The sequence below is a fragment of the Pithys albifrons genome, chromosome 2, assembly GCF_047495875.1.
Source record: "Pithys albifrons albifrons isolate INPA30051 chromosome 2, PitAlb_v1, whole genome shotgun sequence".
Lineage (NCBI taxonomy): Eukaryota > Metazoa > Chordata > Aves > Passeriformes > Thamnophilidae > Pithys > Pithys albifrons.
This window is the reverse complement of record NC_092459.1, coordinates 97,956,520-98,097,210: the sequence shown is the minus strand read 5'-3', so window position 1 is coordinate 98,097,210 and position 140,691 is coordinate 97,956,520. Positions and strand designations below refer to the sequence as shown.

The 140,691-nt window shown below is 42.0% G+C and overlaps 8 protein-coding genes across 11 annotated transcripts; 2 read left to right on the top strand and 6 right to left on the bottom strand.

Annotated features, from left to right (window-relative positions):
• Positions 1–15,527: 15,527 nt before the first annotated feature.
• On the bottom strand, positions 15,528–17,743 carry LOC139685280 (acrosin-like). The gene is made up of 5 exons (XM_071581947.1): positions 17,673–17,743; positions 17,169–17,393; positions 16,608–16,876; positions 16,182–16,327; positions 15,528–15,713 (listed from the first exon to the last, which is right to left on the bottom strand). The coding sequence occupies exons 1-5, from the start codon at positions 17,741–17,743 to the stop codon at positions 15,528–15,530; spliced, it is 897 nt and encodes a 298-aa protein (XP_071438048.1).
• A 5,966-nt stretch (positions 17,744–23,709) lies between these two features.
• On the bottom strand, positions 23,710–26,077 carry LOC139685279 (acrosin-like). The gene is made up of 5 exons (XM_071581946.1): positions 26,007–26,077; positions 25,356–25,580; positions 24,795–25,063; positions 24,369–24,514; positions 23,710–23,895 (listed from the first exon to the last, which is right to left on the bottom strand). Exons 1-5 carry the CDS (start codon positions 26,075–26,077, stop codon positions 23,710–23,712), a joined length of 897 nt encoding a protein of 298 aa, XP_071438047.1.
• A 4,104-nt stretch (positions 26,078–30,181) lies between these two features.
• On the bottom strand, positions 30,182–32,397 carry LOC139668453 (acrosin-like). Its single transcript, XM_071548052.1, has 5 exons — positions 32,327–32,397; positions 31,828–32,052; positions 31,267–31,535; positions 30,841–30,986; positions 30,182–30,367 (listed from the first exon to the last, which is right to left on the bottom strand). Exons 1-5 carry the CDS (start codon positions 32,395–32,397, stop codon positions 30,182–30,184), a joined length of 897 nt encoding a protein of 298 aa, XP_071404153.1.
• Positions 32,398–36,942: 4,545 nt separating this feature from the next.
• LOC139685278 (acrosin-like) lies at positions 36,943–39,106 on the bottom strand. Its single transcript, XM_071581945.1, has 5 exons — positions 39,036–39,106; positions 38,561–38,782; positions 37,986–38,251; positions 37,570–37,715; positions 36,943–37,128 (listed from the first exon to the last, which is right to left on the bottom strand). The coding sequence occupies exons 1-5, from the start codon at positions 39,104–39,106 to the stop codon at positions 36,943–36,945; spliced, it is 891 nt and encodes a 296-aa protein (XP_071438046.1).
• A 4,582-nt stretch (positions 39,107–43,688) lies between these two features.
• LOC139685277 (acrosin-like) lies at positions 43,689–45,939 on the bottom strand. Its single transcript, XM_071581943.1, has 5 exons — positions 45,869–45,939; positions 45,368–45,589; positions 44,789–45,054; positions 44,369–44,514; positions 43,689–43,874 (listed from the first exon to the last, which is right to left on the bottom strand). The coding sequence occupies exons 1-5, from the start codon at positions 45,937–45,939 to the stop codon at positions 43,689–43,691; spliced, it is 891 nt and encodes a 296-aa protein (XP_071438044.1).
• Positions 45,940–48,687: 2,748 nt separating this feature from the next.
• On the top strand, positions 48,688–95,497 carry RAB3GAP2 (RAB3 GTPase activating non-catalytic protein subunit 2). 3 transcript variants are annotated; one of them, XM_071579054.1, is made up of 35 exons: positions 48,688–48,886; positions 59,766–59,833; positions 63,037–63,160; positions 65,005–65,086; positions 66,054–66,101; positions 66,212–66,287; positions 66,435–66,536; positions 67,580–67,679; positions 70,044–70,142; positions 70,976–71,124; positions 72,100–72,179; positions 72,283–72,372; positions 73,176–73,315; positions 74,904–75,120; positions 75,424–75,567; positions 75,828–75,910; positions 76,895–76,959; positions 77,354–77,444; positions 78,975–79,102; positions 79,807–80,020; positions 81,412–81,509; positions 82,316–82,421; positions 83,402–83,562; positions 85,107–85,323; positions 85,681–85,854; positions 85,980–86,086; positions 87,032–87,098; positions 87,672–87,742; positions 89,262–89,297; positions 89,873–89,947; positions 90,729–90,947; positions 92,145–92,234; positions 92,321–92,539; positions 93,195–93,353; positions 93,632–95,497. In XM_071579054.1, the coding sequence occupies exons 1-35, from the start codon at positions 48,778–48,780 to the stop codon at positions 93,776–93,778; spliced, it is 4,155 nt and encodes a 1,384-aa protein (XP_071435155.1). In that variant the 5' UTR covers positions 48,688–48,777; the 3' UTR covers positions 93,779–95,497. The 3 variants fall into 3 exon arrangements, with proteins under 3 accessions (XP_071435155.1, XP_071435138.1, XP_071435146.1); XM_071579037.1 differs by having other exon boundaries at positions 48,690–48,886; positions 59,769–59,833; XM_071579045.1 differs by having other exon boundaries at positions 48,690–48,886; positions 70,050–70,142.
• Positions 90,029–124,781, bottom strand: IARS2 (isoleucyl-tRNA synthetase 2, mitochondrial). Its single transcript, XM_071579066.1, has 23 exons — positions 124,503–124,781; positions 123,348–123,470; positions 122,045–122,201; positions 120,935–121,083; positions 120,796–120,845; positions 120,591–120,700; positions 120,415–120,505; positions 119,911–120,026; positions 118,253–118,422; positions 117,389–117,479; positions 117,019–117,170; positions 115,954–116,114; positions 107,973–108,075; positions 107,257–107,350; positions 102,027–102,135; positions 101,172–101,274; positions 99,943–100,068; positions 99,462–99,593; positions 98,727–98,833; positions 97,771–97,916; positions 97,428–97,618; positions 96,261–96,405; positions 90,029–96,111 (listed from the first exon to the last, which is right to left on the bottom strand). The coding sequence occupies exons 1-23, from the start codon at positions 124,704–124,706 to the stop codon at positions 95,960–95,962; spliced, it is 2,982 nt and encodes a 993-aa protein (XP_071435167.1). The 5' UTR covers positions 124,707–124,781; the 3' UTR covers positions 90,029–95,959.
• A 43-nt stretch (positions 124,782–124,824) lies between these two features.
• Positions 124,825–137,637, top strand: BPNT1 (3'(2'), 5'-bisphosphate nucleotidase 1). 2 transcript variants are annotated; one of them, XM_071579086.1, is made up of 10 exons: positions 124,825–125,033; positions 125,926–125,983; positions 128,850–128,974; positions 131,516–131,620; positions 131,898–132,005; positions 132,546–132,594; positions 133,545–133,636; positions 134,607–134,804; positions 135,655–135,760; positions 137,057–137,637. In XM_071579086.1, exons 3-10 carry the CDS (start codon positions 128,858–128,860, stop codon positions 137,203–137,205), a joined length of 924 nt encoding a protein of 307 aa, XP_071435187.1. In that variant the 5' UTR covers positions 124,825–125,033; positions 125,926–125,983; positions 128,850–128,857; the 3' UTR covers positions 137,206–137,637. The 2 variants fall into 2 exon arrangements, with proteins under 2 accessions (XP_071435187.1, XP_071435180.1); XM_071579079.1 differs by lacking the exon at positions 125,926–125,983.
• The last annotated feature ends 3,054 nt before the right edge of the window (positions 137,638–140,691 follow it).

The following is a 140,691-nucleotide window of genomic DNA, read 5'->3' as shown; positions in this document are numbered from 1 at the left end:
AGAGCCCAAGGCTGCCACCTTTTATCTTGGCACAAAGCTGAAGCATTCCTTGGCAGCAGGGTGTCCGCTAATTTGCAACTGTTCAGCCTAGAATTGAAGATGGATCAAGATTCCTGTGAGGGAAAAGGTTATCTGATTTTATAGTGTTAATGGTGCTGCATCACTGCCAGCTGAGAGTCCAAGGCTGCCACCTTTTATCTTGGCGCAAAGGTCAAGCATTCCCTTTCACCAGTAGGTCTGGGATATTTCCATTTTTCAGCCAAGAATTGAAGATGGATGAAGATTCCTCCCAGGGAAACCGTGTCAGGACACAAAGGGATGGCCTATAATTTTTTATTTTGCTGGAACCCCACACCTTTCCCCTCATGCAATTTGGGAAATGGTTCACGGTAAATTTGGGTCAGGATTAGGGTTAGGGTTAGGGTTAGATTTAGGGTTAGGATATTGGTTAGGGTTAGAGTCATGATTAGTGTGTTTTTCTATTGTTAATGGCGCTATATTACTGGCACCTGATAGCCCAAGGCTGCCACATTTTATGTTGGTGCAAAGCTCAAGCATTCCTTGGCACCAGTGTGTCTGTTAATTTGCAGTTTTTCAGCCAAGAATTGAAGATGGACGAAGATTCCTCCATGAGAAAACGTTATTTGCTTATATAGTGTTAATGGTGCTGCATCATTGGCACCTGAGAGACCAAGGCTGCCACCTTTTATCTTTTATCTTAGCTCAATCGTTCCTTGGCACAAGTGGGTCTAGGAAATAGCCATTTTTCAGCCAAGAATTGAAAACGGATGAAGATTTCTCCCAGGGAAAAGGTGCCAGGAAAGAAAGGGACTACTGCTTATATAGTGTTAATGGTGCTGCATCATTGACAACTGAGAGTTCAGGGCTGTAACCTTTTGTCTTTGTGCAAAATTCAATCATTTCTTGGCACCAGTGGGTCTGGGATGTTTAAATTTTTCATCCAAGAATTGAAGACAGACGAAGATTCCTCTCAGGAAAAAGGTGCCAGGTCAGAAAAGGATTGCTGCTTTTCTAGTGTTAATCAGATCGCATGACTGGCACCTGAGAGCCCAAGGCTCCCGCCTTTTATCTTGGCACAAAGCTCAATTGTTCTTGGCACGTCTCCATCTGGGAATTTGCCATTTTTCAGCCAAGAATTGAAGACGGATGAAGAATCTTCCCAGGGAAAAAGTGCCAGGACACAAAGGGATTGCTGCTTTTCTAGTGTTAATGGAGCTGCATCATTGGCACCTGAGAGCCCAAGGCTGCCACCTTTTATATTGGCAAAAAGCTCAATTGTTCTGGGTCCGTGCGGGTCTGCAAAATTGCCATTTTTCAGCCAAGAATTGAAGACGGACAAAGATTTCACTCAGGGAAAAGGTTCCAGAACAGAAAGGGATTCCTGCTTTTCTTGTGTTAATCAGACCGCATCACTGGCACCTGAGAGGCCAAGGCTGTCACCTTTTATCTTGGTGCAAAGCTCAAGCATTTCTGGCAAGTGCAGGTGTGGGAAATTATCATTTTTCAGCTCAGAATTGAAGACGGACGAAGATTCCCCCCAAGAAAAAGGTGCCAGGACACAAAGGGATTGCTGCTTTTCTGGTGTTAATTGGACCGCATCATTGGCACCTCGGAGTCCAAGGCTGCCACCTTTTAGCTTGGCGCAAAGCTCAATCGTACATGGCACGTGAAGTTCAGAAAAATTACCATTTTGCAGCCCAGAATTCAGGATGGTCCAAGATTCCTCCCAGAGAAAAGGTGCCAGGACACAACAGGATTGCTGCTTTTCTGGTGTTTGTGGGACCGCATCATTGGCACCTCGGAGCCCAAATCTGCCACTTTTTATCTTGGTGCAAAGCTGAAGCGTTTTTGGAACGTGCGGGTCTGAGAAATTACCAATTTCAGCTCAGAATTGAAGACGTATGGAGATTCTTCCCAGGGAAAATGTGCCAGGACACAAAGGGATTGCTGCTTTTCTAGTGTTAATTGGACCGCATCATTGGCACCTGAGAGTCCAAGGCTGCCCCTTTTATCTTGGCGCAAAGCTGAAGCATTCTTAGCACGTGCGTCTCTGGGATATTGCCAATTTCAGGCAAGAGTTGAAGACGGATGAAGATTCTTCCCAGGGAAAAGGTGGCAGGACACATAGGGATTGCTGCTTTTCTAGTGTTAATTGGACCGCACCATTGGCACCTGGGAGATCAAAGCTACCACCTTTTATCTTGGCGCAAAGCTCAATGCTTCTTGGCACATGTGGGTCTGGTATATTGCGATTTTGCATCCCAGAATCGAAGACGGATGAAGATTCCTCCCAGGAAAAATATGTCAGGACACAAACGGATGGCCTAAATTTTTTTATTTTGCTGGACCTCAACCCCTTTCCTCTCCTGCAATTTGGGAAATTTTTCGGGGTAAATTTAGATTAGGATTATGTTTAGAGTTAGCGTTAAGGTTAGGGTTGCGGTTAGGATTTTGGTTAGGGTTAGAGTCATGGTTAGTGTGCTTTTCTATTGCTAATGGCGCTATATTACTGTCACCTGAGAGCCCAAGGCTGCCACCTTGTATCTTGGCACAAAGTTCAAGCGTTCCTTGGCAGCATAGTGTCTGTTAATTTGGAATTCTTCATCCAAGAATTTAAGACGGACGAAGATTCCTGCCAGGGAAAAGGTTATCTGTTTTTATAGTGTTAATGGCGCTGCAGCATTGTTGCCTGAGGGTCCGAGGCTGCCACCTTTTATCTTGGCACAAAGCTCAATCGTTCCTTGGCCCAAGTGGGTCTGGGATATTGCCATTTTTCAGCCAAGAATTGAAGACAGACGAAGATTCCTCGCAGGGAAAAGGTGCCAGGACACAAAAGCGTTGCTGCTTTTATGGTGTTAATGGTGCTGCATCATTGGCACCTGACAGCCCAGGGCTGCCACCTTTTCTCTTGGTGAAAAATTCAACCATTTCTTGGCAGCAGTTTATCTGAGATATTTGCATTTTCCAGGGAAAATGTGTCACGCGCCAATGATGTGGTGCCATTAGTACTCTAAAAGCAGCAATCCCTTTATGTCCTAGCACCTTTTCCGTGGGAGGAATCTTCATCCGTCTTCAATTCTTGGCTGAAACATTGCAAATTAACAGACACCCTGCTGCTAAGGAACGCTTGAGCTTTGCGCCAAGATAAAAGGTGGCAGCCTTGGGCTATCAGGTGCCAGTAATATAGTGCCATCAACAATAGAAAAAGCACACTAACCATGACTCTAACCCTAATGAAAATCCTAACCCTAACCCTAACCGTAATCCTAACCTAAATTTACCTCGAACTGTTTCCCGAATTGCAAGAGGGGAAAGGTGTGGGGGTACAGCAAAATAAAAAATTATAGGCCATCCCTTTGTGTCCTGACACGGTTTCCCTGGGAGGAATCCTCATCCATCTTCAATTCTTGGCTGAAAAATGGAAATATCCCAGACCCACTGTTGAAAAGGAATGCTTGACCTTTGCACCAAGAGAAAAAGTGACAGCCTTGGGCACCTGAGAGCTTAAGGCCTTATAAAAGCAGCAATCAATTTGTGTCATGGCACCTTTTCCCTGGGAGGAATCTTCGTCTTCAATACTTGGCTGAAAAATGGCAGTTTCTCAGACCTACTTATGCCAAGGATCACTTGAGCTTTGCGCCAAGATAAAATGTGGCAGCCTGCTATGTGACTGGTGGGGGTGTAATCAGTAGAATGACAGTATAGTAGGAGAGTATTTTAAGAGTATTCTTCAATATTTACATACTTTTTTTCTAAGACTGCTTCTGCCTGTGTAATTGTTTGCTCAAATATTCATGAAAAGTGAACATAGATGGGAATAAGTACTATTGCAGTGAATTAAGGACAAAACATTCACATGCTCAGAAAAGCTTGTGTTGTTTTTGCTTGGCCTTTTTATCTCTAGAATAATAATGTAATATATCAAGCCAATTAGCCAATGTGCTTTTCTCATGGAGTGTTATGATCCAGATTCTGAAGTCTAGGAACTCAAGCAATACAAAAGAAGGAGATTTAGTCATGTTTAGTTAGTGCAGAACATCTTAGTGAAAGAAAAATTCTTTATGGGGTATGCATGAATGCTTAGTGACATTGCTAGGGTTACAAAAAAATATATGGTAAGATCCCAGTTACCATGCAACCACCTGAAGCTGCTGTAAGCTTGATGTCATCAAGCTGGGGTGGTTTAATGAATCAGTGGAGGTAAATATTTCCCAGGACAAAAATTGTACTAAATTACTTTTCCTTTCATACTCTTTATCTTGTTGCCGTAAAAGTCTGTAAAAAAGACTCCGAGCCAAGTTTTGTAGGAGATAAGATAATGGGCAGGCACTTTAATGAGCAACCCCGCTCATCCAGGAATACATCGACGCGCGCGCAAGCAAGCTCTAAGTTCTATAGTTTTTATAATATAACCTATCCAATCACTACTGTCCACATGTCCAGTTCCACCTCTGTCCCCTTCCAGTTCCCACCCCTGTTGAATTGGGGCTGGGGTCGTTGGGACCCTCTGTCTTCATCCACCTCCTCTTCTTCAGCACACAAAGGTCTCTTGGACATTCTCCAGGGCTTCGGGTCACACTGCTCCATGTTTATGTTCTCTTCTGATATGCTTTAATCAGGTACCTTGAGGAAGAGACTAAATAGCTGGCAGATCTCAGCTGCCTGTTCTGGAGCAGGGGTAGAGATAGAAGGATTTTATTCTACAAGCTGCTAAATATTAATTCACTAAAATCTACAGCATTACATCTACTGTGTCTCTAAAATCTTCAAAATATGAAAATTGAAAAATTAAAAAAAACCTTTCGGCATCAATCTCCTAGTAGCGGTGGCTATGGAGCTGTGTTTAAATCAGGATCAATGAGAGGCAGAGGTGGAAGGTTCTGTGGCAGCAATTTTTGTTGACTTGTTTCTATTATGATAGTGTCCTTGAAAACCCCTAGATTGGAGCTTTGCTAGGTGATGTACAACCATAGAGACAGTGCTTGTCCTGAAGAACACCTAATTCTCTATTTATTTCTTACACTTTTACCACACATCATTTCCTCTTTGCTTTCAAAACTCCCTTTTCTCTTTGGACACTCTCTGTTCTCTCATGCAAATCACAGCTGCTTTCTACTTTTTTTCCTTTATTCTCCTTGTTCTTCAACTGTATCTTGTCTTTATCAAAATTAATTTAGGTAATTCTTCATTTTCAAACCAGGCTACTGTGCCTGATCCACAGTTGCTTAGCAACAGCTCCCCTCCACATGCAGAGGTAAGGGTAGGCAGGGATGTCAGCCTGCAAATCTGGTCCAGAAAGGTGAGAAAAAATAGCAGCAAGGCAGATTGTCTGTCTCTGGTCTGTGATGCTGCACATCATACTGCTATCCATTGACAGATATGTCAGAGAGGCAGGGCTTGCTTTCATTTCCAGAACTGGTTTTTCAAATAAAAAATCTTGTCTCAGCACAGGATAGAAGTGAAATAATGTTGTAGTTTGGGATTATTATGTAAATTCTCTCCCCTGCCACTTAACTGCCCAGGCCAGCAGTTAACAAAAGAAGTAGTTAACTGTTGATCACTTGGGTGGGGGCAGGTTTGTCTCTTTTGGTTTTTTTGAATATTCTTTCCAGTCTTGGCTCGGCGGAACGCGGGAGTGGGGGCTCTGAGGAGTCAGGCTGCCCTGCTGCTTGCTGCTGGGGCTTTCCTGGCTGTCTTGCTGCCGCTGTGCCCGGACTGCTTTCTGGCCACGCGACTGCTGCTGCTGCCTGTCCCTGACTGGTTCTGGCCGTGTTGCTGCTGCTGCCTGCCCCGACTGGTTCTGGCCGCGTTGCTGCTGCTGCCTGCCTTGGATTTGCTTCTGGTTGCTCGTACTTTCCTGCTTCTTGGACGGGGAACACAGGGGTAAGAGACAGAGTCCATCTGAAAGCTCGCTGCTCGTCTGTCCCGCTGGAAAGGGACTGAAACTCACTCTGCAGCCAGCCGGGCTGTGACATTGACACTTAAGTATAACTTTTCCTCCTGGAGGAAAACCTGCTGGGTTTTGTTGTTGTCTGTTTTATTTTTCTTTCTCTTGTGGTGTTGGGGAAGTGGGTTGCACTAGTCTGTTTACATATATATATATATATATATATATATATATATATATATATATATCAGTTATCCTTCTTGTATTAAAATTCCTTTTCTTAAATTTGATAAAGAGTAGTGTGATTATCGTGGAGGAAGCCCTCCCCTGCTTGTGGGTAAACATTTTGGTTTTTTCCCCTCAAACCAAGACAAATACACACAACAGAATATGTTCTGATTGCATATATGCATAGTCTAAAAAATTCTATTATTAAGCATTAGGCATAGATTACAATTAGTTAAGTCCCAGTGCGTACAAATTCACATAAGACTGAAGTGTATTAAAGAGGAATGCAGGTACCGTTATTAGACAGAATTTAGGGGACTAACTGTTGCAATATCAAACCAGCAGGTCTGGCATTTTCAAGATGGATATGAATAATTTATGGCTGACCTCTTCTCTTCCAAGACTGACTTCCAAAATTGCAGAGGAAACTGTGGAAGAAAACTTGGAAGGCTTTTACCATTCTGTATAAGTATTTGAATGTGGGAATATACCTTGTGTCTCTATTAAAACTGTGTTTAAGTTACATTGTTAGATGAAAATAAAGAGATGTAAGAGATAAGGCTCTGAGGGGGCAGCATCAGTCACAAATACTCAATGGGTTAATAAGATCCAGGTTACCTTAAAAATCTTACTACTTGAAAAACATGGACCTGTAATATGAGCTTAAGATTCAGGTGATCTATAGATTGGGCAAAAGTATTCTGGTAGTTGAAGACCAGGATAGTAAACACAACTCTCCAGGGAGCTTTGTGAATAACATCTCAAGAATAGTCAGGTCAAGGCTCTAGTCTCCATGGCTTCCACATTACCTCTAGTTGCAAGAAATGAATTTGGAGAAATGCAGAGTCAGAATTTTTTTAAGCCTTACAGGCTGTTGTAGTTAAATATCAGCTGGAGCTGCCTGCAGTGCTCATCTAAATAAGTAGAGAGGAAAAGAGGTTTCTTAAATCCAGGTGCATGGTGTCTCTTGGCAAGTAGAAGGATTGCGGAGCTCCCAGGATTGCTGCCACATCCTTGTTGGTGGCACTGGGAAGAAGGATGTTGCTCAGGGTAGAGAGTCTGGCAGGGCAGAAGGTCCCAGCTCTGCCACGCTCAGCCTGCTGCTGCTGGGTGGCAGCTGCTGGCAGCCCTCTGTGCTGCAGGGCTGCTCTCCAAGTGCAGCCTGTTTCTTGCAGGCTGATCCCAAGCAAGGGCCTGCAATGGCCCCATCTGGCAACGGAGGAAGACTTTGCTACTCACTGGGTGAGTTTTAGAAGGAAAGGAAACCTAGTGTTCAGGCCAAGCTGGGCTCACTTTTCCCCTGCATGCCACCATGCAGCTGTGGCCCCTGAAGGGAGGATGTCACCTGGATGGGCAAGGACAACTACTGGACACAGTTCTGCAGGGACAGAGAGCCTCTGCTGCTGCCCACAGCTTGAAGGGCAGGGCATGGTTTGGGACAAGCTGTCCCAGTGACATGCCAGCTCTCAGGAGCCGGCCAGCTGGAGACACAGTTGCAGCTGCCAGCTCCTTGCCTGTCCTGCTGTATGCCTCAGCACTGTGCTGAAAGCAGGGCAGGCAGGCTGTGGGAGCGCTGGCCTGGTGATCTCTGCTGATGGCCTTTTGGGCTCTTTTCCTTTACAGCAGGAGGGACCAGCAGAAGCAGCAGCCACAGGAGGTGGCTGCCCTGGCTCTTTGCTCTGTGGGAGAGCCCGTGTGCCGCTGTCCAAGTGCCAGGACAGATGGGCTCTGGCTGCAGCAGGGTGCTCTTTGGGCAGCCCCTGGCAGCCTTCTGTGGGGAGGACAGCACTCTGCCCCAGCCCACCCAGGTAAGACAGCCCGGACAGCACATCTGCATCTCTCCCCCTCTCCCTCCCTGCCTCCAGCTGCTCCAAAGACAGTGTTCCCAGGGACTCTGGGCATGGAGGATTGGGGTCCTCCCCCATATCTCAGGTGTCTGGGCCCAGCCACTTGGCAGGAGAAGGGACCCACTGTGGGGCAGAGCTCAGGACCCACTGTGGGGCAGAGCTTTGGCCCCAGCCACTGCTGTTGGGAGGCAGCTCCTCAGACAAGTCCCTGCCCTCTTGCCTCTTCTGCAGGAGCTGCTGGTTGTCCTGCACCAGCAAGGACTGGCCACAGAGGGCACATTCAGGAGACGTTACAGCACGACAGCCCTTCAGGACCTGTGGAAGGCCCTGGACCAGGGTGCCGATGTCAACATGGGAAGCCAGTCTGCACTGCTGCTGGCCATCACCCTGGAGGTGAGTGCTACTGGCTAGGCTGGAATCTTCAAAGGCTCACTGGGAGCCCTTGGCATTACAGGACTTCCTCTAAAGCATCACCTCTAAGCTCCCTTTCACAGAGCTCTATGAGGACTGGATGGCAGTGATGCAGATGGCCAGCAGGGAGCAAAAAATCTGTGAGGTCAAAGTGTAATCATGGGCAGCAGCTGGACTCTTGAGCAGGGCCTGAAAGAAGGCTGGGATTTGCCTGAAAGGGGATGATGTCCTCCAAACACTGTTTCTTCTCAGGGTAGGGGTGAGTTATGGTGGACAAAAGAGGTTGAGACAGGTTCAAGCAGCAACAGAACAAAGAACTAAAAACTTTATTTTTAGTTACAGCTTCAGTTTTACCCACCCCGTTTCTACACAGTGTCATCACACAGTTGGCTATTCAGTCCTGCTAAGCATAGACAGAAACATTTTATTGGCTACAAGGTCTGCTACATTCTTCAGGTGACTCCCTCCTCCTTAAGGGTGCACTCCAAACTACTCTTCTTTCAAGGATACACCTTGAACTGTTCAAGCTCAATTTCCTTATCAATTATTGCAGATACTAGAGGATCCACAGACCCACTGTCGACCCCCACATTTTCTGTCAGCTTGCTGTTGCTGGGTTGGGCTCAGATTGCACAGGAATGGACAGAGAGCCTCCCTTTGCATGGGCTTGGGTGAAATCAGAAGCTGTGAGGCAACCACATGCTTCATTCCTCAACTGCAGAGCCTTGAGCACTGGCTGTACAACACAGCCACTGGCTGCTCCCTGCCTCATGCCAACTCTGGGGGCCACTGTGGGCAACAGGTGCTTGATGAACATTGCCTTCCTGTGCCCTCAGGGTGGCCAAGAAGTTGCTGGCAGCGAATCTCCTCCTCCTCCTCCGGCAGCTGATCTCTTTGATCCAATGGATCAGCCAGCACGTGTCCACCAGCAGAATGACCTCCAGCAGCCTGGCCAGCTGCCTGGGGCCAAACTTCCTGAGCCCATACAAGGAGGACCTGCTTCTGCTCAAGGCCACACTGGCGGCAGGCGAGCAGGTAATGCTGTGTGGAGTGGCCAGCTGCAGCTTTCCCAGCCATGCCACTGGGCTGCCCAGAGATCCCTGGCAGTCTCCTGTCTCCAACAAAGGCTAATGGGGAAGCTGCCTGGGAGAGCTGCCCCACAGCCACAGCCTTGCCCTGCAGAGGCAAGGCTCAGAAGGGATGGGAAAGGGTGGAAACAAAGAATGAAATCTAGTGACAGATAATCATTGAATTGGACATTTCTTTAATACTGCAGGTGGGGGACATGGGGAATGATTTTCTATACTCTTCCCACTTTTGCTACAAGTTTTTGAGGTATATATATGTCAAAGGTTCAAACAAAGAAAGGGGAGTTGGGGGGAGGGTTCCTTCAGGGAATTTTTCTCACCCTACCAACACAAAGGTTTTAGGAGTTGAAGTGCCAGCACCGAGAACAAAGGAGTGGTTGATGGCTCTAGATTCCAACTTAATGGAGGGGCAGAGGTGAGAAACACAATCCCAGCACCTGGGAGGGGGAGAAGCTCTTTCTTGTGTACTGACTTCACTTTGTTTTGGGCAGCTGCTGGGGAAGAGCCACTGTTTTGCTGAGTTGGTGAGAGCTCCTTCTGTCTCTGCTCTTCGCCTTCCCCCCCTCCATCTCTGGGCACCCTGAGCTTCAGAGAGAGAGAGAGAGAGAGAAAGGGAGGAGGGTCACAGCTGCTTCGGGACACACTGCAGACCTTTTTCCTGGGGACTCACTTTGACTGCAAAGAGATTTCTGGGAATTACCACCACTCCTCAACTCCCAGTGTTTCCTTCTTTTGAACAAAGGACAAGGAGAGAGAGAGTCTGCTCTTCCCCATGGGAAAGGCTCCATCCTGTGCCACGTGTGTCCTATACCCCCCTTGTCTCTGCCTTGCTACGAAAAGACTGAGAATTCACCTCACAGCCAGCCGAGGTGTGACACTGCCACTGTCTGTAAATATAATTGCACTAGGAGGAACCTACACTTTTCAGGGGTTAGGTTTTTTGGTGCTAGGGCAGTAGTCTGCTCTGGTGCATGCTGGTTTAAAGGTAAACCAGCAGAAGAAATGAACTCAACACAAAGAGATTATAAGTCAGTTACAATTTAATAACAATATTACAATAAATGCAATGGCACAAAGAGAAAATTGGTTTTAATCCACAAAACCCAGTATGACCCAGCACTCTGGGGTAAAAACCCCACGTGGTTGCCCCCAGTCCAAAGTAGAAGGAAGAGAGAAACTTGTTGGTGTAGATGACAGTCCCTGTCTGGTCAAGAGTGGTGGTCACAAACTGGTTGAAAGTGATGGTCTCCTCCTGTCAAGGTCCTGCTGCTCCTCTGGATCCAACAAGAGGTCCTAAGATCTTCTTACCCACCCACCCCCCCCCCACCACCACCACCCCCCCCTCCCCGGTTATGTACCCTCAGGGAGCACCCAGTTCCTCCCTCAGGGCGGGGAGTCACACAATGGATGATTAACTCTGTGAGTCATGGGGAATTCTGGAACCATTGATGGCCAACTAGCAGACAGGTCCCCTCAGGCTGGGTGTGAAGGTGCTAATGACTCCCTGGAGGGCAGTTATCACAGCTCTTATCTCACAGATGTCTTTCACACCCAGCTCACAACCTGAGGGGTCAGGTGTGCCCTGGGCTCCTGAAAATGGTCCATTGTTCTTGGGAATGAATAGAGGGGGATAGAATACAAAGTCATGGTCACCCACACACAGTGATAAACTGGTCCCACCTACTGAACAGACATCTGGTCTGTTTATAATTTTATCTATATCTATATAGAGTAGTTAAGAACAGTTATCCTTCTTATATACATTTTTTAATTAAAGTTTTTTTATAAATTTTATAAGAGGTGAGTGGTTATTGAGGAGGAATCCTCTCCTCTGGTCTTGGTAAACATTTTGGTTTCCCTCAAACTAAGACAATATACACAGTAACTTTCAAGAGATCCCCCTCCAAAGATCCACTCTCTCCCCATTGCATATATGGATGTTCTGAAGTGTCTTCTTGCTGTTCTTTCACGGAGCAAGATTGCCATCTACAGTCCCTTTTTCCCCTAGGAAATTCTGAAGACGGGCCTTTGGGATACTTTCTGAATCTTCCTCATCATGGATTCTTCCTGTCATTGGCAGGTTTCCTAGTATGTGTGATTGATTTTTGCTGACCTTTAACCTCCTAGCTGATTGTTCTAGTTCCTACTAAGACACTTACATTTATCATTAGTTAATTTAGGTCTAAGTTCTTCTCTACTTAAACAATTCTCTATTGAATTTTCCTCTTAGCAAAAACAACTCTTATTGACTATGTTCTATGGAGCGTATAATGTCTCTAAGTTACTTTCCTCCAGGTGCACCGCTCCCGTGTTCTTCAATTAGCTCAAATTTTCTGTCTTCATTTTGCCACATTAAACTGATTTAAGAGGAAAACAGCTAAAATAGCATGAGTCCAGGCTTTAGTTGATTAAAACACAATTCTCTACAAGGGACAGTGACCACTATATTCCTAAGATATCTGAGATGAAGGCATATCCTTTCAGGCTGCTTGATACACTTTCAGGCCCCTGGGCTGAGAGCATGGCTTTGATGTGTGCAGGTGAAGGTGCTGGTGGAGTTCATGACTGAGAACTTTGATGCTATCTTTGGGAAGGAGATGGCTGGCCCAGGGGAGTCACCAGCACCCACCGGTGGATACACAGAAATCTCACCATCAAAAGAACAACTGTTGTAGGTCTTGGGTGGGTTTTGCTTTATGTCTTTTGCTTTCTAGCCTGTGTTTGGATGAGCAAAGTGACCCTGCAGGTGGAGCAGACAAGGATCATCAGGCAAAGACCTGTCTGGGTGCATCCTCCTCTCTGTCAGACCTGTTCGAAGAAGATGGGCATACTCAGTGGTGGAGGCTGAAAGGACAGAGGTATGTCAGCTCCACAAACACTGGGACAGTGTATTCCACAGAGCCAAGAAGTTTCCAAAGAGGCCCAGTAGCTGCTGCGCCTTCTCCTGACAGCCCATCTCTTGAACCTTTGGGCTTCCTTCCTCTCCCTGCAGTGACACCTTCAAATGAAAGGTTGTTTCTCAAATCCCTCAGGCATAGGCTTAATCAAAGTACAAAAGACCTACAAATTAAAGCTAGAGGGGAGTAGCTGTCAACTTCAGAGGGCTTTTGCTTCCATCTGACTTCCTTCCAGCTTCCTCAAGTCTATTTTGGGGCAGGTGTACTCTGCAAGATGGGGATAAGGCAAAACTTCTCTGGGAAGCTAAGGTGGCCATTAGGCAAGCAGTCACTGTAACATACAAAAAGAAGCCAAAAATATGTTTCTCCATTGTTTTCTGCCTATCAATACATCCTGCAAGAATCTCCCTGTCAGCTTTCTACAAAAGCCTTCTCAAGGACAAGTTTCCTGCCAAAAAATCCTGCCATTGTCATTGGTTTCCAAACATCTGGATTTGACTACGTGCCAAATCGCCATGCACAGCAATTGCCAACCACTATAAAGACCTGAAGATGTATTTGAAGAATCAGAGGAACCAAGAGAGAAAAGAGAAAACTGGGAAATTCTTACCTAGTCTTTCTCTCTCTCTCTCTCTCCTCTCAACTCTCTCAACTTTCTTCTGCCACCACCAGCTTCTCATCTGCCTTGAGAAAACACCTTTGCCAGCCACGGGAAAGGACTGACCTTGCTGCGTATGTGAGTTATATTTTCCTCACTGTATATTTTTTGAAAGCTACAGCAGCTTTTTGCAGCTGAACTGGAGACCAGCTTGCCGGCCCTGTGAAGGCCAGCACAGCCCTGCAACACAGCAGGAATTGGAGCTGGCATTCCTGGAAGAAGACTTACCACCTTCCTGCTGCTAAGAGGTAACACTGAGTGGTGGCAGAGACAGAAAGGGCTCTCCCCCTCTCCCTCCCTCCCTCACTCCAGCACTCAGGTAGTTTTTTCATGGTGGAGACTTTTTCTCTGCTTCTAAAAAGTAATCTTGAGCATTTTTCCTAACTTTTCTTATTTTTCCTCTTTTCCTTTTGCATCTCTCTAGCAATTAATTAATAAAATCAGTTTTTGGTATTTACAGACAACTTGCTTGAGTTTTCATTTATCTTGAGGGAATATTTGAACCTGTAGTTCAATCTGCACCAAAATTAAGCAGATCTGAACGTTACAGTCACTTCCTACTCCAGGCTGTCTTTTGCCACCTTTTACCTCCCAAATTTCTGGTTTACGCACCTCCAGCTTTGCCTCCAAGCATCCCCCAGATTGCAACAGAATCCCTGGCACCCACAGAACCACTGACAGAACTTTCAGCACCCAGAAGGTAAAATGGGTTGGCATTGGCTCAAACAAGAACTGACTCCTGTAGATGGTGGCTTTGTAAAGTTTTGCAGGCTACTCCCAAAAAAAGAGAAGGGAAAGACATAAAGAAGTGGCCTGGCCTGGAGAGATGTAATGCCAAGCAGAAAAGAAGAGGAGGAAGATAGAAAGAAGACACCCAGAGAAACACAGAAAGATCCAGCAGGTCAAGAAGCCCAGGTGTGTCCCAGACCCCGCTGTCCATCTTTCCTAACTCTCAACACTGCCCTAAGTCAGCCCAGCTCCCTGGCAAGGGATGGTGCTGAGCAGGGCTTGGCAAGAGCTCCACGGCAGCTCCCCAGGGGCTCTCCACTGGGGTCTGCTGCATGGCACGAGTACAGTGAGCATCTCTGCATGTCCCCAGGGCACTAAGGGCATTCATCCCCCATGGGGATAAAGGCCTGAGAACTAGCCCATTGCCACTACCAGCAAGATCTCTCTCTACAGGGCCACAAACAAGTCCTCATCAGCTGTGTTTCCCAAAGACAGCAGAACCAAGCCACAACAAGTTCTGCCTTTGCAGGATCATTTTCTGACTTTCTGACTCTGTTGTTTTAGGTGTTGCCCCTGGGACTCATGGGCCTACCTCCTCCCACTACCCCCACTGTTGATGTTTTCAGTAACATTAGTTTTTGTTTCTTTCACTATGTCTGACATAGGATGTTATGGACTGGGGAGATGTTGTTTCGGGATGAATCCTATGGGAGGGTTTTGGGGTCATCCCTTGTCCCATAAGCCTTGCTAGCAGGCACCAAGGCTGACCTCAGGTGCTTCAGAATGAGACCAAAGCACCTAGTCCCCTAAAAAGGCTGAGATTGGGAGGGATCTGGGAAGGTGTTGTGCTCCAACTTCCCTGCTTGAGCAGACTCACCACTTGCCTAGGACAATTCATGCCCTGGTAGCTCCAGGAGTCCAAAAAAAGATTTCTTTCCAAATAAGACATTTATTTTCCTCCATCCTTGTTCTTTAGCAGGGACATAAAGTTCAGTGGTTTATTTAGTGCCACATCACTGTAGTAAGAGCTGTGAAAGAGACACTAGAGACCATAGGACAGGTAATATTGATAGTGGAGGTCATCCATCTGGAGAAGGCCAAGGAAGAAACAGAGTCTTGGACTGAAATTCAGCCCTGGGCAGCAGGAAAGAAACACAATCTGCAAGCACACACTGACGCAGAAGACAATTCCTGGGGCTGAGAGCTGTGTCAGGGAAGCAAATGGAGACCCCCAGACTCTGGAGTGGCAGCTGGAGGATGAACGAGTGAAATGAGCCTGATGGGATCCCTGCAGAGCCTTATCCATCAGATAAGGATGCCTCCCCCTCTCTTCGGCCTTGAATTTTTTTCAGATTTGGTGACATTACTGGTAGTGGGCTGAGAACGGGTCAGGAGCCTGGTCACCATAAGGCACACAAAGACAAGTTATAGAGACCACTGTAAGCCATGAGTTGAAGGGGGTCCAGACTCTCCCTCTGTGCCCAAATGATTTTCCCTCAAGCACATTCTGCAGGTGCCCAGCGGGAGATTATTTGCCTTGCCTAGCAGATGGAATTGGACCAAAAACATGGTTAACTGTGAACATAGATAACTTTATTTCAACAACTAAGTCAACTTCAGTGTTTGCATGCAGAAGAAGGGTGTGGGCAGGACAGAGCAGGCTTTTGACACTGAGGCTGCCTTTCCATCAGCAGGCAATACCCCAGCAAGAAATGGTTGTGGTGCACTGTAGCCAAAACTGGGTCTTGTCTGTCCTGCTGCTCAAGAAGCACTTCCATATGGGCTTGCACCCATCTGGACCAGGATCCAGTCATGGAAGTGCTGAACAGAGGTATAGACTCCGGGCTGCTTTGCTCTTGCACAGCCTTTTCCCCAGCTGGTCACTCCAACAACCCAGTAGTAGTCAGCAACGGTGTCTTTGCACATGAGAGGACCACCGCTGTCACCCTGAAGTGAAGCAGAGAGGATTAAGGTGAGGTGGAGTGGTTCTTGTTGGCATTGGGGCTGTCTCATTCTTTCTCACACCACTTGCCAGAGCTGTATTCCTGGCAAAGTGCTGCATCTTGCAGAACCATGTCTGCGAGTGGGTTGGGGTCCTGCAGGGTAGGGCTATCTCTCATCTTTGCACATTGTTTCTGCATATGCAGAGGAGGGATTTTCCAAAGTTGGCATCTGGACCCCTGGGCTGTCAAGAGCCCTAGAGAACCTTTCTGGGATGGATGCCAGGCCTCTGCAACAACTGGGACATGGAGCACAGGCATATGGATGGAGAATGGGAGGGAAGCCCCAAGAACAGTGTGGACCTGGGACAATGAGTGGGACTGACTTGCCAGGCAAAACCTGCATGGGGCTGTGTTTGGGCAGGGCTGACTGAGCTGCCTGTGCTGCTGGCACTTGTCATGCACTCCTTCCTACCTGGCAGGTGTCGATGGTGCCCTGTGGATAACCAGCACACAAGTTATTGGTGTGGATTTTCCCTGCGTACCACTGGCTGCTGTTGCAGAGCTTGAGATCGATGAGGTGGACCATGGCCTCCTGCATTACATCACTTGAGCTTGAAGCTGTGAGCACAGAAAGGAATGAGCACTCAGCAGCTCCTTGCCAGTTCTCCTGCCCTGCCTGGGACTTATTTCCATGCCTAGGTTTTGCTTTAGTGTCTGGAGAGGTGCTGGAGTGCTGTGTCCATGCTGTGTGCCTTTGGGCACGGTCCAGGCCCATCTCTTCAGAGGCATACATCCTGCAGCCTGACTCTGGCTTTGGCCTCTGCTGTTGGGAAGCCCAACCTGTCTCCCCAGGATACTGAGCTTGCTCTCATGGCACAAATGCTTCTTGGAAACTCACCTCTTGCGGTGGTGGCACCCCAGCCAGCCACAAAGCAGTAGATCAGCTCTGACACTCTCAGGTTGACATCGGGCACACAGGCCAGCTGGATGTAGGGGCTGCACAGGACAGGCTCGTCCAATTCCAGCAAGGCAATGTCATTCTTCAGGTTGTTGCCAGGATCATAATACTGGTGAATCCGCAGCTGCCTAATGTAGCGGACTTGTGCCCCAGGGCCCGGCTGAGTCAGCTGGGTGGCCCCGATCACCACGTACACCAGGCTGATGTTGCTGGAAGGCAGATGCAGAGAGGGCTGAGAGGGAGCAGAGCCACGCACTGAGGCAGCCCAGCACTTGTCAGCCTTCAGTGCTATGGAGGCAGTGACTGCCCTAGCAAGCATTAGGCTGTGTGAGTGATGAGCTGCAGGCTGCTAGGAAGCAGTGGCATGAGCCTAGTCTTCTCCTGAGCCCAGTGTCTCAGCTGAGCTCAGTGCAAGGAAAAGGGATGGGAGTAACATGAGGTGCCACTGACAGGGCACCTGCTGGTGCTATGAGGACATCCCCATTCCCTGCTGCTCCTCACCTGACATCTGTGAAGCAGTGGGCTGCCGTGAGGACCCACTGCGGGTGGATGAGGGACCCTCCACACAGATGCCCCGTGTCTGGTATCCACATGTGCTGGATGCTGACGAGCCAGGGCCAGTCTGCTGTTTGGACATTTGAACCGCCCACGACGCGCGTCATGCCATAGTAGTTATAAGCCCCAGCGCCATAGTCATAAGGCATGGCTCGGAGCCCACAGTACCCCCTGTAAGCAGAAAGTCATTACTGTGCTGCTGAATGCCTTGTGCTGCTCAGGCTGAAGCTCAGCCCTCTGCCCTCCCCACAAGTTGTTGCATGGACAGCAGGTGCAGGAAGCCCATGGGGTGTGTGTCTGTCTGAACCAGCACCTGGCTGCTGGCAAGGAACTGAGGCTCGCCCATGGAGTTTGGGAAGCTGGGGTGAGGCCACAGGGGACAAGTGGGCACCCTCCAGGGAACCCCCTATGGGTTGCCCAAGCTCCCTGCCAGACCCTGGGATCACTTACCCGCAGTTGTCCCATGTGCTATGCGCAAGCCCGCACGCGGCCTGCAGGATGAGGAGGCAGAGCAAACTCATGGATGCCAGAGGCACGTGTCAGCTGCAAGCAGTGAGGTCTCCTGGCACCCAGTGCAGCCACTGCCGCAGTGCCTGCAGCACCCACGTTGCCTGTGATGTCCTAGGCCCTGGGGCTGATGTCACAGAGGTGCGTTCTGCGTTCTGGGCACCGGGGCCTCTGGCACTGTGGCAGGGAAGGAACAACATAGAATCACAGGTCCATAGAATGGTTTGGACTGGAAGGGACCTTTGGGATCTTCTATTTTTGGCGTTCATGCCATGGGCAGTGAGAGGTTCCTTGCAGTAAACCAGGTGGATCAGGGCCTGGCTCAAAACCTGTCCATGAAGACTTCCAGAGAGGGGGCATCCACAGTTGATCTAGGCAATCTGTGCCATTGCCTAAACACCCTAAAAGTTATCAATTTCTTCATAATATGTAATCTCAGCTTTCCCTCTAATATTTAAAGACATTTCTCATTGTCCTATCATTGCCTGCTCTTGTCTCCAGATTTTTTCAGGCCTCTCTTCTTGTGGGATGATGGTGTGTAGACCCTGGGGCAGGCAGCTGATGAGGAACACATTCAGCACCAGCTGCAGATTGAGCTCTGGGTGGCAGGAACACGAGATGAGAGACTGTGAACTGCAGACCCTTTCCACAACCAAGGGCATGGGACCCTGGGCTGTTGCCCAGCTAAAAGGACATTGAGAGACACAGCATGATCTGATGGCTCAGGAGGGAGAGTTGAGACTTGGGTAAGTTTAGACAGTGAGGGGGTAAAAGTCCTGGGGTTCCTTGGATCAAGATCCCTCCTTGGAAGCAGACGCTGGAGCTGTTTCTATGTTACTGTGTCATGGATAAATGGCTTTATGGAATGAGACATCTGTGGCTCTGCTAAGGAAACCTGATGTCAAACCAGTACAGAAATCCAGTTTGACTCTGTGAGAGTGGGGTGTGTAGGGAATCAGACAGGGCACCCGTTGGCTCACTGGAAATGTCTGTGTCTCCTGAATGGTCAGACAGGGAAGTTTCCTCACAAGTTTGGTACCCTTCATCACTACCTTGGGAGCTTCCCTTCTCAAAACATGGAGCTGCTGCCAATGGGTGAGTCCACCTGGGATCTTTGGAGCAGGCAGGAGTCAAAGGGCAAGTCTTAAAATTCCTGAGCAGATTCTATAGAAATTACCTTGGTGGATTTGAGTCTCTCCATTGGTGTTGCATTTTGTGCAGATTTGGTGAAGTTATTGGTAGTGAGTTGAGGATGTATATGCAGCCTGGTCAGCATAAGGCGCTCATAGAGGAGTTGTGGAGGTTCTCATCAGGCACAAGGTAATGGGGCTCCAGCCTCTCCTACAGCACAGAAGGGTTCTGGAGACCTACACGGGGAAAGGCTTGTGTTTCTTGTGCCAGGCAGTGTGTATGGAGTCCCCAGTAAGGCGTGAAGGGGGTTTAGGGTCCCTCATTGTAATAGTCAGATAATATAGAAATACAATGAATAATGTTTTGACTACTGTTTCTACCCGTCAAAAACTTTTTATCAAAAAACTTTCCATGAGCAGTTTTGCCAGAATCTTTTACAAAGTAATATCCACAGAAGGCTTCCTGCAGGATCCTCCCTGCCAGGTCAGCAGAGTCGGTCAAGGAATCCTCACACATTTAAATTTCTTGACGGCTGAAAGCTCACGCAAATACACACCTTGTCAGCAGCAAAGCATTCTGTTATTATAAAGACCTGTCTGAAAGTATCCTGTTATTTTGGAGCCTAGCTAGAGCTGCATGCAAACAAACCTTTTTTGAACACTAGAAAACCCTGCAAAACAATGCCTTGAGAATTCAGAGATGGAAAAGGGAAAAGAGAAAGCTGCTTACTATAATGGAAAATCTCTTCCTACTTTCCCCTTTTCTCACCTCTTTATCTCCTCACGTCACCTTCATATCTTCCCACCACCAACCAAGTTTCCTGCTGCTGCCAAGACCACAAAGCTCTGCTAGGCTAAACAGCACCAAGAGAAAGCTGGGTTCACTGCCAGCAAGAGTTTCCCCTGACACTATCTGCCTAGCAGCAACTGCACCTGGACCAGCACAGCCAGAAAGCATCAAAACCTTCATTCAGCCCAGGGATAGACTGTGAAACAGTTCATCGTGAAAAACAAGTATACATATCACATGGCAAAGACTCATCTTCACAAGTCTGCCAGACCCCCTGGAGCCACAGAGATAATCCTCCCAAGCAACAGAAAGACAAAGACAGAGGAAAAAGAGAAGAAAAAAGGGTAAAAATTGGTTTTCCACTCCCCAATACTTATTTGTCAACAAAAGTAGCTTTTGGTGGTAAAAATTTTTCTTTGCTTTTAAAAGTAACCTTAGTGTTTTTCTAACTTTTTCGTACTTCTCCTCTCTCTCTCTGCATCTCTTAGCAATAAATTAATAAATAATAATAAATCAGTGCAGCGGTCTGTATTGAGGCATAATCCAATTGCCAGCAAATACTACTTTATTAACAACTAAAACAACTACGAGCAAAGTCAGAAGTCTAAAAGTTTCCAGAAGCCTCAGGAGCCCAAGCAGCCCAAGCATTCTAAGCACCCAAGCCACAAGCAAAGCAAGCTCCTTGTATGTGGAATTCATAATGTTGACATTTTGGTCTGTGTTTTTACTCATGCCACCTGTGAAAGATTTATTCTTTTTCTGCCAAGTTCTAACAAACAAAAGCTGATAAAGTGAAGGCTTTGTCCTTGAAGATAGAGTTTGCATAAACTAAAGTTATTTGGGTCTTGCCTTTTTGTTGACAGTCTTTGGAGGACAGTTGCAGGAGGGAGTGAGGAGGACGAAAGAGGGCAGAGCCTGAGACCTCTACCTGGGCGGTGTTGGCCCCACCTCCCCAGGTAGATGTCACCAGCAGGCTCAATAAATGTGAGAGGACTCATGCTCTGGGTATGGTTTGTTTCTCAAAAGGGACTGCGGGGACGTCTGCTGTCTGCCAATGCCTAGAAGATGTAGTCCCTGCCTTTGGGGGAGTGTCCTGAGCTGGTAAGACAACCTACATGAGTAATCTTGGGGTAAGCAAGGTCTCCTGTTGTTCCTACTCTCTCCCCCTTTTCTTTGGGTTCTCACTATTCAGTCACTTCTGTTAATAAAGATACTGTGTTTCCTGAGCTCTTCATGGTGCTCAGCCTCACTTTTTCCTGCAAATGTAGAACCCACCCTGTTACACTCCCTTAACAGAAGGCCTAACTCTTGATAGCCTTTGTCTCTGTCCATGCGCGCATATATCACTTTTATTTGGCTAAAAGTCTTTGTTCACGCATCTTCAATCATGTCCTGATAGGTGGCTGAGATCTCTCTCTGTGTTGGCATTTCTCAAGGTTTGTGCTTGGCAATTCTCAAAACATATCTTCTTATTTTGCAGGTGTTCTTCCTCCTCTCTGGTTTCCCATGCCGTAATTAATTCCACTCAAGGCCAAAATCCAAGCTGCTCACAGCCCAGATTCCATCCCAAAATCAGTTTTTGAAATTAACAGAAAACTTGTTTTGAGTTTTAATTTTGTTTGGGAAAATATTTGAACCTAAGGTCTTTCTTCAATAATTAAGCAGTTTGTAAAACTCGTACTGCACAAGGGCTGGTAGAGTCCCTTGATACACACAGGACAGGAGTTGAAGCCCCTTTTTTGCATGTCAAAAGGTGTTTCAAGTCCCTCATCATGTTTGACATGATGGGAAATACTCCCAGTGTAGATAAGAGAACAGCCTCAGCTGGGATGGTTCAAAACTCAGAGAAGGTGTTACGTACAGCAGAATTTTGCAAAGACTGTGCAATAAAGTTGTGTCAGGGGGATTGGCCCACTATAACCTGGTGTGCTGGCTCAGAGGGATAATGGCCAGCACCAAACTTTAATGACACACTAGCAGTTAGTGTTTTAGTAGACCAGGCAACCTCTCAACATCAGGAAATCCTTTAAGAAGCATATGCCAAGGTGGCAGAGACTAGTAGAGGTGTGGGATGGTTGGTTTCAGCACAATCCATATTTATTAAAAGAAATCGAAAAACTGCCACCCACCGTGAGAAAGGACTCTATTACACTGGGACCTGTGTTAGGGACCAGAGTCCTGTGTTGGGTCCTGTCATATTTGGTCTGTGGTTGTGTTCATGAATGTGGTATGAGAAAACACTGGATAGCTTCAGTGTGGGAAATTCAGCCTTGAAGAAAGAAACATTAGTGTAACATCAAACTGGTGGGAACTTGGCCTTTGACAAGGGAACAATAGAGAATAGAGCTGTTGTTAGCCCAAAGTCAGCATCTTGAGCTGTTGCAGACTGAGATGGTGCACTGGCTACACACAAGCTGAGGCTGTAGCTGGCAAAATTGCACTCCAGAGAGAGGAAATATAAAGTGTGGTTCTGGGCTGAGGGTGGAGAGGACCTGATGCACATCATTTTGATCCAAGGGATGCCCTGAATATGCACAGTCCGCTGGCCCTGCCCACCGAGTGCCATGCTCTATCTCCTTTTCCTGCTCAGTGCCTTGTTAAGATTTGAGGGTTCTTATGTATTGTTTTCTATCATAACCAACAGAATAAATTTGCTTTGCTATTGTAACTGTAACAGTATTGTAGGAATAAATTTGCTTTGCTTACTAATACATTTCCTTTGGTACCTCAATTGTGGATTAGTGTCTCTTAATTTGAGTCTGGGAATCCTCCTGAACCCATAACAGGAGTCAAGAAGAAGAATATCCAGAAGCAGACTGGCAACTAGCCAAAGAGATGTGAAAGCATTTCATTAGACGAAGAAAGGGAGCCTTTGCTTGCCTTCACCTGGAAAAGACAGCAACTGCCTTGGACATGTCTTGCCCAAGGCTTTACAGATCCTCTACCACTTTCTTTTCTTCCTCCTCCCCCCACCCCCAACCGCCCCCAAATAGCATGAATTGATTTTAAGGGTATAAAATTACAGTAAGTAGATGACTTGTCAATTACCAAGTTGTGTTACAAAGTTTCTTTCCCATCCTGTGGGGATTAGGTGCAGCGCTCAGTCAGACCAGTGCACCAACCAGCAGTTTGTATCTATGCCACAGTCTCCTCGATCCCTCCTTCTCTCCATTTGACATGCTTGTACATCCCTCTCATCTTACGCCACTCCTCCCTTTCTCTGTCCTTGTCTCCTCACAACTCAGGAACCAAACCTAGTGATTCTTCCCCCATGGCTCCCAGGTTTGGCCTGCCTCTGAACAGATTGGGTGTTGCACATGCTGATAGCTGGCTCACTTTATCCTTGGCATTACTGATGTGGTTTCTGAGCTCCTGCTGTTCCCACCAGGCTGCTCTCCGCAAAATGACCCCAACTCTTCCTTTGAGTATCTGTGAAGTGTGACCACCTACCACATTAATCCCCCTTTGCTACAAGTGAAATCTGCTTCTTCCTCAGGGCACTGCGACTCCTTTCAGGAGTTGGGAATTTTATTTGTTGTACTCAGGAGTTTCCCAGGTGTCTTCCATGAGCCAAAGCTTACACCAGGCCTGAATCCCCATCCCATGTGCCCTAATGCCTCCCTCCAAAAGGTGTCTGCATATGACATTGCATTTTGTCCTTGTCCTCTTCTTCGCCGTGCTTGATGTGACAGTTTCCTCCATGCTATGGTGGCTCAGAGAACTCTCGTCTCTAGCCAGGCCTTGTTGCAGCCCTTTGGAGCAACTCTGTCCCTTTCTGCCCAACTGCTCTGCCCTCAGGCTCATTCTGCAGGTGCCCAGCGTGAGATTATTTGCCTTGCCTAGCAGATGGAATTGGACCAAAAACATGGTTAACTGTGAACATAGATAACTTTATTTCAACAACTAAGTCAACTTCAGTGTTTGCGTGCATGCAGAAGGGTGTGGGCAGGACAGAGCAGGCTTTTGACACTGAGGCTGCCTTTCCATCAGCAGGCAATACCCCAGCAAGAAATGGTTGTGAGGCACTGCAGCCAAAACTGGGTCTTGTCTGTCCTGCTGCTCAAGAAGCACTTCCATATGGGCTTGCACCCATCTGGACCAGGATCCAGTCATGGAAGTGCTGAACAGAGGTATAGACTCCGGGCTGCTTTGCTCTTGCACAGCCTTTTCCCCAGCTGGTCACTCCAACAACCCAGTAGTAGTCAGCAATGGTGTCTTTGCACATGAGAGGACCACCGCTGTCACCCTGAAGTGAAGCAGAGAGGATTAAGGTGGGGTGGGGTGGTTCTTGTTGGCATTGGGGCTGTCACCTTCTCTCTCACACCACTTGCCAGAGCTGTGTTCCTGACAGAGCAAGGTGTTGCATCTTGCAGAACCATGTCTGCGAGTGGGTTGGGGTCCTGCAGGGTAGGGCTCTCTCTCATCTCTGCACATTGTTTCTGCATATGCAGAGGAGGGATTTTCCAAAGTTGGCATCTGGACCCCTGGGCTGTCAAGAACCCTAGAGAACCTTTCTGGGATGGATGCCAGGCCTCTGCAACAACTGGGACATGGAGCACAGGCATATGGATGGAGAATGGGAGGGAAGCCCCAAGAGCAGTGTGGACCTGGGACAATGAGTGGGACTGACTTGCCAGGCAAAACCTGCATGGGGCTGTGTTTGGGCAGGGCTGACTGAGCTGCCTGTGCTGCTGGCACTTGTCATGCACTCCTTCCTACCTGGCAGGTGTCGATGGTGCCCTGTGGATAACCAGCACACAAGTTATTGGTGTGGATTTTCCCTGCGTACCACTGGCTGCTGTTGCAGAGCTTGAGATCGATGAGGTGGACCATGGCCTCCTGCATTACATCACTTGAGCTTGAAGCTGTGAACACAGAAAGGAATGAGCACTCAGCAGCTCCTTGCCAGTTCTCCTGCCCTGCCTGGGACTTATTTCCATGCCTAGGTTTTGCTTTAGTGTCTGGAGAGGTGCTGGAGTGCTGTGTCCATGCTGTGTGCCTTTGGGCACGGTCCAGGCCCATCTCTTCAGAGGCATACATCCTGCAGCCTGACTCTGGCTTTGGCCTCTGCTGTTGGGAAGCCCAACCTGTCTCCCCAGGATACTGAGCTTGCTCTCATGGCACAAATGCTTCTTGGAAACTCACCTCTTGCGGTGGTGGCACCCCAGCCAGCCACAAAGCAGTAGATCAGCTCTGACACTCTCAGGTTGACATCGGGCACACAGGCCAGCTGGATGTAGGGGCTGCACAGGACAGGCTCGTCCAATTCCAGCAAGGCAATGTCATTCTTCAGGTTGTTGCCAGGATCATAATACTGGTGAATCCGCAGCTGCCTAATGTAGCGGACTTGTGCCCCAGGGCCCGGCTGAGTCAGCTGGGTGGCCCCGATCACCACGTACACCAGGCTGATGTTGCTGGAAGGCAGATGCAGAGAGGGCTGAGAGGGAGCAGAGCCACGCACTGAGGCAGCCCAGCACTTGTCAGCCTTCAGTGCTATGGAGGCAGTGACTGCCCTAGCAAGCATTAGGCTGTGTGAGTGATGAGCTGCAGACTGCTAGGAAGCAGTGGCATGAGCCTAGTCTTCTCCTGAGCCCAGTGTCTCAGCTGAGCTCAGTGCAAGGAAAAGGGATGGGAGTAACATGAGGTGCCACTGACAGGGCACCTGCTGGTGCTATGAGGACATCCCCATTCCCTGCTGCTCCTCACCTGACATCTGTGAAGCAGTGGGCTGCCGTGAGGACCCACTGCGGGTGGATGAGGGACCCTCCACACAGATGCCCCGTGTCTGGTATCCACATGTGCTGGATGCTGACGAGCCAGGGCCAGTCTGCTGTTTGGACATTTGAACCGCCCACGACGCGCGTCATGCCATAGTAGTTATAAGCCCCAGTGCCATAGTCATAAGGCATGGCTCGGAGCCCACAGTACCCCCTGTAAGCAGAAAGTCATTACTGTGCTGCTGAATGCCTTGTGCTGCTCAGGCTGAAGCTCAGACCCTGAGATTAGCTCAGTTGGTTAAAACATGATTTTAATAATGCCAAGGTCATGGGTTCCATCCCCTGTGTGCACCATTGACTTAAGAGTTGGACTCGATTATCCTGTGGGTCCCTTCCAACTCAGAATAGTCTGCAATTCTGCAGTTCAACCCTCTGCCCTCCCCACAAGCTGTTGACAGACAGTGGACACGGAAAGCCCATGGGGTCTGTGTTTGCACCAGCACCTGGCTGCTGGCAAGGAACTGAGGCTTCCCCCTGGAGTTTGGGAAGCTGGGGTGAGGCCACAGGGGACAAATGGGCACCCTCCAGGGAACCCCCTACGGGTTGCCCAAGCTCCCTGCCAGACCCTGGGATCACTTACCCGCAGTTGTCCCATGTGCCGTGCGCAAGCCCGCACGCGGCCAGCAGGATGAGGAGGCAGAGCAAACTCATGGCTGCCAGAGGCACGTGTCAGCTGTAAGCAGTGAGGTCTCCTGGCACCAGTGCAGCCACTGACGCAGTGCCTGCAGCACCCACGTTGTCCGTGATGGCTTCGGCCCTGGGGCTGATGTCACAGAGAGGTGAGTTCTGTGTTCTGGGTACTGGGGTGTGGGAGGAGCAACACAGAATCACAGATCCATAGAATGGTTTAGGCTGGAAGGGACCTTTGGGATCATATAGTTCTGACCCTCTGCTGCCATAGGCAGTGAGAGGTTCCTTGCAGTAAACCAGGTGGATCAGGACCTGGCTCAAAACCTGTCCATGAAGACTTCCAGAGAGGGGGCATCCACAGCTGATCTAGGCAATCTGTGCCATTGCCTAAACACCCTAAAAGTTATCAATTTCTTCATAATATGTAATCTCAGCTTTCCCTCTAAGATTTAAAGACATTTCTCATTGTCCTATCATTGCCTGCTCTTGTCTCCAGATTTTTTCAGGCCTCTCTTCTTGTGGGATGATGGTGTGTAGACCCTGGGGCAGGCAGCTGATGAGGAACACATTCAGCACCAGCTGCAGATTGAGCTCTGGGTGGCAGGAACACGAGATGAGAGACTGTGAACTGCAGACCCTTTCCACAACCAAGGGCATGGGACCCTGGGCTGTTGCCCAGCTAAAAGGACATTGAGAGACACAGCATGATCTGATGGCTCAGGAGGGAGAGTTGAGACTTGGGTAAGTTTAGACAGTGAGGGGGTAAAAGTCCTGGGGTTCCTTGGATCAAGATCCCTCCTTGGAAGCAGACGCTGGAGCTGTTTCTATGTTACTGTGTCATGGATAAATGGCTTTATGGAATGAGACATCTGTGGCTCTGCTAAGGAAACCTGATGTCAAACCAGTACAGAAATCCAGTTTGACTCTGTGAGAGTGTGGTGTGTAGGGAATCAGACAGGGCACCCGTTGGCTCACTGGAAATGTCTGTGCCTCCTAAATGGTCAGACAGGGAAGTTTCCTCACCAGTTTGGTACTGGAGATGGGACCCTTCATCACTACCTTGGCAGCCTCCCTTCTCAAAACATGGAGCTGCTGCCAATGGGTGAGTCCACCTGGGATCTTTGGAGCAGGAAGGAGTCAAAAGGAAGTTTCCTGAGCAAATTCTGTAGAAATATGAGGGTTGATTTGAATCCCTCCATTGGTGTTGCATTTTGTGCAGATTTGGTGAAGTTATTGATAGTGAGCTGAGAATGGGTGTGCAACCTGGTCAGCATAAGGCGCACATAGAGGAGTCATGGAGGCTCTCATGACACATGAGGTGATGGGGCTCCAGCCTCTCCTACAACACAGAAGGGTTCTAGAGACCTGCACGGGGAGAGGTTTGTGTACAGCAAGTGGAGTTCGCAGTAAGGCACGAAGGAGGTTTGGAGTCCCTTGTACTGTGCAAGGGCTGGTAGGGTCCCTCGATACACACAGGACAGGAGTTGAAGGCCCTTTTTAGCATGTCAAAAGGCATTTCAAGTCCCTCATCATGTTTGACATGATGGGAAATATCCCCAGCGTACATAAGAGGACAGCCTCAGCTGGGATGGTTCAAAACTCAGAGAAGGTGTTACATACAGCAGAATTTAGGAAAGACTGTAATAAAGTTGTGCCAGGGGGCTATAACGTGTTGTGCTGGTTCAGAAGTATGATGGCCAGCACCAAACTTTAATGACACTAGCAGTTAGTGTTTTAGTAGACCAGGCAACCTCTCAACATCAGGAAATCCTTTAAGAAGCATATGCCAGGGTGGCAGGGACTGATAGAGGGGTGGGATGGTTTCTTGGAGCACAATCCATATTTAGTAAAAGAAAGACAAAAACTGCCACCCCCCATGAGACAGAACTTTATTACCCTGGGAGCTGTGTTAGGGACCAGAGTCCTGACTTGGGTCCTTTGGGCGTTACAGTGCATGTGTCTGGATCTCTTACGGTCTGAGATGAATAATGAATGCATCCTTAAGGACCAGCCAACCACCTGTAGAATGTGGATGCCCTGTGACCAATGGAATCTTTGCATCTTTGTTAGGTGAACTACTGACCAATAGTGAGATAGCATGTTATATGCAGGAGTGGATAAAAGTGAAGCTGTTACCAAAAATAAAGTCCTTTGTCTTTGGTGAGCTTTCTGATCACACTGCAGCCTGAGATGTCTCTGCCTCCTCTGACTGCCGCAAGTTAATTTACATTACCCCAGCAAAGGGTGATGCCAGTAGGGGCCTGTCATATTTGGTCTGTGGTTGTGTTCATGAATGTGGTATGAGAAAACACTGGATAGCTTCAGTGTGGGAAATTCAGCCTTGAAGAAAGAAACATTAGTGTAACATCAAACTGGTGGGAACTTGGCCTTTGACAAGGGAACAATAGAGAATAGAGCTGTTGTTAGCCCAAAGTCAGCATCTTGAGCTGTTGCAGCCTCAGATGGTGCACTGGCCACACACAAGCTGAGGCTGTAGCTGGCAAAATTGCACTCCAGAGAGAGGAAATATAAAGTGTAGTTCTGGGCTGGGGGTGGAGAGGACCTGATGCACATCATTTTGATCCAAGGGATGCCCTGAATATGCACAGTCCGCTGGCCCTGCCCACCGAGTGCCATGCTCTATCTCCTTTTCCTGCTCAGTGCCATGTTAAGATTTGAGGGTTCTTATGTATTGTTTTCTATCATAAGCAACAGAATAAATTTGCTTTGCTATTGTAACTGTATTGTAGGAATAAATTTGCTTTGCTTACTAATACATTCCCATTGGTACCTCAATTGTGGATTAGTGTCTCTTAATTTGAGTCTGGGAGTCCTCCTGAACCCATAACAGGAGTCAAGAAGAAGAATATCCAGAAGCAGACTGGCAACTAGCCAAAGAGATGTGAAAGCATTTCATTAGACGAAGAAAGGGAGCCTTTGCTTGCCTTCACCTGGAAAAGACAGCAACTGCCTTGGACATGTCTTGCCCAAGGCTTTGCAGATCCTCTACCACTTTCTTTTCTTCCTCCTCCCCCCACCCCCAACCGCCCCCAAATAGCATGAATTGATTTTAAGGGTATAAAATTACAGTAAGTAGATGACTTGTCAATTACCAAGTTGTGTTACAAAGTTTCTTTCCCATCCTGTGGGGATTAGGTGCAGCGCTCAGTCAGACCAGTGCACCAACCAGCAGTTTGTATCTATGCCACAGTCTCCTCGATCCCTCCTTCTCTCCATTTGACATGCTTGTACATCCCTCTCATCTTACGCCACTCCTCCCTTTCTCTGTCCTTGTCTCCTCACAACTCAGGAACCAAACCTAGTGATTCTTCCCCCATGGCTCCCAGGTTTGGCCTGCCTCTGAACAGATTTGGTGTTGCACATGCTGATAGCTGGCTCACTTTATCCTTGGCATTACTGATGTGGTTTCTGAGCTCCTGCTGTTCCCACCAGGCTGCTCTCCGCAAAATGACCCCAACTCTTCCTTTGAGTATCTGTGAAGTGTGACCACCTACCACATTAATCCCCCTTTGCTACAAGTGAAATCTGCTTCTTCCTCAGGGCACTGCGACTCCTTTCAGGAGTTGGGAATTTTATTTGTTGTACTCAGGAGTTTCCCAGGTGTCTTCCATGAGCCAAAGCTTACACCAGGCCTGAATCCCCATCCCATATGCCCTAATGCCTCCCTCCAAAAGGTGTCTGCATATGACATTGCATTTTGTCCTTGTCCTCTTCTTCGCCGTGCTTGATGTGACAGTTTCCTCCATGCTATGGTGGCTCAGAGAACTCTCATCTCTAGCCAGGCCTTGTTGCAGCCCTTTGGAGTAACTCTGTCCCTTTCTGCCCAACTGCTCTGCCCTCAGGCTCATTCTGCAGGTGCCCAGCGTGAGATTATTTGCCTTGCCTAGCAGATGGAATTGGACCAAAAACATGGTTAACTGTGAACATAGATAACTTTATTTCAACAACTAAGTCAACTTCAGTGTTTGCATGCATGCAGAAGGGTGTGGGCAGGACAGAGCAGGCTTTTGACACTGAGGCTGTCTTTCCATCAGCAGGCAATACCCCAGCAAGAAATGGTTGTGAGGCACTGCAGCCAAAACTGGGTCTTGTCTGTCCTGCTGCTCAAGAAGCACTTCCATATGGGCTTGCACCCATCTGGACCAGGATCCAGTCATGGAAGTGCTGAACAGAGGTATAGACTCCGGGCTGCTTTGCTCTCGCACAGCCTTTTCCCCAGCTGGTCACTCCAACAACCCAGTAGTAGTCAGCAACGGTGTCTTTGCACATGAGAGGACCACCGCTGTCACCCTGAAGTGAAGCAGAGAGGATTAAGGTGGGGTGGGGTGGCTCTTGTTGGCATTGGGGCTGTCACCTTCTCTCTCACACCACTTGCCAGAGCTGTATTCCTGGCAGAGCAAGGTGTTGCATCTTGCAGAACCATGTCTGCGAGTGGGTCGGGGTCCTGCAGGGTAGGGCTCTCTCTCATCTCTGCACATTGTTTCTGCATATGCAGAGGAGGGATTTTCCAAAGTTGGCATCTGGACCTCTGGGCTGTCAAGAGCCCTAGAGAACCTTTCTGGGATGGATGCCAGGCCTCTGCAACAACTGGGACATGGAGCACAGGCATATGGATGGAGAATGGGAGGGAAGCCCCAAGAGCAGTGTGGACCTGGGACAATGAGTGGGACTGACTTGCCAGGCAAAGCCTGCATGGGGCTGTGTTTGGGCAGGGCTGACTGAACTGCCTGTGCTGCTGGCACTTGTCATGCACTCCTTCCTACCTGGCAGGTGTCGATGGTGCCCTGTGGATAACCAGCACACAAGTTATTGGTGTGGATTTTCCCTGCGTACCACTGGCTGCTGTTGCAGAGCTTGAGATCGATGAGGTGGACCATGGCCTCCTGCATTACATCACTTGAGCTTGAAGCTGTGAACACAGAAAGGAATGAGCACTCAGCAGCTCCTTGCCAGTTCTCCTGCCCTGCCTGGGACTTATTTCCATGCCTAGGTTTTGCTTTAGTGTCTGGAGAGGTGCTGGAGTGCTGTGTCCATGCTGTGTGCCTTTGGGCACGGTCCAGGCCCATCTCTTCAGAGGCATACATCCTGCAGCCTGACTCTGGCTTTGGCCTCTGCTGTTGGGAAGCCCAATCTGTCTCCCCAGGATACTGAGCTTGCTCTCATGGCACAAATGCTTCTTGGAAACTCACCTCTTGCGGTGGTGGCACCCCAGCCAGCCACAAAGCAGTAGATCAGCTCTGACACTCTCAGGTTGACATCGGGCACACAGGCCAGCTGGATGTAGGGGCTGCACAGGACAGGCTCGTCCAATTCCAGCAAGGCAATGTCATTCTTCAGGTTGTTGCCAGGATCATAATACTGGTGAATCCGCAGCTGCCTAATGTAGCGGACTTGTGCCCCAGGGCCCGGCTGAGTCAGCTGGGTGGCCCCGATCACCACGTACACCAGGCTGATGTTGCTGGAAGGCAGATGCAGAGAGGGCTGAGAGGGAGCAGAGCCACGCACTGAGGCAGCCCAGCACTTGTCAGCCTTCAGTGCTATGGAGGCAGTGACTGCCCTAGCAAGCATTAGGCTGTGTGAATGATGAGCTGCAGACTGCTAGGAAGCAGTGGCATGAGCCTAGTCTTCTCCTGAGCCCAGTGTCTCAGCTGAGCTCAGTGCAAGGAAAAGGGATGGGAGTAACATGAGGTGCCACTGACAGGGCACCTGCTGGTGCTATGAGGACATCCCCATTCCCTGCTGCTCCTCACCTGACATCTGTGAAGCAGTGGGCTGCCGTGAGGACCCACTGCGGGTGGATGAGGGACCCTCCACACAGATGCCCCGTGTCTGGTATCCACATGTGCTGGATGCTGACGAGCCAGGGCCAGTCTGCTGTTTGGACATTTGAACCGCCCACGACGCGCGTCATGCCATAGTAGTTATAAGCCCCAGTGCCATAGTCATAAGGCATGGCTCGGAGCCCACAGTACTCTCTGTAAGCAGAAAGTCATTACTGTGCTGCTGAATGCCGTGTGCTGCTCAGGCTGAAGCTCAGTCCTCTGCCCTCCCCACATGCTCTTGACAGACAGTGGGCACAGGAAGCCCATGGGGTCTGTGTTTGCACCAGCACCTGGCGGCTGGCAAGGAACTGAGGCTTCCCCCTGGAGTTTGGGAAGCTGGGGTGAGGCCATACGGGACAAGTGGGCACCCTCCAGGGAACCCCCTACGGGTTGCCCAAGCTTCCTGCCAGACCCTGGGGTCACTTACCCGCAGTTGTCCCATGTGCCATGCACAAGCCCGTATGCAGCCAGCAGGATGAGGAGGCAGAGCAAACTCATGGCTGCCAGAGGTACGTGTCAGCTGCAAGCAGTGAGGTCTCCTGGCATCCAGCGCAGCCACTGCTGCAGCGCCTGCAGCACCCGCGTTGCCAGTGATGGCCTCTGCCCTGGGGCTGATGTCACAGAGAGGTGAGTTCTGTGTTCTGGGTACTGGGGTGTGGGAGCAGCAACATAGAATCACTGATTCATGGAATGGTTTAGGCTGGAAGGGACCTTTGGCCTTTATGCCATGGGTAGTGAGAGATTCCTTGCAGTAGACCAGGCTGCTCAGAGTCTCCCTGAAAACCTGTCCTTGAAGCCTTTCAGGGAGGGGGCATCCTGAGCTGCTCTGGGCATCCAGTGCCAGTGCTTCACCATCCTCACAATCAAGAATTTATTTGTGGTGATGGACCTAAACCTCCCCAGTTTCATTTTGAAGCTGTACCCTGTTGTCCTATCACTACATGGTCTTGTAAGTATTCCATATCCAGGTTATTCAGTCCTTTCTTCTTGTGAGATGATGATGTCCAGACCCCAGGGCAGGCACCTGTTGAGAAACACATTCAGCATCAGATGCAGATTGAGCTCTGGGTGGTAGGAACATAGGATGAGAGGCTGTGAACTGCAAACCCTTTTCACAACCAAGGATATGGGAATCTGTGCTGCTGGCCAGCTGAATGAACATTGAGAGACCCAGCATGATCTGATGGCTCAGGAGGGAGAATTGAGACATGCCAATGTGTTGCCCATTCATAACAAGGGCCAAATGGAAGATCTGATCAGTACGGGCCTTTCAGTCTGACCCTGGTGCTTGGCAATGTTATGGATCAGATTATCTTGGTGCGATCACACTGCACCTGCAAGACATCTGGAGAATCAGATCCAGACAGTATAGGTTTAGGAGGGACAGGTCCTGCCTTACCAGCCTGATCCACTATTATGACCCACCTGGTGGATGGGGAAAGGCTTTGGATGTAGTCTGCCCAGACTTCAGCAAAGCTGATGACACCATTTCCCATAACATACTCCTGGAAAAGCTGACAGCCCATGGCTTTAACAGGTGCATTTTCTGTGTGTTAAGAACAGGTTGGATGGCCAGGTCCAGAGTTTGGTGGTGAACGGTGCTGCATCCAGGTAGTGGCCAGTCACTTGTGGTGTCCCCCAGGAATCAGTGTTTGGTCCAGTTCTGTTTAATATCTTTACTGATGATCTGAAAGAGAAGATTGAGTCCACCATTACTGAATTTGTGGATGACACTGAGCTGGGGGGGAGTGTCAGTCTGCTGGAGGGTAGGAGGGCTCTGCAGAAGAACCTGGACAGACTGGAGGGATGGGCCAAATGCAGTGGTCTGAGGTTCAGAAAGGCCAAGGTCTGGGTCCTGCACTTTGGCCACGACAACCCCATGTAGCACTACAGATGGGGGCCAGAGTGGCTGGACAGCAGCCAGGCAGAAAGGAACATGGAAGGACTGATTGACAACAGGCTGAATAGGAGCCAGCAGTGTGCCCAGGTGGGCAAGAAGGCCAATGGCATTCTGTCATGTGTCTGGAATAATGATTATTCCCCTGTACTCAAAATTGGTTAGATCAAACCTTGCGTACTGTGTCCAGTTCTGGGCCCGTCATTTCAAGAAGGATATGGAGGTGCTGGAGCCTGTCCAGAGAAGGGCAATGGAGCTTGTTAAGGGACTGGAGAACAAGTCCTGTGAGAAGTGGCTGAGGGAGCTAGGGGTGTTTAGCCTGGAGAAGAGGAGGCTCAGGGGAGACCTTATCACTCTCTACATCTACCTGAAGGGAGGTTGCAGCAATGTGGGTATTGGTCTCTTCTCCCAGGAACTAGCAATAGAACAAGAGGAGACAGTATTCAGCTGCACCAGGGGAAGTTTAAGTTAGACATTACAAATAAGTTTTTCAAAGAAAGAGTGATTAGGCATTGGAATGGGCTCTCCAGAGAGGTAATGGAGACACCATCCCTGAAGGTGTTTAAGAAAAGACTCAATGTGGCACTTAGTACCATGGTCTAGTTTACAAAGTGGTGTTAGGTCATAGATTGGACTTGATCTCAGAGGTCTTTCCAAACCTAGGTGATTCTGTGATACGCTGATACTTTGATGTCCTTAGACAGTGAGGGGATAAAAGCCCTAGGGTTCCTTTGATCAAGATCCCTCCTTGGAAGCAGATGCTGGAGCTGTTTCTGTGTTACTGTGTCATGAATAAATGGCTTTATGGAATGAGACATCTGTGGCTCTGCTAAGGAAACCTGATGTCAAACCAGTACAGAAATCCAGTTTGACTCTGTGAGAGTGGGGTGTGTAAGGAATAAGACAGATCACCTGTTGGCTCACTGGAAATGTCTGTGCCTCCTAAATGGACAGACAGGGAAGTTTCCTCACCAGTTTGGCACTGGACATGGGATCCTCCATCACTACCTTGGCAGCCTCCCTTCTCAAAACATGGAGCTGCTGCCAATGGGTGAGTCCACCTGGGGTCTTTGGAGCAGGGAGGAGCCAAGGGGTGAGCATTAAAATTCCCTGAGCAGATTCTGTAGAAATTATGAGGGTGGATTAGAGTCTTGCCATTGGTGTTGCATTTTGTGCCGATTTGGTGAAGTTATTGATAGTGAGTTGAGGATGTATGCGCAGCCTGGTCAGTGTAACGCACACATAGAGGAGTTGCGGAGGCTCTCATGAGGCACAAGGTAATGGGGCTTCAGCCTGTCCTGCAGCACAGAAGGGTTCTGGAGACCTGCACGGGGAGAGGTTTCTGTTCCTTGTGCCGAGTGCAGCGTGTGGAGTTTGCAATAAAGCACGAAGGGGGGTTGGAGTCCCTTGTACTGCGCAACGGCTGGTAGGGTCCCTTGCTACACACAGGACAGGAGTTGAAGGCCCTTTTTAGCTTGTCAAAATGTGTTTCAAGTCCCTCACCATGTTTGACATGATGGGAAATATCTCCAGTGTAGATAAGAGGACAGCCTCAGCTGGGATGGTTCAAAACTCAGAGAAGGTGTTACGTACAGCAGAATTTTGCAAAGACTGTTCAATAGAGATGTGCCAGAGGGATTAGCCCACTATAACCTGTCGTGCTGGCTCAGCAGGATAATGGCCAGTACCAAACTTTAATGACACACTAGCAGTTAGTGTCTTAGTAGACCAGGCAACCTCTCAACATCAGGAAATCCTTTAAGAAGCATATGCCAGGGTGGCAGGGACCGGTAGAGGTGTGAGATGGTTGGTTTCAGCACAATACATATTTATTAAAAGAAAGGGAAGAGGACCACCCAATGTTAGACAGGACTCTATTGCCCTGGGAGCCAAGAGGAATATCCAGAAGCAGAATGATAAATAGCCCAAGGTATCTGGAAGCATTCCATTACTTGAAGAAAGTGAGACTTTGCTTGCCTTCACTGTGAAAAGACAGCAACTGCCTTGTACAGGTCCTCCCCAAGGCTTTGCCAGGTCCTTTACCATATTTTTTGTTTTGTTATTGTTGTTTTTATGTTTTTGTTTTTCTGCAAGTATCAGGGGTTACTTTAAAGGTCCTAAAATTGCAGAGCAAATTTGTATAGTCAATGGATGACTTATCAATTATTAATATGATAAGAAGTTTTATTTCCAACCTGTGGGATTAGGTGTAGCACTGTCACACCAACACACCGACTAGCAGTTTGTGTCTATGCCACAGTCTCCTCAATCTCCCCTTCTCTCCACTTGACATGCTTATACATCCCTCTCATCTTACTCCACTCCTACCTTTCTCTGTCCTTGCCTCCTCCAAAATCGGGAGCCAAACATAGTGATTTTTTTTCCCCTGGCTCCCAGCTTTGGCCTACTGTGAACAGATTTGCTGTTGCACATGCTGATAGCTGGCTCACCTTATCCTTGACATTACTGATGTGGTTTCTGGGCTCCTGCTGTTCCCACTAGGCTGCTCTCTGCAAAATGACCCCAGCTCTTCCTTTGAGTATCTGTGAAGTGTGACCACCTACCACATTAATCCCCCTTTGCTACACATGAAATCTGCTTCTTCCTCAGGGCACTGCAACTCCTTTCAGGAATTGGGAATTTTATTTGTTGTATTCAGGAGTTTCCCAGGTGTCTTCCATGAACCAAGGTAAACACCAGGTCTGAATCCCATCTCATGTGCCCTAATACCTCCCTCCAAAAGGTGTCTACATGTGACATTGCTTTTTGTCCCTGTTCTCTTCCTAGTCTTGCTTGATGTGCCAGTTTCCTCCATGCCATGGTGGCTCAGAGCATTCTTGTCTCTGGCAACTCTGTCCCTTTCTGCCCAACTGCTCTGTCCTCAGGCTCATTCTGCAGGTGCCCAGCATGAGATTATTTGCCTTGCCCAGCAGATGGAATTGGACCAAAACCATGGTTAACTGTGAACACAGGCAACTTTATTTCAACAACTAGTCAACCTCAGTTTTTGCATGCATGCAGAAGGGTGTGGGCAGGACAGAGCAGGCTTTTGACACTGAGGTTGCCTTTCAATCAGCAGGTATTGCTCCAGCAAGAATCAATTTTGGTGCACTGCATGTTGCACTGGATCCTGTCTGTCCTGCTGCTCAAGAACCACCTCCATAGGGGTTCAGGCCCAGTTGGACCAGGATCCAGTTGTAGAAGTGCTGAACGGAGGTGTAGACTCCGGGCAGTCTTGCTCTGGCACAGCCTCTACCCCAGCTGGTCACTCCAACAACCCAGAAGAAGTCAGTGTTGCTGTCTCTGCACATGAGAGGACCACCGCTGTCACCCTGAAGTGAAGCAGAGAGGATTACGGTTGTGCTTGGTGGTCTCTGTTGGCACTCCTTCTCTCTCACACCACTTGCCAGAGCTGTATTCCTGCAAAGCAAGGTGCTGGGGCCTGCAGAACTTTGGCTTGAGAGGATTTGCATCCTGCAAGGTAGGCTCTCTCATTTCTGCACAGTGATTCTGGATGTGCAGAGAAGGCATGTTCCAAGGTCAGCATCTGGACCCCTAGGCACTGAATGGACTTCTTGGGCAGAGTGCCAGGCTTCTGGGACAATAGGGACACTGGGCAAGGAAGCATGGATTGGGAGTGGGAGGGAAGCCCCAAGAGCAGTGTGGACCCAGAGCTGGCCAGGCAAACCCACATGGGACTGTGTTTGTGCAGTGCTGACCGGGCTGTCTTTGCTTCTGAGGGGCCAAGCAGCTCATCACACACTCCTTCCTACCTGGCAGGTGTCGATCTTGCCCTCTGGGTAACCAGCACACAAGTTGTGGCTGTGGATTTTCCCCGCATACCACCGGCTACTGTTGCAGAGCTTGACACTGATGAGGTGAACCTTGGCCTCCTGCAGGATATCACTTGATTTTTGAGCTGTGAGCACAGAACAAAAAAGAGCACCCAGCAGTTCCTTACAAATTCTCCTGCCCTTCCTGGGGATGATCCTCATCACTAGATCTTAGTTTTGTCTCCTGAGAGGTACTGGAATGCTGTGTCCCTTCTGTCTGACTTAGGGCAGAGTCATGCCCCAGCATACATCCTGCAGCCTGACTCTGGCTTTGAACTGTGCTGTTGGGAAGCCCAACCTGCCTCCCCAGGGTGTTGAGCTTGCCCCCATGGTATGAGTATCTCTTGGGAACTCACCTCTTGCAGTGGTGGCACCCCAGCCAGCAACATAGCATGTTTCCAGCTCTGTCACATTCAGTGTGGCATCAGGCACACAGGCCAGCTGGGTGTAGGGGCTGCACAGGACAGGCTTGTCCAATTTCACCAAGGCGATGTCATTGCTCATGTCATCCTTATTATAAGATTCGTGAACCCGCAGCTGCTTTATTCGTCGCAATTGTGCCCAGGGGCCTGGCTTAGTCAACTGGGTAGCCCCAATGACCAAGTACAATCTGCTGATATTCCTGGAAGGCCGATGGAGAGGTGAGTGAGAGTGGAGCCATGGGCTATAGTAACCCAGCACTTGCTACCCTTCAGTGCTATGGAGATTGTAGCTGCCATAGTATGCCTTAGGCTGTGGGAATGGTGAGCTGGAGGCTGCTAAGAGGCAGTGACCTGAGTCCAGCCTTCTCCTGGGCAGCTTCTCAGCTGGGCTCTGCAGTGCCCAAACACTGGGGTCATTGCAAGGAAATCGGATGGGAGTAACATGAGGTGCTGCTAAAAGGGCACCTGCTGGTGATGTGAGGATATCCCCAATTCCTACTCCTCCTTACCTGATCTTGTCAAAGCAGTGGGCTGCTGTGAGGACCCACTCTGCACCAATGAGGGACCCTCCACACAGATGTCTTGTGCCTGGTATCCAGGGATGCTTGATGCTGATGAGCCAGGGCCAGGCCCCTTCCTGGGCACCTGTGCCACCCACGACGCGTGTCATGTAATAATCATCATCCAAGTGCTCATATTCATACACCACTGGTCGCTGCCCGCAGATGTCTCTGTTGGCAGAAAGTCATTACTGTGCTGCTCAGCCCTCTGCCCTCCCCACAAGCTGTTGCATGGACAGCAGGCACAGGAAGCCTATGGGATGTGTGTCTGTGTTTGCACCAGCACCTGGCTGCTGGCAAGGAACTGAGGCTCCCCCATGGAGTTTGGGAAGCTGGGGCAGGGCCACATGGGCACAGGTGGGCACCTTCCAGGGAACCTCCTAAGGGTTGCCCAAGCTCCCTGCCAGAGCCTGGGGACACTCACCCACAGGTTTCCCATGAGCCGTGCACAAGCCTGCAGGTGGCCAGCAGGATGAGGAGGCAAAGGAAACTCATGGCTGCCAGAGGCGCGTGTCAGCTGCAAGCAGTGAGGGCTGCTGGCACCAGCGCAGCCACTGCTGCAGTGCCTGCAGCACTCGCATTGCCTGTGATTGCCCCGGCCCTGGGGCTGGTGTCACAGAGAGGTGAGTTCTGTGTTCTGGGCACTGGGGCCTCTGGCACTGGTGTGGGGTAGCATCAACACAGAATCACAAATCCACAGAATGGTTTGGGCTGGAAGGAACCTTAAGGATTACCCACTGCTGATCCTCTTGCCATGGGCAGGGAGGGATTCCTTACAGTAGACCAGGTTGATCAGAGAGTGTCTCAAAACCTGTCCTTAAAACCTTTCATGGAGGGGAAATCCATAGCTGCTCTAGGTCACCTGTGCCCTTGCATCACTATCCTCACAGTGAACAATTTCTTCCTAATATTTAATCTTACCCTCCTTTCCTTCACTTGAAAGCCATTCACCATTGTCCTATCACTACATGCTCTTGTAAGAATTCTATCTTTAGCTTTCTTCAGGCCTCTCTTTTTATGGGATGATGGTGAGCAGACCCTGGGGCAGGCAGCTGTTGAGGAACACATTCACCATCAGCTGCAGATTGAGCTCTGGGTGGCAGGAACACGTGATGAGAGACTATGAAGTGCAGACCTTTTGCACAACGAAGGGCACAGAAATCTGTACTGCTGGCCAGCTGAATGGATATGGAGAGACCCAGCAGGAGCTGATGGCTCAGGAGGGAGAGTTGAGACTTTGGCACACTTAGACTGAGAGGGGATAAAAGCCCTGGGGTTCCTTGGATCAAGGTCCCTGTATGGAAGCCGCAGCTAGAGCTGTTTCTATGTTACTGCCTTGTGAATAAATGGCTTTTTGGAATGAAATATCTATGACTCTGCTAAGGGAAACCGGGGGTCAAACTAGTATGGAAACCTGATCTGACCGTGAGAGTGGGGTGTGTAGGGAATCAGACAGGTCACCTGTTGGCTCACTAGAGAAACCTGTGCCTCCTGAATGGTCAGACAGGAAAGTTTCCTCAGCAGTTCGGCACTCGAGATGGGAGCCTCCATCACCACCTTTGGAGCCTCCCTTCTCAAAACATACATCTGCTGTCATTGAGTGATTCCACCTAGGATCTTTGGAGCAAGGAGACAAAGGCTGAGTGTGACCTAATTACAATGGCTGGGACCAGCTTATCACTGTGTGAGTGTAACCAAAACTGTGTTTTCTACACCCTCTATGTAATTTCTGATGAACTGTTAATAATGGATCATTTGCAACAGCTGCCCAGGGCACACCTGCCCCCTCAGGCTACAAGTTGGGTGTTAAAGGACCCTGTGATACAGGGAAGTTCTCCTGTCTTCACATCAATGACTCAGCTGTGATAACTCCCCTCCAGGGAAGCATTAGCACCTTCTGCTCATGGGACATCAAATATTCCAAAAATATCTCTTGACTCACAGAGTTAAATCACCCATTATGAAATTCCTTGCCCTGGGGGAGGTACTGGACCTGAACCTGAGCATATATAATCTTGGGGTTTGGGGGTTTCTGGTACCACTCATTGGATCCAGAGGAGGACCAGAACCTCAACCAGACTGCAACTGCCACTCTTGACCAGACTGTGACCGTCATCCTCACCAATAGGTTTTCCTTTCCTTTTGCTTTGTACTCAGGAGGACCATGTGATGCTCAGCACAGGGGCTAATGAATGCCATCCTGTGAGACGGTCAAAAACTACACGATCCCAGCATGGGGAACAAAACTGGAATACTTTATTGAACACTTGACCACTTTTTAAGGTTTCAGGGAGACACATGCTAATAGGTAGGAAGGGTTATGGTAATTTCAGGAATTTATGGAGGGAAGACAGCAGGGGATTACAACACACTTTGATAACATTCTTTCTAGACTTTTTTCTTATGTTAAGGTAGGAGACAGCTTATCTTCAAGTTGAGCATTACCAAGCCTCTTCTGTTCTTGGTGATGGAATTTCTCTCAGCCTTTGTTGACCAAGGCTTGCTGTTTAAGATTTCTAGCTCTTTTTGCTGTAAGCTGGATTTCAGATTCCTACAATTCTGTGCATGCTCCAGGTTGCTGGGTAATACAACTGGGTTTTGTGGGCTAAAAGCAATTTTTTCTCTGTATCATTGTATTTGTAATCTTTTTATTAAACTGTAACTTTGACTTGTAATCGCTTCTTGAGTTTGGTTCCTTTCTCCTGATGGATTACCTTTAAACCAGCACAGAGTGTTAAAATTCCCTGAGCAGATTCTGTGGAAATTATGAGGGTGGATTTGACTCTTGCCGCTGTTGTTGCATTTTGCGCAGATTTGGTGAAGTTATTGATAGTGAGTTGAGGATGTATGCGCAGCCTGGTCAGTGTAACGCACACATAGAAGAGTTGTGGAGGCTCTCATTAGGCACAAGGTGATGGGGCTCCAGCCTCTTCTACAGCACAGAAGGGTTCTGGAGACCTGCACGGGGAGAGGTTTGTGTTCCTTGTGCCGAGTACAATGTGTGGAGCTTGCAGTAAGGCACGAAGAGGGTTTGGAGTCCCTCGTACTGCACAAGAGCTGGTAGGGTCCCTTGCTACACACAGGACAGGAGTTGAAGGCCCTTTTTAGCTTGTCAAAAGGTGTTTCAAGTCCCTCATCATGTTTGACATGATGGGAAATATCTCCAGTGTAGATAAGAGGACAGCCTCAGCTGGGATGGTTCAAAACTCAGAGAAGGTGTTACATACAGCAGAATTTTGCAAAGACTGTTCAATAAAGATGTGCCAGGGGGATTGGCCCACTATAACCTGTTGTGCTGGCTCAGCAGGATAATGGCCAGTACTAAACTTTAATGACACACTAGCAGTTAGTGTCTTAGTAGACCAGGCAACCTCTCAACATCAGGAAATCCTTTAGGAAGCATATGCCAGGGTGGCAGGGACTGGTAGAGGTGTGAGATGGTTGGCTTCAGCAAAATCCATATTTATTAAAAGAAAGGGAAGAGGACCACCCAGTGTTAGACAGGACTCTATTGCCCTGGGAGCCAAGAAGAGTATCTAGAAGCCCATATAGATTTATACCAAGCCCAAGAGATTTGGAAGCATTCCATTAGATTAAGAATGTCAACCTTGCCCTCACCTTGAAAAGACAGCAACTGCCTTGTACAGGTCCTCCCCAAGGCTTTGCCAGATCCTCTACCATTTTCTTTTCTTTATGTATTTTTTTCCACAAATATCAGGCGTTAACATAAAGGGTCCCAGGTTTGGCCTGCCTCTGAACAGATTTGCTGTTTCACATGCTGATAGCTGGCTCACCTTGGCCTTCCAAGGCATTACTGATGTGGTTTCTGGGCTCCTGCTGTTCCCACTAGGTAGCTCTTCACGAAATTACCTCAACTCTTCCTTTGAATATCTGTGAAGAGTGACCACATCGTTCATTAGTCCCATTTTGCTACACATGAAATCTGGTTCTTCCTCAGGGCACTGCGACTCCTATCAGAAGTTGGTAATTTTATTTGTCATACCCAGGAATTTCCCAGGTGTCTTCCATGAGCCAAGGCTTACACCAGGCCTGAATCCCATCTCATGTGCCCTAATGTCTCCCTCCTGAAAGGTGTCTGATTGTGACATTGGTATTTTTCCCTGTTCTCTTCCTAGTCTTGCTTGATGTGCCAGTTTCCTCCATGCCATGGTGGCTCAGAGCACTCTCGTCTCTGACCAGGCCCAGTGGCAGCCCTTTGGAGCAACTCTGTCCCTTTCTGCCCAACTGCTTTGCCCTCAGGCTCATTGTGCAGGTGCCCAGTGTGAGAGTATTTGCCTTGCCCAGCAGATGGAATTGGACCAAAAACATGATTAACTGTGAACATAGGTGTAGCAATTAATTCACAATATATGGCATGGAGAATGTCCTGCCAAAAATGGGCTGATGAAGAGAATCAACCAGCCACTGATAATACTTTAACAACTGATGTTTTTAACGTTGTTTAAATGCACAGAAGGTCTTTTTTTGCCAATTCATTTTCTTCTTCCCAGAATACCCCTGTAAGCTCAGGGGGCTGGGGAATTATTGTGACCTCATGTTCCTTGAAACCCTTTCCCATTGAATGTAAATCCCTTTATTCCTATTGGCCCAAAGCCAGATTCCCTTCTTGTTCCTTATTGGTGAGTTTGAATCTCTCCAAAGTCCATATAAACCTGTCCCCATGAATAAACTTCCTCTTTGTTCCTGTCCTCTCCGCTGGTCTCTGCGTGTCCTTCTCTGGGGCTCTCAGGGACCACGTGGTAGGGGGAAAGCAGAGAGCACATTTCTCTTAGGTTATGGACTAACAGCTCCAGGACCAGGAGAATCACCATATTGTTGCAGAAATCATACAACACACAGCACCAACGAGGCATAAAGAAATCCCACAGGATCACATAGGTAAATTTATTTCAACAGCTAAGTCATCTTCAATGTTTACATGCATGCAGAAGAAGGGTGTGGGCAGGACAGAGCAGACTTTTGACACTGAGGCTGCCTTTCCATCAGCAGGCATTGACCCATCAGGAATCAGTCATGGTGCACTGCATGTTGCACTGGATCCTGTCTGTCCTGCTGCTCAAGAACCACTTCCATATGGGTTCAGGCCCAGTTGGACCAGGATCCACTTGTAGTAGTGCTTAACGGAGGTAAAGACTGAGGGCAGCCTTGCTCTGGCACAGCCTTTTGCCCAGCTGGTCACTCCAACAACCCAGTAGTGGTCAGCACTCTTGTCTTTGCACATGAGAGGACCACCGCTGTCACCCTGTAGAGGAGTGGAGAGGATTAACGTGTTGTTGGGTGGCTCTTCTTGGGATTGGGGCCATCTGCTTCACCCTCAGAGCACTTCTCTTTTTCAGAGCTTTGTTTCTGGCAGAGCAAGGTGCTGGACCCTCTGGAACCTTGGCTACAAGTGGGTTGAGGTCCTGCAAGGTAGCGCTCTCTCTCATCTCTACACAAAGATTCTGGATGTGCAGAAGAGGCATGTTCCAGGGTCAGCATCTGGACCACTGAGCTGCCAAGAGCACTGGATGGACTTTCTAGGCAGAGTACCAGGGTTCTGGGACAATGGGAACACTGGGCAAGGATGTGCTGATTGGGAATTGGAGGGAAGCCCCAACAGAAACGTGGACCCAGAGCTGACCAGGCAAAGCCCACATGTGGCTGTGTTTGGACAGTGCTGGGTCTGAGTTTGGGCAGTGTTGACCAGGCTGTCAGTGCTGCTGGGGGCTGAATGGCTTATCATACACTCCTTCCTACCAAGCAGGTGCTGATCTTGCCCTCTGGGTAGCCAGCGCACATGTGTCTGGTGCGGATTATCCCCCCATACCACCGGCTGCTGTTACAGAGCTTGACATCAATGAGGTGGACCTTGGCCTGCTGCAGAACCTCAGGTGATTTTGAAGCTGTGAACATATAAAGAAATGAGTACACAGGAGCTTCTTGCCAGTTCTCCTGCCCTGCCTGGGGCTGATCCTCATTCCTAGGGTTTGATTTTGCTTCTGGAGAGGTGCTGGAATGTCCTGTCCCTGCTGTGTGACTCTGGGCATGGGCCAGGCCCATCTCTCCAGAGGCATACATACATACATCCTGCCTTGACCTCTGCTGTTGGGATGCCCAACCTGCCTCCCCAGGGTGCTGAGCTTGCCCTCAGGGCATGAGTCCATCTTGGGATCTCACCTCTTGCAACGGTGGAACCCCAGCCAGCGATGTAGCAGGTTTTCAGCTCTGACACTCTCTGTGTGGGGTCAGGTACACAGACCACCTGGATGTAGCGGTTGCACTGGACAGGCTTGTCCAATTTCACCAAGGCGATGTCATTGATCCAGCCACTTCTATTGAAAGATTCGTGAACTCGCAGCTGCTTTATCCGTCGCACTTGAGCCCAAGGGCAGGGCTTAGTCAACTGGGTAGCCCCAATGACCAAGATGAGCCTGCTGATATTCCTGGAAGTCAGATGGAGAAAGAGGTGAGAGGGAGCAGAGACATGGGCTGAAGTAACCCAGCACTTGCTACCCTTCAGTGCTATGGAGATTGTAGCTGCCATAGTATGCCTTAGGCTGTGGGAATGGTGAGCTGGAGGCTGCTAGGAGGCAGTGACCTGAGTCCAGCCTTCTCCTGGGCAGCTTCTCAGCTGGGCTCTGCAGTGCCCAAACACTGGGGTCACTGCAAGGAATTCGGATAGGAGTAACATGAGGTGCTGCTAAAAGGGCACCTGCTGGTGATGTGAGGATATCCCCAATTCCTACTCCTCCTTACCTGATCCTGTCAAAGCAGTGGGCTGCTGTGAGGACCCACTCTGCACCAATGAGGGATCCTCCACACAGATGCCTTGTGTGTTGAACCCAGGAATACTGGATGCTGACGAGCCAGGGCCAGGCCCCTTGCCGGGCACCTGTGCCACCCACGATGCGTGTGTTGTGAAAACCATATCCCAAGTGCTCATATTCATGCAGCGCTGGTCGGAGCCCGCAGTTCGCTCTGTAAACAGAAAGTCATTACTGTGCTGCTGAATGCCTTGTGCTGCTCAGGCTGAAGCTCAGCCCTCTGCCCTCCCCACAAGTTGTTGCATGGACAGCAGGTGCAGGAAGCCCATGGGGTGTGTGTCTGTCTGAACCAGCACCTGGCTGCTGGCAAGGAACTGAGGCTCCCCCATGGAATTTGGGAAGCTGGGGTGAGGCCACAGGGGACAAGTGGGTACTCTCCAGGGAACCCCCTACGGGTTGCCCAAGCTCCCTGCCAGAGTCTGGGATCACTTACCCGCAGTTTTCCCATGTGCCTTGCACAAGCTCACACGCGACCAGCAGGATGAGGAAGAAGAGCAAACTCATGGCTGCCAGAGGCACGTGTCAGCTGCAAGCAGTGAGGGCTCTGCTGCATTGCCTGTGATGGTCTCGGCCCGGGAGCTGATGTCACAGAGAGATAAGTTCTGTGTTCTGGGTACTGGGGCCTCTGGCACTGTGGCAGGGGAGTAGAACACAGAATAATAGATCCATAGAATAGATCCTTCAGGGTCATCTAGTTCTGACCTTCTGCTGCCATGGGCAGGGAGGGATACCTTGCAGTAGACCAGGTTGCTCAGGGTCTGGCTCCAAACCTGTCTTTGAAGCCTTCCAGGGAGGGGACATCCACAGCTGATCTAGGCAACCTGTTCCAGTGTCTTGCCATCTTCACAGTGAAGAATTTCTTCCTAATATCTAATCTAAACCTACCCTCTGACATTTTGAAGGCATTCCACCTTGTCTTTTCTTGAATTGACCCAGAGTAAATGATTACCTTCATTCCCTGAACTAAAAGTCTCTAACTGGGCATATTATGTATTTTTGTAAACCTCATTAAGGCCTTCCAATGATAGGACGTGGGTCAATGAAGTGTATTTTTGCTACTATATATATATTGCTAAGCTTGTGTATTAAGCATTTATCTGAATGTAAAGAATTTTTTAATATTTATGTCTGAAGTTTTTTGAAGTGAGTTTTTTCAAAGTGGTTTTTTTTCAGTAGTCTCCCACATATATAGAATGAATGTCTAAAAATTAGTAACTATTGAAAGCATATCAAACACAGAAGATATAATTCAGTAACCAAACTGATCATGTGAGTTTACCAGGGTTTAAGGTTGTCTTGAAATACCAACTTACTTGCTAAATTATTCATTGCCTCATTGTATGCTTTAATTGACATTGTAGCAGTTTTGTAACTTGACTTCTTTGTGTACAGCAAATGAGGCTGACATACGACAAGCTTACCTGTTCACTGGTCTCTAAAGAAGAAAATCTTCATAATGTGATGAAAGCTTCAGTAAAGAATGATAAACCTGGTTGTTAATTTACTTTTTTGTATACTCTTTATTTATTCACTTAAGATTATTAGTGGTTCTGCATGTTACAGATCTAAAATGGCATTCAGTGTTTTTCCCCACAGGACTTACATGTTCAAATCTTGAATGTCACTAGTCATTCCTTGTAACACTGTCTCTCAATCTTTCCTACACTATGATCTTGTTTTCAAAGAACATCCTTCCCATTGCTCCACAGCTTGTAATTTTACAGCCCATTCAGAAAAACAGGATTCAACAACTCTGTATGGTATAGCCACAGGCTTATTAATCTGCTTACATTTAAGTATAACCTGTGTATTGCCTGAGGAGCCATAGACCTTAAATGTAAAAAGAAAACGTCCCTGTAGTCACCAGGGGCAATATTGCTGTTAAGTCCCAATGGCTGAAACACAATAGAACAGCTGAAGACATTACAAAGTTGTCAAGGTAAATTAAAGCCAGTTTCTTTGCAAATCTGACATGAGATCTTCTGGAGTTTACAGCCTGTTACAGTTGGTGCCTTCAGGACAGTTCAATTAGAACCCACTTTGGCAAGAAACTTCTATTATTAAAAATCTTATCAGCCTTAGAAGGTCTTTAAAGATAACCCAGAAGACCTAGACCACAAACCAAGCTTGCAGAAGGACTTTCATTACTTGCTCAGTCATTTCAGCTTTTAACTACTCAAGACACACACTGTTATCTATGAAATAAAAGATACCTGGGTGAAAACAAGAATCTGGATTTTACATATACATAAATAAAATATATATAAAATATGTATTTTTATATCTATATAAATATGTGTGTGCGTGTGTATAAAATTTCCTGGTCAACTGGGATCAATTTAAAAATTTGCCAAGTCTTGTGCACAGGGCAATTTGTTTTTCTTTGGGGCCCACAAAACATCCCTTGGTGTTTTTCCCCCATGTGCTTTTTTTTTCCCCTTGTCCAAAGGGGAGGTTTTACAGGCTGTGGATCAGATGTCTGTACTGTACTGATGTCACTCCACAAATCTTGATGATCAGAATCATTGCAGCCGCTCAGGATTCCTCAGTGTCCAGGGGAGGAATAGAAATTGGTTGACAATAAAACCACAATCTGCTTTGTAATTTGCGAGAGCACTGAAGATTGAAAGAAAACCTTTTCTCACTACCCTTTAGAGGTGTTATCGATTCATCACAGTAGATGGGTGTTGCTGGATCACCGCTAGGCCTGGATGGCGAAATCCGGCCAAGGGAGCTGGGGGTGTCCAGCCTGGAGAGGAAGGAGGCTCGGGAGAGACCTTATGGCTCCAACAACTTCCTGAAAGAAGGCTGTAGCCAGGCGGGTTCGGCCTCTTCCCCAGGCAGCCAGTGACAGGACGAGCGGACACAGAAACTCCTTCGCATTAGATTAGAAATTAGAATGGACTACCCAGGTTGGTGCTGGAGTCACGTCCTTGAGGTGCCTGTGGAAAGACTGGAAATGGCACTTCGTGCCGTGGCGTAGCAGACGTGGCAATTTTGGATCAGAGATTGTACTCAAAGATCTGAGGTCTTTTCCACCCTAATTCCCTCCGTCAAACATGCCCGCCGCCCCCCTGTCAATCCCACGGCACCTCGCAGTCAATCCCACCGCCTCACCCCGTCAATTCCCCCGCGTCTCCCTGTCCATCCCCCCGCTCCTTCCAGTCCATCCCACGGCACCTCCCGGCCCTCCCTGCCCTCCTGCTGCCGGGAACACGTGACGGCTCCCGCGGTGCATGCGCCGTGCGCGGGTCGCGCCGCGCCGGAGGGAAGTGGCCGAGGGTTTCCGGGTGGGGCGGTGGTACCGGGATCGGGATCGGGATCGGGATCGGGATCGGGATCATGTCCTGCGCCCTCGTCCCCTTCGGCCACTTCCAGGACCTGGAGGCGGCCCGCGACTTCCTGTGCCCGCCCCGCCGCGCGGGCAGCGCCGCGGCCGGCAGGGAGAGCGGTGAGTGCGCGGCGCGGTGCGGGGGCCCGGCCCGGCTGTGCCCGCTCCGCCCGCGGGGCCCTGGCCCAGACCGGCTGTACCCGCTCCGCCCGCGGGGCCCTGGCGGCGGGGCAGGCTCGGCCCCCTGGGACTGTCCCCGCGCTGGCCGCAGCCGGGGGTGCCTGACGAGCCCCCGCAGCGCTCGGGGTCGGTGCTGCGGCAAAAGGTGCGTGTCCCGCTGCAGCTGCCGCAGCTTCACCGGCGAGGCCAGGCTTGGCTTTCCTGGTGTCCCGGAGCTTCACATGTCACTCCTCACCCTGTGGTGTGGAGGGGAAGCTCTCTGGCCACTGACCCCGCGTGCCTCAAACTTTGGGGTGAAAGTTTATGTTTCTGTCGGTAAGAAAGAGCGCATTAGTGTGAAGATGCGCTGATGAAGAGTCACAGAACCACACGTTGTGCGTGCAAAGTTGCCTAGTAATGCAGAACGTACTTACAGTATACCGAAGGTTTAGTTTGGCTGCTTAAAAGACAACAAAGTATGCTAAAAGTTTAGTTTGGCAACTTAAATTAGAAGAGAACAAATGTTACAGCCACTACAGTCTGGAGCTGTGGAGCAGGTTTGTGTTGTGTGAGGCAGTGCCCAGCCAAGGCTGAGCTGCCTGGCACACAACTCGTGTTCTCAACACGTCCACGCCCAGGACAGACAGCACAGGGAATGGACACGTTGTTTCGTGGATGTTGTTACTGCTACGCTGTGTTATCGGTATATATATGTGTGTATATACATATATATATATCTATAAAATCTGTGTATTCGAACTGTTTTAATCAATAGTATGGAAGGAAAGTGTTTGAAGAGGTTAACGATGATACTTGTAAAAGCCCTCACAGCGGTAAACAAAGCTTTGAGAGAAAGTTTGAAATATCTGCGGGGGAACTAAAAGAGGGGAAGATCATTGGGTGGTTTGTGTTGGAAGTGACCTTTAATCTAGTCCAATCCCCCTGCCCCAGGCAGGGACACCTGCCACTAGACCAGGCTACTCAAAGCCCCATCCAACATGGCCTTGAACACTTGCAGGGATGGGGCATCCACAGCTTCTTTAGGCAACCTGTGCCAGTGACTCATCTTCTTTGTTATAAAAAAATTCTTCCTAATAAGCAATATCAATCCACTCTTTTCCAGTTGAAAACCCTTGGCCCTTATCCTGTCAAAAATGACACAACAATTGTTAAAAAAAAATGAGAACTACACTGTATGTTCAGTTTCTTAACTTTGCCGCTAAACTTCGGTGTTCAAAACTTTTGGTAGAAAACTGTTTTCTGCTGCTACTGGTGCTTGTTCATTGACTAATAGTGCTCTGAAAAATGTATACAGGTTCCATATGGCTTTTCTGTTGATATCATCTCTATCTAAAGGAGGGATTCTGGAACTGGAAGGCTCTTGTTAGTCTCCCATGAATTCTAAAGATAAAAGCAAAGGATTGTAATGAGTTTGTGTTTCTAAAAGTGTATGCTGAAAGAAATTAAAACATATCTCTCATATTTGGTGGTACACACTAAAGGCATTTGTGTAAAACAACTTCTGGATATTGTTGTTGGAGTGGATTTATCAAAATGGCAGCTGTAAAGGGGGAAAACATTTAGTATGTTGTAAAAGTGCCGTAATCATGATAGCAAAGAAGATGTACATTCCAAAACATGCTGTTCTCATATTTTAATGAGTGGGCTGTATTCTGGGCTGTTCTTATATTTGCTTATTCAGTCATCGAGGCAGAGCATCAGAAGTGAGTGTTCTTCAAAATATTGCTCATTTAGGTTCATCGACATCTTTTAGATCTGTGCCTGGAAATTTTTGATACCACAGCTGTTTCCATGGTTCAGGATAAATGAGCATAAATACCAGCAAGTGTGAGTGCCCAAAGTAGCTTAGACATAAAATCATAACTTAGTAATCTTGAAGTAGAAATTCTTAGTGTGTTCATTCTTGACAGGGACAAGCACTGCTACAACTTGCAGAAGTCTCTTAAGTTGGAAGTAACTCAATTCTGGAGGTATCTGAAGTTAGAAAAAGCTGGGTTTGGCTGTGTGGAACTAGAGATTCTATTCCCATTAGGTGTGTTCTTTCAGTTCTGCTTTGCTACTGCTTTGTGTCTGAACCAGCTAAACAGCGAAGCTACAGGGTTGTTTTGTAAGTTGGGCTGAGATGGGAGAGTCTGAACCCTGCAGTTACTGCCCATCTCTTGGTCTGGCACCCTCAGTTCTTGCTCTGGTTGGAAATCATAGAATCATAGAATTGATTGGGTTGGAAAAGACCTCCAAGATCATCAAGTCCAACCCTTGGTTCAACTCCAGTTCATTTACCAGATCATGGCACTCAGTGCCACGTCCAATCTCAGTTTAAAAACCTCCAGGGATGGTGAATCCACCACCTCTCTGGGCAGGCCATTCCAATGCCTGATTACTCTCTCTGTAAAGAATTTTTTTCTCATCTCCAGCTTAAATTTCTCCTGGGAGAGCTTAAGCCTGTGCCCCCTTGTCCTGTTGCTGAGTGCCTGTTGCTGAGACCAACCCCCACCTGGCTAGAACTTCCCTTCAGGTAGTTCTAGACAGTGATGAGGTCACCTCTGAGCCTACTTTATTCAGTTTTTCCTTCTCTCTTCCTTTACTTTTTTTTTCTTTACCTGCACACTAACCCATTTTTCTTTGTTAGCAAGAGTCCAGTTGCATGGCAGTCCAGAACAGCTCCCTTTTTTCTTGAATGATTGTTGTGTACATTAACTGCCGTATCGTTCACATGAAGGGCTCTTTGCTGTAAATAAAGTTTACGTGATGAAATGTGAGAACATGCAGAAAATCTCTGCTTCTCATGTTGTGCATTGAGGAAAGAAAACAATTTTGTCCAAGCAAGTTCTTCTTGGTTTTGTCTTTTTTGAGTGCATATTGCCCTTCAATGGCAGAAAGAGCTAAGGCAAGATAACTAAGCAAGATATAAATAAATGGATTTTGTCAGAGAATGCTTTAGTAAAAACTATTCAATGGAATGTACTGTTTCAAAACAGTCGTTTATCAAAGGTGCATGTTTAAAAACTTGAATTTTCATCTGCTTCTATGTTTTTACTCTCTAGGAGAAAAAACTAAAGAGTGGTTTGTTTTTACTGGTAAGTTCAACAAAGAAAATGTTTTCATTTGCTATGAAATGCAACTTTCTCTTAAACTATGTTTATTTGTGTATAAACAATTATATAAGTATCAGTAGACACATATCAAAGTTCTAAGTTGGTTTTTTTTTCATTTTAACACAGAGGACCAGCAGCTTTTATTTACTGGTTTGTTTGGTTTTTTTTTAAGTTACGCTGCATTTGTATGGAAACTCTTGCTATTATTTGAAGGTTGTAGTTAAATGAAAAATGCTGGCTACCTTAGGAAGTAAATGTATATTAGATATTTTAATTTAACAAAGCACATTTCAATGAATGATTTTTTTTTTGAGTCATAGCTAAATGTTTTAGGTGTTTTGAGTCATTGGTAAATGTTTTAGGTATTTAGTAGAGTTTTCAAAAGCTCCTGTCAGGTTTTGAATAAGAAATAAAAATGTTTTTGAATGAAAAATGTTTTTGAAAAGGTGACTCCAGGAATCTTCAACGTGTGGGGTTTAGGGTTTTTACTGGAAGCTTTAGGCCTTGTCTTTTTTATTTTAATTAGTTATAGGTCAAAGAAGTTTTTTTATGCTGTTTTAACTTTAGCCATTTTTTTCATTCTGAATGAACTAACCAAAATATTTTGTGGAAGTGTATTTGCTACAAAAAAAATTTAGGGTGATTAATGTAAAAGCGTTTTTGCAGTAACATTTTAAATGAAGAGAATTTGCTTTCTTCTGAAAATGGAAACAGTATCCATTTTTTAAGTCAAAATAAATTTAATAAAATTTTGAAGTTAAATGCCTTCAGTATGAACAAAAAAGCTGTACCTTCTCCCCTAGCTGTATTTAACATAGCAGCATAATTAATTTGTTTATGAGTTAATCTATGTTGTCAATTTCAAATTTAATTTGAAAAGGCCTATTCAAATGCTGCATATATTAAAAATACACATATAGGTAACTAAAAAATATGTATTTTTATTCTAAGAGAACTTTAGTGTTTTTTTCCTTTCCTTTGACCAGGTAAATATTAAAACACATTCAGCAGTAGAAAAAGATAATGGAAAGCATCCTGTCCACTAAAGCTTCACTGAATCTTTTCCTGTAGGCCACAGTTTGTCTGGGTTATGCAAAGGATATAGTTCAGGAAAGATATTGAGGGGCTGGAACGGGTCCAGAGAAGAGCAACAAGGCTGGTGAAGGGACTAGAGCACAAGTCCTGTGGGGAGAGGCTGAGGGAGCTGGGGTTGTTTAGCCTGGAGAAGAGGAGGCTCAGAGGTGACCTCATCACTGTCTAGAACTACCTGAAGGGAAGTTCTAGCCAGGTGGGGGTTGGTCTCTTCTTCCAGGCACTCAGCAATAGGACAAGGGGGCACGGGCTCAAGCTCTGCCAGGGGAAATTTAAGTTGGAGATGAGAAAAAAATTCTTTCCAGAGAGTAATCAGGCATTGGAATGGGCTGCCCAGAGAGGTGGTGGATTCACCATCCCTGGAGGTTTTTAAACAGTTTGGACATGGCACTGAGTGCCATGATCTGGTAAATGGACTGGAGTTGGACGAAGGGTTGGAGGTCTTTTCCAACCCAATCATTTCTATGATTCTATGATATACTTGTCTGGTAAACTGTGGCAGAGAACAAAGAGTGCTCTTTGCCTCTGACCCTCGTGCAAAGTCAGTTCTGCAGGTGCCTGTTTCTTGCTCGATCAATAAACACTGGTAGGAGGGGTTCATGTGCTTCTTATTCAATCATATGTTAGAATTGCTAGCAATGCAGTGCTGAAATAACTTAAGAAATGTTCTTAGGCAGTTTGAGGTGACCATTGATCTGCTGTGAAGCAGAATGTAGCTACCTTTTCATTGTACCTGTAAGAATAACAGGTGTTGTGGTGAATCCTGCCTCACATGGCTTAAATAAATAGATCCAGTGTTGCAGAGTAAGCTGGTTAAAGATGCTTCATATGGAGTTGCCATATCTTTATTATCTTGGAAAAAAAATAATTTTAATGCTTTTTCATATTTTAATGAACAGGACTAAAAAAGCATGAGAATTTAAGATTCTTGGTGAAAGTTAATTCAGCTAATGAGGCACAAATCCTCTGTGGAGCCTGAGCCTGGTGGTATCTAAGTGGCTTTGAAAACTACTGCTTCAAATGTGCAAATAGTGGGAGTAGGGAGTACTTACATCACATTTAATTTGACAGCTTGCTGTGTTGAAGATGTTTTGGGATGCCTGTTGGCTATATCAGAAAACAGCTGTAACAGTTAACTCCATTATACAGCTGTCTATAATAAGGCACACATGAACCAAAAAAAAAATCCATTTTACTTGCAAAATTTAATAAAGCTTTGCAGGCATAAAATAATTTTAGTGTTTAGAAATTAATGGATACTTAACTGAAAAGAGCAGAAAATAGGGCAATGGGGACAGATAACATTTTCTGTAATCTTTATAAATTGAGGAATTTAGCTGAAATTTATTTAGAGTGATGTGTGTCTCTGTTCTTTCAGTAGATTCTCAGCTTGAACTGTGTTTCAGAGCATTTGATAGGCTTGATGACAGCAATTCAGTGACATAGCCAGGTAGGACTGCTACCAGATATGATTTGGGCGTGTTAAGGTGAAGCAAAAAAGCCAGTATTTTCTTGGTGTGAAGATGTGTTTAGTATGTTTATCTCCTTTATGTTTATCTTCCTTACCTAAATGAAATCAGTAAGGAAAGAAGATGACAAACCCAAACCTGACCTTGGGAATTCCCAAGCAATGATGTCTGTGTCTATGGTGGTGAGTTTGTGCTTATTCAAAGGAAGAAAAAAGTTGACCCCCTGATTTGGAGAGTTGCGCAGAGCTGTAGGATGTCACTTTGCTGCTTCTTTTTACAGTAGAAATGATGATTTAAGCCTGTTACAGAAACTTCTCCAAAGTCCTGCCCTGTTACATTGACAGCATCCTGAAAAGTGCTCTTTAGCCCAGTTCCTCTAAATGTCTTTGGAGTTGTGCATGTATGCTTGGCTTTATCTGGATCAACTAATATAATTCAAAAATACAGAAGGCCAGGCTTTTTATTTCTGAGTTGCCAACAAGGTTATGAAGAAAAAAACACATTATAAAATCAAATTTCTTACCGAATTTGGTATATTCCTGTACTAGACTGTTGTGAAAAGCTTTTTTGTATTGCCTCTTTAAGCAGACCTTCCCTCTCCAGGTGGTATTATATACATTTAAGATTCATTTCTTTCAGTTTTCACATAAAATAGCATAAAAATATGCACTCTGCCCGAATTGTGTTAAATCTGTAAATTGTCAGTACATCTCAGGTGTGGCAAAGACTAAATGACATGCTCTCAGTATAGATGACAGAATGGCATCAGAGGACTTCATCTAAATTATCTTCTCACCTGAGTTTTTTGCTGCTTTAACACCTGTTTTCTTGGGTAGTCTTCCTTCTTTCTTTCTGTAATTTCTCATGTCACTTGGATCTGAAAAGAAGCTGAAATACTATGTGTAGAAACTGTTTCATTTGTTTCCTGAGTACTTTTTTCTCCCCCTATGGTATGTCAGACTTTGTTGTTGGAGTTAAACTACAACTGCAAGCCATGGAATTTTGCAGCAATAATTTTAAGAAATCTATGTAGTACCTGGATTATTTTTAACTTCGTCATCTTTTTTTTCTGTTGAAAACAATCATGACAACCTTAAAGAAGAAGAAACACTCAAGTGATTCTTTTCGAGATTAGAGAGGTAACTTAGTTTGAGTTGTTTGGGTTTTGTTTTTCCACTTATGGATGTCTGAAGTGATAAGAGAAAGCAAATGTAATACTAGTCTCAAAAGAGACTTCCTAGTAGTCCTGGCAAAATAGCCTAATGTATTTGTCAGTCCTCATGCTGGAGGAGGTTTGGGAATAAACAGCGTATGATCACTGAATAGGAAAAAGAGTCTAAAGTATTTCTGAAATTCCTTGACCTGAAGAGAAAACTGTTTCCATTTCTTCAGTAATTATGCAATCCAACAGTATCAGAATTGCAGTACATATACCTAGAAAAAAGTATACAACTCTTGCACTTTAGCAATCTTTTCTTACATTGTTACCACCTATTCATCTTTTATGTTCTTAAAGCATGGATGGGAATCAAAGTGGAATCTGCGTGTGCCCAAGCACATCCCCTGGTAACTCGCTGTGTAAAGCTGGAACACAGATGTGAGGGCAAGAGGAAAAGGCTTCTGCTGCCTGCCCCACATCATTGTGCTGCTCTGCATGGGAGAGCACTGGCAATTTTCTGTGCTCAGATGTGTATTCTGTAATTTGGGGAGAAAATATTAGACTGAGTAAAAACATCTTTCATCTAGAATTTGACCTGTTAAATGCCAGTTAGACCTCATTGGTCTAGATCTGTTGCTATTGTTTCTCTCTCATCTGTTTTTTCTTTTAAACAAAACATACCTATCAGTAGAAATTGTTCTTGTGGGTATTAAGTTTATGATAGGCATGTTTGAAGTGAATTTTCTTCTGGATTGACACCAGTGTTGTATGTATGCAGTGTTTAAACCTCCTCTAAAGTTTCAAATCATGCTGATGATGGAGTTTTAATGCTTTATACTTCAAATTAAAGGATTAAGTGGTTCTTGTAGACCCAGCAGATGAACTTTTATTTTTGCAATCTCTGCAATAAAGCAAATCTGGGATAAACCTGCTGCTTTGTCCAGGTATGGATAACTGTAAATAGACATCTACTAATAGTCAGAGGTGACACGAATGGAAATACAGATTTGTGCAGGAAAGTTTAAATTATTTTTAATTTTTTTTTCCCAAAGGGATACTGTAAGAAATAGACATGTTGCAAGTGAAGAATTCTTTAGGGCTTGTTTAGGTATTGATTTCTAGATAATGTGCTACATTCCACAGTTGCTAGTTCAGATCTATAATGTTGCTAATGGGGTATTTCTTAAAATCTTCATTGTATCAGAACTTGGACCATGTGTCATCTCTCACTTGACTGTCCTTCTCAAGTGCTGGTGGATGAAAAAGTCTCTGCAAGCTCTGCCAGCTGACAGCCTCCATGGGATATTTTGTAATTCACTGGCACAAGTGAATAATTGTGTCCTTTGCGTTACTGTATGACATTGTGTGCTCTGGGCCTTCTCTGTCCAACCTGCCAGAGATAGTTGTCTATTGTTTAATACCTTGCTTCACTGGCCACTGCATAGGTGAAGTGTCTAAATAATATGAATAATAAAACAATTTTAATTTAATTTCTTCTTTAAAAAAGGAAACAATGGAAAGAATGGATGCAGAGGCTTGAGAAATACATATGATAGTGCAAGCAGGGGCAATCTGTGTGGTGTGGATATGAAGGAGAAAGCTTGTAAACCCTGGTAAGCTGGAGGAGGTACTGGCTTTGCAGAGCAGGTCACAGCTCCAAAAGATCTCTGCAGTTTTGTCAGCAGAATGGTGACTCATCGTTACATGATTTTTCCATCTTTTTTGATTGACTTGGTATCATCTGAGGAATATGACAACCATGAAAGTGTAGCTGTTCTCAAAAGAGGCAGTGAGAATTCTCACAGGTGAGGTTTTATGTTGTGGGTGTTCAGTCTGGGAAGTGAAGTGGGTGACGTTTCTTAGTCTGCTCTGTGCTGTGGGCAGGCACTGGCCCCAGCTGTGTTCCTTGGATATGATTATGGTTCTCTCTGGACTGTGGCACACGGACAGATTTCTTTCTTCTGTGAATTTAATAGGAAGGAGGTTTTATTGCCTTTTGAGATAATAAAATGCAAACACAAGTAGAGTTTTATTAGGTATCTTAAACTAAACATTGAGGTTAGCTCCTGTTTTCTTCCTGTGGTTTATATTCAACAGTATTTGCCATAATTCTCCTTGTTATGTTTATATTTTTATACTGGAAAATTTTCAACCTCAAATACAGGATGAGACCATGACCCTTTGAAGCTTGTTGCTTATATAGATACACCTGAAATATCTGTGCAGTTTTATCTGTATAGATGATGATGCAGTAAAACTGTCTGACTCACCCATTCTGTAGATGGTACAGACCTTTCAATTTTACAGAGGTTATCATGGAGTGGGCATTTTGTCTCTACAATCTTGTGAGATGCTGTCTTGCTGTTCTCAACAGCATTGGTGGAGAGTTTATTTCTTAAGCTAATATATTTTTTTCAAAGATTTTTGTTTTCATCATACACAAATTTTAAAATCTGCCTAAGAAGACAGAAACCAGATTTCTGTCTCATTGTACTGTACATTCTTTTGCTTTTCCTTGCTTGGTGGTATGGGAAGTAGAGTTTTTAGACCAAATAAAATTGGAGTGGTCTTGATACAAATCTTCTTGTCTTTACTATTTGACCATCCAAAATGGCAAAATCTTGCTTGCTTAGAACTAAATTTAAACTAATTTAAGACATATTTAAACTTCTTAAGGTCAAATTAGCCATGACAATAGTTGATAGAAAAGCTTGAAAGAAATCCTTAGAAAACTCTTGAAGTCTTATAGATGTTCCAGCTTTAGATTTCACACTGGATGAAAGTCTGTCCTTGCTTTTCTGCTGAACTACAGAGATGCTTGTTGATTTATTGAGGGTCCCAGTGATGGTGGGTTTTGAGAATTGTGTATCTGCTACTACTAAATGGCTGTGGCTTTTGAATTCATGTCAAATTCTGTATTCTTAGGTGAAAAAAATTTCAGATTTTTTATAAGACTTCTACATTCTCTCTTGCAAGACAACTGAGAAGTAGATTTGTCTCTATGAATCTCTCTTTTCTCAGGGGTTTGTTGAGGTATTTTGTAAGGTTGTGGTTTCTCTAAAGTTTCTGAACGACCTAATTGAAACTAATCATTGTCTCCTTAATTTTCCTCTGTCTTGTCGTGCACAGACTTGAATAGCCAAGGCCCTTGTGCTCATTTTTTCCTTAGAGGCCATACCTTCAGCTTTTGCTTTGCTTTGGAGGTGGGATCTGCATTATTCCGAGCTCAGATGTTTTGTGGACACAGATGAATTTCTGTGTACTATCATTCCCTTTTAAAATGAACTTATGTTGCTGTTGACTTGATCCTGTAATTGACTTAAACCAGATGAAAATCCACATTATGGAAAGCAAGATACTATCTATAGAAATACAATCTCATAAAATGGTGCATGTGTGGTTCTTGTGGTATGCTGCAGGTTCTCTTAGGAAAGCATCTGGGAGCATATATATAAAGTTCTTAGTGGTTGGTGGGAGCCTGTTGTCCCTTTTCTCTTTTTAGCTGCCTAATATCTATAAGAATTGGAGTAGTAAGAATTAGGTAAATCAAGCTGCATAGCTTAGATTTTGCAGTGAGGCTTTAGATCTCTGTACCTGCTTTTGTCAGGTGGACACATAGGCCTCCCCTGTGCCCTCACTCTTTGCTCCAACTTACAATATAAAACTACAGATCTTGGCTCTCTTGAAATGTCTGAAAACTGAGAAAACACGAATTTGAATGACTAATTTTTTCTGTTAAAATACAGGAAAGCCCTGCTGAAGAGTCAGTGATGTGTTGTCCCAGGCACTGTTTTCTGTAGTGTCAGAAGTGGAAGTTAATAAAGAGAAGTAAGACAGCTATTTCTGCCACTTCAGGGTTCTTTCTGTAGAACTCATTTAGTATCTGCCATAAACAAAGTTATAATACATTGGTAGGGAAAGAAAAATGACCACCAGCAATCATCTGAATTGTATTTTTTTGTTGCTTGTGCTGTATTTATGTTACAAGTCTTTTTCACTTAAAGCAGGCAAATCAGCAAGCTGGGAAGATGGTGGCTGGGGAGCCTGGGATGAAGGAGAATTGCAAGAACCTGTAAGTTTGTATATATGAGTTTTAATTGCTAACTTGCCTATTCTAGAATCTTTTTCATAAGTTGGTGTGTGTGATTTTTTCTTCTGTATAGCTGTCACTTAGGCAAGAAGCATCTGGATCTGTGTTTTAAGTGTGACTGCTTGTTTGTCCCTTCTTCCAAGTAATTGTTTCTAAGTATAGCTTGAATGTTACCTGTTGTGATACTCTTGTATTCTGTAGGCTTTTTCTCACTAGACTATATCTTTCTGTGCTCTTGTATCTGGGATCACCTCTTCTGTGCTGGAGCCAGACATAGTAGGACATGGCAGTGAAGTTATAATACATTTACATTAATTCAATACTCTGTCTTGAATTAATGTAAATCACACCCTCCTAAATCAGGAACCACTGGCACAGACATCTTCCTAATGATCACATAGTACTCTTTTTGTGTTATCACACGTGGATAGTGTTACAGGAGAGATTAAGCTACGTCATATGGGATGGAACAGCACAGTTGCTCTTTAAAGGGGGAAAAACATTCCTCTGCCCAACTAGTTCAACTGAGACTAGTAGAACTAGTCCTTTAATTGTTGGTAAGGCTGAGACTTGGAGCTACCAGCTGAGTTGAGGTATCAGGGCAGCCATCTGTGTAGAAATGCTTTGCAGCTGAATGAATCATATCAACAGAATTGCTTGATTAAATCCCTCTAAGAGCTCATGAGAATTCCAGACCTTGCCTTGCTAGCAAAATCCTCTTATGTGCTGTCCTTATGTCAGTGTGCAGGAAGTATGCCCAGGTTGTTGGACAGTATTCTTGAGAACTGTTATTTCAGCAGGGAAACAGTTATTACAGCTGAGGTGACAAGTTTAAATGAGCATGGTGTCTCCATGAATCACTGACACTGATGTCAGGAGTGACAGGAGAATAAAAACTTCTAAATGGGATTGATATGCAGCTCCACTATAATTGCCATGAAATGAGTGTGGGTTTTAGGCCACATCTTTCTTAGATGTGCTGTAATATGTATAACTTCCTGAATGAGAAGAACAAATGCTTGGTTTTCTACTTTATGTTGTAATTTGACAGAACCAGCAGGCGTTGCTAAATTGAAATTTCTTAAATTTTCAATCTTTCAAATGTCACACTCTTCTGCTGGGTAGTTCACACCTTCTTGCTAAACATCTTGTCCTCTGTTTACATGGTTTCCTCTGAAGTCACTAGTGATTTGGTTCTAGGTCAAACTCTTCAGAGTTTGTTGTCACACACCACAAACAGGTTGTTCTGAGAAGGAGCATTAATATGTGAGTCTGTGTGTCTCAGCAGACAGCAAAATGAGTGACTCTAGCACGGAGTTGAGAATTCTTAGTATAATGTAACAATGAATTCCGTAGTTAAAGTTTTTAACTCTTAATTTGTATTATAGTTGGCAAAAAATTGTTTCTTGGAATTGCTTGTCCCTGCACAAGTATCTATTTCATGGAACAATAGCAATTTTTGAGAAGGTATTGAAAATGAAAACAAATTTTATTTCCTTTCATAAGGTGTCCTTTTATGAAACTGATTAAAACTGTGTTGTAGGAATGATGATGTTGATGTCTTAAATGCTGATTTTAATCATTCTTTCACCTTTAAGTACTTTGTTTTGGCAAGTTCAGTGCTTTTCCTATTTTAACACTTATCTTGTTTTTGTCACTAATGTAAGATGGCCATATTTTATGTCTTTAGATTCCAAGTTCTTTGTTTATATTTACAGAAAACTTTAAATTTTCTATCTGAAGCACAGTTTTAATTCTTTCTAGTCTTTTAGCAAGCCTTTCTTTTCTGTTTCTTTTTCCTCAGTTTGAAAATCATGACACTAAAATCAGTACAAGGCTTTTCTTTGGGTTTTGCTGGTGTGTTTTTGCACATAGTACGTTTATCTCTGTCATGAGGAGTTAAAGTTGTCATGAGTATCTCAGACAACTTCACTGCCTTTTTGTACATCTTGAAAAATGCCAGTAAATAGGGAATAATTGTTGCTATAGAACTTGACATCCATCAGCAGACAAAACTGACATGAAAATAGGTTCTCCTCTTCCACAAACTGAGTGTGAACACAGGTAGTTGGCAGAATGTTTGTAGTGTGCTAATGTAGACTTTGATGGATATACAGGGTGTTCTGTGTGCACAGTGGCCATTTTTATGGTACAACCTTATGAAAGGAAATAAATACAATGAACAGTTGATTAAGAGCATGATATGCAAATTCTTTCCACAGTTTAGTGTTTTTTTTTCTTCTGGTAGTATTTTCAAGCAGATGGAACATTACTGTAACGGAATAAATAGTATGAATCAGAAATTATCACACTGAAGTAGTATTTTTTATTTGTGCATAACTGTTGGGATACTAGAGGATGGAGTAATATTTTTGGAAAGCTAGAGAGGTAGAATTGGATATGTGGCTGTGGAAATGAACTCTATGGACAAGGGGAAGTGTCTTGCTGTGATTGGGGTATGGTGGATGGATCAAAGTAACCAGGAGTGTCAACTCTGAGACCTTGTAGCAGTTCACTCAAAACTGGTTACTTCCTGCCTTTGAATTCGGGTTAGCAGGAGCTACTTTGTTTCACAAGTAAGTATTTGACTTGTTGCTCTGAAAAAAGATTAATTTTTTTGCTTTTATACATGAGGATGGTATCTTAAGTTTTTACTTACCCATCATTCTGCCCTTAAAACTTGACTTTACTTAGTTTGGATTTGTTTCATCGTGAAGTTACTTTGTGGAAAGGCGCCTGATGCCTGTTGTGTGTTACCACCAGGCCTTAGTGTGAATACCATATGTGCATGTATTTACTTAATGCTGATCACTGTGTGAGCTTGGATAAATGTTCATTTTGAGTAAGAGTTGTAGTGAGAATAACTAAAGAGATTCTCTTCAGTCTCTAACCAATAATTGTAAAACTTTGAATCTCATTCTTGTAGTGTCTCTTTGAAAGGAGACTTTGAGGAGTAGAGCTAGTGATGAATACTTCTTTGTTTTCTGTCTTGTAAACACACAGAATCAGTGCAGGGTTGATGCTTTTCTGACTTTTCATGCAAGTTGTACTTGTGGGGACTTGATAAGTAACGGTCCATTTAGTGCTGGTATGGAGGGCAAGCCAAATTGTTGTCATGAATCTTGCATCTTGACTCTGCTATGTTTAAAAATCGTTCAATACATTGACTAAAGCTTTACCTGTAGGAAGAAGAGGAATCTAATTCGAAGAACCAGAGAAATTACTGGCTTCAGGACTGTGTGTTGTCCTTGTCCCCAACAAATGACCTGATGGTAATAGCTAATGAGCAGAAAGCAGTCTTTCTAGTGCGTAAGTATACATGCTGCTAAGTATGTGTGCTAATATACTTTATGATAACCAGGGCGAGATTTGTTATGGCCGCCTCCATCTGCTTACCCCCCAAGTCGTAACTTCAAGAATTTTGGAGTGTTTTATAGTACACAGCATGCATTTTCTAGGTATTGTTTGGCAAATAAGTTACTTTGTCTTTACCTCTCTGCTAGGGGTGGTCCCATGGTGTAAAGGAGAGCACTCTGGACTGTGAATCCCAAGGTCCTGAGTTTGAGTCTCAGTGGGGACCGTCCCCTGGCAATTCAATGCCTCCTTGCCATCCCATCCCGTCAGATCTCGGATGCTCAGCAGGGTCAGCCCCGGTTAGTACCGGGTGCTGTGACAGTCCCGAGGACTTCCCTGTCACTGTCCAAGCTCGCTCAGCCGTGGCAAATGGATCTTAGGACTGAAATGGTGGGGCCAGTTCTGTGCACGCTGTGCCTCACCTAAAAAATCCACTGTGCAGGCTGGAAGGGCAACCACGTGGGGAGAGCCCTTCCCAAATCTTCGTTCGTGAAGTCTGGCCATACATACATACATACATACTTGCTTCGCTGCTGTATTTTCCCTGAGAACCTTCTGATCACGTGTCATTCATATGTAGTGTAACTACCCAGTTGTTTGAGATGCTTAAAGATACTGACATTAGTTTTGCTGTTAGTTTTAGCCATAGAAGAAATACTTGACCTTATTTTACTTTTCTTGGAAAAAATTACCTAACTGAGCCAATGTCACTTGGAGGAGGAAGTAGTAGTGTGAATTGCTTTAGAGATTTCCATTTTTGATAGAATATTCTTCTCCCATCTTGAACAATGGGGGGCTTTATATTTTACTCCAAAATAGGGCTCTGGGAACTTTTAAAGGTCCCCCCAGCTGCTCTTTGCATATATGCTGTTGTCTGGGGTGCTGGTGCTGTTCACAGCTGCAATTGGTGACTCGTGAGCATGATGAAGGGAAACCTCCTGATATGGGGAATATTATAACATTTTAAAACAAATAACTGGCTGTTGAAGCTCAGAGTTGCATAATTGGGTGGATTGCACTGAGTTGTTATGCTCCAATGTCATTCCCTGCAAAGCTGTGTTGTTCCAAACCTGATGTAGACTAGTTGCTAATTTTTCACCAAAAATGTAAAGATGGCAGTACTCCTCATAAAGTTCTTATTGCATCAAACATAAAGAAGTGATTTGGTTCACTTGCTGGAGAACTGGTTCTGCTGAACTGCACAGTGGCAGCTGTGCCACACAGTGGCAGAAGTGTTCCTGTGTCTTGGGTTTAGGTGTCAGACAAATGGCACACAACACTAATGTAGTTTGGTTATCCATTGGCACCTGGGAGATGATTCACAACTAAATGTCAGCTGTAATAGCACCCTGTGAATAACACAGTGTTTTCTAACCTTGAATTATGATGCAATGATTAAAGATTGTCAGATTTAATGTGGGATTCTTCTGTCCTTCTTGGCAGTTGAAATTCAAATGTTGTCCTTTCTCCGTACTTATTTCCTAAGGATCCCTGTTTTATGAAATGAACCTTATAAAATTTGATGAAGATATTACAGTATAAATATTTTTAAACAAACCCAGGCATTTCAAAATTTTAGTAGTGTGCTTTTTCATTTAAATTTCTAAGAAAATGTATGAATTCTTTAGAAAAGTCAACTAAGAACGTCTTGTTGTTTTTATGATCTTCAAAGCTTGTAATTGGTACTTAATCTAAGTGTGATAGAATGTATTGCACGGAAGAGAAGGATTAGAAGTAGAACTACATTTGTGAGATGCAAAACATGAGTTTTATAGATGGTGTCTTTATTTTAATGGCAGCTAAATGGAAGCACAGTGACAAGGGGAAGGAGGAAATGCAATATGCTGTTGGCTGGAGTGGCTCTCTGAATGTTGAAGAAGGGTAGGTGTTGAAATGTAGCAGTGACTAAAATGTTATTTTCTTGTATAGTATTTAGTGACACATGGTTTGTACTTGTACTTTTTTTCTTTCATCTGATTATATTCATGGTGTTATGCATTTTATTGCTGGAAGGAGAAATAAAGGGACCTGGGTGATCAGAAACAGTGTCTGGAAAAGAACACTTTTATGTGTTCTGTGAAATCTCAATACAAATTAAAAGAAGAGTTCTTTGTGCAAATCAATGTATTTGTGTATAATTTGGACAGTTCAACAAATCTGGGTTATCACACTTTCTGTAAGTTCTTGTTCTAGTAGTGGGAAAAAAGTACCCTTTTTGAAAAATCTACTTTTATAATAGACATGAAATTTTGTTCGGGATGTTGCAACTGGAAATACTTCTCTTCAAGTAAATCTGCTTGCTTTCTGCATGCTTTGCCTGTTGTGCATTGAGTATGCTCCATTATTGCATTGTCTGGGAAGACCATGTTAGCCCTTCAAATGCTGTCCAATTAAAAGACAGTGAAATGCTGTGCAAATAAAATCTACCTAATAGCATAATGTATTTCAAAAATTTATTTTTGATAAATATGGTTCTCCTGTTTTTTTTTAAAAAGTGCTTGTTCTTGTTACATTATTATGGATCAGAAAAAATTATTTACCCTTAGGTACATAAAATTTAACTTGAATATGCTGAACAGTACTGACAGAATAATCAGTCTTGTGATTTATGAAAGGCAGCGTTAGCAAGGTGTAATTAGTGCTCATGCAATCTACTTGTGCACTCTTGAACTTGTAATTGAAACTGTCTTTAAAATGGACTTTTTTGCTTCTTACTATGAATATATGTAATGTGCTGCATTAACTTATTATTAAATAATTAAAGATGTTTTTTTGGCAAGATACCTTGTGTAGAGCAAAATTTCACAACTGGAGAAAAAACATTAATTATATCTTTCTGTTTTTCTAGCGAATGTGTGAGTAGTGTGCTGTGTATTCCACTGGCAAGTCAGAAGAGGTGAGGATCAATACGTATATGCATCACTGGTCTCTTTACGTTACACTTTTATATGTCTGTAGCTTAGAACAGGATTTGTTTATAACTTCTAGTCTGTCTTTGTGAAACAGGAGTTCCACAGGCCGTCCTGACTGGACCTGCATTGTGGTTGGCTTCACCTCTGGCTACGTTCGTTTTTACACCGAGGTACGTTTCTCAGCATGACAGGCCCACAGGAGAGCTGGTGCCATAAACAGCTGTGTGTGTTATACTTTGGTTTCTGCAGATAGTGCTTTTTGCCTGCCCAAAGAAAAGGGGCAGAAACGTTCATGCTTATTATTCTTTCTTTTCTAGAGTGGAGTACTGCTTCTTGCACAGCTTTTGAATGAAGACCCTGTCCTACAGCTAAAGTGCAGAACCTATGAAATTCCCAGGCATCCTGGTGTCACAGAACAGGTTTTGTCAGATTATTTCAAAAGCGAAGTGGCAGTGTTATGGGGTATGGAAGGGAGCCTTCTCTGTGAATCCTCTGTGTCCTTTACCAGTTTTTGATGGGATGGACAGTTTCTTAGAACAAGAGAGTCTTGATTTCTTGTTCTATGATATATTCATGCCTGTATAGTTTGAGGATTCATAATGTCTTTATTTTTTGGAGTATTTTTCTCTGTAATAACCTTGCAAAGGAATGCTTCATTCATTTTCTCTTTCTTCATTTATGAACACAAAATATGATAATGCATTGATGAAGGGAGAAAATATAACTTGACAGGTGCTACATGTACTCATTCATAAGAACTTACCTTAATTATTTCACAGAGAAGATAGCTGAAAACTAGAAAATATTTATAGGACTAGGAACCTGCGTGTCATTCTGAGTATTTCCTGCAGAGAAGGTTCTGCATAGCTCAGACTGTGGAGTAAAGAAGGCAGCTTTCTTTGCTCTTGGTTGAGTTTGCTTGCTTTATGCGGAAAATTAATGAAGTTACAGAAATTTCCAAGTTTGCTTTGTACAAATGCTCATGTGATTTAGCATGACATTTTTGGGATCAGTTTTAAAATACTGAAACATTAAGGTATTTGTGTCTTGAATTTGTGTCAGCAGATTAGCATCTGTGTGCCCAAGTGGTAATTGAGGTGCTAGTCCAGTTTCAGAATCTGGCTCTTTCATTCTAAGTGGACCTGTGTTTCTGTGGCCTTCACAAGCTGCTTATGCAATAACTTACGCGTTTTCTTCCTAAGCAGTAACATATTAAGCAAGCAAATAAGTTATTGAAAGAAGATAAAAATATAGAACTATGTGCCTGAATAATTTTTGGACAGTTTAATACTGAGTTTCTACGGTTCTGCCTTAGTCTGTTGCCTGTGGCTTGTCAGATACTAACTCTCTGGATGTAATCCTCATCTTTGTGTAGTTTATAGTATAAAAAGCTGGAGAATAAGCTGTGCCAACAGTAACAGTGATCTATTTTTTGTCTCCTTTCTTTCATTTTGTTCCACAGAATGAAGAACTAAGTATCTTGTACCCAGCAGCAATTGTGACAATTGATGGTTTTAGCCTCTTTCAGTCCCTTCGTGCCTGTCGCAATCAGGTGGCCAGAGGTATGTTTAAGAGAAAATGTTTATTTTTGACTCTTGTTAACAGCACTTTACCTCATATGAAATTTACTTAGGTTAAATATCACATCAAAGTGGAATTTAGATCTTCCTTGCTTGTCTATCAAGATACTGACATCTACTGCATACAGGAAAATTTCTTCCTTTACAGAAAGAGCCCAAGTTGTCCAAGTAGTATTGGCTGCCTTGTACATGCTCACCTTAACACTGTACACTGTTTTGGGCGGGGATAGAGTTAATGTTCTTTCTAGGCCCTGGTATGGGGCTAAGTTTTGGATTTGTGATGAAAATGGCATTGCTATCATGTCAGTGTTATAGCTATTGCAGAAGAGCTGTTAAACAGCATCAGGGCTTTTCTTGTTTCTCCCATTGCATGACAGTGAGCAGGCTGGGGATTCACCAGAAGCTGGAAGGGGGCACAGCTGGGACAGCTGAGATATCTTATACCATATGATGTTAATAGAAGCTGGTGGGAGAAGAGGAAGGGGGAACCTCCAGAGCTATGGCATTTGACTTCCCAACTAACTGTTATGTAGGAAGCCTTGCTATCCTGGAAATGGTTCCTCTGACTCTCTTCCTGATCCCACTAGGAGGGAGAAAGAGGCTGTGTGGTGTTTAGCTGCCCACTGGCACTAACCCACAGCATACTGTTAAGGTACTTAACATGTCATGGTGCTGATTTCAGTTACTGGAATGCTCTTCTTCCCAGGAAAGACTTTATGAGAAGTGATAATGCTGTGATGATGTCCGTAAAGGCCGCTGTGCTTTGTGTTTATGTCTAAGAACTTTTGATACCTGGTTTGCGTGTGCAGACTTCGATTATTTTCCTTTAGTACAGTGCCCGTTTGCAGTCTAATTTGGAAACAGGGTCAGTTTCCAGGGGTGAGAGGACAACTACATGACAGTACTCTGTGGTAGATGGCACAAGTATGGTGCTGTTGCAATTCTGCAAGATAAGTTTTTAAACAAGTGCTGTTGCTGAATTGTTGTCCTGAACTTCCTAAAGGTTGTTCTCACTGAACTTCAAATTTGTGAGATTCTTGTTACCTCTGCAGCAAATCACATTAGCAGACAATCACGAGTCTGGGAATGGGTGGGAAACACAATAGATCAGCCAACGTGACAGCATGAGAAACTGTTTGAACTGCAGTACCCTTAAATGAAGGCTTGAATCTTACATAGGAGGGATGAGTGGTAAAGAACTGAGAAATGTGGCTGTGATGAAACAGCTCCTCTGTGATTCATGTGCGGGTGACCAGTAGGAATGGATTACTCACTTCTTCTTTCAGTTCAGGACAAAGTGGCATGAAATGAAGCTAGGTGATAGTAAATTAAAAAAAAAAAAGAAGTGTTCATGTAGTGTGAGGTTAAATTGTGGAATTCTTTGCCTGAGGTTGATATGGATGCTAAAGGCTCAGGGGGAAACTGATAAATTAATGAAGAAAGCTGTGGAGGTTTACTGAGTGCTTAGACTTCTTTTTGTTTTCAGAAACCATATTAGAGGAAGCATCAAATATGTGTCCTTACTCTAATATTCTTTCCTAGACATCTGGTTTTAGCCCTTCTCAGATACTGATCTGCTATGCTAAATGGTTCCCTGGGTCTATCAAAAAATGTGTATTCTTCTTAATGAAAAGGTAGTGCTTCCATGAAAATATGAGAGAAGACAAAACTCTAAAGCCAGAATTTCAAAGCCTAATATTCTGTGAATCATAGAACAAGTACAAAAGAAAACAGACTGTAAAGAGAAACACCCACCCATCTACTTTAACAACCAAAACACACTTCACTCTTTCAGTGAAACAGCACCATTTGCAGAGAAGCACTTTCAGCTTGGTGCACTATCTGCAGCTGGAGTGCTGTATCTTCCTTCATTCTTCATCGTCTGTATTTGTGGTAATAGGAATTTTGAAATTTTCAGTTGTTTGTTTAGTTTTAATTCTGTTCTTACTTCTCACTGTTAAATATTTAGTGAATGTGCTGACTTTGCAAGTACTTAGGCAGAGGAGTTTGCACTTGAACATGCCCAGACCACAGAAGTAAACTGTAGTAGCTTTTTAAAATTATACAGAATATTATACCATAAATAGCTCATGAAGCAAAGTATGAAATATAGTTGTGATGGAATATCATGTGCACTTCTATTCAGTTAATTTTTTAAATGTTTTAATTTCATGGAGGTAAATATTTCAAAAGGTCATTTTAGTTCAGCATGTGTTTAAATGTATGTGAATTTAAAACTAGACTCTTTTGTGACTTCAGATTTCATCAGAGTTTTTTCCTCTGTTATCCTATGCCTTTGTCTTTGACTCAGTAGACATTTTTTTGTATTTTATCACCTTTTGTCAGCTGCAGCATCTGGCAATGAGAATGTTCAGCCTCCACCATTAGCTTACAAGAAATGGGGTTTGCAAGATGTGGATACAATTGTTGACCATGCTAGTATTGGTAAGCATTTCTATGTAATTTTAAGTATTTAGATAAATGAAATTAATGTTTTCATACTGTTAAATTCAGGTTGAGAGCTTTTAGTAGTACTGCTTGGATAAAAATAAATAGTGAGAGAAGACTGGCATAGTAAATGACCTCATTAATCATCATCAAAAATATATTTTAGTTTTCTAGTCTGAGCCTTCCCTCACCACGTGAGGGGATAAAGGATGTTACGGCTGTAGCTGTCTTGTCCTTTGTTGTTTGGTAAGAAGCAGCTGAGAGAGACTAGATCAGATGCAGTTTTTCCCATTTCTGTCAGATGAAAGAACTGTCTGGGAGGCAGGTTAAGACTGGTAGGGGTCTTTCCTGAGTCTAGCACATAAAGAAAATAAATTTTGAGATTACTCCTTCACAAAAAAAAATCAAATTGACTTTTAGGCTTTCAAAGACTTTTATCCCTCAGAAGCCTAGGTTCTTGTCAGAAAGGCAGATCTGAGGGACAGTAAGCTTCATTTCTCTTCCACCCTTTCTGCAAAAGCAGGTAAGAGGTCAGAAGGCTGCTACTATCAAAACAGCTGAAGTGAATTTAGTACATGTATTTTTGCTGCTGAACTCTGCTGGTTTTGTTTTTTTTTTCTTCTGAACAAACCAACTGTACTTTATAATTAACCCAAGTATATTGGGTTATTTCTGCCATGTTCTTTGGAATTTTTGTGGTTAAAGCTGCCTCTCGTCCCTTCCCTCTCAGTGTTGGCTGGTCAAGAAGACAGGAATATACTTAGGCTTCTGTAGTAATTGCATGCCTTTGTTCTGGAAGTATAAGACATTCACTTTAATGTTTTCGTTAGGCATCATGACACTGTGTCCTTTTGATCAAATGAAGACTGCCTCCAATATAGGAGGATATAATGCAGCCATAAAAAACAGCCCACCTGCTATGTCTCAGTATGTTACTGTTGGAGCCAATCCTTTCACTGGTTTCTTTTTTGCCCTGGAGGTATGTACTACAAAGCTGACTTGCTGAAACTTTGGCTAATTAATCCTTTTTTTTTCTGTATGAGTATTTCTGAAGTATTCTTAACATTCGTTTGATGCTGATGTCTCCCCTTCTTCTCGATCTTCTGAAACTGGAATGATTTGGAGTTGATGTGATAGTAATGTTTAGCACAGACTCCTGCTAATGAGAATTTTTTATTTTCTATCTTAAAATGAATGTAATAGTCAAGTAATGGAATTTTTAAAATGTTTTTATTTATTTTTATTTTTGCCAATTAAGTAACTTGAATTTTTTAAAAAAATTAGATTGATATTGTAAATATGCATCTTACAGATTTTTGGAGCTCTTTGGCCTTTGATCATGTACACACATGACCCGAGTATGCTGTAGTGATTTCATGTAGAAGAAAACTGAAATTTATGCTTAACCTGTAACACATTGACATCTTCTGTTGTATTGGAGGAAAAGGATGTCAATGTAATTGTGTCGTGCACATTCAGACCCTACTTATGTGCTGTCCTTATCAGGCTCAAAAGTTGATTGAAAATGCTAGAATTGGAATTCAGAATTTTGTATTTGCTTTTCCAATATGTTTATGAAAAAGCTGCTTACATTGATATTTGCAAGGTTGCCAAAGCCATACACCAGCTAACTCTCCATGATAAATCATACACAGGGTTTTTTTAACTTCTGTTGCAGACAAACATACTGGGCTACAAGTGACTTGCAGGAGGATTTTGAAATGGTAAAGAGATGTCAGAATGGCTTTTCTGGGGGCAATGAATTAAAATTTTGCAGAGTCTTAAAGCTATGCTTTCTGAGCTGAAAGTCCATAGGAGGCCTGAAAAACTATTCTGCAGTTGAGTTCAGTGTAAGAACTATTTCTTGGCTTTCTAAAGGCTTTGTTCCTTCATTCAGGGTGGCTCACAGCTGACTGTTTCTTGACTTTCTAAACACTTCATTCCTTTCTTTCAGGGTAGCTCACAGCCACTGTTGTCTCATGTTGCCTTAGCAGTTGCAAGTAAACTGACTTCAGCATTATTTAATGCTGCCAGGTAATAAAATAAATTTCTTTATTTTTCGGTAATAGCTACATAACAGCTTGAAGATTTTTAAGACCATTAGTGTAATTCTGCTTATGTGTTTTTCTGTTACAAGTGGCTGGCTTGGTTGGAAGAGTAAACATGAAGAAGAACCTGTCCAAAAACAGAAACCAAAAGTGGAACCAGCAACCCCACTGGCAGTGAGGTAAGTTCTATTATTTCACTCTCAGTTGCATTAGATCTCTTGTGGCTTTATGTATTTGAATTATTTTGAAAAGTGTATAATTTGTGAAAACGTTTATTTTTCTTGACTTTAAGCAATGATGATAGTTTGCAGGTCATTTGTTTTAGGCTTTGTTTCATTTCAGTTTATCATTCTGGACAAGTAGTTTCTCATATCTTTCACTTCCAGTGTGTGGGTTCATTCCTACTGTACAAGAACAGTGTGCGCAGTTTAATGACAGTACACAAATATCACTCCTGAAGCTTATCACCAAAGTGCTTCAAAGAAGCCTCATGAGGTCCTTGTTGCTTATGATAGTTTAAAGCCCCTCACAAAAAGTTGGAGGTGTCTTGTTGCCCTGTTGATTACAGACAGGAGAATAGGAAAGACAGGTTGTAAACTGAGGTTGTCAAGAAAGCTGATAAAATACTAGGTTAATTCCTGATGGCTCTACCTTGGGTTTTTTGAGTATTTTCAAGACTCTTCAGCAGTAAGAGAGGGCCTGTGAAAGAACCCAGTGCTCTGAAATCCTTGCCTGACAGGGCATGACAAGATGATCTCTTATCCTAGTTTCTGAACTTTGATTTTTCAGTAGGACTTAAACAGATCTGTAGTATATCCTGTTAGACAGCACGAGAACTTTTTTTCATAGTTTTCTCTTAATTTTACCCAAACCCTATGTTACCTTAAAAAAAGAAATCCTATCCTTATAAGAAAATCTGTGAACTATTTCTGAAGACAAAGAGGTATCTGGTGTTTCTGCTTGCTTATTACTGTTTTTTTAGGTTTGGACTTCCAGATTCCCGTCGCCATGGGGAAAGAATATGTCTTTCCCCATGTAACACTTTAGCAGCAGTAACAGATGAATTTGGAAGGGTTATTTTACTGGATGTTACAAGAGGACTTGCAGTTCGCATGTGGAAAGGTATGATAGTGTCTATCAGTATAGGAAATAATATCTTCAGAATACTGTGGATTTGTATGTTCCGACTTAGAATTTCAAGAATTTTAGTAGGTTGCTTTATTACATACCCAAGTCAGGTGTAATATAAGGTCTAATATAAAGTTCATAAGGGTATTATTCTAAATCCCTGGAATACTTACATGGTGCATAGTTAAAATCTGGCCTTTTTGGTTTGTATTATATAGATTTTTCTTATTTTTTTTCCTTCACAGACTGTTTCCCAAGAGAAAGCTTTTAACCTGACAAATTTTTTGGAAGAGCTTTAGCTCTATTCTCCAAGGTTCTTTTTCATGATAAGCTCTAGTGCCCTCTTTAATTCTGATGAGAAAATAAATATTTTGAAAATGAGTAAGAAGATACACAGCTTGTTAGATTGCACAAGAAGGGAGTCCTCAGTCTCTTCTGTATTGAGAGCTTTTCATAAAATAGAACAGATATTAAACTCTCCAATTTTAATTATGCCTAATGGCGCTGCAATTTTTATGAGATGGAAAGTAAGTTTTAAGAACAGGCAGAAAATCTCTGGCTCTTTTCCCTCTCTTCCACATAACCAGTTCAGAAAAGTAGTGGTCATGAATATAGTAGCTACTTCAGTGGTATGCTAACAGTGTAACAGCTGTAGTAATCATGTGTCCTGTGTGCACTTTTTGCCTGTTATAACCTACACTTTCTCATATTCACCTGGGGTTTTCTCTTCATTACTGAGAGCTTCATGTTATCTAGGTAGTACTGTTAAGAGTCCCAAGCTTTGTTTGATAGTTGGACACATTTCCAATTTTGTCAGCCTTTCCCCAGTGAGGCTATTGAGATGTAAAGTAGCTTTTTTTTAAGCAAAACTGTCTGCTGAATTGAGTGTTTTAGATCATACCTTTTCTCATTAATTGAGTTGCGAATACTTTTCAACCTTCTCAGTCTATGTTGCTATAAACTTGGCTTATACATTAATATTTCACTTGTGGTTTGAAGTCTTCAATTCTACTTGCTAAACCATTATATAGCTCAGTGATGTCATTATAACATCTCTACCTTTCTTATTTAGGAAGGCTTTTATGCAGGAGAGAGAGAGAAGATGAATATTTTTATTTAGATCCTAAAAAATGCATTTTAATGATGAAAACATATGAATAATAACTTATCCTATTTAATAAGTTATGCAAATTTCCTTCTTAAATATATTTTTGTTGTTTTGACACATGAGAAATCTTACTACAGAATTTAATTTTATTTTCTGAGAAGCTTTTGCGTTGGTTTAATGCTCAGAGTACAGACTTGATAAGTATTGGAATTTTTTATGGCTTCTCCATGAAGAGCTTGTTCCTCCCCAGAGCTTTGCAAGAGGCTGCATTCAGCTGCTCTCTCCTGGGTGCTGTTCTGAGTTAACAGAGCGCAGTTCTTGACAGGAGTCTGATTCCTGGCCAGAGTTACACAATTCAAAACAAAGTTTAAGATTACAGCTTACTGCAGAAACAGCACTAAAGTGGGTGGGGATGTGTACTAATCATGTATTAATTGCTGTACACTAATGAACTTCTTGTCTTCTTTTACCAAGGATATCGTGATGCAGAAGTTGGCTGGATACAGACTGTAGAGGACCTTCAGGAGAGGGAAACTGAGAAGATGGATTCTTCTCCTTTTGGAAATGCACAGGGTCCAAGCAGGGTAGCTCAGTTCCTGGTGATCTATGCTCCGAGGAGAGGCATTCTGGAAGTGTGGAGCACGCAGCAAGGGCCTCGAGTTGGAGCCTTCAATGTGGGGAAATATTGTAGGTAAGAAACAGGTAGCAAGCTGTGCTGCTGCAATAAAGTAATGTGTGGATAGTGGTAAAAGTGCCAGTGGTGTTGGCAAGCACTTTTTATGCTGCCCACAGTGTTTCTACTGAATACAGTTTGTTGTTGTTTTATAAAAGGGAACTTTATCATATTTCATCACTCTGCAGTCTTTCCTGATAAAAGTGATTAGGCATTCTTAAATCTTAGCTTTATAGTCTTGTTACCTTTTTATTAAGTATGTGGAAAGGGAGATTGATAATTTTCTTCTTCTCTTTAAAGGCCGTTTTCTGTTGGTTTCAGGTTGCTGTATCCTGGTTATAAAATAATGGGTCTAAACAATGTGACCAGTCAGGGTTGGCAACCCCAGACTTACCAGATATGCCTTGTTGATCCAGTCTCTGGAAGTGTAAAAACTGTCCATGTACCTTTCCATTTAGCATTGAGGTAAGAACTTTCTGTGCCTCATATAACTAAATTCATTTCATTATTGGTTTTGGAAACAGTATTTTATCGAGAGAGAGCAATTCTGCTGTTCTTTTTCAAGCTGAATCCTACTCAATAGTCTCATGGGGTTTTGTGCATTAACTTGATTTTCATTAATGTGATGTAACCTTAAAATGACATGAATAATTAAAAAAAATGAGTTGTTTTAATCATTCCCTTTCATTCTCTTCACTCATACAATTAAAATTCTTTTCCTTTAGTGATAAAAAGAGTGAGCGAGCAAAGGATATGCATCTAGTGAAGAAATTAAATGCTTTACTCAAAGCTAAAACCTCAGATCCAGGTGGGTTCTTTTTTATAGTTTCTTAAGATTGTATGTTATCAAATGCTTCATGTCTTATCTGGCCTGTAAGTGTACAAACACAAGTGGGGTTCTGGTGCATTCTGACAGCTGTATGTTCTGTGAGCTACGACCTTCAGGTACCTTGCTTTGTGTGGGGTTTTTGTTGTTTTTGCTTTTTTTGGTTGGTTGGGTTTTTTGTTGTTTGTTTTTTTGGTTTGTTTTATGTTTGTTTAAATAAGCTGCTAGATGAAATTTTTCTCATAAACCTTGTGTGCCATGTAAATCTTATGCCATGAATAAACACTACTTTGAGTGCTTGCATAAAACGTGGTGTATTTCCAATCCATCATTCATTGTAGTTTAGTTCAACATTTGAATCTAGATGTCCTTCCTCTGAGTAATGTCCTTTCTTACAAAAGACACAGGGCAGTCCCATGGTGTAAAGGAGAGCACTCTGGACTCTGAATCCCAAGGTCCTGAGTTCGAGTCTCAGTGGGGACCGCCCCCTGACAGTTTAATGCCTCCCTGCCATCCCATCCCATCAGATCTTGGATGCTGAGCAGGGTCAGCCCCGGTTAGTACTGGGTGCTGTGACAGTCCTGAGGACTTCCCTGTCACTGTCCAAGCTCACTTGACCGTGGCAAATGGACCTTAGGACTTAAACAGTGGGGCCAGTTTTGCACACGCTGTGCCTCACCTAAAAAAGTCACTGCACAGGCTGGAAGGGCACCCACGTGGGAAGAGCCCTTCCCAAATCTTCGTTTATGAAGTATGGCCATACAAAAGACAGCTTTGGAGTAAGAGATGTCACCGAGCTGTTATTTTGTTTTATTTTCCCCAAGCTTATTTTGTCACTTCTGTAATAGTGTCTTCATCTTGACAGAGTAAAGCCATGTGCACCTTAACTGTGGTACAGGTTGACTTGCTCTTCATAAGGCATTTGAGAAATAAGAATTGAAGTTGTGATTGTGTCTTTGTTTACAGGTTTAATTGAAGCTGAAGCAAAGGAATTAATACTTGATATCAAATACCCTGCTACAAAAAAACAGGTGAACATTGAGAAGCCACTATACTTTAACATTAGAAAAAATACTCCATTATCAGATTAGAGTCTTAAATCTTTTTAAATTTTTCAAAATATTTTTACCCTAAAGTTAGTTAAGGTAAATAATTGAGTTATTTTGGGGGTTTGTTGGTTTTTTGCAACATATTGACTGTAATTAATTTTGACTTGTGACTTCCCCAAGGTATCTTCCATGATAAAAGTCAAAATAATAAAAATAGAGCAGATCTTTCTGTAGGAAGAAATTATGCTACAAGTTATTATGTGTGAGGGCAAAATAGAGATGAACAATTATGATCCAAGCTATTGTTGGCTTAATTTATATGTTTTTACAGTAAAAGTAAGAAAATGTTTAATTCTGTTGAATGTCTGCTTAACAGGCTTTGGAAAGTATATTGACAAGTGAACGTGTACCACTTTCATCTCTCACAAACATCACTCAGACATTAATGGATAATTTAAAAAAACAGGGTAGGTGGATATTTATTTTGCAAAATCTGGAGAGGCATTTGCACTTTGTCTGCAGTGCTGTAAGACTATTGTCTTTTTTGCTGCTGGATATCTGAGGGTGTTGCTTTTACATGTCTTTTTTGATGCAGACTGCAAATATCTTGCTATTAAGTATGCTTTGCTGTGCTTGCTGTGTGCCTCGTAACTTGTGATTATATTTTTAAAAAACCAACCCAACAGCAGCTGGGCTGGGTACATGCATCCAGTCAAGGCATCCTTCAGAAAGAAGCTTTCATAGGCTTTTGCCTATAGATGTTTTAATTTACTCTCTCTCCAAGGAAGGAAGGAAGGAAGGAAGAATTTGATTGCTTGGATCTGTGAATTTTAATGCGCTGGAAGGACAGTATCCTTATCACTGAGAATCTGAGCTGTGACCACATGCCTAGCAACTGTGCTCAAGTCTTCCAAATACTTCATGTTTTGCTAGAGATTTCAAAGCCTATGTATCAGGAAATGGCATTACCAATTCAAAATCTTGCTGCTGAAAGTCTGCAAGATTGTTTCTTTGAAATTATACATTTGGTTCCTTCTAAATTGGGTGCTGGTGCTTGAGGTGACCCCATTTTGGAGAAGCATGTTCCTGCCACTTCTTTGTTTATGCTGGAACTTTTCAGCAGTAGAGGCCTGCTGTGCTTTTGTTTGCTGTTATCACTGGATTCATATTGACTGGTTAGAAGATGAGTCTTTAGCCATAGGAATCAAGATGTCCCTACCATTGTTGTGCACAAGACTTGAATGAACCATTTGTCCCTTCTCTTGTCTCAGTGAGACTGTGACAATGTCTTTTTGTAGTTTCAGCCCCCTGAAGAAAAATCACGTTTAGAAGCAGTTTCTGGTGAAAGTGATATATTCAGAGCTATCTTTTTTATAGAAAGTTCCTTTTAGGATCTATATAAAATGCTTTCTTTTAAGTAAATTTTTAATATGGAACAGAGATGTTTTTTGACATTGTGTTGACGTTAGTTTCCTATATTCTGCTTGCTTTAATTCTTATTGGACTTTGAATGTCAATAGACAATGAAATTTCTGAGACAGAAATTGTAAAAATACAGAAGTATCTTGCTGAGATGAAATTTAATTCATATCAATGGATACCTAAATTTCTTCAGATGCAAGAAATATACTTACAATGTTGGCAGAATGAATAAAAGTTTGTAGTTTGTTATTCTTAATAAAAGAAAATAAGAACTGTGTTTCAATTTTTGACAGTCTCTGGTATGGCCTTAAACCAGGAAAAGGCATTAGATTTAACTTTGTTCAGTTCCACATTATCAGCCTCCTTCAGTTTAAAAATGAGCCTGATACCTTTCTCGAATATCTTTTGTGAAAGTAATTCTTGTTTTATAATGCTGTGAACTGATGTCATCATTGCAAGCAGCAGTGCATCAGAAAATTACACTGACAGACAGAAATCCTCCACTTCTCAGCATGTTTCACTATTCCAGTTCAAATGTAATATTTAAGTTCAAATGTAATTTTATTCCTCCTCAGAGCTGGAGTGTGTGGATGAAGGACTATTGCAGTTCTGCGCAAACAAGTTAAAGCTGTTACATCTTTATGAACTAGTTAGCAAACTAAATTCCCAAAGCATACAAAAAGACACTTCACCTTCAGATAATGTAAGTGAATTGAAAATTCAGTTGTCTTATAAAATGAAGTGATGATTTAAGCATAAAAATGCATTTTCAAGGCCTTGGATAAAATAAGTAGGTAAGCAAGTTACCCATTTTTGTGGCCTGGAACTTTTAGTGAAATAACTGTTTATAATACCTTCACCATCATACAAATGTCTAGTAATTCACCTACCTAGTATTCTTTAGAAGCCACATAAAGTTAAAATAGAAATGGAAGTAGAACCAGGGCCTCCTGTTTTATGTCCTTTATCCAAAGTACATAGTGTATTCTTGGTTTTAGAGGGATATTCTGAGTCCAGTAGAAGTTAAAAATGTTGATATTTGGTTTTGTAGCAGCATAATTTGGCTTGCTTTTTATTTAATTTGTAAAGATGCTTATACATTTATAAAAGCCATATGGGTACTATATAGGCTTGTTTGCCTGATGGGTGGTTTTTACTATGAGCAGGATCTGAAAATGGGAGATATACCTGTTCTAGTCCTTTCAAAGGAAGCTACACAAGGTCTTCATTTGAGCTATGTGAATAACTGTTTTGAAAATTATTTTGGACCTTTTTTAAGACATTTTCAGTATTTAATATGAAGTATTTTGACTCTTCACTTTTTTTTTTAGTTTTTACCATGTTTTGAAAACCATCCATTTGTATTAAGTCTTGTGATGTGGGATTCTTTTGGCTTTTACTTTTAAGGACTTGGCTAAACTGCTTCGACTTGAAGAAAAAGATTTTCATAGGCTTGAAACTTTACTGGAGAACTACAAGAAAGAAAATACTGAAACGACTGTTCAGTTTTCCGATGAGAAGGATGATGTATTGTCTGTGAAAAGGTTCCTAGAATATTTGGAGTATGAAAAGGATGTGATTAATGTGAAAAATATGGAAGATGGAGAATATGTGGCTTTAGGTAAGCGCTATTGAGCTGTTTGTCAAATTACTCTGATTAAGATGCTATAAATAACTTAGCCTTAATTTGGGGCATTAGCAGCCTGTCTTGCCTTGACATGGTGTGTAATAGTGTCTGGCACTTTGCCATGAAATCCAGAGACCTTGACTTCCTGTTGAGGTTACTGAATAGTGTTGAACAAAATAATTGTAATTCGCCTGGAGAAGGGGACCGTGAAGGAAGGTGTTTCCACCCAGATCGGCTCTTGGAGGGGCAAAAGTGTAATTGCGAATCACTTCCACTGGGTGTCCCCTGAGAGACAGAGATGGCAGCGATGCTGAGGACAAATACCGGATCAGTGTCACGACCGCAGATCGTATGGTATCATGAGCAGGCATTAGGAAGTACAGCACGATAACTGGAACCCAGGCCCGTGAAGTGGCAAACAGCACAGCAGGGAACTTGTTCAGCAATTAACATGCTATATAAAACAACTCTGAGAGCAAATACATCAGTATTGTGACTATTACACTAATATGGTGAATGCTCTTTATTTTAACATGCTCTGGTCAGATCTGTCACTATCTCAACCCCTTGTGCCCCTCGTTTGGCATCAGGAAAGGCTGTTGTGGTTTAACTTGGCAGACAGGTGAACACCACGCAGCTTCTTCCTCACTCTCCCCTTTCGTCCTGCAGTAGGAGGAAGGAGAGAATCAGGAAAAATCCCAAGAAGCAAAATGGGCTGAGGTAAAGACAGTGTAATAGGAGAAAAAAAAAAGGAAGGGAAAATAATTGTAATAATAACAGTATCAAAGCAAGTGATTCACAATGCTCACCACCTGCTGACCAATACCTAGGAGCCTCCAGCCAGCTTTTCACCTAGTTTATGTACTTAAAGTGATGTGATATGGTATGGAATATCCTTGTGGCCAGTTTGGCCTCCTGTTCTGGCTCTGTCTCCTCCCACGGGTTGGTGCTCCCCAACCTACTCACTGGAGCGGTGGTGTCAGAAGCTGGAAAGTCCTTGACTAAGTATAAACAGTGCTTAACAACAGCCGAACCATCAGTGTGTTAGCAACATTGTTCTCGTCTTAAATCCAAAATAGCACTATACTAACTCCTAGTAGGAAAATCAGCTCCATTCCAGCTGAAACCAGGACATCCAAGCAGTACAATAACCTTTGTTTTGTTGTAAATCCTACTGCTACAGGAGTCACAGAAAATGGAACACTTACATCCTTTGTAATGAACCTTCTTATCCACTAAGGGTAAATCCATCAGGGCATCCTGCATGTAACAGTCCTTTGTATTACACTCTGTTACCTGATCAATAGATTATCTTTCATATAAGTGTATGGGGATGGGATGTGGCTTTAGATGCCATTCATAATGTCAACTAATTTTTGCTTCAGGCCGCTTTTTCTTCTGGAAGTGTTTGTGTGGGGAGAGTTCCACAGAGGAAATGTGTGATGCATTGGAATCAGCAGGGTTTAGTCCACAGACTTTGTTGGTAAGATATTTATTACATGATTGAAAACTTTTAGTATTGTGAAATCAAAACATTGAAAAGAAAAAATTTTGGATATTGACTGTTGGATTAATGTTGTATTCAGGCTGAGTTCAAATACTCCCTCATTCAGTTCTTTAGTTGCTCATATTTGCATTTTCCAGGTAAGAGAGATCAAAGGGAAAAAAGAAAATACTGCCATAGAAAATGTGGGTATTCTAGTGGGAGTATCTAGAATATGCATTTAGGACTACAGGTATTACAAAATTTTGCTGAACATTTCTTCTACAAAGAAGCAAAAATTATGGGATTAGTTAATTTCAGGGATTAATACATTCATTAGAATTCCTTTTTGCAAGCAAACAAGGAAGTTTTCAAGAAAAGTAAATTTTTCAGAATCACTAGTAGTGTTCAGACAATCATCATTATCTTCCATCTACTTGTAATTATAATCTTATGCTACTTTATTTCCATCCACTACATAATGATGGAAATGTGTATTTCAGTCTTATTTGCCCATGTTAAGGTTTTCAGCTGTAATATTAATAACTGCTGTTTGTCAAGTTGAGCCTTTAAAAGAGGGTGTTTTTTAGGATATCTTTCTAAATTAAAGCTAGAGACAGTATTGTTTAATTTCAAAATCTGTCATAGTGTCCCTTATGCAGTGTATTTTTAACTTTCTGTTTTCATGGGTGTAGTATTTCTTCTCTGTGACACAAAATTTATTTGAAGAAAGTGTTTGCAATAGGTATATTTTGATATTAGACTTTTATTCTATTTCTTTAATTCTATGTTCTCTTTTCTTACAGTCACTCCTCCTCAATTTATGGCTTTCCAAGGAAAAAGATATTCTAGACAAACCAGATTCTGTCAGTTGCCTTCACACTATGCTGTCACTTCTGAGCAAAATGAAAGGTGAGGTGTACATTTCGAATACTTAACTACAATTGTTACTATTATTATTAGAAATTTTCTTCTCTGACTGGCCTCTATTATCACTTAGGCTTTTTCCCCCTCGCAAATTGTGTAACAGAACTAAGTGCTGCATGTTTATGGATTAACTATAAATACAATAAAAATCTGAGGAGTGTCACAGTTAAAGGCCTGTTTCATGCCTTGTGTTTTCACTCAACACTAAGTTGACACAACTCCTATTTGGCACCAAGGGTGTCTGTCCAGCTCACTTTCCTCACGGTTTTTTGGATGTATAGTCCTGCCTCTAGTTTCTGCTGTCTGACTCTCAGCCATCCTTGAGACAGTGTTGTTCTGGCAGCATTTGTGTATTAAACATCTCTGTAACTTGAGGAATACTCTATAAAGTCAGTTTGCCATTACTGGGAGTAGGTTGTATATATGAATAAATACTGATTGTCCTACTTCACACAGAGCTCCTGTGGGTAAGTCTGTGTCAGGTTCCCTTATAGATACTTCACTATACAGCACCACTATCAGCTTGAAGCTGGAAGCATGAGTAAGCTGCTGCTGCTGTCTGAGTACATTAATGCTGCTGAACATGAGGTAGTCTGAAGAGAGACAGCTTGAGTGCATTGAATGTGGCATCTTGAAATCACAGAAAAGCTGTCTGCATTGTGCAATGTCATTTGTAATATTCCTTAGATCTACTAAGCATACAGCAGATTTGCTACCTAGTGATCTAGAGCTCTTGTCTGTTCCCTACAAATAAATTTTGGAGAATGAGTAATTTGCTTTCTATTTTAAATTTGAATTACAATGTAGAAACTGTGTGTACATATATAAAAATGATAATGTAGAGTAATTGGAAATTGCTCCTAATACAAGCTGTATGAAAAGCTACTGGTTTCAGGGTTGATTGCTACCGTAGTAGTTTCAACACCTGATGATCCAGTTGTCTCCTGCTCTTCTGTTCCCTTCAGTCGCTATAGATGAGTCATGGGACACCCAGTCAGTGTCCCCCTGGTGGCAGCAAATGCGCACGGCGTGTGTTCAGTCAGAAAATAACGCAGCTGCCTTACTCTCTGCTCATGTTGGACACTCTGTAACAGCACAGATAATCGACAGTGTGACAGAGAAAAAGGTAAGTCGACTGGCACCTTCCCCTTCTATTTTATTTAATGTATCAGTTCTGTGCAAATTGTTGTCTTTGTAATAGAACATCCTCAGCATTCATTTGTCACACTAATGGGGTGGTCCCGTGATGTAATGGAGAGCACTCTGGACTGTGAATCCCAAGGTCCTGAGTTCGAGTCTCCGTGGGGACCGTCCCCCGGCAGTTCAATGCCTCCCTGCCATCCCATCCCATCAGATCTCGGATGCTGAGCAGGGTCAGCCCCGGTTAGTACCAGATGCTGTGACAGTCCCGAGGACTTCACTGTCACTGTCTAATCTCACTCGGCCGTGGCAAATGGACCTCAGGACTTAAACGGTGGGGCCAGTTCTGTGCACGCTGTGCCTCACCTGAAAATCCACTGTGCAGGCTGGAAGGGCACGCACGTGGGGAGAGCCCTTCCCAAAACTGCATTCACAAAGTCTGGCCATACACATACACACAATGTAGGCATAAGTGTGCCATCCTGCAAGCCTGAAATGTGCATGTGAATGTGAATAAGATTATGCTGAGGTGAATTAATGATATATCAAAATCACTTACTAAACATATTTAAATATGTGATGGGAACTGTACACTGATGTTTTTCTCTTGATAGCAAGTGATGTTGACAATCTTAAAGCCTATACAGCTTCCACATAAACTGAGGTGCTCTGAACTTCGGGTGGTAACCCCATTTTAACATAGGTGCAATTTATTTTTTTAAGCATGCTGTTGAATTTTTGTAGGACTTCTATTACTATCCCTTCTTAAAGTGATGGGTGTTTGGTTTTCTTGGCAATAAATATCTTCACAAAATTGTGATTAAAACTGTGAAACTGCACAGCACTGCAATTCAAGATGGAAAATGTTACTCCATTTCTAAATGGTATTAGGCATATATGTGTTTTACTGTTTGTCTTAACAGATTAGATGGGGTTTAGGTGATGTTTAGTATTGTAAATAGAACCATGGTTTGATTTGGAAGAGACCTTGAAGATCAGTTGGTTCAAACCCCAGTGCTGTGGGTGGGGACACCTTTCACAAGCCCAGGTTGCTCAGAGCCCCATCCAACCTGGCCTCAAACACTTCCAGGAAGGGACATACACAGCTTCGCTGGGCAACCTGTGCCAAGGCCTCACCACCCTCACAATGAAGACTTTTTAACATGGTAGGACATGGAAATATACATGGATTATTCCTACATGTAGTTAAAGGTGTATAGTGTGGAGAATTTAAATATTTTTGAAGGGATTCTATGCCACTTTTGAACTAAATATGAAATTAAAAAAAGAACTCTAAGATGCTATTTTTGGGGGTTTTATTTTCTTAAGCTTTAATTTAAGAATCTGTGCCTCATGTGAGCAGTGTGGGATATTAATTGATCTTTCCATAGCAGTTAATGCATATTTTGAACTAAAGTGTTCTTTAAACTGCAGTAACTCTTGAGCTATAGCTTTCAATTATGTATTTTTATAAACAAAACTGTGCAGCTTTAAGTGAACTGACCTAAATCAGTTTGTGTGTTCTGTTAGTTTTCCCAAATAACTGTAGGTTCAGATACAGAATCCTGGGAAGCACTTTCCCTTGATACTGAGTATTGGAAACTTCTGCTGAAACAGTTAGAGGATTGTCTGATACTACAAACACTCCTGCACAGCAAAGTCACCAAAAGGACTAAAAGAGTTTCATCACTCCAGACTGAGCCTTTGGGCAGGCTGTCTGTAAAGAAATTGCTTGAAGCTGGAAAAGGTACATTTTTTTCTCTTGGAGAGATTGTTGATTGTCTTTCTAATAGATTTCTGAACTATGCTTACCTATTTCATAAGGTAAACTACACTGGAAATCGTTCTCCTGGATACCATTCTTAATTACAAAAACAATGCTAATTATGTTGAGTAATGCTTTAAAGTTGTAAAAATATTTCTGTGACGACTGCATTGTAAGCCTCTATTCAGCTGATTAGGAAGTTTTTTAATTGGTGGAGTTATTTCTTTGTAATTAATAGTAGTTAAAACTCTTGTGGTTTTTCTTGTCCTAGATTCTGAACCATAAATAATCTGCAATGCATTGACTATACCTCGTACTTTTTTTTTTTCAATATCTTAGGAGGTATTGCAGACACTGTAGCAAAGTGGGTTTTCAAGCAAGGCTTCAGTCCTCTTGTACTGAATTTGGCCCAATACAAGAACAATACAGATAGTACTGAAGAATCTGTAGAAATGCATAATAATTTCTTTCTTGAGGAACCAGAAGCAGATGCAGGCTTGGAAACAATCCTAGGTAAGAAAAAGAACATGAGTTTTTTAAATTACAAATGTCTGCAGAGATATTTTAGTTGCTGCTGTTGTACCAGAAATTATAGTGGAAAGAGGTTTTTCTTCTAACTTTAGATTTTCTTTTTCTAGAGCTGCTGCAACTTGCATATCAGCAATTTCCCTGTAGTCTTGAAGTGGATGTACTCCATGCACATTGCTCTTGGGAATATGTAGTGCAGTGGAATAAGGACCCAGAGGTAAGAGAATTTCATTTGCAGGGAGTAATGATTGAGATCAACTCGATAGAAGCAGTTTCACAAGTTTGTAATAGTTCATAAAAGTATTAATTGCAAAGACTTGACTAGTTATGATTTTTCTGATGTAAGGGGCAACCAGAGAAAATGAATGTAGGTGCTGAGGCTGAGTGGAACCTCACAATGCCAGGGCTACACCTTTTCTAGCTATCAGAATCTCTAAAGTGGAAGTGTGGAAACTGGGTTCAAGTAAGCAGCTTGAAAAAGGGGTTTGACTGTATTTTGTGCAACCATGGAACAGTGTAAGTACTACAAAATAGTGGTGAACCTTTTCTTGATTCTAGATGTGCTAAAACAGATCACAGAATACTAAATTTGTTAGACTAGAATCCACTCTATTTATGAAGGAAAGAGGGATTTCTTGAATGTTCTTGGATTCCCTGGCCAGTGCTGGGAGTTGTCATAAAATAAAAATTTTTCTTCTTTTCCACTGCTGTCCTATAGTTTCTCTAATGGGAAATGTTGTCCTAAGTTCAGATGATACTAAAACTGAAATTTGCACTCCTTAGATCTGTGCAACTTAACTTGCTGTAGAATAGAACTTTCTCCATCATAATAAAATCGAGTGAAAAACAATCTATCAGAAGTGGATTTTTTTATTTCAAAAATTACTATAGTCAGCGAAGGAGCCTTTCAGCAATGAGTATATTAGCTGTACATATACTAAAAAAACCCCGCTCAAATTACTGAAACAAACTTTTCCACGTGTATGTGTGAGTTTGTCAGACACTGGTACAGAAGGTTGCATTATCAGAAAAAGTTGCAAGTTTTATAATTGTCAAAATAGGAGCTTTAAGATAATCTACTCAGACCCTTTAAGAATTAATAATTTACATTTTAAACAAGTTTTGAATAATATAGTAACTTGTTCTTTTTTTTTTACATAAGGAAGCATGTTTTCTTAGTAGGTCTATAGATCATCTAAGATGCATCATTAATGCTCACGTTCAGCATGGTAAGTACAAAGTCTTTATTAAAAATTGCTTTTGTTGAAACTGTAAAACAACAGAATGGGTGTTTGTTGACTAGAGTGAATGTATGCAGTTCATAGCAGTGATGGCCATTGTGTCTTAAAAAACAAACACCCCAGAACTTTATGCTGACAGTCAAGCTTTTGTTTTTCACGGTAAAACTGAGTTTCCACCAGAACTGTGAAAATAAGTAGGTTAGAAAAAAGCAATGTGTTTAACTAAAAACATTTTAAAATTGCTCTGAAAGGATTTTTTTCTTGTATTTAAATATTGGAACATGTCAGTTGCAGTCAATTACTTTTCATGCATTTTTGACACCCTATTTAAATGAATGCGATAACCATTTTCTTTAACCCAGTCTCAATAATAATATATTTTTAGCCAATGATTCATTGCACTTGTGACTGTATTTGCTCACCAGGCAGTCTTCTCTTGAGAAACATAAATTCCAGGTATAAAGCAGTGAGAATAACTCACAATTCCTTCTCATTTTGTTCACCATCTTGTAAGATTCCTTTTCTGTTCCCTTGGAGTTTACAAGTGTGCCATTGTTGTAGGTATTGCCTTGATGATGTGGAACACATTCATAGTAAAAAGGCTTTCTTCAGCCACGTATCTGATGGACAAGGTGGGTGCAGTATCGGGACTGTTCTTGAGGCTGCGCTTCTGTTATTAGCTGAAAAGTGAAACTAGTATTTATAAATGTTTGGAATATCTTTCATTTAACCATGGAAACCCCCACTGTTTGCTTTATTATGTAGCTGACTTTTGGAATTGATGAAGGAATGCATGTTTTAAAATACCAAATCTGTTGAATGATTAACTGTAGGCAGCTGATCAACACTGGCTGATGTGTACTGAAGTCTTAAGCTCACTGTTAGCTTGTAGTGGCTAAATAAGTATTTGGGAAACAGTTTAAAACTACATCCATGTATAACATTCTGTTAGAAAACAAGAAATAGCTTAAAGTGGTTTCTCTGTGCCTGTTCCCTGGTAGGTTATTACCACGAAACTACCACAAGCAGCAGATTTTCCTGATGCTGTGGTCCAGATTTTGCATATGAGCTCTTACTCTGCAAAAAAGAACATTTTGTCGATGTTGTTGAGCACCTTTAACTATTGCTACTATTGCAAATCAGCTTTTGCTCTAGTATGTAGCAGGTTTGTTTGAATTTTAGAAGTTTTGTCCCTGCCAAATTTCAGTTTTTTCATGCTTATAACTATGCAGGGGATCTATTTACTGGAAGACAGTTTGGATATAGTACTGCTAGTCAGTGATGGATCTTCCTGAGTTGTGTGAGGAGAATCTGCCTGTTGCCAGATGTACAGCTGCAGCTGTTTTTCAGCATCAAAACCTAGATGCAAAGAGAAGTGCTGACAATTACTGATCCTTAAGGTTTATGTTATAGAAACAGTAGCACAACTTCCAGAAAAAGGGAGTTTTCACATTTGTTGGCATTTAAGCAGTCCCAAAACTGACAACTTGAAAGTTGTCTCGAATTCAGACTTTGAAACAGCATGATGAATCCACTTGAATTTGAGTTTAAATAATCCCATAATTCAGGACCCTGGAACCTCACTTCAGCTGTTGTTTACATTCTGCCATGATTTTGTAATCTTCCACTTACTTGTATGTGCTTCATCACGTGCAGCATTGAAGAAACTGCACCTCATAGTAACATTCCAAAACAGGGAATAATCAAGGTGTCTTTTCTGAAGAGTTCAGATGGGAAAAGCATGGAAACCATGCAATAATTCACTTGTTAGACCTTATCCATGCCAGTGAATATGCTGAAACATTCACTTTTCCTTTCCTTTTCCCTTGATCCCTAGTGTTTCTAATACTGCACTTGGTGTTCCAGCTTTAGTTCTGTATTCGAGAAATCACTGGGAATTTCTTAGCTGTCTGTAAGATGTGAGGACCTTGGGGCTTTATTTCTAATCCTGGGCTCCAAGAAGGATGAGCTAAATCAATGATGTTCATTTCTGTACATCTGTATCAAATCTTGTGTTGAAAGCAAGATATGCAACATACTGTAATGAACTATTTTCTCATTTTGTGTTAGGAAAATAGTAACAGAAAGTTAAAACGTGTAGCAGATATTAAAATGGAAATTATTCAGTTTTGCTGATTTTTTTTTTAACAGGTTGGAAAAGCTCCCAAGGACAGATTATGCAGACGGGCAAGTAATACTACTTTTGTCTAAGTGGGAAGAAATAAATAGAAATCTCTTGAATTTAATGCTGATTTGTGATGTATTTTTAAAAATTTCAGAAAAATTCAAAATGTAGCCCTAGAGAAAATGTTAAGAAATTTTAAGAAATGTAAATTACTCTTACCTGACAAAACAAACCAGAACAGTAGTATAACTTTGAATATAATAGAAGGTAGGCTTGAGGCTATGAGATGACAAATTACTATTAAATTTCATGCATAATGTCATTAGTGAAAACTTTTTTTGAAGACAACTGATGTGATCAGAAAATGAAATCAATTAGATAGCATTACCTGATTCAGTCTTCTTTGGAGATAAAGTATTGTAAATGGCTACATTTAACTTTATTCCAGTTTTTCATGTTATTTTTAATTCTTTGTTGTACTTCAGTGACTATTTGTTGACATTTAAATATAACAGGTTAATAAACTGAGCTGAACTATGTGTTTTATGTTAACAACTGTCTTCTCAGACATACAGAGCTAATAAAAACCTGTTTCAATTTCAACTGAAACAATTTAAATCACACTGTTTGTTATCAGGATGTAGGTATGAGTGACACAGCGATGACAGCTTTCCTTGGCTGCTGTTCAGAACTTCTGCAAACCTTGCTAGAGGTAAGTTTTTATTTTTCCATAGAAAGTAAGTGATGCCTTAAAAGTCTGTAAAAAAGACTCCAAGCCAAATTTTAGTAGGAGACAAGATAAAGAGTAGTTACTTTATTGAGCACCCAGACTCGTGCGTGGGCAAGCTTTAATTTCCATAGCTTTTATAATATGATCCATCCAATCTTCACTTTACACATTTCCAGTTCCACCTTTTTCCTGCCCCAGTCCCACCCCGGTTCCACCCCCCAGGAATTCAGTCTGGGGTCGATGAGACCCCCTCTTCATCAGCCTTCCTCTTCCTTGGCCTTCTGGAGTTCTTTCAATGTTCTTTTTTCTGGGTCACTCTGCCCTGTGTTTATGTCTTCTTCTGATACCCTTCAATCTTGTACCTTGAATAAGAGACTACACAGCTAAGGAATTTTAGCTCCCTGTTCTGGGACAGGGGGTAGTGATAGAAAGACATTAAACTTAAGCTATTAACCCACTAAAAATCTACTTTGCTACAGCTACTGTGTTCCTAAAATCTATAGAATGTGAAAATCAAAAAATCAAAAATCCTTCCTGCATCATAAGGAACTAATGGATTCAAATTTAATTTTAAAGACTTTGGTTATACTAATTTCTGTACCATTTAGTTCAGACAAATATTAATGAACTTCTAGAGAAAATGACATTTTCTTTTTAATTTCAGTGCAGAGAACTTGTGGTTAAAGCTGTGTCCTTTATGTGGGAGGCCAGTATAGACAATATATATTTTGTGCCTGACTGCTTTTCTGTGTTGCTCTGGCAGGCAGATGTCACCAGTGATGAAATGCAGGCTCCTGTCTTAGACACTGAAGATGCCTGGGTGTCAGTGGAGGGACCAGTATCCATAGTGGAACTTGCCCTGGAGCAGAAGCGCATTCACTACCCACTGGTGGAACACCAGTTTGTGTTGTGCACAGTCCTGTATGCCATCATGAGGTTTTCTCTGAAAAGTGTGAAGCCTCTGTCGCTGTTTGATAGCAAGGTATGTCTTTTGAAAGCATGTGTTTTAGCACTGCTAATCCTTCTTGGTCTCTGTAATACATGCTAGCTTTCACTCTTTAAACAGTTCATGCATAATTTTATGGAAGAGTTTTAGTCCACTGTGGTGCATTAATGAAGTTGTCACCAGAATTCAGGCTAAGACCCGAACTTGGTGTGTTTCCCTATGAATAAAAGATTTGTAGTGACCTCAGATGGCATGAAGATCAGCTCTTTAATAATTAGCTGGTCTGAAAATACTGCATGTCAAAGGGACTGGATGACAGGTTTTTCTAGTTGCTTTGAGAAGTGCCAGATCAGTGAAAACACAAATATTTAAAGATCAGAAATGTTATGTTACTGTCACTGTTATAACCATTACTGCTTATGATTATTCCAAAATTCTGAGCATCTCCAAGTGAATAAACAACTTGTCATTTAACCCATATAAACCACTTACAGAAAGTCACTGCCTTTAAAATGTGGTATATCTACAGTCAGAGTTTGACCCTCATCCAAAGCAGGTGCCAGGAATTGAGCTTTCCTCCTCCTAGCTTTACCATACTAGAATTCTAGGAGAATTTGAACAACAGAGGACTGGTATAGAATGTCACTTAATTTTTGTTGGGGTGAAAATGATTTAGTCCTGAAAGCTTGCACAGATTTCTTCATGATTTCCTGAATTTTTCCTGATTTTTTTTAGTAAATGTGGAGTATTGCTTGCCTTTTGCCAGAAGTTATTTGTTTGTAGGTAAACTGTGATGAATATTCGAGTCTTGTTATCATTGATCAAATTCCATTGGTTTCATGCCTTTTTTTTTTGTTAGCAGAAAGCATGATACTACCTTTTTGTCATTTCTCAAGAGTAAAATTGGATCATGTTCCTGTCCCGCCTTTCTTATTGTACTTGATATGTTGGTGTAAAGTCAGGGACCAGGAAATATATCCAAATTTCAACTAGAGCTGGTATCAGTTACCTATTTTAGTAGGCAGGTGGTTTTAAGCTTGAAAGCAAATCCTTGATGTGTTATGATTGCATGACCAGAAGTTTGGATTTTTCTGTGGCTTTAGTTTTTGTCCTCAAAGCAAAACAGAAGATGAAGTACAAATTAAATGGCAGAAATAAGTGGCCTGCTTACTATTGGATTGAAATGGATATTCCCCTGTATCCCTGAGGCCTGTCTCTGGTTCTCAATTTTAGGGCAAAAATGCATTTTTCAAAGACCTTACATCAATTCAGCTGCTACCTAGTGGGGATATGGATCCAAATGTGCTATCCATACGACAACAGGTAGGCATAAGTTTTGTACTCTTTAAGTTCTTAAATTTTTTTAATTTCAAATAATACTGGAGTAACCTGCAATTTTTCCTTCCAAGTTCTTGCTCAAAGTTGTGAGTGCAGCAGTTGAAACACTGTGTTCATCACAGAAGGCCAACGAAGTCTCAGAAGAGGAATTGTTTCCTTTTGAAAAGGGGAAGAATTGGCCAACTTTGGCTGCAGACCTGGCTCAGTATCTTCAGATCTCTGAGGATCTGGTCAAAAGGCATTATGTCTGTGAACTGTATAGTTACGGGATGGATCATCTTGGTGAAGAGGTAATAACAGCTTTTAAGAGTTTTTTAAAAGTACAACATTATGTCATATATTCTGCTAAAATTACTTTTTCACTTACTTAAAATGCCTGGAATGGTTAGGCAAGATTTATTAAGCCCATCAAATCCCCAGGCTGGAAAGTCAAAGACTGTAAAAGTATTTTTCCAAGAGCAATAATTACCCTAATTTTTTCTTTTTCCCAGTGAGAATCTGTATACATGGAAACATGACAGGGAGTTATACTGCTGGTCTAAACCAGCATGGCCTTTTTTATTTTATAATATTTGATAGTTTCAGGAATTTGGGTTTTTTTGCCTTTAATCTATCTTAGAAAAGAAAAAAACTTAGGACAAAAATAGATTTTCCTTGAGGGAAAAAGCAAACAAGAGAGTATATGAAAGTTAGGAATATGTTCCTGGACTGTAAAACAGATCCTGTGCTCATGCTAATCACTGTGTAAAGTAGAGAGTAATTCTGTGCCTTTGTTTACTCTTCTGCTGCTCTGAAGGTGCTTCATTACAGTAACACATAACAACAGTCTAAAACTATTGTCCTTTTAGCATGGAGCACCTTCTTTTGATACTTTTCAGGCCTCCAGATGTGTGAGCTGTGTCATGCTGAAATGGTTTCCATTTCCTTATATTTCTCTGCTTTCAGGCTTTTCTTCAAGTGGATGACAAGGAAGTGATGGCATCACAGCTACTCATCCTGGCTGGGCAAAGGCTGGCCTTCACTTTGCTCCATGGGCAGAGCACGGAGGGCATGGAACTCCTCGCTAGGCTTCCTCCAACGCTGTGTACGTGGCTCAAAGCTATGGTAAGTTAAGCTCAGTTGTGGAAAACAGGTTGATTTTTCAGAAGCTTCTGTTCACCAAGACAGAGGTTACATATGAATGGCCCTTTCTTAATCATAGAAACAAGAATTTTTTTCCATTTTTCCTTATGCTGGTTCTGTTTCAGGGAGGGTAAAGCAGTTTCCTGGGTCCAAAGCATCAGCTTAATTGTGTCTATCAACCTTAGTAATCTGGTTTTATGCAAGTTCTGGATGGCTTATCTGCAAAATTACTCTAATGCTGTGTTTATTCTGTTATACAGGACCCCAAGGAACTTCAAAATGTAGAATTGCCAATTGAAACAACAGCTAAGCTGGTGAACAAGGTCATTGAGCACCTGCCGGAGAACCACGGGCAGTACAGCCTGGCCCTGAACCTCATCGAGGCTGTCGAGGCCATCCCCTCGTGATCTGCTGTACATCATTTGACACAAAGAGGCTGAACTTCACCGAAGAAATTTCCATGTGGCTCTTGTTAAGCAATGAAAAGAATAGTCACCATGACAGAATTTCAAAAGGTTATTTTAAATTGGAGTGTATTTGAAATTCTGCACTAGTACGAATATGTTTAGTTTCTAGTACACTTGTCAGTATCTGAACTGCTTTGTTATTTATTTCTGACTTGAGTGCTTTATGCAATTGTTTAAATTGGGTATATTTGACAGCAGTTTTAGTCTCTTAACAAAGTCACATCTTGTGAAGTTCTGTATTTCATGCTGGCAGTAACTGCTGCATTTTCAATGTTCCATGTATGATTTGTTTTTCAAAACAAGCTTTAGAATTAGTCCCAAGAAGAACTTCAGTCTCTGAAGTTACCATGTAAAGCCAATACTGCTTTTTCTGAAGCCAGAGCTGGCGTTGGGCTCATGCCTTGTAACTGCATTATGTGTGAGAATGACAACTGCACTAGAAGTAGGATCAAACATCCTGGGGTCTCATACAAAGGGAGAACAGCCCAGCAAAGAGAATCCAATTCTCCAGCTGTGAATATGGACTCATCTTTTAGTCCAGATCTCCCGGTATTGTCTCTAGGTTGCTGGACTTCAGCTAAAACTGGATTTACATCCCTCTCCATTATTATTAAGCTCAGCTGAGTTTAAGTAGGTCAAGGAATGTCTTACTGTAAGATTGTTCCTCCATCTTATCACTGTAGAAGACGTAGTAAGCTATAAATCTCTGCACATGTTAACTTGTAGTCAAAATGCTCGAAAAGTTGATCCAACTTCTCTGACGATCTATAGTACTGAGTACTTTAGCCTTAAACACTTTTATTTACAGTACCTACAGGGAATCATATAGTGAATATCTTCACTATTGGAGTAGTACTGAACATGATTATTTTGCATCAGTTACTGTTCACTGTTTGCCTGAAGGAAGCCAGGAGAGAAAAATGAAATTGGTGTAACCTGGTTTTTTGTGTTGAAGTCAGCTGAAATTACCAGCTCTATCTTGTAACCTACTCCTCTTGCATTACATATAAGAAACATTCTCCTTGCTGGAGACAGAATTTAGAATTTGGTCTTATTTTTCTGAAGCATGTGCTGCTGTCATCTAAGGGTTAGACTTCCCCCCTTAAGAAAGGTTATGCAGGTGGCTTGTTCAACACAGCCTCCTGCATCTGTTCCACAGCCCCAGTTCCTATCCCAGCACTCCTGATGGAGGCTTCTTGATTTGATGCCAAATGTTTGACTTTCTACAGATAGAGCAAAGAACAGTAGGAATTCCAGTAAGAGTAAGTACCAGCCCTGGTCTGTGTTCTATGTACTTCTCTACTGACTTCCGTAAGAGGTTAAAAGAGCTGTAAGGGAGAAATGAGAGATGGCAATATTGTACAGGTAACTTGACCACCTTGCCTGACAGCACTTCACACTTGGGCAGGAAGGAGTAGGCTTGAGATTTGGTCATGGTGAAACCTGGGGAAAACCAAGTTTTTCTTAGCTGCATTACATTCCTTGATCCTGGTACAGCTGTGTAAAGGATTTTACTGTAACTGAGTATCATGTCAGAGCTGACACACTACACCAATCAAATCTGTAATGTATTGTAAGTAATACTCTGTATATAGTGCTATTTTGTGTCTAATTTGCTGTGGATTTGTGTAAATTGATTAAATAAAATTTGAGGTTTCATTGTGTCTTTTCCTTCTTTTTAGGGAATGGTGGTCACCACCTTTTCTTCTCTCCTGTTTTACAAGAGGAGTAGACACTCCACTGGAGAGAGGACTGGTTCTCTGGGGTTCTACAGAGCTCCCAGCTCACAGTATAAAAGTTATTATACGAGAGCTGGTTTACTCAGGAGTTTCACTTACACAGAATTGAACTTCCACAGCACACAAGTTGCTAAGAACAAGTAAATTAGTTATTTTTAACCACCCTTTTTATTAAGCTGAAAAGTGATATACACAAGTAGGTGTGTGTATATATATACATATACACAGAAAGTTCCCCAAAATACATGATACTTCTGCTCAGGCTGGGGCTCAAGCATCTGGTTCTACAGGTTTCAGTATGCAGACCTGCTGGTTAGCCATTGCTATGTTAGATTTTGATACTCAAGACTTTGGGAGCAGGTTGTGCACAGGCATTTCATCTTCACGTGCTCCCTTTCCCAGCAAGGACATTCAGGCACCGTGGACAAGGAGTGCTTGAGGACTCGGAAGTGTATCTTCTGCAGCGAGGGCATTTGGCTTTGGCAATTGGTCGGGCTATAACTTTATAGGAAGATTGTTCACAGATGACACCACCTGTTAAAGGAAGTGTTATTGATGAGAGAGAGAGGCTGTAGCTGTAGGTGAAACTCAACTACACCTAAGCTGTGAACAACAAAGAATGTTGTAGTACAGGAAAGAACTGGCTGCTTAGCACTGTAGCCTGTCTGGAATAGTCCTCTTACCTTCCAAGTTGATCAGAAAGGTCCCTTTGATGATGTTTGCATCTGCTGGTGTTTCTTTGGGTAGCTCGCTTAGCAGGGTTGTCTGGGAAGCCATCATTATCTCATTCAGCTGTGAAACACTGGAAGTTTCCTCAGCCTGCAGTGCCTAGAGGAGAGAGGAAATTTTCAGATTTGCAAGCTGTTTTTGTTCCTCAGCATCCACCTCCTAGGAGACACTGGAGCAAATATAAATTGCTGTGTATGTGATTGCAGCAGCTGTCAGAGCCTTGTCAGGGAGAGAGCACAGGTTTGTTTATGCACGTGTCTGAATGTGTATCTATAATTCTGTTTAAGTACAGCATCGAAACTGGCATCTATCCCTCCAAACTCTCAGATGCTCCATTCTGTAAAACATGCTAAACATGCTTCTGACCCAGAGTGGATGATTTGAACCAAAAGTTTCATTTCCTTACTCCTGCCAGGAGCAAGAGTACAGACTTGAACTGCAGTGTCCAAGGTTCCCTCTGCAGTTTACTTTGACCCCTCACATCAAGGAAGCAGATGACCTTAGCTCAGGGGTGAGGATGGGATCCAGCACATTCTAATGTATGAAGTGATAAGCTGGGTTCTGGGGCAGAGCACACCCTCAGCAAGTTTGCTGCTGACAGTGCTCAGAAGAGGGGCTGACACACCAGCTGGCTGTGCAGTTCAGAGCAATTTCAGTGCGAGGAGAAACTGGCTGGCAATTTCACAGAGCTCTGCCCCAGTTGGCTGTAAAGCCGGTGGCCAAGCAGCTGACCATGAGAAGGTCAGCAGCATTCTGCATTAGGAGGCTGTGATACAAAAAGCACTGCCAGCAGGTTGAAGAGGATCCTTCTCCAGGAAAACACAGACCCACTTTTTTACTCTGTGGGTGGTCAAGTGCTGGCACAGGTAGCCCAGAGCAGGGGTGGGGTCTCCATCCTCAGACATAGTCAAAAGCCAACTGGACACAGTCCTGGGCAACTTGTTCTAACTAAGCCTGCCTGGGCAAGTGCCTTGGGCTGTACAGACTCCAGTGGTCCCTTCCAACCTCAACTCTTCTGTGATCTCCTGGCAAGTACAAAGCATAAGAAAGTTTACAGAAATAAGTTTGTAGAAATTAGTATTTTCCACACAGACAGCACTATTCTTAGCTGCATTTTTTACCTCCATTAATTCAAACAGCAGTCCAGGCTCAATTACAATGATGACTTCATATTCCAAAGCATTCTTGCCAGAGATGGACCCAAGGAAAGAGTCTCTCATTGCACATGCACCTTCTATGGCTTCCTCAACGCCAGGCTTCTTCCATGCTGAGCTTGCATTAATCCAGCCGGTACGAAACACACCCTCCGAGTCTTGAGAGCAGAACAAAGGAATTCTTAGTTTTCTATGCAAGTGTTTATTAAATGAACAAAAGAGAATGGCGTATCTCTGTATTTGCATTCCTTTTAACTCTGCATTTCCACAGTGCACTGAAAGAAGTCCTTAGCTATTATATGTGCTTTACCTTTCTTATAAGGGATGTGCTGGAAAACCTCCTCTGCCAAGTGAGGAAGGATTGGTGCAAAGGACCGCACGACTACGTCTAAAGCCTCTGCTAGCACAGTTAGACACGAACGCCGCTTAGGATCTTTGGCTTCTTCACAATAGAGCCTGCAAGACAGCAATGCCCACGTTCATGTCACGGTTCCTGCTCAAGAGCAGAACAGCCATGAGAGTACAGAAGTCTGACCCAGCCTGCCTTTCTAAGAAAAACTTCTCTTAAATGCCCTTCCTAGGCAAGCACAGTGGGCTACAGACAGGACCATCTGCACCCACATTTGTCACAGGACAGGAGATTCTGTACATGTTAATTTGTATAGAGAGGATCTGTCGCCTGCAGCTCTGTTAGCTCTTTGTTCTGGTTCATCTATAAAGCTTAGCATTAGGGCTTTTTTTATCTCCCCCTCCTGCTGGTCTTTATTCACATTCTGGCAGCTAAAGACCAGTACAACCCCTCATCTCCTACCCACATGAAACAGCCTTTTCAAATTTACAAAGGTATCTGTCTCATCCTTAGGATTTTTTACCGATTCAAAAAAGCAGATAAATACATTTAGTTGTCCAGGTAAGTGCTAAAAGCTCTTTCCCCTACCCTCCCAAGTTCAGATGCACACCCTTCTATGCAGAAATACAGATCCAAGACTCTAAATATTTACTTGGTTTTAAATGTTCATGCTTGAGTAGGTTTTAAAGTGATCAGTACCCCCAGTGGACAGAACACAGAACAACGATAAGAAACACTGAGGTGAGAGCAGCTGAGCTTTCACTGGGAGTGTGAATGCACTAGAGCACAATGTGTAACTGTGAGAGGTTCTCTGAGATACCTGTATCCACCCAGCATTCACCTGCAACGTTACTACCTCCATCTCAAACCCATTAACGTGTTTTTTTCCCTTTTAAAGGCAGCAAGAAGGAATTTACCTGTCTTTGATTATGCTGAAATAGAAGTTAGACAAGTTTCTGGAACAGAATGCTTGCAGTAATCGGACAACTTTGCTATAATCATATTCTTTGTATGCTTCTGTAACCTGGGAGAGGGAGCAGAGGCAGGCAAGAACAGCATATCAGTTTTCATCACATGGGAAATAATGACAGCCACTGATAAACCCAAATTTAAAGGAACTGTAATGACTGACAAAGTCTGGGAGAATATTTTCTTTAAAAGGTTGTTGTGGAGGAAAACAGTATTAGTTCAGTTAACAATTAGGCCAAAGAAATAATTTCCATTTAAATTTGAGGGGAGTGAACAGGAGGGGACCCAAGAAATTATGACCACAGTTTCAGCAGAATGGTTCTGAGTGACAGAAATGGGGAAGTTTTGGTCTACAGCAGATTTCCAAAGCTCTAGAATTTTGCGGGTTTGCTTTTTAAATCCTTTTTTAACTATTTCTGAAGACTTCTGATTTGACACCTTGGGCAGTGGTGAGGAGTGGGAAAATCTGGTCGATGTCAAAACCAAGTTAAGTGTTAAAAAAAAAGCCCTTCTCAAAAGTTGAAAGGGGCTTGAGGGAGTGCACATTGCATCAAATAATCCTTGGGATTGTAATGTGCCTACTTGACACACCATCTACTCACACACTTAAAGATTTTTCCCTAGAGATTATAACCAATGAAAAACACTCCACACACATTCATCTAAATACAATCTACCCCTACCTTGCTGCCATAATCCTGCAATAAATGAAGCATGTATTGATCTACTATGTACATCTCTGAAGGGGGGATGGAATCGGTCTCTGGATTGAAGCCATCCATGTTTCCCAGCATGAAGCGCAGTGTATTCCGGAGCTACAACCCAGAAAAAATAAACATTAATGGTCTGCACTTCAGATGAAAAGCAAAATTCTAGTATTCTGCACTGAATTAACTAAAATTGGCTACTTTTCAAAATGACTGTTTGAATAGATATATCATCACATAGAAGGACCTGTAGAAGAATAAAGACTGGCTGTTACCAAAGCATGCTGCAAAAATCACTTTTTCTTAGTATGGTCTTTGATTCATGGATGTAAGAAGTAGTGGTACCTACCTAAATGAGTTTGGAAAAGCTTCCTTTAGTTTAAAGACTGAAAAACTTTGCAACCACTACAAAGGACCTGTTATTAGCATGAACTGCATTAGCACATGTGACTCTTACCTTGTTGATATCATCTCTGGCAGCATTAAGTACCACAGGCCCAATCAGCACCTCAGTGAAAACATTGGATTCTGCCACCCACCAGCGGAGAACATCGGCACCATATGGAGGATCCTTGGTGTGATCCTAAGGACAGACAGAAAGGCACACGAGTAAAACTGCTGGGGGTCCTGCAGCCTGGTGAGCAGTGCTGTGAGCTACAGAGTCATGGAGTACCTCCAGCTCTAAGGGACCCAGAGGGATCATCATGTCCAACTTCCTGCTCCTTGCAGGACTACCTAAAACTCTGTTTGTGTGCCCAAAAGGCCACTCTATTTGGAGCCTTCACCTCCTCTTAGCAGGATTTACTGTCAGGCAGGGCTACACTATATACTTGCAGCAAGCAGCCTGTGTACAGGCAATGCTAAAACCCAGGTAAGTTGAGATAAACTCACCTTGAATGCTTATCATTAAAACAGCAATGTTAATATCTAAAACTATACACTTTTTTCTTCCTCTTCAGACTGTTTTCCACTCTGAAAATGGCTTCTCTCCTTGTTGAAAGAATAGAAATAATTGTGTTTTAATGAATCAGATAACCAAGTCTTTGTAAGGATTGGTTCTTTTGTCGAGAGAGCTGCAAAATCTGCTTTGCAGCCTCAGAAAGAGCAACAGCAGGACTGGGGAGAGAGAAAGATTCAGAGCATCACCTGCAGTGCAATATTTGTGACTACAGAATGAAGTTTCCAGAGTCAGTAACAGTCTAGGCTGATAACAGGCAGATGGCTGGGTTGCAACTCCTACATCTGACAGCTCTACTGCTAGGACCACCTTGTATGTTTCATTCAGTTTGAATGCAAAGGTGAATTGTTTTAAAATTTTGGGTTTTTAAATATTCCCCCCCTGCCCTTCATTACTCCATCAACAGTGTTACCATGTGCATTTGGTTTCTGTGGCCAGGTAAAAAGGAACCATCCTACACTGTCTGCATAATTTTCTTCTCTTTTAGTGTTTCCTCTTAGCAGAGAACAAAGGTGTGGGGTTTTTGGCACTTCAACTGAAGCAAAACAACTCAAGGTTTCCACTCTTGCAAAAATGGAATTGCAGCGTAGCCAAAGACTTTAGAAGAACCTTACAGAGTTCTGCTACAAGACAGCTGCTTACAGAAAACCATGCCACAGGACAGTTGCACAATCTGGTAGTGAAAAACCGTAACTAGCGATTTTAAAAGAACTCAAAATTTCACTTACTTCGCCTCCATTGATAACAATATCAGGGTCAACCACGTTGCCAATAGATTTAGACATCTTCTCCCCTTTCTCACCGAGAGTAAATCCATGAACTACCAGAGTCCTGGAGAAAAGATTTTTAGTGAAAACAAAATATCAGTGAAATTCTATGTTCAGAATAGATTTCTAATGAGGATATTGCTAAGTCAAAACATACAGAAACCCTCTATTTCAGTAAGCTGAGGCTTCATCTGATGACTTCAACCAACCATGAATACACTGTACTACTCTCCAAGTAGTGCCAACAACTTTATTTTCCTCATTTAATACTGTTGTGCAAGCAACAGATTGTTTAGATATCCAGAGCACATGTATTTCAGATTAATTAAAGACTAAAGTATTATTTACTTTTTAAGCCAATACTTTTCCCAAAACTGTGCAGCTTCCTTGCAAATGACCCCCATTACCCTTCCCTATGCTTTTCATCCTCCAGGGGACAATCAGCGTTTCACAGCCCCTGCAGAAGATCAGCACACAGTCACTCTAAATTCCCGACAGCCTAACATTCAATTCACAAGTCAAGGATCCCTTTGATTATGGGAGTGGGAGAGATGGCAAAAGAACAGACTTGTATCTGATAATGTAATACCTTAAGGACTGAGAAACAAAACATCTATTAAAATTCTGATGGAAAAAATTAAACAGTAAATTCTTTCCAATCTAATCTGGGAAAAACTTTATACTGAAAATGTAAGAACATAAATCAGATACCTAGTAATGGTTTGATTCCTCTTGTTTATATGCTGCTGTACACACTACCACAAGACTGTTATTCAATAAAAGGAGTAGCAATGTGTCTGCAATCCACACACTTACTTGTATGGTGCCTTTTTCCTTAGGGCCACACTAGTTAATAGAGAGGACTGAAACCAACCTCCCAGTTGGTCTTTTCCTTCAAGGTATGTATCAGCTCTTTGCTCTGCACCTTTAAAAACAGAAAATTTTGTTTGAAATATTAGCCTGTATCTTCAAACAAGTAATACACAAAATCTGTAAAAGTGATCAGTGAAAATTATTCTGCTGCTTAAACCCAGGAGATAAGTTACTTTCATTAAGTGGTCTGTGATTACTTAACCATGAGACAAGGGATTCATTAGCACAACATATTTTTTAAAAATCAAGGACTCACTGAACTCCATAATTTAACAAATAAGCTTGCTCTCCCCCAAACAAAATAAATTCCAAAAACAAGCTATCATGCTCAGAGTGCTTCATAAGACCGCAGCTCACCTGTGACAGAATTTACATTTCTGGTCACTGGTATTCCAGGAAAATTAAAAATTTCAGGAAAGGGTTAGGATAAAATGGAGAACAAGAAAGTCTGTTGGGGGAGAGAGGCATCTGGAGAAGCCTGCCTTGTTTAGCTTATCTAGGTGAAGGCTGAAATATTATTCATTATAAATACACAAAAAATGGGAATTCCAGAGAAGAACATCTGGAGCTAGTGAGTACTGCTGGCATCAGAGGAAAAATGGGCTACAAGGCACACAGGCTGGGTATTAGCTGACTGCACATTAAAAACAGAAGAGCAAACCAGCTACCTCCCAGGGGTTGAGAGAGGACTGCAAAGGTTAAAAGGCTTTACTGGTGGAATTCAGTCACTGTACAAAAAGGTACAAGACGTGTTGACTCAAGTCCCTCCTTGTCCTAAGCAATCCCAGACAGGTCACCAGAGTGAGAACAGAATAGCATAAAACACAGCAGAACATGCAACTCAAAGCCTACAAATGTGCAAAACCGTACAAGTATTTGTCAGGAATTCAGTTTTGATTCTAAAAGCTGGTGGCATAACTTTCCAAATATTCAAACAAAAGTTTCTCTACTCAGTTTTTATCTACTAGCTCCTTTTACCCTCTTCCTAGGACCCCTGAGACAACGCTGCTTTCTGCTGCTGACACACTTGATTTATTTGTTTAACTTAATGGAAGTTTCGATATTTAGATCCATCCTGCAATAAAAGGAAGTTCAACATTACAAAGGTCAAGGCCATACAGTTCTAGTTAGCACAGGAAAAATCTGTGGGTAGATTTTATGCTTTTTAGCACATTTGCTTATTCATTTCAGAAAATCTAAGAAGAGCTTGGGTTTCAAAAGTTGAATAAGTAAGGATCAGCCTTTTTATTAAGAGACTGCAAAAATACTTGTGAGAACAAGATAAAACAGAGTATTTGTGGTAAGTAAGACAGTACATGGAAAATCTGTGACAACATGCTCATTATTTACAACTGGTTTACTGGCCACTGGTTTTACAAAAGTGAACTTTTCATGGAAATGCCAGTAGTTGCAACTTAGAGAAGAGTTTAAACAAACTAATTACACACAGCAAACTGTATTGGTCTTTTCTGACAGGAACCTGTACATCTGACAGGCTGGCTACCGTAACTTGCAATGTTAACACAGGCCTGAACATTTTGTCTCTGTAACACAAACATCGGTTTTACATATACAAAGCCTGCCTTTTAGATAGCTCCCCTACCTCAGATTCATTAAAGTTGAGATTGTTAAATACAAATTAATTACAATCGTGATCACTCTTTTTTTGGCAAATAGAAGAGTATGTCTGAGAACCCTGAAGAGTTGTTTTCAGTTGTTTATTTTACACTGAGGTACAGTACATAGGTCATTAAAGAGAATTACAATTTATGATCCTTCTGGTTTGGATTTCAAGATTCTGTATCTTTGATCTTACAGACTTTGACTTTTAGATTAAACGTATTGTATTTTAATGCCAGGAATGAACCAGCTAAGATAAATTCAAGCCTCTCAGTCAGCACAAAAGTTTAAACACTTAGATAGGCAAGTTGTAAAATAATCACATTCATTCCGTTAAATATTAGCCAATAAGATAGAGAAAAAAAGTTATGATGTTGAAAACTACCATCATTGTGATATAAAACTATAGGTTAGAAGCTGTGTGACTTTTACCAATGGCAAATCACCTCACAAAAGAGTCCAGTGTACATTTTATATGTAATATTTTAAAAAATAATTCTCTCAGGGTTGTAGTGCAGATGGCACTCTGCCCATGAGGAAAACGTCAAGACCTGTAAGAGAATTTTAAGACAGAAAAGAGTTCTCTAAAGCAGACACTCCAAAAACAGCCACTGAAATAAACACTGTCTAAAGACTGAATTTCAAAGCAAAAGAACTACAACAAAAAAGTCCCCAGCACCACAGCACTGAGTATTCAAAATTAGCACATGCTTTTGAACAAAATTTTTCTTTTACCACTTTTCCTTTTGGAAGCAGTGGATTAGAACTCTTCTACCTCACAGCAGTATTGTGAAAATTCATGTATCAAGCATCTGGACTTAAATTTCAGCATTGCACAGAACAGTTCTTCCAAAAAAATATTTGAGTTATGTGTAGCAAGAAACAAACAGAATTAGAGGGTACAACTAATAAACTGTTCAGTGAAAACAATGTTAGGCAAAACAGAGCATTAACAAAGCAAATGGCATCCCAAGAAAACTTTGGGAGCAGTGGATTTTTCAGAGCATGTTGCACTTGTGATCTGCTCTCAGTGATGCCAGCATTTATTTCACACACAGTTATAACTACAGTGTTAGATGTGTGACTACAGGAGCCAAATCTTTGATCTTACTAAGTCACACCTTCCTACCTGCCTCACTGCTGATGTAGAACGGTTTGGTTAATTTGTCATTTGACTAGAAGTGGTACCTTAGGCACATCTAAGTTGGAAAAAGGAAGCCAACCATAATTTAGCAAAATTAAAACAAACTTTAAGTCATTTCCATCAGAACTATGCCCAGTCTCTGGCAGGAAATGCAGCAGGGCAAGCATCAGAAATACGGCTGTGCATGCCATCTATGATTTAGGCCATTAGGCTTGCTGTCACTGAGCAGCAGTTCCTTCAACCTCATAGAGCAGAATCTCTCTCTTCTTCCTCCTCTTCACCCCCTTCCCCATCTGCTGTATTTTCTGACAGGAATCTGTGTGGCCATCAGCTAAAGGGTTGAATTTTGTTAACAGCTGCATCTCATTTAGTAAGCTCAGACACAGCTGGTTCAAGTGCAGTGAAAACTCAGGCCCAAGTTCCCCAAGTCCCAGAGACACTGGAGAGAATGACTTATTTTTGCAAGACTGGAACTGACAGTGGAATCTGTAACACCTTTAACTCCTGCTGGTTACTAATAGACTTTATAATTTTCAGTAACTTGGGTTCAGGTAGAGTGAAACAAGTATCAGTCTCAGTTTTAGACATCTCTCATATCTTCCAGTTGCCCTGAAAGTGACTGGTGTGCTGCAAAAGAACCACTGTCACACAACACCATCATCAGACAGCAGCAACAACCACTGTTATCCCAACATCCTACTCCAAAATTAACAGGCAGCATGTACAGGCAGCATGACAACTTCCATAGGCCTGTGTGCTTCCTTAAGTTTCAGCCACAGGAAGTTCTGCAGTTCTTCCCATTATGACGTTCTCTATGTAATTTTGGATTTCTCCATGAATTTCATCCATTTTTCTTCAAGAGTACTTTGGAAAAGAATACCATCAGTTAGACTGTTTGTAAGCCTTGACAATTACTTTTATTGACACTGGAAGACATTCTGCAGAAAATTTTAAAAGCTGGAGCATACTGGGAAATACAAGACAAAATTATTAATTCAACTTCTCTTGCAAAGTGCATTTTTTATAAAGGTAAATTAAAACAATAATTGGATGGGAATCACTGAGATTGTGCTTCTACTTCTGCCAGTGGCTGGAAGCCTCAATTACAGAGAAAAAAAGGTAATGCAACTTTAGTGTCATTTCTGAAGATTTATGAGGTGCTTGTTAGTCAGACCCCTGACTTTTGAACCAGTGGGGCCACTCCAGTCATGCCAGACAGCAAAAGAAGGTGCCTTACACACATCATGTTCCAGCAAACGTCATGGGAAGAGAGAACTAGGTAGAGAGGAACTTGTAATGGTTTCCATGAAAGAAGGAGTCTGTACTGTGAAAGACCCAACATTTATTAGACACTATAGCATCAATATGGGAGCCTTACACAAATGAACAGCAAAATCAAGAAGTCTCGATTCTGCTATTCCTTATTGAAAGATGTCTTTCCTTCACACAGGATTAGAGGAGCCTTCACAGGATGAGGTATTAAGCCCTTAAAGGATGTAAGGATGTAACTGTGCATAAAATAACACTACTTTGTTATACCTTTCAAAATCAAAACTGAAACATTTTTAACTTCAATATATGTAAAGGTCTTCTAGAAAATTAATGTTTGCTGATGGTTCTGTCGCCTGACCAGGTTGCTAAGAAATAAAGCCTCTCGTACTAACGTGTTTTATAATTCAACAAGATTGTTATCACACAATTGTGTACAGAGGGTTTAAAGTCCAGCAAATTTGATGTATGGAACCAGACTCCTCCTCTGGAAAGGACTCCTGACTTTGGACTATCCTCCAGGCAAACGGTGTGTATTTTATATACTTTTATACAAATATATATCTGCTGCCTGAGAAGCAACTACTGGCAGCAGAAGCTATAAACAGCTTATAGCAAGTATAAATCTTTTGAGCCACAATATACTACCTTAGTTACTGAAAGTAATCAAAAGTGAAAAAGCACACCTACGCTTGTAAATTAAAAACTTACTTAGATTCAGCAGCTGATCTCAATCTTGTTCTGCTTTAACAGCACACACAAGCACAAACTGAAATTTGTTAACTGAAAATAATTTAAGAGTTACCAACTAGCAGCAAAATACCTTGGCTGTTTGTGTCATGAAACTTCTACACTAAAAAGAAGTATGTTCTGATCAGAAAATAGTTACATAGTATGCCATATGACAGAATTGTTCAGAGTAGAATATTAGAAAAATCTCAACTTTAATTACTCTGAAAATGAGTTTACCAACTTTAAATCCTTATCTTTACAAGCAAAAGCAACTTTACAAGAAGTTACAACCAGTCTGCTGCTGGCATAATCTGCCTCAGTTTTGCTGACACCAAGATTGTCACACAAACCACTTGTATTTTGTTCTCTGAGTATTTTAAAAGAAAGATCAACATATTAATTCTGTACCTTCCAAAACATGAGCCCAGGAAGTTCCACTGTCAAACCAGATGTCTAGGACATCCTGTCCTTTGACATAATCCGAAACATCATGACCACCAGCCTATAGAGAGAACAATTATTAAATAATTCAAATAGAATACTTAGTATCACCAATGCTTTTCAAAGCTAGAAACAGCAAATTTGGTTTCTGGACCAGTTTTGTACAGGCACTGCTACCAACTCTGAGTGAACACAAAATAATTGAGATAATTTTTCATAATAGTTTTCATATAATTACTGATGCAAACCCAAAATAGGACAAGGAAAAATACAAATAAAACCTCAGATGGCAGACTAACACTATAGTTTGTGTGCTGGCTTAGGTACACAATTGTTAAAGTACAATAAAATGTCAGTAAGAACTTAATAAAAATCCTAATCTATTTTAATGACAAGGATTTAATATTTATTTGTGCTCATAATTTGGATAATTAACATGTCACCTTCCTCCTGAACTAAAAGGAGGAGGACGGAGATCTCTGCCCTGAATTAACAGCATGTATCTGATCATGTGTATTTTGCCACACTCAGATTTCACTTTCTGAATATTCCTTTCACAGGACACCTGCTCATGAAGGTACAAGACTGACAAGGATCACAGGACTATACAAACAAAGGTTTTCTATTATTTCCCATCACTCAGCTGTCTTGAGCACCCTCTGTCTTTGAATTCAAAAGATTACCTTCGCTACAGCCTCTTTGGACAGGAGCTGTTCAATAGGAAGGGTCCACCAGGCATCTGATCCTTGCTGCTCCACCACTTTGATGACATCGGTGACGGTTTCACTGGGTTAGAAGGAGGAAAAGGGGGTTTATGAATGGATAAGTAAACTGTACCTTTCTACAGGTAACCCAGACCCAAAGCAGTGAGATATACTGATACAGACCAAGCTCTTGGAACCTGTGATTTATCCAACTTCTAATCCAGACACAGCTTTCGAACTGTATTAAGAAGACACCCTAATTTTGTCTTCCAAGATGGGTAGGGTTGTGTTAAACATACAGAAACCCACATGGAACCAAATATATTTTTATGCAAACACTCAATAAGCAGGCACCCAGAAAAGATGCCAGCAGCTTGAAAACTTCTAAAATCCATTTCAATTGCTATTTCTTGACCTTGAATTCAAAGAAACTACGTTAACTATTTCCTCTCAAAGTATCTGCTCTTTTTGACAACAGGCTTATTTTTTTACTGGATAAAGAGACCTTGAGAGCTTATGTGGAAATGGAGTTATAAAATGTACATATATATTAGACTTCCAGTTGCCTGGATTCTCCCTTTTAAACAATACTTATATATATATATATATATCTATCTAAATAAAATATATTAATCCCAATAATGTAAAAAACTAAAACCTCTGTACCCAGCAGAGGAGCGATAACAAACAACCACTCTGAAGGCAACCTATGACTTTGTATCCTGTAGCACCAGCCAAGACAAAGGTCCTGAAATAAACAGATACTACGGAAACAGGAAAAGTAAAAAAAAATTAACTAAGTCTTTTTTCTGATGTGAACAGATAAGGCAATTGCAAGGCATGCAGTTTTGCAAACTATTTATGACACATTCAATCCTTGTCCCCAGTGAGTGAGGCCATGGGGAATTGATTTTTGATATTGCTTAATGCCAAGTCTAGACATAAATTAATGTATCTTAGAAAAAACAAAAGAAACCCCCCCCACTTTGTCTTGCTGACTCACAGACCACTTACTGAAAAGACAATTTTTAAGACATCTGCTATATTTAAGGACTACAGCAGTTCATCATGACCTGCCAATTTCAAACTAAACCTGCTGTGCTACTGAAGCCACCAGAGATTTGTTTGTAACTCAAGAAAAGAAGATTTAATCAATTAACTAACTTCTTGACACAATATTGTGAAAGGGAAAAATATAAAATAATGATCTGGCATAATTATCTTGAAAACACAAAAGCCAGATGATCATCTTTAGTGTCATCACTTGGTTTTGCATTTGGACCTCAGGACATTATTTTTTGGCACTGTTAATAAGCTGAACTACATCACTTAAACATTTAGTGGACTCTTACACATGGAGTTAAAGAATGAAAACCCATGTTCTCCAAGAAGCTGTAGAACAAATTACTTCATTTCATGACACGAGGTACAACAGCAAAAAGAAAATGCAGTTTTGCTCTCAATTGCTTGAATTGCAATGACAGAACAATAATTTTATATTAATGAATCACCAGTTGATCAATTTACTTCTCAAAGTAAATTTCTGTAGAACATCCCAGCAGGTTTTCTGGAGACTAAACCCACTACCCAGTAACATACACACAGCCAGCCAGCATGACACCCCCTTTCTTACCCTTTCAGACCAGAATGGGTATCATTCACCTTCGTTTAATGACAATAGGGCAATTTTTGGCTTGGTAATGTATCTGCTAACATTTACCTTGGTAAAACAACCCTGAGGAGGCTCCAGATCTGTTTCTTCTCAAAAATATTTGCACAGGGGACTATTTGCCTATACTTCCAGGTGTGAGAGTGTTACCTCTCCAAGACAAAAGCAAACACCACCACCAGTCCTAGCAGATCCCTGGCAGACAGCTGATGTATAATCCTTCCCTAGGTCTTGCTTCCTTCACACTAAACCTTCAATTCAGAAAGCTCTCAGGAAAAAACCCCGAAACAAATAATTAAGGAGAAGTTTGTCTCAGCCTGGACTAAACTATCCCACAGAATTTCTCTCTCTCTTCCAGCTAAGTACCTTCCACTGACAAGGCTGGTTTTACATACAGACCTTTGGTGACAACAGACTGTAGCCCCTGGGAACATTTTAGAAAACCAATACACAACAGTATTTTTCACTCCTCAGCAACAGAAGTCCCTACTTTTGATGCTTTTCAAACACACTATCAGTGAAAGAAAGATGGAGAGGGACATTTTATGTAATAACAGGAGAAAGGGGAATGGATTCAAACTGAAAGAGAGTAGGCTTAGATTATATATTAGGAATAAAATCCTTTATTTTTTACACCATTTTACTGAGGGTGGTGAGATATTTAAACAGGTTGCCCAGAGAAGCTGTAGATGCTCCATCCCTGCAGTGTTCAAGGACAGGCTTGATGGAGCTCTGAGCAACCTGGTCAAGTGGAAGGTGCCCATGGCAGGGCATTGAAACTGGATGACCTTTAAGTTCCTTCCTATCCAAACCATTCTATGGTTCTAGAAGCATTTTTAAATACAATTATAGATAACCAGTTGTCTTCAAATGGGTATTTTAAGAGCTCTTTCCATAGTCTCAATGCCTTCTTGTTAATGGCCAAGTCTTACCCATGGAACTCACCAGCACAAGACAAGAGTAGCTAAATTAAAAGAGGATGATTTACCCTAAACCAAGTTTATTACCACAAAAAATGTTAGTGTATGTTGAGTGATTTATGGAAGACATAATTCAGTGCTCAGCTAGTGACTCTGGCCTCTTAGAGCCAGAAAAATTTTCTAATCATGAGTCATACCCACAACTAGTATGAAAATAGTACCAGCACGCCCAATAAACCAAGGAGAAAATTTAAACAGGAATTAAGCATGTCTTCCACGTAACTTTTTCATATTGCAAATACAATTCAGTGGAAGGACATAAATTCTTGTGACAAATTCATTTGCCACTTATGTATTTTTAAAGCATTCAACTGTTATTTCATTATATCAATGTTTGCAAGGATTTTTACAGGGTGATAAATCCAGCTATAGACCAAAACTAAGCTACCTTGGACAACATGCAGAAAAATACTCTTTAACAAATGATTTTTATTCCAGCAACTGACTGGATTCAGTTTGATCACAGCAGGAATTTCAGTTTGTCAGATGTTCTAAACTTTCAGTAAACAAGATACAGCCTGAAGTGCCACCAATTTTCTGACATCGCAACTGTTCATTGCAATGACACCTCTCCTCGGTGGAAAATGATTAAGGTCCTGCCTACCACACAAACATGTGGAGAAATTAAGAAAGTGGGGGACCAATGTGAAACACTGTGTTAATGCAAACTGTATTACCTGTAGTGAGGATGAATTGTTCTCCTTTCCACTGAAGGTGGTGGGGAGGGACAAGAAGGAAATAAAACCTTGCTACTGCTCTCCTTTGGGAAACCATCATAAAACGACTGCCTTCATTTACAGTAAGTATTGCCAATGTCACACAAGAGTTGCCTACCCTTGCAGGTACACCATTACCACAAAATATATTACAGACTAACCTTTTATCAAGTGTATTGTTGTGCAACACAAAGACTTACACTATCAATTTATGAAGAGCAGAATTTTTTTTCAAGACACATTTTCTTGACACATAAACCAACAGATCAATTACGCTACAGATAAAAGTTTTCAGATAACTAAAAGGAGGTCAGATTTGTGTTATCAATCACTTACAAGAAATAAGGAGTCAATGACTGTTATTAGAGTATATAACTTGTTATTGACCAATATTCTCAAAATTCTATCTCAGTTTCAAATCAAGGAGTTTTTTTTAAAAAAAAAACATTTTAGCAGGGCAAGTTTTTTTCAGTATATAGTGTTTTCCTACAGAATATAAGTGAACATTAACAGGCAATTATTTTATAAGAGGAGAAAGTTAAGATGAAAAATTTCCAGAGTACCTTTGCAATAAATCTTTATTCTTCCCACAGTTTGAAAAACCCAAGACTTGCAAACACAGCCCCTGCCCCCCACCCCCACTCTTCTCCCAAGATCCTTATGATTAACTTTTACCACAGCAAAGAGAAAATATTGTATTTAAGGTATCTGCACTGTAAGGAGAAGGATTTTTCTAAAGTGCTTTTCTGCAAGGCGCAAGTGAAAACCACCTTTCTCAAATAACTACTCATCACTTTATAATCTGCAGGCTCCAACGTGAGCATGATAATTCCCCGAGTTAGCAATAAACAGCATTGTAAAACTTTGCCCTGTATTCAGTCGCTATCTACAAGAACTTGCATTACGTGTCCCTGCTACGTTTTCACATGGAAACCCCTACGGCAATTCACGCTACCACGACACCAGCCAATCACTCTGGAGTCTGATATTGATTATGCTGAACACTTATTTAATCTGTTAACAGAAATTAGGCAGCATTAAGATACAGTGAGGAGGAGAAGAATACAGCGCCTGATGTTCTCTCAATCTCTTCTCAAACAACAGCAAAGAGGGAAAGTTACTTACTGCAGCAGTAAGTATTTTGGTCACGGTAAGTTCCTATTGCTTACAATTCACTGAAATGTCTTAATATTTTGAAAAGCAAGTTAGAGCACAGGGTAGATCTATTTCAAAAGCATGTTGGGTTTTTTTTGTAAGAAATTTAAGTTACTTGTTAATCAAAGTCATAGGGAAGCTGACAAAAGTTCTCAGGTATAAGAATAATCTTTGCAATAGAACAATTTATTACCAATATCTGACAGTCAATTTGTAAAGAAGTTATTCTATGAGGTCAGATTAAAGTATGTATCTCTCATTTATTACCTGGTCTGAGCTACTACTAGAAATACAATTGTCTCATTTTAGTTTCTGAGCACTTTCTTCACTTCCATGAGTTACATAATTTCCTAGAATCAGAATGCTCTTTCTTGAAATCTGTTAAATACTGAAAGCTGACAAGTATAAGCATCTTTGTGCATGTATTCCATTTAAAATATTTTTTCTCCACCTTTGCAGAAAAACCACACAGAATCTCACTTTTGTATTCTTACTGAGAATGGCAATAATCAAAAAAAGTTCTCTCTTTTCTCTCTCCTTCATGTAAGGTTTTTAGTAGCAATTTTAAAATTCCTGATGACAATATGATGCAGTATATGCTACAGAAAGAATTTAATCATCCCTGGCATTTTGAAATTTGTAACTATAGACAACAGCGTCGTTAAATCAAATGTCTTTTAGAGCTATGGGGGGCCACTGCAGCAAAAAGGAAGACTCATGGAGATCCTCCATCCAACCTGTTGAATGCAAGAGTAGCAACTACCACTTGGCTTTTAAGTTAGAAGGACTGGATTGTTGGTGTGGGACAAAACACTCTGTTAGGGAAAACAATTCCATCTTGAAAGATGAGTTTCTTGCAGCTTAATGTGACAAATTCAGGGGCAACTCTCACACAAGGAAACAGCAGTTTATTTTAGGGACTCTTTTTTTCTTTTTAAGTCTTTTTACAGGTGATAAATACACAGGATCACTCGAGATCTACCATTGGTGCTCTCATATGTAACAGCAACTCCATGTGGACTACAATGACTTCCAGTGGAGATGCTGTTACTTTTGATAGCCACTCAAAAACTACAGAGCAGCTGCTACTGGGAACATGTTTATCCAGCATTTACATTAAAAACAGCTTTTGTTTTGAAATGTAAGTTATTTACTGTTGTTTTAATGATATTAGTTATTCACACCATCTGAATATGAAACTTTTTAAGTGTTGAGAAATATGCCAGCAACCTGTTGTGATATGATTTTCAAAAGATAATGTAAATGCAACAAAACACTGAGGCTGTTTATTTCAGTAAGAACTGGTGTCCAGGAAAATGACCTATGAATTGACAGACTGTCTTCCAAATTTGCCTGTCACTTCTATAGGCCAATATTCTGTGCACTTTTCCTACTCCATTTACAGAAGTCTCTTATCTTTATTTCAGTGAGAACTTTTTATCTTAAATGACTGTTTTACACTTATCTAAAAATTTCACCTAGAGTAAGTAAATTAGAAGTAAAGAGGACTGACTGTAAATGAGCATTTGAAGCTGTCAGTCAAAATAAATCTCTTTTCAAGCATATTGGAGATGTCTGGTTTTTTTCCTAAAAGTCTGTCTTTATTCCCCACATCAGTTCTACCCCAACATGCCATACTGTCCTTTTGTTCATTCAGGTCCATGTGTGACTGCTGGGTCAATACCTACACACAACGGTCGAGATGTTAAACTCCTGCAGAGTTTATCACATCAAAATGCCCCAACTGCCACATTTCACACAACTCCAGCAATAATCTCACACAGCTCAAGCACTTACAAAAGGCATGTTTTTTAATACTGGTTACTGGCTTTAAAGGTAATTTTACTACAAGCTAAAGGAATTCCCGTGCATTCCTCCTTTCAAATGCTTTCCGTACCAGCTGGGTCAGCATCTTGATGTTCTGAAGAAGCTATTGCTTCATGGTGCCCTTCACATCAGACTGTCAACTGCTAAACTGGTTTTCATTACACTCTTATTTTCTTGTTAAATTACGTATTTAACAATCTTAATCACCACACACACACTCAAGCCTACTCTTCATATATAATACAGTAAGTATTCCTCAGAAAGGGTAATTTTTTTTTTTACACAGACACACCACACATTTTTAATATGGTAACAGTTTTTGCAGGTGAAGCAATTTTACACCCCATAAAGCCTCCATCCATTTATTTCCTGATGTGTGTCAGCATTATTCAGGTACTACAAACGACTACGGCTATTGTGGTCTTTTCTGAGTTACTGCCTACAGTGAGGGAGCCAAAGTACACCTCTGTGCACCTACACACCCAGTCACACTAGGTGCAGCTAAGGACTAACTGTTTAAAGTCCATTCCCTGCTCTCCACACCCTAAGCCTCACCTACTACTATATTTGTGTGCTCAGTACAGTCTCTGGAAAACATGGCGGACTCCTGCAGTACATTTATCCAACACCAGAATAAAAAAAATTCTGCAACACTATTTAAGTTCACCTCCAGTTATGCAATCTTAAGACCCAGAATGAATCTGCACAAGAGGTTGTAAGGTTAAGATATGCAAAAATGAGTTACAGCAGCATACCTCAAGGCAGAAAACAATTATGAAAAAAATCAATGAATGTGGAACACCTCAGTACTACTTACATGAAATCACCTCTTAGAGGGCATTCACAACTGAAAATCTCTTTTCCCCAAAGGAGTAAAAGCAGAACTTTATTACTCCTTAAAGGACAGAAAAGGATTATATTTGATTGAGTTTTCCTGTTCTAAAGCATAGCCTGGATTTCCTCTGCATTACGTTCTCTGGAATTCCTGAAAATGCGGTTTGCAGTATCTGGATACCACTCACCAGAAGTGGCAGAATCAGGCGAGCATCTGAAGCTTTAGACACACCAAATCATACAGCTAAACGTCACTTACTTATAGTTGAGACTGGCTCTTCAAAAGAACTCTACTTTTATTTTGAAACAAAGTGCAGTTATTTATTCTGCAACCAATGTGGTTATTGTCATTCCACTTCAGTTATCTCACTGTCACTTACCTAACTGCAAAACCTATAGACACAGTACCTGTACTGTTCAATTCAGTGTTACAATTACAGTTGCAATCTATTCTAACTACAACTGGCATTTCATTGCTTGCTTAAATGTAAAGGCCAGTCATGCCTACCAGCTCACTTAATTTGAAGATGAGGGATTAAAGCAGCAATTAGTACCAAGGGGACTTTTCAGGTAACAATTGATTTCTATTACTTTCATAAAAGTCACCTCCAGGAGTTTCTGGTTGTTCCTTTTTATAGCTAAGTTAGTTCTGTGTATAAACAACTACAAGTAAAAGCACATATTTACGCCTGAAATAGTAAGAACTTTTATAATATTGTGTAATTGCAGTATAACAGACAGGGCTCCTTTCAATTCTCTGTATAAAGCTAGACAGTTACCTGTTTATCAAGCAGTCTCCTGTGCTCTTCTGATAAAAAACAGGAATAGGGACACCCCAACATCTTTGCCGTGATATGCACCAGAACGTCCTTCTGTCCAGCATTTCAAGCATTCTGTTCACTGCAGACGTAGGAATGACTTTCACTTTTTTCAGCACGTCCTATTAAGTAGACAGTGAACTGTTGAACATGCTTCAGCATTCACATAAACACTGTTTATGCTGTCAGTAAAAACCAGCACAGGTCTATGTTCCCACTCCTAGTATTAAATAACATGTTCTTGAGCAATTGTCATGTTCACTTTGCTTACCTCACTGCCTGCTGCTCTTTAGTAACACACTTTGAACACTGTCTATACTGTACCCCAACCAAAACCCAAAGCTTTTCAGCCTGTTCAGATTTTCTAGCAGACAAATCCTAAAGTGAGTTAAAAATGGCATCAGTAAGTCTGTCTGAAGTTTAAAAGCTCATAGTGCCTTGTGCTTTGAAATCCCACCTTGATACAGAATGTGGGCTACCACTCACTTCCAGCCCTGCTGAGTAACCATCATGTTTTCATTCATTCTAGATAAAGATGAATATGGAACATACACCTCATGCCCTAATTAGAATGAAATCATTGCTACCCAAGACAGGCTAAGGTGCTGCTCTGATTTTCTGTGTAGATATATGTAATTTAAAGAGCACTACATATAAAAAAAAAATTGGTTTAAAGTTATTTCAAATTGGACTGTGACAACATTAACAGGGAAGCAAACAAACATATCTGGCCTTACAAGGCTATCGTAACAAAAAAGCTAATTTTGATAGTTATAGTCTCTTCTGATTTAATTCCTTGAAACATTGTGTTTCTAAAGATATTTTGTGGGAAAAAATTCAGTAGCTCTAAGAAACTTATACATCTGTCAAAACAATGAGCAAATCTGCCAGTCAATGTATTTACCCTGATTATATGAATATTGACAAAATCCTTGCTAACATTCATCACTGTTATAAATAATTGACACTTTTCAACTAGTGCTTGTAAACTCTAGAGAAGAACATATTCTGGAATGAGCTCTGTACCTGTGCTGCAGTCTTTACATTTGCTGTGTTTACAAACCACTGTTTGCTGGCCCGAATAATCATTGGTTTTTTAGTTCTCCAGTCATATGGGTAACTGTGCACATATTTCTCCTCTTTTAACAAACTCCGAGCTGCTTGAAGCATCTGAATGACTGAGAGAAAAAAACGAGGCAAGATTAAAATCCAATTTGAATGTATGGCTACTGTTAATCTCAATTCAGTCCTTTCCACAATCAACACACAGCAAGAAGTGCCTGTACCTCATCCATATTCAAAATATGTTCAGTTTATATGAACCCTCAAATATACCTGCAGGACCATAATTGATAAAGTAACAAAGGTAACAAATGGTCAAACATCAAATACTCACCAGCTTCATTCCCCTCTTCAAGGACATTCTTGTTTTTAAGTTCAGGACCTGCAGCTTCAGTAAAAAAACCACTTTCATCCACAAGGCAATCCTAAAAATAGGTATAACAATCATGTCAATAAAATACCTTGTGGCAATTAATTATCTTTGTGGTATTCAAATGCAAGTTAAATACTCTGCTAAGTAACTCCTCCTATGACAAATAACAGAATATTTAAGTACACTTCAGATTTAGTGAACTGCAGTTTAGTCATCAGGCAAGTGATTTTACATGTCAGAAGAAATGAGCACCAGTGTGTTTGCAGATATACCACAACTGTCTTACACCAAGTCACTGCTATTTCAATGACTTTTCAAAGAGTGAAAAACAAAAATAAACCTAAACCCTCCCATACCCTGCATCTTCATTTCAATCACAAACTGACCAGGCACAACTGAACTGTATTTATACATGTGTTTAAAACAAGCTTTACTAAAAAATAATAGCAATAATGACCAACCTAACTGGTAATTTACTGGTCTGCATGTAGAAGAAAATTCTGAGTAGTGAGAGTCAATATCTGAGAACTATTATCTGTGTTACCCTTTAAAAAACAAAGCCACACAGACAGCATACAAATCTGATTCTGTTTTACCCCATTCCCTTTTAATTAGCTTTAAATAGAAGAAGAAAAACTTCATCCTTTTATCCTGATATACACTTCTTTAAGGTTAGTCTTGCATTCCTGCGGCCCATTAGTGATGCACTTCTGTAAATGCTTCAAAACGTTTTCAAGTTTTATGCGCAAGTTACAGCAATCCTTCTAGACACACAATCAAACAGTTGCAGGAAATGAAGAGCAACAGCTGAAAAAATAAGAGTACCGTGGGCAGCTGATGGTGGGAAGCTACACTGTAGTCTTCCATACCATGAGCTGGGGCTGTATGAACTAATCCTGTTCCTTTTGCCATTGTCACATGATTTGCAGGCAACAAAGGAGAGACTCTGCCAGGAATTGTGGGATGAGCACAGGACCCATCAACCAAATCTGTACCTGAAAAAAAAAAAACAAAGAGAAGATAAAACAGAGAAATACAATCCACACATCCAGCTTCTTTTATCAGAGAACAGAAAAAGACCAACTGATCATCAAGTGTATGCACGAGATACTCTTTAGATGTGCTAGTTCTTTGCCTCATCTGTGGGTCCCTGTTCAAATGCTTTCAAATTCTCTGCATTGCTCATTCTGTACAGCTGGATTTTTTAATTTGAAGAACAAGTTTTTCTTCTCCCTTAGACAAAAATATTCCTTTAGTAGTGCCATTCCACTTAGAGATACTCTACACACTCCCATTCCTTGGGGACCACTATCTGAGTGTTCTGGAAACAGATTTCATTATTAGTAGGCTAAAACCCTTGAATTTGGGATTTGCTCTCAGTTTTGCCACTGAGAATTAATATTATAACAAACAATTCATTTAAATTCCCCAAATTACATAATAATAAAGAGAGTACAGCACAAATGAAGCTTGGGACAATTTAATGTTAAAAAAAACACTGAAGAAATCTTAGTATTAAAGCCTTGCTGAAAGTCAAGAATCACAGAACTTGAGGAATGCTTTATATGACAAAATGGCCTTCATCAAACACTTTCCTCCTAGAAGGAACACATCTAAGAACTGCTGTCAGACAGTTCAGTATATAAATTCAGAAAGATAACAAATATAATTAATTACTGAATATATGGGAAGATAAAAAACAAATATAATTAATTACTGAATATATGGGAAGATATAAAGATAAGATTTCAAAATTATCTATCTTTTTAAGAAAGTCTAACTCTATTTGTCACATGTTGTCTGCAAATCATACAGAAGGTGGAAGCTGTGAAAAAAAGACACCTCCAGGTAATTTTATCATTAGGTAAAAACAAAACTTCCTCGAAAAAGATGGCATGGAAAGACACCAAAACAGCCTAAAAAGTCACAGAAACTTATTTCTTGTCTCCTTCAGATACACGTATTTCCAGCACTGAATCACTGATAGAGGCAAATGAATAAAGCTCACAAGTGACACACTAAATCCCAACTCATGACACTGAATCCCAAGTCTGCCTATTAAGAGCTATCACTGTGCAATTTGTTAGGATGCCAACTCAACCTCTTTAGTTTGTCTAGACAGACAACAGCCACCTACGACACCTCAACAGTCGTAATTAGTCCCTTGTTCTCTCCCCAGCAATGGATGGGAAGACAAACAGCATTCAGTGTAAAACAGATTTTGATACTGAACGGACTTTTATTCCACGTTTCATTTTTCCAAGCATGAATCCAGATTTTAAAAATTAATTTGAAATTTATGGTTGAAAATTTTAGCTCACCAACAGTAAATGTGGCAAGACTACTCCTCCTCTTTGTATTGTTTATTGGAGCAAGTCCTTATAATTATAAACAAACTTACTAATATATCAAAACTGAAGCAGTTTTCAGACACCTACCAGCAGATTTCTATGAAATTCACAATTAACAATATTAAAACCTACCTTTACATGTTGATATAACCTCAAACTGAGTGTCCAAAACAGCAGCTGTAGATTCAACTCTATCTGCAGCAAGAATGAAGCGTTCTCCAGTAGCTGTACATTTCACAATTGAGTATCTGAAATGAAAAATATGCATTTGTGATACTAAATAAACAAACACCACAAAGCTACTAATTTTTGAAATGCTTTATCTCTAAAAGACAGACAAGTATGTTTTACATGTCCAATTCACTCATAAGTCTCCAAGGAGTTTCAAGCTAACTTCGCATCATGAAGAAGAAATAACTTTTTAAAAAATTAAAGCAGAAATTAATATACTAATAGATAGATAACAAAGCTTACAACTGTGTCACTTAAAAAACAAAAAAAACCCCAAACCAAACCAAACAAAATACAAAAAAGATGCCTTCAGTAAACTGTAGGGGTAGTCCAGATCATTTTAATTTTGCTGCTAATATCAATAAGGACTGACATAGATCACTGAACCAAGTTAAAGACACCTACGCTGAATCTGGCATGTAACAAACTGCTTGATTGGCTGGCACAGTCCAAGGTTGCGTGGTCCAGACTAGCACACTAGCAGGGGATGATCCATCTACAGATGTAAATTAGAAGTACTTTACTCACAATTAGAACAAACATAAAATCTATCAGTCTTTAAATCTACAGAGAAGTCGTACCTATCACAGAACTCAGCTTAGGTGGTGGCTTTAACAGCGGGAATTTCACGTACACAGACCGACTGACATGTTGCTCATTGTACTCAAGCTCTGCCTCAGCCAAGGCTGTTCTGGGTAGACATCAAGCCAAAGTTAACACACTGGAACATAAAAAGTCGATATCCTTGCTAAAATTTTGAAGATAAAGTAGTAAGTTGATTCTTACTTTGCTGAAGGGGACCAGAACACGGGTTTATAGTCCTGATAAATGAAACCCTGAAGAGGAAAAGGAGGAGAAAAAAGAAAGTTAGGAGAATCAAAACTCATGACAAATCAAAACACACTTCAACAGAAGTTCAACATACCTTATCATACATTTTATAGAAGACTCTGAGCTGGTTTGCTTCATACTTTGGGTCAAATGTAAGGTAGCAGTTGTCCCAGTCTGCCATCACACCCCAACGAATGAAGGCCACTTTCTGTTTCTCAACTGCTCTTTCTGCAAATTCTTTGGCTGAAGGGAATAGTTCCATTAAACCTGTAGTTTAGCCCACTAAGATCAATAAAATACCATTTAAAATACACTATTGATGTTTTTTATCAAAGCTAGAGCTGAACATAGTGAAACTATGCACTAATTATTGTGGTTCAAAATATACATGTTTCAGAATAGTTGTTACATAAAATGGTTGCAAAGAGTAAAGAGATCCAGGAGGGGCACTTTTTTACTACAATAGGGACATTAAGCACTTGTCTTTAGAATATACATATAACGTTTAAGAAAAAGGGAAAAATAAGTATATTTTGTTATGAAAAAAACTCTCAAAACACACTGTCAATGTAAAATACGTAAGAGTGAAAGTTAACTCCCTCTTGTTGATGCTGATCCAAAATTTTCAGTATAACATGCATAATTATTTGAAGATAATATTTGATTTTGAAATTATTTCTTCAAAACAGTTTGCATATAATGCAGACTTTCTCCAAAAGGTTCCCCCTGTAGTTCTGTAGCATTGTTAAAAACACAGTCAAGAAATACATTCCTACTTAGGCTAATGAGCCAAGCCGTCCTAATGGAACCTTTTACATGCATCCTTTCAGCTCCTAATCAAATTCAGCCTCCCAAAACCCCAAAGAATGTTGATCTGAAAAATACCAGCTTCCTGCTACTACACAATTAATCAAAGCAGACATCTAAATCCTTTGTCCTCCTTTTGTTTTTTTTTCAACCCAGGTCAATGCTCTGCATGTCCATTACAGCAACAAATTAAGCCTGTGTTCTTTATCCCATTTCACAGGATTCCAGTGTACTCCATCTGCTTGGCAAATACATGCAGTGATCACAGAAATTGTCACCAACAGCTAATAGAAAAGCCCTCAATTAAGTATAAAAGCTCTACATAAAGCACAGTAGGATATACCAATACTTAAGCCAGCTTTTTCTGTAAAGATACTGCAGACAGCAGTTTAGTTACCTCTCTGCCGGATTTCGATTGGCGAAAGACTTTCGGCTCCTTTGACTTCTGACAATGCCTTCAACTCGATTGGCAATCCATGACAATCCCACCCTGGCACGTAATGTACTTTATAGCCTCTCATCACGTGGAAGCGATTAGTGATGTCTTTCAAAATCTGAAAAGTCACAAGGGTCTGTTATCACTTCAGCTCCCCCATGTAGAGCAGCTACATTTGTTTAAAAACTACAAATATCAAAGGCTCCATGAAAAATGTACATTTAAGATCAGGAAAGTTATGGATGCCCCATCCCTGCCAGTGTTCAAAGACCAGGTTGGATGGAGCTTTGAGCAACCTGGTCTAGTGAAAGGTGTCCCTGCCCACGGCAGGCGGTTTGGAACGAGGTGATCTTTAAGGTCACTTCCAACCTAAACCATTGTATGAGTCTAAGACCATGCATTTGTGATTCTTCTTCCCATAATTTTGTGTATTGGCAGAACCTCAGAAGACCTCTGATGAAAGGAATTCACAATCAGTGTAACTGAGAGATGCAGTTTATACACTTGCAAGACTTAAACAAATCCTAGATGCTCTCATTTTTAAAACATTGAGCTGGATCTGCAGCACTGGCCTAGTGCATTTTGCATTGGTACTGGTACTGTAAGAAGCTGTGGGTAACATTTTAGTCCTTCCCACTTTGTGAACAATGTAGTGCTGTCCTTTTCAGGACAGAATCTAAAAGTATCCAAAAGTATTTAGGAGTAATACTTCAAAGCTGAAATTTATATTTTCAAAGCCATCAGCATTAAGTCATTGTGGTTCCATGGATGTAAATACTCAGATAAAACAAAATAAACGCAATAGAAAAAACTTGCAAAATACTTCATAGAAAAAAAAGAATAATAAGGCATAACTCAGTCATGGATTAAAGCAACATCATTACATGTATACATAGAGAAATTCACATTCACTCATGTGTGTATGTGCAACAAGTTCAATACACAAATAAGTTGTGCATTTAATATTGCTGAGGAATTAACAACTAGCCGGACTTTCTCTAAAAAGGTGTTCTGTCTTGACCAAAACATTCAGCCTCATACATGAGCACTGAGCATATGGTATTTATATCATGGTATGGTATCTGTGTCAACATGGCACCATATGGACTCTGTGTAACCACAATGATTGCTTTCTAAAAGCCCCATCTACCAAAAAACCAAACGTTTTTAAACTGCTACTGATTTAAAGGGGAATGGAGAACACAAAGCACAGGACAGTAAGCACTGACCACTTCAAAACGGTAATGAAGGAGTAGATATTTACTTTGTTTAATGCATGGCCAACGTGAGGGTCTCCATTGGCATAAGGTGGTCCGTCGTGCAGACAAAATTCCTGCTTCGTATTCCTTTGTCTTTGCCATGAGTACAGTTCTGAAAAACCACTCTTCTGTCGAGACAAGAAAAACACCAAAATCACTACAGGTCTTGGCACTTCCAAAAAATGTGGATTTTTGCTAGACAGTAAAATGTGCAAGAAAACCCTGAGATTAGCTCAGTTGGTTAAAACTTGGTTGCAATAATGCCAAGGTCACGGGTTCAATCCCCTATGTGGGCCATTGACTTAGGAGTTGGACTTGATGATCCTTGTGGGTCCCTTCCAACTCAGAACAGTCTGTGAAAATCAGACAGGTAAACGAACACACATTTCTAACCCCATAGGAGAAGACACACCGGTGGCTTAAAAGTAATTAACCTTAGGTAGCTGAAATATTAGACCCTGGCACTGCTCTGTCAGCAGGGGCGTTGCTCCTCCTCCAAAGAAAACCGAGACAAAGTTACGACCACCCGAACTACAAACACAACATGCCCAACTTCCCCACGCTCAGACGGCGGGGCCAGGCGGGGGCCCCGACACAGCACAGCGCGGCGGGGCCGTACCGAACCTGCGCCGCCACCGCGCCCTGCTGGCGGGCTGGGGCTCGCTCGCACCCCCGGGGCTGCCTTCCTCGGGGCAACTCCACGGCCCTACCCCGGGACAGCCCCACGGCCCCCCCGAGACTGCCCCCCTAGGGATAACTCCATGGTGCCCCCCGGGACTGCCGCCCCCGGGACAGCCCCACGGCCTCACCCCGAGACTGCACTCCTCGGGGTAACTCCACGGCCCCCCCCGGGACAGCTCCATGGCCATACTTGGCACCACCCCGCGGAGACCCACAACCCCGGGACAGACCCACGGACCTCACCCCCCACCAAAACTGCCCCCCTCGGGGCAACTCCAAGGCCCTACCCCGGGACAGCCCCACGGTCCCACTCAGGACAGCCCCATGGGCCCCCCGGGACTGCCCCCCTCGGAACAGCCCCTCGGAACCCCGGGAGAGCCTCATGGACCCAGCCCAGGACAGTCCCACGACCTCCCCCGAGACCGTCCCACGGCCACCCCAGGACACACATCTCGGGGACCCGCCCGGCCCGGCCGCACCTGCTGCATCTCCAGCTCGGTCTCGGGCTGCAGCCGCCCCGGGAGCTGCGCAGGGAAGCGGCTGCGCGGCAGCAGCACCGTGTCCCGGTACCGGGAGTCCTCCCGGCTCTCGGCCGCGGCCTCCGAGGCAGCGGAGCGGCCCCATCGCCGGGCGGCCCCGGCCCGGGCCCGGCACAGCGGCGGCACCAGCCAGACCCGAAACATCTCCCCGGCCGCGCTTCCGCCTGCGCGACGGGCCGCGGGACGGGACACACCGCGCGGGGAGGGAGGTTCCGCGGGGCTCCCGGTGGGCAGGGCGAGCGATTCGGCCCCGCCCGAAGCCGGAAGGATTTCGGGAATTCCGAGGGAGGGCTGTGAAGGTGGCGAGTTTTGCGTGAGGATACCGGTACGGAGGCCGCGGTGCGCTGACCAGCGGCGCCGGGACTGGGGTCTGTCCCTGGGGAGGCCGCGGACGGGAAGGGCTCGGAGCGCCCCGCACGCTGCTGGGGAGCCGTGACGGAGCAGATCCAGGGAAAAGCGAACCTGGAGACGGTGAGTCGGCTGCTCTGCCGTGCCCGACCGCCCTGTGGGTCCCGCCACGCTCCCCTGGACGCGCCGTAGAGAGGGCTCTGCTCGGGGGCTGCGGCCGCTCTCGGGCAGGACAACACCCGGAATAGTGGCAGGAGAGTCAGGACAGGCCTTTTTCTTTCCTTTGGGGTTTTTTTGATTGGTCTTTGTAAGCGTGGGAAAAAACCTCACAATCGGGGCACCATTTGTAAGCGTGTGATTGTGTGAGTTCGTAGAAAATCTTGAAGACGAGAAAAGATTAATTACGCCACAACTTACAGGTGTCACACTCAAAGACAGTTTTATTCAAGAACTCCATGGAGAGAAAAAGACAGGTAAAAAGCCCCGCTCTAACTTCTAATTACAGAATATATCCCTTCTTATTCCCACCCATAGCTTCATCCCATAGGTTGAAACTACAGCGTCCATCAAACTCATCCCAGCTTTATTTGGATGACACTCTTCAGCAGACGTTCATTTTTGCTATGGGGAAAGTTATCTCTTGAAATTCCTTTCCTATGAATAGACTGACCTGAAACCTTCTTATCTTACTTGTTTTTCTAACTGTTGGTCCTTTTCACAGAACTAAAATCCTGCTTCTGTTAGCAGGCTACAGAATCTATCTGCAATTCAAAAACTTTTTCTCAACTCAAAAATCTCTCCTTATTCCTGCAGGTCTTGTTGTTTGGTTGGGGTTTTGGTTTTTTGTTTGTTTGTGGGTTTTTTTGGGGTTTTTTGGTTTTTTTTTTGTTTTGTTCTGTTGTTGTTGTTCGTTTTTTTTACATGCAAACTCAAAAGGTTTGAGAGCACAGAACCTCGATGTTGCCTCATAGGTGAAATGAGGTAACGCAGCCCTTTCCCACTTGGAAGGCTGTAGGTGACCCGCAGTGCGAGCCAGGGATTCCCGCTCCCGAGCCCTAGCCTGCCTCTGCTGGGTACGTGCTACTTCCTGACGTATCTTTTACTAAACGTGTGCCGAAGTTTATTGTAAGGAAATGGGGAGCTCTGGTCACTTGGGCATTGAAGAGTTCCGAGAAAAAGCCGTGGCTTTGGACTTGCGTTTAAAGATGTGCTCTGTGTGATGTTTGCTTTCTCCTTTCATCAGGCAAAATCATAAATTTGGAAAGTGGAAATCTTGCATAAAAGAGATAGCAACATCAACAAATCCATCACATGTGCTTCGACAAATTAATTGTAGCCAGCCTGTACTTACAGACATCAAGACTGAAAAGTAGAAGATAAACTGGAGAGCTGATTTATTTTAGTAGCTGGTAGATCAGGCTGATTGGTCGAGATCATTCAAAAATTTGGTTGCTAGGCCAGGAGAAAGAAGGGGTGGTCTCTGGAGGACAAGGCGTGTTTTGAAAATTGTACACTAATTTAACTTGAGGGACAGTTGCTGTGCAGTCTTTGTACATTGTACAGGCTTGTAAGGGTCAAACTTTTTTGTCCAAAGCAAGCAATATACTCTTGAATGTCTTGTGGAAGTACACATTAGACATTGCCCTCATCAGAAAGAATGTGCCATAAATTTATAAATGAACTAGTTAACTTGAGATCAAGAAGTTACAGAGGTGAAAAACTCGCAGCCTACAAGTATGCACAGCTATCTAACCAAAAAGGTGCCATACATCAGAAGATGTGCCACAGAGAAGATGCAGCCCTGGAAAAATTTAAGGCATCTTTTGCAGTAATATGCTTTGCAATTCATTGATTAGTTACTCTGTATTGGTGAGGAGTGGGGGTTGAACATCCCATTTCAGTTTCTTTTAATAAATTCTGGGTTTTTTCATAAAAATATTTTAACTTTTAAGGTTTGTGTAGAGATTGTGGGTTTACCACAGAAAGTATGTTTGTTTGTCTTAAGAATGGCCAAGAAAAATATGCCCAAGAAACACCCTGGGTCAAGCTTCAATAATGTAGGATAGTTTTTCTGTATCATTTTCCAAGTCTTTTGAAACTCTATGCAAACATTAAATAAATCCAGCCTTTAAAACAATTAAGTTTTAATCTCATTTTATGAAGCAGGATCAAATGTACAGTAAAAAGTCAAATGACTAATGAGAAGCTGAGCCTAAAATGTTAATTATCTTCTTCTGAGCTCAATTCTTTAATCCAAACATCCTATCTAATATGCTATTTTTTTACTCTCTCTCAGAAATACCAATATTCCAGATGTTTTCAGTATGGAATGAACTACATTCCATTTTCCTTCCTGCTAACTTCTTTCACATGATGAAAATAGTATCTATCAGTTCATGTGTTATGATACATATTTGCTCTACAACTTCCACCTGTTTGAGAGCTGCTTCTTGCCACAGGTAGCATTCCCAAAATTTGCTCTGTAACCACTGCTACCAGCCCAGGATCACCCACCTGTGCACACTGGGTATGGATCTTGGCTATTCCACAGAACTCCAGAGCACTTTGCTCCCATCCTTGAGCAGTAAATAATAATTAACATCAGCAACTCTGCTTTTTGCATGTACTTGCACAATCACTCTACTCTTTCAGCTTCAGAGAGCTTCTGACTTTAGAGATAGTGGTACAATGTTTCTAAAGTGCTCAGGAAGTTCTTAAATCAGCTAAATTTAGAATTTTGATACTTCTGACATTGCTGATTGCCTTTGCTGTGAACAGCCATGAACTTGATTTCTCAAGATAGAAAGGAATGGTGTTGTATAATGGCCTATTGTCACTAATGCAGTACTTGCTGCAAATATTGATTATGATATTTGTGACCTTACTGTTTTATTACACTTCCCATGTAATATATCTTTTTCTGTGTGATGATTAATGAGTTTCTCTGTATTTTGCTCTGCCTCTGTGCTCAAGTGTTTTCTTGGAAATGTGTCACATATCAGCTCAACCCAAAAAGTGTGTTATCTACACAGATAGAAAAAAAACTGATGGGAAAACATAAAAGGCAATTACCTTTGCATGTTAAAGAATACAGAATGGTTATCAATACTTCTTTTTCCTGAGGTAAAAAAAAAAAAAAAAAGCTGAGAGGAATGCCAGCCTTTCCAAGACTGATGGTCACTCTTGTAGTTGGGAACTGAAGGCCCAGTTAAGCGCCCTGATGTGTGCTGGGGAACAGACATAGAAGACAACACAATAGGAAGAATGACAAGGCATTAAAATGTTGAGGGCAGGAAGGAAGATGTAAATATAGATTACCTTAAAGAAATCAGGAGAAGTTAAAGCAATACAGAAGAGATAGTAAAACTTGGATGAACAGGCTTTCACATACAAGTTTGCAGTATCTGCATGTCATTAACCTATTTTTTGTCCACAATTAGGCCATCTGGAAAAGCCTATTTTATATTTAAACAAAGGAAACTAGTAAGTGAAGTTGCTCATGTGCTGTCTGGTAGCTTTCTGCTTGAGTCTGGGCACAAACCAACTCTGTAGGTTCAGTTCTGAAAAAATGAACTTACATTCACAATGTACAAAAGATGAGTACTGTGTGCAGACTATGCTGTTTCTTAATATTTATGATAGAGATTCTGCTGCTCTTCTTTTTAATGTCAGATTTTATTTTAGTGAGAACTAGATTCACTATCAGACAGAACATGGATATTTGCAAAATATTGTCTAAAATAGCTTTATATTCCTGTGTTTGTTAATTGTATTTTTAAAAAAGCCAAAGCTCCTTTCATTACTACTCACTGGCAGTGTCCCACTTTCCCCTTTCTTCTCAGTTTAAGCTGGATCTATTTGGAATGGCATGTAAAATATTTTACCTTTTGTCTTTCTTGAAGAGAGAAAGGTACAGGTTTGTTATTTTTTTATTTTCAGCACTCAGTATGGCTTCCCCAGCTCTGCTCATGCGTGTGGTCGCCTCTGCCTACGCTGTGGCAGAAAAAGCTGCAACAATTGTTAGAAATGTCATGTCTGCAGGAGATCTGGGCATAGTGGAGAAGGTATTACTTTTACTTTGTTCCAATTTAATTTCTCTTGTTAATGCTGAGTTAGATACAGGTCAAAGTGGTATTTTTGAAAATCAGCAAATGGGGAATGGAATACAGTCCTCACGCCTCTGATACAAGAAATATTCCTTGTTAAAGGGTTAAAAGAGCACTAGAGAAGTGTCTTTTGATGGTATTTCTAAAGAATGTTCAAACGTTTAAAAGAAACACCATAATTTTGCTCTGATTTCCCTCACAAAACATAGGTTTTGAACAGCATGTTGAAATTCATAATCATGAGCATTTCCTGTTAGTTTCTGTACCTGTTCTAACACCTCAGTACTGCTTAAAATACTGTGCCCTTGATGAATTTTGGAATAGAATAAATCAGTGTTTAATTTTCTAAAACAAAAAAGAACCTTAAATTTTTTCATAAATCACAGTTTCCAAAATAAATTCAGAGCTTCAAATTTAATTTTAAATAGGAAACAGAAATTAAATTACAATGGTCTACATTAAGTCCTTCATTTGCTCTGATTTAGTAAGTTGAACTCATGAGCAAGGAACTTTGTTCTGATTACAGTACTAGAATAGGTGGAATTAACTTTAACTTAATTTTAGCTTTACAGGTATGTCACAATATTATGGGCTTCATTAAATATCTATATTAATTTTGATATTTACATTGAAGTATTATCGGTATTTACATTATTCAAATATGATCAAAAGTAACAGGTGATATTGGTTCCAAATGAGACTGGTTATATATACTTTTATTTTTTAAATAAATGTTACAAACACCCAAAATTAGATCAAAAACAATGAGGAGCAGAAGAGGCTCCTGTTTGAGGGACTAGAGATCTCAAAATTCCTGCAAGCTTCTTGCCAAATGTGGTTGCTAAAGGAAGAGGAAGAACGAAAGAGAGAGAATCTGTATGTGCCTTTGCTTTACAGCACAACAGAAAATGGTGCTTCTCATCCATCACTTGTCCTCTTTCTGCAGTCAGCAAAAATCAAGACCAATTCCAACTGGCCTTATTGAAAGCTTTAGAACATGTAGGAAGACTGTTCCACATCTTCCCCAACACAGTGACTTGCCATCCACTTATCTAGATGAGGAAAATAGTTCAAGGACAGTTGAATTTTTAGCTAGCTCCTCTCCTTCATCTCCTGAATGTCCAGAGTTTTCCTTCCCTCAGTCACTTTAAGGTCTCCATTTATATTGCTTCTCTTTATAGCACTGGTGCTTTTTTTTTATCCCCATTTGGTAGGTAGACACTTTATCCAGCCATTCTTACATTACTGATGGCTGTTTTGATGAACTACTTCATACTGTTTTATTAGGTTGATGTCCTGGAACAAAGGACATTCTCTGTAATAAACTTCCTGAGTCTAAACTCAGGACCAATTTCAACAAAATTTATTAGGAGATGAGAAGGCAATTTCAAAGGAAACTATCAAGTTCCTCAAAAGTTAGCAATAGGATAAGGGACAGACTAGGTTTTGAGCATGCAAAAATTAACTCATAACATGATTCTATATTGAATATCCCGTTCCTATGGTTAATTTCTATAACTTGTTAAAACACTTTTCATGTTCAGCAAATAAGAAACAAGCAAATAAAATAATTTTTTGTTTTATTCAATTAAGATGCAAATCTTGGATGAACTGTCAGTGCTAACAAAATAATTTCTTTGGGGGATTCCATCTTTGGAACTAAAGGGCTTCTCCCTCCATAGATACATTAAGATTAAGTCAAAAGTGTCAAACCTACTTTCACTATGTAACAGATTGTTAATATTTAGGAAATTACTGTAGCCCATGTGGCAACATGTGTTTGGCTACACCATATCTTTTAAGAAGGCTTGCAGTCATTGTTTCATGTGGTCTTGAGGCAACAAATGCACTGTTTCCTCTTTACTCTTTTTTTGCTGTAAAATATGCATGTGTGTTACTGACCAGCTAAATTTCCCTGGTTAGCTTCTGACCTTCCATAGTCTTTTTCTGCTACATTAAACAAATGTTCACTAGTTAGAAATTTATGCATCACAATTGTTTCTGCTACTTTTTAAAAAAAAAAAACAAACTAGATTAATTGGATCTTTAAATAACCTTTTATTAACACCTTCCCTACATTTCTCCTCTTTCCTAATTTGCCACATCCATCCAGTGAACCTTAAAATAATTACTTTTTCTTGCTAACATCTTAATTTTTGCCTTTCTCTCTTCATGTATTATATCTGGGTTCATACTTGTATTGATTTATTCTGTACACAATGTAGTATTTGCACAAATACATATTGAGTACAATTTCATGACAAGAACACAGCAGTAAATATTGTTCTAATGTCATGCCAGTCTCTGAGCTCTGGGATACAAAGGGAAACTGCTTCTTGCAGTGCTTAGCCTCCCTCTCACAAGACCACTTACTAGGTTGATGATTTATCAAACTGACTTTCTTCTCATTACAGGGTAGATATTCAAAGTGCTGTTTGGGCTACTGTACTGGGTCAGTGTATTTGTTTAATGTACAAATTCCTCTCCATCCTTGGACAGGCTGGTCCCAATGACTTGCAGACCAAAGCTGACAGACTTGTACAAATGAGCATTTGTGCTTCCCTGGCACGGAAGTTTCCCAAGGTGACAATCATAGGAGAAGAAGTAAGTTCCTAGTTTATTTCATGCTTACAGTATTTCATACTGAGAGTTGATCTTGCTCTAAGTTGCACTGGAATTTGCTTTGGCAGAGTTTAGGAAACCCCCTGTTTTAATTTAAAAAAAAAAGAAAGAAAAGAAAACCAAAACAAAACTAATTTCCATCCCATTTCACCTTTCCATTGCATGAACTTTGTCAAACTGCAAGGAAATGTACAGTTCTAAGGCAAACTGAGGCGAGTCCAACACCTTTTTCTAATAATTCTGAGAATCCATTTGTTAGGAACTGTCCACTGATGATGTAACTGAGGAATTAATTGAAGATGGTCACTGTGAAGAAATACTGAAGAAACCTTGTCCTGCTCAGTACACAGGAATTAAAGAGGAAGAGGTATGTGATAATGTTACATGTCCTCATATTTTACATATGTATCTGTATTACTTATTGAATTTAGCCAATAAAAAGGTTGTTTTGATGTTGCTTTTTTTTTATTTGAAAACTGAAGTGTAGTCATGAGACTCACACTTCCTGGGACAGAAATGCTGCATGTCCATAAGTGCCATAATGGGAAATGGAAATTTGCTTCTTACAATTCGTAATTCAAATTCATTTAGAAGGGATCTACTTTGCACATAATAAAGTAATCTCATTTCCATGTTCAGTTTAATCCTTCATACTTAAATTAAGAGATTTGCTGAGATGTTCTAGTCAATGCTGAGTTGTTCCAATCAATTTTTAAGTTTTGTTGTGTATTTTTCAGTGTAAAATGCTATTATAGGCTTCAGTCATACAATAATGTTAAAATTTTGGATATCTTTATTGTTTTTCTGACATAAAAAAAAAACCACTAAAGTAAAATATATACTTTGCATGGTAATTTCCATGATTTGTGTTTGTTAATTTTTCTTTTTTTTTTTTTTATTCTTAAAGCTTGTAATATGGGTTGATCCCTTGGATGGAACCAAAGAGTACACTGAAGGTTGGATTCTCTTTTATTTCTGTTGATTAAAAAAATAGTAATACAGTAAAGTAGCATATACATGTATATGGTTTTATCATAGAAGTTGCTTACAATATTGTTTCATAAGGCTGATGTTTCTGTACTTCTTGAGTGCTGTGGAATTTTTGTAATCATTCCATTCAGTTCTAACCACAATTCACTATTCCTGAAGGGCTACTGAGTGCTGTCTTAAATTTTTAGTCGAATTTACAATTTCCCATATACTTTGAATTGAAGAACTAGATCTCCCCTTCCCACAGTAATATGCTGAATTTTATTTACATCCTCTTCTCTTCAAACAGCCCAAATACCACAGTGGTATTTTTAGCCTTTTCAAAGTGAAACTATCATCTTCCTGCAAGTCACAATTCTTTAGTTATGGAAAGAAACTGTTTTCATCAAAGCCTCATTTGTTTCCATAGAAATAGACCCTAAAATGAAAGAAAAGGGAAAATAAAAGAAAATAAAAACCTCCAAAAACCACTATGATGAAACCTCACTTTAGCCTCCTCCTGCATCTTTTAGTTGATTAATATGAAATCTTTTAGTCAGTTTTTTTCCCCTTTTCTCGTAAAGAGACCTACAACTGTCAGCAAATTGTGGATTTTGAATATCATTAAAGAATTTCTACCACATTTATAGAAGAATGTCATCATATACTGCTATTAGTTGTATCTTTAAACTTCTTTTTCATTATGTGATAATTATAACATAGTTCTATTAAGAGAATTCTATCTGGGGCATTTTTAGCAGACCTCAAGGCTAAATTACTAAAAACATCAACCAACCTATTACAGCTGAAAATCTTGATTATATCTGAATTTTTAAGTTACCGCCCCATGTATCAATTTGCACCTTTTACTGAAGGCTTTTTTTGTTATATGTTTTCTCTTTTCAAGCCTAACTACATTCGTACTATTTCTACACAGGTCTGCTTGACCACGTGACGGTTCTCATTGGAATTGCATATGGAGGCAAAGCAATAGCAGGAGTTATCAACCAGCCATATTACAACTATGAGGTATTTAATTGTTTATTTATTTAAAAGCATTAGGTGGTTTCTAACTGTCACTTCTAAGCTATTTTAATTAACACACTTTCAGCTGAAAAGTGGCATGTAGTCAAGTTAAAGTTGTAATAGCAGGTGTTGGGTTTTTAATTAAATATCTACTATTTTAAATGTTTTTTTTCCGGGAACTGAATGTCAGAGACCTAGTAAGAGCCATACTGAATCCTGAGGCTTGTGTAATCCACTAATACAATATATATTACATGCATACTATACATGTTACTACAATATACATGAAGTACAAACTGTAAAACAAGTATAGATCAGTGTTTTTGCAGTCTTTGCTTTAAATTCTTTAGCAATAGGTTCATTTGTGATGTGTGGTAAACTACCATAAATCTGCAGCCCTAAATAAACTAAGCTGACAGCTGGGTTAGAGTGTACCATGTCAGATCTCAGGTGTAAGTCCAGGATGGCCAACCTACAGGCATTTATACTTTTGGAGATTATTTCAGTATTATCCAGGGGGAGAGGGGAAGCTCATGATTGCAGCCTAATTAACTAAACTTACTGGAGTTTAAAGAAAAAGCTCTTGGGCTGATGTAATGCCTATAATATTCTATGTGACTTGTATCACACAATATTTAAGATTACAAGATATTTTCAGTTTCAGATTGTGCTCAAAGTACAGAAATATAGAAGTATTAATCTGCTAGTCACTGGAGGTAGGATGTAATGCACCAGCACGTCACAGATAAGAAAAGGGTAAATGATGTCTTTGCCATAGAGGGAAAGAGAGACAGTTTCTCACTCTAGTCTCTGAAGTAGGTTTTTTCAAGTTTCATTGTTTAAATATATAACCCAGTATTAATTTTATACTCTCTGAAATGCAAAGATGCCTGTAGATACTCCTTTCCCTTTGTGCTTTAACTGCTGATCACTATGATTAACCCTCACCTGGACATGTGTACCTTTTTTGTAGGCAGGAGCTGATGCTGTGTTGGGCAGGACCATCTGGGGAGTCCTGGGCATAGGTGCCTTTGGATTTCAGCTCACAGAAGCACCTGCTGGGAAACACATCATCGTTACCACCCGTTCCCACAGCAGTACCCTGGTAAATGAGTGCATCAGTGCCTTGAACCCAGACACTGTCATCAGAGTTGGAGGAGCAGGAAACAAGGTATGAAAACTCAAAATCTTTTGGTTTTACTGGGAAGTGGAACTTTTGGAACAAAAAAAGACAAGAGAATTTTTAAAGAAATCATTTGCTTACTTGCATGAATATACAAAAGACTTCTTCCACCTTTCCCAGCACAACTTCTTTTCCTAGCATTCAGTCTGCTATGAGGTACAGGTACAGATGGATTTGTAACAGTGGCCTTGCTGGTCATGGATGAGGTCTGTCTTCCCCAATATTTTGTTTCCAGGGGCAAAAATAAAAAGTTGTAAGACCAGGATGACTAAATGGGAATTCAATTTAATCACAATCATTGGGTATGTCCTCATTTTTGTGTTAATAGTTTTTGTTCCAACTATCCAGCAGCACATATGAAAGGGTAAAAATACAAGCACACAGTGGTATTTCCTTTGCAAAAGTTCTCTGCATACGGAGAGTACTCATTTACTACAGGTTTTAAAGCTTAGTTCTGTCATAGCTCCCAAAACCAGACCCTCTGATCTCTCTTCTCCAACAAGGACAAAAGTGGCACCAACACAACATGTAGATAGTTTCCACTTCATTTTTTCAGTACTTGAACAAGAGAGGAATTCTCGTTTCTGAAACTAAGAGCAGATTTTCATCCTGTAGAGTATTTACAACAATCAAAAATACTGAATTGAGAATGTTAACACCATATAGCTTTCTAAATCTTAATAAAATTTTTTGTAATATCAAATAAAATGGCTGATGTTCTTTTTCTGACCGTAAGTACATAGAAAAATGGATTTAATCCCTGTTTCCTGGTGTTATTTCTACCCATTTCTAAATACCTATATCGTTTGAAATGATTGCAACTCTTTATTCCTAACAGATCATTCAACTTATAGAAGGCAAGGCATCTGCTTATGTATTTGCCAGTCCTGGGTGCAAGAAATGGGATACATGTGCACCTGAAGCTATTCTACATGCTGTGGGAGGTAAGTTAATAGCATTCAGAATTCCAAGCTAAGTGAAATTGCATCAATTTTAAGTTATTTATACTTTTCACAGGAAAAATAAGACTTTCCAAACATGTCTTTTGAAAAGCATAACAACAATATTTATAGTTTTTTAATAGTTATGACTCACTAGGAGCTTTGAGCGCTTTGAAATCAACAGTAATGTCAAGGGGTCAAACACATTATGCTCTGAAAAGCATGATATGGTCTGTTTTGCCCTGGACTAATAGAGTCAATAATGGTCAAATAATCCAAAAAGCCTATTTTCCAAATTTTGGGTATATTAATTTTAATACTTTCAAAACAAATGGCTTTTTTTTCTTGATGGCTACTATCTCACAGTAAAATCCTACTGTCCTACTAACTGGATGTAGTAGTTTATTATTAGTAACGTATTATGTAATATGTGGACATTGGGTTCCTTAAAACAATGAAAATGGGACAAATCATGTTGTTCCTCAGATGTACAAATTCCAAAGTTGACTGAAATTACTGGTCTCCAGCCAACATAGGCCACTTCACCTGTCTAGCGGTTAAGGGGTTGAGAAGTTAGGAAGAATCTGACTGACAAAGATTTAAAGTATATTTTTTTTAGTGCTGTTCACACTGATAGACCTTTTACTACTATATACTAAAATTATGGGGTTTAATCTCCTAAATTCTGTCAAGCAATGATAGCAGACTTCATGATGACACTATTGAAGCCCTCTGCAGTCTCTAATGCTGATAACTGGGATAGCTTTACACAGGTTGGCTCAAGCAGCCCAACCAAACTGGAGCAGCACAGTGCTGTATTTAGCCTCCTTCTTCGGGAGGTATCTCCTGGTTAAAATCTTCCATAAAGATATGCATTGCTCTTGCTAAGTGATTTCTAGAAACTCATTCAAAACCAGCTGGTGTGTTTCTATATTATGTATAGATTTACCCTGGCTTTTACTTGAACTGAGGATTTTTCTTCTTGTCAATAGCCAATATAAAAGTTAATCAGGAAGCATTTTAAGTAATCCATGAGAGAAAAATGTTGTTTTCCTTTTTCTGAGACACAAGGAATTTAAGAAGGGTTGAAAAAAAATAAACCCACTAGTTATTTGATTTCAGTCAATAAAAAACTGTTGTACTTAAAATGGAAGCAAAGATATTTCACATCTGAAGACAGGCATGTGTACACCAAAAAGGCCTTTTTTAGTTACATCATTTGAACTAATAGTTTTGCTCTCTGCAACTCTTTTTTGCTAGAATACTTTTTTATTTCCTTTTTTTTTCCTTTTTTTGCAGGCAAGATAACTGATATCCGTGGAAATTCATTTCAGTATAACAAGGAAGTGAAACACATGAATTCAGCTGGGGTCCTCGCCACTTTGAGAAATTATGACTATTATGCCAGTCGTATTCCTAACACTGTGAAACAGTCTCTTGTGCCTTAAAGCAAGGAAACATCCTCACTTGGCCTGGAAGGCTGAGAAAGTGAGCTTGGAGAAAAAGAAGGAAGATAACTGAGTTTGAAATTCTGTTTTATAGAATCTGAACTGAATTCTTTCATTAAGTGTTCAATAATTTCAAAATTACACAGAATCCCTAAGTAAATGTTGGATCAGATTGTTTTGCTGTTTTTAGCAGACAACTTCAAAACAGTCACATTTCTTCAATGACTGTATTCTATATTTTCTGGGAGTTTTCATTCTTCATGACTGTGCATAATATACTGCTAATCATAACACTACAGACCAAAAATCATTTGAAAATTCTGGGCACAAAGTCATTTCAAGTCATTTGCCTGATCTTGCTCAATGATTTTGTTGTATGTAGTCAATATGGGTTATTGTGTTTAATACAAATGAACTAAGGATTTGCCTGCATGGATTAGCTCATTTGTTATAAATTTGCCAGTTTTGATTCTTAGAAGTGCATCTTTGACTGTTTCAATCTGCACTCATCTTTGGGATGGCTGAAAATGCTATTTGTGGTGAGTTGGGTTGTCTGAGTTTTGCAGGAGGCAAGACACAGTCCATCTGGGCCTTCAGCATCTCAAATAGGTATTCCTGAGTTGTTGGATCTTTTGAGGATCAGTGAAGTGTTAATACAGAAGGGTTCAAGACACCTCAGTTGAAGAGAGGAGTCGTTCCTAGCACCTGTGTTTTGAAATGCCTCTTGTCAGGGTTTATGCCACTGCGGTGAGTGCTTTGGGCATCCTAGGTCACTTTGATGTACTTGGGAAGAGCAGAAATTGCAGAACATAATTTTTTTCATGTCCAAATTTTGAGATAAACAGGAGACTTTCCAGCGTCCCCAAGAGCTGAGGAACCTGACAGTAGCACTTGGTCTCCCTGTGAAACATAGGCATGTTAGGGGAAGAGCAGGAAGAGGGACAAGATCCCCTAAAGTTAACTTAAAAATTAGAGAGCCTGTTTCAGTCAGCTTTCCCATAGGGATGGATGTTAGGAAAGCAGGAGTCAACTGCTCAATCCACTTGAACACAAAAGAGAACAAGGCATTAAATTACATATGGTGAGCTAAAATTGGCAACTGTAGCCAAAGCAGGTGAAGTCTCTTCCAGCTGAATTTAGGATTCTGGAGTTACGATCTTGAACCAGTGAGGCCTCTAATGCCCTTGGTTTTCTCCAGATTTTGTACCCCAAGTCCCTTACTTTCAAATTAAGGAGTCTTAAGGCTTTCCTTTCCCTAACAATGTGACATGCACTGAGGCATGCCATGAGCAGGTGCCAGTTTTAGCAGACAACACATAGTTTTGCTTTTCTTTCTGTTCTTTGTGTGGAGAATAGAGTGGTATATGTCAGGTTCTCAGGCACGTGTTGTCAGGGAGGGTGCCTGAACACAGCTGCTTGCTTACATAAAGACTGAATCCCTAGGCTCCTCTCCCACATGATTTTTTTTTCCTTTACCTGTGCTGACACATGAATGTTAAAGTAGCCTGCAAGTTGCACTGCACCCTTTCTTACTTCTTCTCTGCCTCTACTCATCCACACAAACCATCTTTAAACTAGCACTTCCAGGTACAAAAAGTTGTTTTCCATAGAGAAGAAAATTTCAAAATTCAGTTTTCAACAGCGTGTTCAAGTTACTTCTTTCTCCTTTCATCACACAAGGTATTTAACAACTCTAATTTTATTAAGAGACTTTAGATTATATCCTTTCCTCACCACAGGATAACATCAATATGACTTCACTGGCATAAAGCTGGCTCTATTTCCAGCGAGCAACATGGCAATAAACTGACACCAAAAAATATGAATAAGGCAACTCTTTAGTGTTCCCAGTCTCTCCACGTGTACACATGGAACAGGATCTAAGGAAGCTCGCTCTTTGGTGAGGTCATCTTAGCATAACATTTACAGATAAATTAGCAAGATTAGCACTTACCTCATTCTATCATGACACTAGATTAAAGCTGCATGTATAGGAATGATGCCTGCTTCTAATCCTTTGATCTTAAGACTACCTTTCTAGTCTTTCCTCTAGTGCATGACCAGTAAGAGCAGCAAGACAGATTCAGTCTGCTTTAATTAGAACCTTCTTCATATTTTGGCCCATTACAAGGTTAAGTCATTCCACATATTGATTTCTGACTGAAGTTTGAGCCATGTAGCAAGTACAAGATTAATCTCATTTTGCTGCTTCAGTTACAGATAATTTTCACCTGTATCTTACACAGGATTCTTTGTTATGAATGCTTTAACTTTCCCATCAAAATCTGCATGTGAATTTGCAAAGATAAGTAAGATGAAACGTAAAACAACTCAGACGATGCAAAGCCTGCCTTAATAATTCTTTCAAAGTACTCATTGAAATTCTACATACAGAACCCACTGTTAGTAATCTTCATCTATGCATCTACATCCTTATTTTCATCTGAAACTTGTAATAGGCTTGAAAATCTCTTCAGCCTAAGCCTTTATCTAATTCTGCTGTCATTTGTATCTGGTCACTTCATTACCTTAATGTGAGTAGAACACACATAGCAGACACCAGCTTCTGCATGATGTGTGAAGACACTTCTGTATGGAAACACTTTCCATGCTTACAAAAAATGTAAAATTGCTAACACAGGAGAATATTAAGGAAAGTTGAGATTAAAGTCAGCAGCAGGAGTCAGGCATAAAAAGTCAGCAGCAGGAATCAAGCACAAAAGCCAGCCCCTAATGTGCAGTCACGCTCTGGCTACCTTAAATCCATTGCACGGAAGGCACCGGTCCACCAATCAAGCATTGGGTAATTTCTCTGCCAGTGCATTCGGTGCTACAGTAACAGCTATTAAAGAGACGGGGAGGGGGGGAATCACAGTGACACTGCATTGTCCTTGCAACAAAGTGAACTTGAGTCTGTCTCCTGTGAAAAACCGGTGACACAGCATTTTTGTAATTCGCTCCAAGACTCCAGAGGGTGGCTGGGTACTGGGCAGGCTCCCCAGGGAAGTGATCACAGCCTGCCAGGGTTCAGGATGCATTTGGACAACCGCTGTCGGCACATGGTGTGATTTTTGGGGCTGTGCTGTCAGAGCCAGGGGTTGGACTCGGTGATCCTTGTGGGTCCCTTCCAAGTCGGGATATTCTATAATTCATTTAACCCACTGCAAATCTGCATGTTTGCCAGGAGCTTAACAAGTAACTACAAAACCAGATGCGTTAAAACCACTGCTCTCAAACGTGTCAGTAACGTGATGTGCTGCACACGTTCACTTACCCTGCAGTTTTTTTACCCTGTATTTCTATGAGAGAGAATCACAGAGTTGGAAGGGACCCACAAGGATCATCGAGTCCAACCCTTAAGTCAATGGCCCACACAGGGGGTTGAACCCATGACCTTGACATTATTACAACCAAGTTTTAACCAACTGAGCTAATCTCAGGGCTACATCGCACATGGAAAAGGGGTTAGAAGGCCTCCCACGGCGC

What these genes read in the sequence shown, in the direction of transcription:
- LOC139685280 (XM_071581947.1), bottom strand. Translation starts at nt 17,743, where the DNA reads ATGAGTTTGCTCTGCCTCCTCATCCTGCAGGCCGCGTGCGGGCTTGCG. An exon ending in GGGTGCCACCACCGCAAGAG is followed by an intron (nt 16,328 to 16,607) that starts GTGAGTTTCCAA and finishes CTGTGCTCACAG; the next exon opens with CTTCAAGCTCAAGTGATGTA. An exon ending in GCACCATCGACACCTGCCAG is followed by an intron (nt 15,714 to 16,181) that starts GTAGGAAGGAGT and finishes GCTTCACTTCAG; the next exon opens with GGTGACAGCGGTGGTCCTCT.
- LOC139685279 (XM_071581946.1), bottom strand. Translation starts at nt 26,077, where the DNA reads ATGAGTTTGCTCTGCCTCCTCATCCTGCTGGCCGCGTGCGGGCTTGCG. An exon ending in GGCACATGGGACAACTGCGG is followed by an intron (nt 25,581 to 26,006) that starts GTAAGTGATCCC and finishes TTCTGCTTACAG; the next exon opens with GGGGTACTGTGGGCTCCGAG. An exon ending in CACTGCTTCACAGATGTCAG is followed by an intron (nt 25,064 to 25,355) that starts GTGAGGAGCAGC and finishes TCTGCCTTCCAG; the next exon opens with CAACATCAGCCTGGTGTACG.
- LOC139668453 (XM_071548052.1), bottom strand. Translation starts at nt 32,397, where the DNA reads ATGAGTTTGCTCTGCCTCCTCATCCTGCTGGCTGCATACGGGCTTGTG. An exon ending in GGCACATGGGACAACTGCGG is followed by an intron (nt 32,053 to 32,326) that starts GTAAGTGACCCC and finishes TTCTGCTTACAG; the next exon opens with AGAGTACTGTGGGCTCCGAG. An exon ending in GCACCATCGACACCTGCCAG is followed by an intron (nt 30,368 to 30,840) that starts GTAGGAAGGAGT and finishes GCTTCACTTCAG; the next exon opens with GGTGACAGCGGTGGTCCTCT.
- LOC139685278 (XM_071581945.1), bottom strand. Translation starts at nt 39,106, where the DNA reads ATGAGTTTCCTTTGCCTCCTCATCCTGCTGGCCACCTGCAGGCTTGTG. An exon ending in GGCTCATGGGAAACCTGTGG is followed by an intron (nt 38,783 to 39,035) that starts GTGAGTGTCCCC and finishes TTCTGCCAACAG; the next exon opens with AGACATCTGCGGGCAGCGAC. An exon ending in GCAAGATCGACACCTGCCAG is followed by an intron (nt 37,129 to 37,569) that starts GTAGGAAGGAGT and finishes GCTTCACTTCAG; the next exon opens with GGTGACAGCGGTGGTCCTCT.
- LOC139685277 (XM_071581943.1), bottom strand. Translation starts at nt 45,939, where the DNA reads ATGAGTTTGCTCTTCTTCCTCATCCTGCTGGTCGCGTGTGAGCTTGTG. An exon ending in GGGTTCCACCGTTGCAAGAG is followed by an intron (nt 44,515 to 44,788) that starts GTGAGATCCCAA and finishes ATATGTTCACAG; the next exon opens with CTTCAAAATCACCTGAGGTT. An exon ending in GCAAGATCAGCACCTGCTTG is followed by an intron (nt 43,875 to 44,368) that starts GTAGGAAGGAGT and finishes ACTCCTCTACAG; the next exon opens with GGTGACAGCGGTGGTCCTCT.
- RAB3GAP2 (XM_071579054.1), top strand. Translation starts at nt 48,778, where the DNA reads ATGTCCTGCGCCCTCGTCCCCTTCGGCCACTTCCAGGACCTGGAGGCG. An exon ending in ATTGCTTGAAGCTGGAAAAG is followed by an intron (nt 85,324 to 85,680) that starts GTACATTTTTTT and finishes TCAATATCTTAG; the next exon opens with GAGGTATTGCAGACACTGTA. An exon ending in TGTCGCTGTTTGATAGCAAG is followed by an intron (nt 90,948 to 92,144) that starts GTATGTCTTTTG and finishes TCTCAATTTTAG; the next exon opens with GGCAAAAATGCATTTTTCAA.
- IARS2 (XM_071579066.1), bottom strand. Translation starts at nt 124,706, where the DNA reads ATGTTTCGGGTCTGGCTGGTGCCGCCGCTGTGCCGGGCCCGGGCCGGG. An exon ending in AATCGAAATCCGGCAGAGAG is followed by an intron (nt 121,084 to 122,044) that starts GTAACTAAACTG and finishes TATTCCCTTCAG; the next exon opens with CCAAAGAATTTGCAGAAAGA. An exon ending in GGAGACTGCTTGATAAACAG is followed by an intron (nt 108,076 to 115,953) that starts GTAACTGTCTAG and finishes CTTCTAACCCAG; the next exon opens with TGAAACCGTCACCGATGTCA.
- BPNT1 (XM_071579079.1), top strand. Translation starts at nt 128,858, where the DNA reads ATGGCTTCCCCAGCTCTGCTCATGCGTGTGGTCGCCTCTGCCTACGCT. An exon ending in CAGGAATTAAAGAGGAAGAG is followed by an intron (nt 132,006 to 132,545) that starts GTATGTGATAAT and finishes TTATTCTTAAAG; the next exon opens with CTTGTAATATGGGTTGATCC. An exon ending in TTGGAGGAGCAGGAAACAAG is followed by an intron (nt 134,805 to 135,654) that starts GTATGAAAACTC and finishes TATTCCTAACAG; the next exon opens with ATCATTCAACTTATAGAAGG.